This window comes from Neovison vison, chromosome 8 (genome assembly GCF_020171115.1).
Source record: "Neovison vison isolate M4711 chromosome 8, ASM_NN_V1, whole genome shotgun sequence".
In the NCBI taxonomy this organism is placed as follows: Eukaryota; Metazoa; Chordata; class Mammalia; order Carnivora; family Mustelidae; genus Neogale; species Neogale vison.
In genome coordinates this window covers 56,537,758-56,681,936 of record NC_058098.1, presented here as the reverse complement: position 1 = coordinate 56,681,936, position 144,179 = coordinate 56,537,758, and the positions used below count along the sequence as shown (strand labels likewise).

Sequence of the window (144,179 nt, the reverse complement as noted above, 5' to 3'; positions counted from 1 at the left end):
GCCAAAATGGAATGTTCCATAATTCATATGATTAGCACGGTTTTGCCATTTCTTTTCTGTGTGGCTCTTTTTACAGATGATAGTGTGAGGCCCAGGCAAGCTAATTGATCTCAGGGCACAGAGGTTATGGAGCATCCTGTCCTATTAGTGCTTCTACACAGCTACCAGGAAAAGACAGCATTACCAAAAAATGCTATGGGACATGAAGTCTTCAAATAACCCCAGTGTAATTTTTCAAATTGCTGCCAAATTTCTTCAAAACAGCAGCAATTGTCAGGACTCAGGTATCTGTTCAAGGTAGAATCACTGTTGTTCAAACAGCAAGAGAAAAACAGAGCAGGTGCTCTCTGGTGCTGAAGAGAGGAAGAAAGGCCACTGATTCTATCTATTATTTTGGAAACAACAGATCTCTTCTCTGAACTAGAAGATTAGTGTGGCATTGGCTTTGCCTAAACTAGGCTATTAGTGTGATGACCGAATTTAACAGTATGTGAGATTCTTTTTTTTTTTTTTTTAAAGATTTTTATTTGTTTATTTGACAGAGATCACAAGTAGGCAGAGAGGCAGGCAGAGAGAGAGGGGGAAGCAGGCTCCCTGCTGAGCAGAGAGCCTGATGCAGGGCTTGATCCCAGGACCCTGGGATCATGACCTGAGCTGAAGGCAGAGGCTTAACCCACTGAGCCATCCAGGTGCCCCAGTATGTGAGATTCTTAACTATTATCATAAAAGTGGCAGCGAATACTACCTTGTTATCATCTGAGCAAAACAGCCTATAACATCAGCCTTTACTGGCAGTGACAGCTCCTTTACCCTGGCAATGTTTAAATATTTCACAGAATTCAAAACAGGAGACTAGAGCTTGGATATCTGGTTGACTTATCTGTATGCTTGTCTAGACATCATCTCATAGAAATAGTCAAACCTATGTGTTTGTGGAAAACTTTGATTTTGTGGTGGGTGCTCCAATATCAGGATCAAAAAGAAGTTTAGATAATTTCTGTTGGATTGCCCTCTGGGCATTCTTACAGAATATAATCCTCCATTGAGTGGCCTGGTCTCCCATAATATATTCCCTCCTGCAAAGTCACTTTTCTGAGCCATTTTGACCCCTTCTAGAACTGTATCCCAGAAATACTCAGGCATTCCCACTTTGCCTGGTGTGGACAATCATTCTCTCCAGGCTTTCAAGGGCCACTCTAGCAGTGAATTTGTCCTATTTTCTGGGTCTTCACTGGTTGTTGAACTCTATATTGGGAAAGTGCCCTCAAGGCTATGAATTCTTGTTTACCAGGCCTCAAGTTCTGTCCCTTTCTGCCCTGACACCCTTAAGCAAGCACCACTGTATTCCTCCTGGTACATATTAGCTCATTCCTGCGCCTCCTTTGGAATGTTCATGACCAATTACTAAGGTTCTTGATTAGTTTCAAAACATACTTATTCTTATTTATGCAATCCTTGTTTCCGATTTATCTGTATACTCTTTCTACTTCTGATCTGTTGACTATAAAAGTATTGTAAAGTAGAACAAAGAGGTGGAAGAAAATCATGCTCTAATTTTTTTAAAGATTTAATTTATTTATTTGACAGAGAGAGAGATCACAAGTGGGGAGGCAGGGGGTTGGGGGAAGCAGGCTCCCTGCTGAGCAGAGAGCCCGATGAGGGGCTCCATCCCAAGACCCTGAGACCACGACTTGAGCAGAAGACAGAGGCTTAACCCACTGAGCCACCCAGGCACCCCTCATGCTCTATTTTTAATAACCAGTTGACAAGATAGATTCATTGAGACATTTTCAGACTTACAATAAGAAACACAATGCATGCATTAATATAGGGAGATAACTTGCTTAAAATGGATAGGGTTACTATTTGTTTTATTTTAAAAGGGAGGCTTCATCAGATGAAAAGATAGAAAGCTGGTGTAATTTTATTTTTAAAATATATTCACTTTAATTACATCCATTTATCTGGAAGGAAAATCCTTACCTTTTAGATAGAAGGTGAAATGAAATATCATCTTTAGGAAGAAATAAAATGTTTAGTAGTAACATAGCTATGAAGTAGAGGAGTCTAATAAAGGGAGATTTTCTATTGATAGTATTTCAACAAAAATACTACTGAGTGTTGACCTTTAAATTTTCTCTTCAGTATTGCTTCAAATTTGAGTTGCTAGCACTCTTATCTTGGAATATTATTGGAAATGTACATATATTTTGGAAAGTTAAAAGAGAACCTTGCCCCTGTTGAAACACTCATGCTTTGTTTTCTCACTTGGAAACAGTAAATTGCAAAATGCATTTAAGCAGCTAATTTCCTGCTTGAAAATACTAAATCACTTCTTCTGATTTTCCTTTTGTGTTTTGCTAAGAGGGAACTTGAATCTCATGCCCTCGTAATGATAAGGTGGATACTTTCTGTATTTCTGTTAGGTGTTCTCATTACCATCACTTATAACCTTATATAACAAAGGCCATCACCCACAAGACAAAATAGAGATTAGAAAAATGAAAAACAACATGAGATTTACAAAATACATACATGCATACATACAAAAACTTATTGTCAGCCAACCCTGAGTGATGGTACCAACTACCCAATGCAAATTATGTACATTCATGCTTTAGTTTTTAGAGCATTCTTGTCAAAATTTTGTTATTGTTTCATAAAAATCTTTTTTTTTTACTTCTATGTGTACTACTTGTTTTATGTAGCCTACTGGTTTTAGATAATCAGTTTAAGTACTTTACCTTAAATATTTTTGGTCTATATATAAATACTCAAATATATTAATGAGTCAAATTTTAAAAAGATACAATTTATTCTAATCTCCAGTTCTATGAATGAGATATTTACTATTTAATTCATGCCCCATAAGATAGGTTTTTCTAACTTTTTTCTTGGGGAGGGGTTTGTTCAGTCGATATAACAATAGATTTATGGCAGCTATAATCTACTTAAATAATGTCATAATCTCTCCCTACCAAAAGGCATCTGAAGTTTTCTATGTCACGTCTTCAGTAAAGGGTCCTATAGTTTGGAATTTTGGAGAATAATGATGGTGAATTTAAAAATATTTTAAATTAATACAATGTATTTTTTTCAAGCTGGAAGCTCAATCTGTTCTTTTAGCTTTAGTTATCTTTTATAGTTTATCAATATGAGGTAAGGTTGAAAACCACAGTGGATAAACTAAAATGCATCACTAAATAAAAAACAGGAAGTAAATCAACGATTACTTTCCCTGTTGAATAAATATGTGAGGAAACATATTTAGCACACATCAGTTCCATCAACAATGTCACTGAGTAATCTCTACCTGTATGTTTACCCCAAATATTTTACATTTATCATAATTTGATTTAATTTGAAGTACAATGACTGACTCTCCCCCAAAGAATAAAAGAGTCTGTGATAACCTTAGTTTCAACATGTCAAGTCCTGTTTATTGATAACTTTGAAATGTTAGATTATGTTCTAATAGCACAAATGCATTATTTATAAGATGAATTTATAATTAATTTTCCAAACAAGGAAAATTTGAGAATAAAAGAAGCACTATTGCAATAAAAGAGAAGGAATAACCCAGGACAATCCTGGACATGACTTCAATTATTAAACATTGTTGACAGTTTACCAATATATCTATTTCTAAATTCCACAGTCCCAAACTGCCTTCTTTTTGCATTCATGATCCCTACTGTAGAGTCTAATTTAGACAAAACAGAATGAAGTTGAACAGCAAAGAGTCTGTACCCAGACTGCATTGTTCAAATCTCAGTTCTTCCACTTACTATTTGTGATGACCTGGGAAATTTGCCTAAACTCTCAATGACTTATTTCCTTTAAGTAGGACTGAAGATTTCAATAAATATTTCATATATTTGTGAGGATTGATTAGGAAGTATGATACTGAAAATTGTGCCAAGCAATGATTAATAAATATAAAATACTATTATTGGCTGAAATATACTATAGTAAGTTCTCTACATAAAAATCAGAGGGGAGGAAGCCCAAATTGAATTTTCTTATTACATTATCTTACTTTTTCATAAACAGAAGAATTAATGGTAAATTAAGTCTATACAATGAAGAATGAAGCTTTGGTGACTAGATATGAGGAAGAATCTCAATTTTGCTTCAGCTTACATCCCTGCAGATTTGTGTGTGCACATTGTAAGAGAAGTTTATTTATTTCCAAAGACTTTTTTATTGCCTTTTTAAAAATCAACATATAATGTATTATCTGCCCCAGGGAAATCTGTATATGAATCATCAGTCTTACACATTTCACAGCACTCACCATTGCACATACCCTCCCCAATGTCCATAACCTAGCTGCCCTATCCTATCCCCGCACCCTCAGCAACCCTCAGTTTGTTTTGTGAGATTAAGAGTCCTATGTTTTGTCTCCATCCTGATCCTATCTTGTTTCATTTTTTCCTCCCTACCCCCCATGGCCCCCTGCCATGCCTCTAAAATCCCTCATATCAGAGAGATCATATGATAATTGTCTTTCTCTTGTTGACTTATTTCGCTCAGCATAATACCCTCAAGTTCCATCCATGTCACTGCAAATGGCAAGATTTCAGGGTTTTTTGATGGCTGCATAGTATTCCATTACTTACACACACACACACACACACATATCACATCTTCTTTATCCATTCATCTGTTGATGGACATCTAGATTTTTTCCATAGTTTGCTATTGTGGATATTGCTGCTATAAACATTCAGATGTAGTGCCCCCTTTGGATCCCTACATTTCTATCTTTAGGGTAAATACCCAGTAGTGCAATTGCTGGATTGGAGGGTAGCTCTATTTTCAACTTTTGGAGGAACCTCCATACTGTTTTACAGAGTGGCTGCACCACCTTTCACTCCCACCAACAGTGTAGGAGGGTTCCCCTTTCTCTGCATCCTCACCAACACCTGTCGTTTCTGACTTGTTCATTTTAGCCATTCTGACTACTGTGAGGTGGTATCTCACTGTGGTTTTGATTTGCATTTTCCCAATGCCAAGTGATGTTGAGCACTTTTTCATGTGACTGTTGGCCATTTGGTTGTCATCTTTGCTGAAATGTCTGTTCATGTCTTCTGCCCATTTCTTGGTTGAATTATTTGTTCTTTGGGTGTTGAGTTTGATAAGTTCTTTCTAGATTTTGGATATGAGCCCTTCATCTGATATGTCATTTGCAAATATCTTCTCCCATTCTATCAGTTGTCTTTTGATTTTGTTGACTGTTTCCTTTGCTGTGCAGCAGCTTTTGATCCTGATGAAGTCCCAATAGTTCATTTTTGCCCTAGCTTCCTTTGCCTTTGGCGATGTTTCTAGGAAGAAGTTGCTGCGACTGAGGTCAAAGAGGTTGCTGCCTGTGTTCTACTCAAGGATTTTGATGGATTCTTGTCTCACATTCAGGTCTTCCATTTTGAGTCTATTTTTGTGTGTGGTGTAAGGAAATGGTCCAGTTTCATTCTTCTGCATGTGGCTGTCCAATTTTTCCCAACACCATTTGTTGAAGAGACTGTCTTTTTTCCACTGGACAGTCTTTCCTGCTTTGTCAAAGAGTAACTGGCCATAGAGTTGAGGGTCCGTTTCTGGGCTCTCTATTCTGTTCCACCGATCTATGTGTCTGTTTTTGTTCTAATACCATATTGTCTTGATGATTACAGCTTTGTAATAGAGCTTGAAGTCTGGAATTATGGTGCCACCAATTTTCGTTTCCTTTTTCAACATTCCTCTGGCTATTTGGAGTCTTTCCTGGTTCAATACAAATTTTTGGATTATTTGTTACATTTCTTTGAAAAAATTATGGTATTTTGATAGGGATTGCATTAAATGTGTAGAATGCTTTAGGTAGCATAGACGTTTTCACAATATTTGTTCTTCTAACCCATGAGCATGGAACATTTTTCCATTTCTTTGTGTTTTCCTCCATTTTGTTCATGACTATTCTATAGCTTTCTGAGTACAGATCCTTTGCCTCTTTGGTTAGATGGATTCCTAAATATCTTATGGTTTTGGGTGCAATTACACATGGGATGGACCCCTTTCCTTCTCTTTCTTCTGTCACATTGCTGCTGTAGACAAATGCAACGATTTCTATGCCTTGATTTTATATCCTGCCACTTTACAGAATTCCTGGATGAGTTCTAGCAATTTTGGGGTGGAGACTTTTGGGTTTTCCACAAAAACTATCTTACTATCTACAGAGGGTAAGAGTTTGATGACTTCTTTGCTGATTCAGACAGCTTTTATTTATTTTTGTTGTCTGATGTCTGAGGCTAGGAATTCTGTACTATGTTTAACAATAGTGGTGAGAATGGGCATCCCTGTTGTGTTCCTGACCTGAAGGGGAAAGCTCTCAGTTCTTCCCCATTGGGAATGATATTCGCTGTGGGCTTTTATAGATGGCCTTTATGATGTGGAGGTATGTACCCTCTATCCCTCCACAGTGAAGAGTTTTGATCAAGAAAGGATGCTTTAATCTGTCAAATGCTTTTTTCTGCATCTATTGGGAGGATCCTATGGTTCTTGTTCTTTCTTCTATTAAGGTAGTGGATTCTATTGATTGAATTGTGTTTGTCGAACCACGCTTGCAGCCCAGGAATACATTCAATTTGGTTGTGATGAATTATCCTTTTAATGGGCTGTTATATCCTATTGGCTAGTGTGTTGGTGAGAATTTTTGCATCCATATTCATCAGGGATAGTGATCCGTAATTCTCCCTTTGGGTGGGGTCTTTGTCTGGTTTTAGGATCAAGGTTATGCTGGCCTAAACCAAAGGATTTGGAAGTTATCCTCCCAGGTCTATTTTTCAGAAAGGTTTCAGAAGAGGGCTTGGGTGGCAGGTCTCAGGCACAGAAGCTGGGAAACCCAAATTAGTGTTGGGCGTTGGACTTAGGGACATTGGTACCCGATGTGCTGCCACTGAGGTGAGTTCTCATGGGGGCTGAGTTGAGGGTGTGGGTTAGGCTGAGCATCAGTCTCAGTCTCTTGCCGAAGGTCAGGGGGGCATGCAGCTTTCTCCTACTCTGAAGGCTTTGTGCAGCTCCAAATGGCATGGTTTCCTTCTGGGCGATAGGCAGTATACTGTGGCTCAGGGATCCCCAATTTGGAGTGCTTGGGTGCCAGGCAACTGGGAAGACTGAAAACCCAACCTAGGGTTAGGGATAGGGCCTAAGGATAAGGCAGGCCCAGTCTGCCAGAGCTGAGGCGAGTTTACTGTGGGGCTGAGTTGAGGGAGGGGTCAGGATGAGTGTCAGGCTGCAGGTTTGTGTCCAGGGGTCCACAAATATGGGGGTGGCCTCAGTAGGGGGCATGCAGGTTTCTCCTGCTCTGAGGGTTTTTGCAGCTCCAAATGGCACAGACTCCTTGTGGGCGGGGGGGCAGAGTCCTGTGGTGTGGCTCAGGGATCCCCAAACTGGAGGTATTTGGGGCCAGGACTCTGGGGACGGAAGCCTGAAAACCCAGCCTAGGGTTAGGGCCTAGGGGCATAGCAGTCCCGACCTGCTAGTGCTGAGGCAAGCTCCATGGGGGTCTGTGTTGAGGGCAGGTTCAGGCTATGTCAGGCTGTGGGTTTTTGTCCAGGAGGGCAGCCGAACTTGGGTTTTGTGCAGTTCCAAGTGGCAAGGTTTCCTTCTGAGGGACATACAGCGTCCTCTGGTCAGGCTCAGGGGTCCCCAATCTGGAGTGCTTGGCGGCCAGGCCTCTGGGGACGCAAGCATGAAAACCCAATTTAGGATTATGGTTAGAGCCTAGGGGCATGACAGGCCAGATCTGCCAATGCTGAGGCAAGCTTCCTGGGGGGCTAAGTTGAGGGCGGTGGTCAGGCAGTGTGTCAGGCTCCAGTTTTGTGTTCAGGGGATGTCCAAATGTAGGGGGTGGCCACAGGGTGACATGCAGTTTTCTCCTGGTCTGAAGGTTTTGTGCCAGGTCCCAATGGCACGGTTTCCTTCTGGGTGGCAGGCAGAGTCCTGGGGTATGGCTCATGGGTCCATAGTGAGGAGCACTTGAGAACCATTCCTCTGGGGATGGAAGCCTGAAAACCCAACATATGGTAAGTGTTAGAGCCTAGGGATATGTCAGGCCCGATTTGCCAGCACTGGGACGAGCTCTCCAAGGGGCTGAGTTGAGGGCAGAGTCAGGCTGAGTGTCAGGCTATGGGTTTTTGTCCAGAGGGGCCACAGAATGTGGGCGGTGCCATAAAGGGAGCATGCATGTTTCTTCTGCTCTGAGGGTTCTTCGGAACTTGAAATGGCATGGTTTTCCTCCTCAGTGAAAGGCAGATTCCTGGGATATGGCTCAGGGGTCCCCAATCTGGAGTGCTTGTGGGCCAGGCCTCTGGGGAACCAAAACCTGAAAACCCAACCTAGGGTTAGTCTTAGGGCCTAGGCGCATGGCAGGCCTGACCTGCGGATGCTGAGGCAGGATTCTCAGGGGGCTGAGTTGAGGGCGGGGGTTCCAATGGCACATCAGTCTCTGGGTTTGTGGCCGGGGCCGGGGGGTGGGGGGTGTGTGCCAAAGGTGGGTGTGGTCTCAGGGGTCATGCAGGTTTCTCCAGCTCTGAGGGTTCTGTGCAGCTCCAAATGGCATGGTTTCCTCCTGGTTGGCAGGTGGAGCCCTGGGGCTCAGGGCTTCCCAATATGGAGGGCCTGTTGGCCAGGACTTTGGGGATGGAAGCCTGAAAACCCAACCTAGGGTTAGGGTTAGGGCCTAGGGCCATGACAGGCCTGGTCTGCCGGTGCTGAGGTGGGATCCCAGGTGGCTGAGTAGAGGGCATGGGTGGCCAGCGTTCTGAGGTGATTTGGGCAGCACATGTGCCTTGCGTTTGGAGTGCTTTCTCGAAGGGTTCAGCCCGGGACCACTGCGGATCATGGGCCAGGCCCAGGCAGCTCCCCTGAAGGCGTCCACTGCTAGAAGGGAGTTTGTCAGAGGTTTCTGGCCAATTCTCAGGAGTTTTCCACCAACATCGCTATCAATTTGGGCAGAAAGCTTGTGAGAACTGGCTGGCATTGTGTGGTGATTTGGGCCATGCACCCACCCGGTGTTTGCAGCTTGGAGCGCTTTCTCACTAGGTTCTCTACTGTTCCCTACAGAGCTCAGGCAGGAATCCCACATTCCTGGAGAGGAGGAGGTGTTCAGTGGCTTATTTATATTCATACTAAGGAGTAAATGACTAATAGAATCTTTTTGAAGAGTAAATGGTGATGGGAGGTGGTTTGTGGAGGAGGAAGGGAGAGGAAATTAGGGAGCTAGGCTAGGACCCAAAATAGGGAAAGGACACAGAAAAAAGAGTCTTAGGGCCTGATGCCAACCTTGACCCACAGTGTCATTTTTTTTGCTGCATGCAGCCTGGTCCTACTGGGTATTAACAGCCTTTTTGGAAATCGGGTTCTGCAAATATTTGATGTCTGGAAAACTTTCAACAAAGATGGCGTTCGGAAACTTGGCTCGGAGGCCCCAGGATGACAACCTAATTACGTTCCTTTTAATAGCTCCTTCCCAAGTGCTCAGTCAGGGACATCTGCTCTGCCGCGGTTGCACCTTCAGGGAGGAATATTTTTAACACCATGATGCCACAAAAGGAAACTTCTGAAGGCTGGATGAAAATGGCCACTGTATTTGCAGTACCTCAGGGCTCAGGTAGACAGGGCCTAATGCTTTCCCCCCACCCCACCTCCACCACCACCTCCACCCCTCACAAAACAGAACCAGACTTTTCACAAGTAGAGGAGGTGTTGGCTTACTAGGAAGTTGTTGGTGGTGGTGTGTGTGTGTGTGTGTTTTTAATATTCCTTTTTCAGTTTTCACATAGGTATATTTGATGAGGCAGGCCACCTCATCCAGCTTCCATATAAGTGGGGTGTCAAAAATAACAACCAAGAACACAGCAAATCCTCTGACACCAGCCCTCCCTGCATGGTGCTGGGCCCTGTCACTGTTTCTACTGGTTAACCGTTCTTATTCCATACCCCACCTGAGAACGCCCCCCCCCCACCCCCAACACAGATGCTGGTTATGTCAGAGGAAGGAAAGGAGGAGAAAAATAAGAAAAAGCAGGATTTCTGTGGTTTATTAGGAGACTAGCTTGCTAGTAAGGCCAAAGGCCGACAGGCTGAAGATGATATGTCCTGGGGTGGGGGTGGGGGTCCCTGGGATCGATGAGAAAAGTACAAGGAGCCCAAGAGATGATCTACTCTGAATTCTCTTCTCCTTTTCTACAAATTACCTGAGGCCCACAAAGGTAAACAGACTTCCTCAAGGAGTTAGCTTTGATGATTGTGTTGGTTTTCCTATTTTGAGCCAAGAGTTTATTTTGGTGAGAGTTCATCCAATCACACTGGTAGACTCTTGATAGACAAGTGCCCTCTTTATTTTTTAAAGATATTTTATATATTTATTTGACAGAAACAGAGAGATCACAAGGGGGCAGAGCACCAGGTAGAAAGAGAGGGGGAAGCAGGCTGGCTCCTCGCTGAGCAGAGAGCCCAGCATAGGCTCTATCATGGGACCCTGCAATCATGACCTGAGCCGAAGGCAGAGGCATAACCCACTGAACCACCCAGGCACCCCGACGTGTGGTCTCTTTATCTAGGAAGCCAGTTCTCTTTGACAGAGAAACATGATGGGTCAAGAAGGAGAAAGAGGTCTTCCTTCTGCCAGCCAGATCACCTGATCTGCCCTGGACCACTCATATGTCCATCAGGAGGGAGCTGCTAGGTAACTGAGAGGTGTGCTGTGCTGTGTTTGCACTAATATTTTCATTCCACAAATTGTTTATTTTAATGGTAACTGTTTTTCATTAGAGGTTCAAATGCGGCATAAAGGTGTTTATGGAGGCTTTGTGTTTATACTTCCAGTCCCTTTCATGCTTCTGGGGAAGACAGAAGAAGCATTTCCAGATAAGCAGCAAGCAAGGAAGGGCAAGTGGCGCTGATGGTAAAAGGCACTACTCTACTCCCTTAGCCAGAGATCTTCAGCTCCCAGCTGAGCCCTGGGATATCCTGCTCAGGGCAGCGCTTTCATTGCACACTGAAGTTTCATTGCCTCTTCCCTTCAGTTCTTACTTGATCATCATGGACATCTCTGGTTCCCTCACCTTTCAACTTCAGCTGGTGTTGCCAACTAGCTACTTATAGTTTGGGTCTTCCTTTATTCAAATTCTGGAGAGGGAATCTGATGGACTCAACTTGCCTTTGGCTGCAGATGCTCCCCATTTGGGGCGCCATTGTCTGGATGCACTGGTCTTGGGGCAGGTGGAGCTTTGGGGCCAATTCTTTTTTTTTTTTTTCTTTTTAAAGATTTTATTTATTTATTTGTCAGAGAAAGCGAGCACAGGCAGACAGAGAGGCAGGCAGAGGGAGAAGCAGGCTCCATGCTGAGCAAGGAGCCCGATGCGGGACTCGATTCCAGGATGCTGGGATCATGAACTAAGCAAAGGCCACTGCTTAACCAACTGAGCCACCCAGGCGTCCCTTTGGGGCCAATTCTTATGCACTCGGCATAAGAAAGAACCTTGCCGTTTACCTCAGGGAGTTCTAGGGCTTAGTGGGCAGCCCATTGCTTGGCCTGAGCTGTATTCACCACTGTTGGAAAGACTGAGGTATCTCTAGGGTGTGAAAAAGGCAAGACAAGATCTTGGTGATGGGGCCCAGCAGTGGCTCTTAAAACTGGAGAAACAATTAAGTGCTCAATAGTCACCATGATGGAAAAAATCCAGGGGGTGCATGGGGAGAGCTGGGGAAGAGTGGGTGCAGGATAGGCAGTAAAGCTAGTATGTATGGTAAACTTGCCTTATTCACAACCTTGATCAAGACCTTGACACAAATAATCAAATACTGCTGTTACTGCTACTACTACTACCAGATGACACTTACTCCATGCCAGACACTGTTCTAAGCGCCTTCCATCCATTAAGTCATCTAATCCTTATGCCCTCTGGTTAAGTACCATTCCCATTTTTACCTAGGAATAAACTAAGAGATTATGCGAAGCCAAGGTTATACAGTTAATAAGTAGAAAAGCTGGGATTCCAACCCAGGAAGCATGTGTTCTTAACGACTTTGCTATGAAGCCTCCCTGACAGGAGTAGGTGACCTCCTCCTCTATGCTGTTTGAAGGGTACCATTTGGTCCTAACCCCCCAGGATATCTCCCTTAGTTCTATCATGTTTGCCATCTCCCTTCAGGTTCAGAAATTCCTGCTTTCAGTCACTAATACAGTGGAAAATATGGTAACCTCGGGAGAGCCCTTTGCCCTCTCCCATTAGACCTTTGTTCCTAAGCAGATGCACAAGGAGCAAGCACGATGGTTTCACTCTTAGGAGTGAGTGAGTTATCAAAGTCTGGTGGTTAAAGGAAGTGGCAAAGTGGTGAAGCGATCAGGGTTAACCCTGCACTTAGGCAGAGAAAGAAGCCCATACATCATATACTGTCCTTTGAGAAGCCTCAGGGAAGAAATCCTCCACCCCAACACCTTTCATTCTATCATTCTAGTCCCAGTGCAGTGCTGACCCACACAACTTGCTAAGACGATGAAAATGTCCTATATTTGTGCTGTCCAATTTGGTAGTCTCCAGCCACATGTCGCTTTTGAGCATTTGAAATTCAGCTAATGTAACTGAAGAACGAAATTTTAAATTTTAAGTAATTTAGATCTGAATGTAAATGCCACATGTGGCTAGGGGCTATCATAATGGACAGGGTAATTCTTGAGGCCTCCTTGAGAATATATATATGTTATGTGTGTGTGTGTGTGTGTGTATATATATATATATATATATATAATCTCCTACTGGGAGGCTCAGACTTTAGCTATTTCTCTGCCAAAACCTTAGTTTAGGGAGAACAAGCTAGGGATAAGGATGCCACGCAGATGCATTTCATTTGGCCAGCATGAGGCTCTGGAATCTTTAATTCAAATGTCTTCAGCCAGACAGGCACCTCCAACCTCCACCCTCCAGGGACCAAGTCACACACTTTGCCACTTCCAGAGTTTGGTTGTGACCCCAACCTTGGTAAAAGCCTTCAATGATTCTCAACCTGATTTCATTTGCTCCTTATAGCAGCCCAGGGATAGAGGTAGAATTCAGATTGTTATGCCCATTTTTATGGATAAGAAAACAAAGGTTTCCAGAAGCCCCCAGAAAAGGCTATTCTCCAAAGTCAGCTTCACCTTTCCTGTCTCATTTGAATAGACACTGGAAGCCCCAGCTTACATCTGGGGTTGATGTGGCCCTTTCTGAGGAACCTTGCCCCACCCTGGCCGCTGGCACTCACAGTCCTCAGAAGGCTTCGTCCCCAGCACTCCATTCTTGTTTTCATTCAAACATCATCTTGATTCATTTTTAATGCAACCCAGCTGCTGTCCTAAGCCTTACTTAATATGCTCCTTCCCCTTGCCCGTGTGCCTGACCGCCTGCCTGGACTTCCAGTCTTCTGTAGTTCTTCCAGGGTCAAGCATACTTGGGATCTATCAACAGATTCATCTGGGTGAACTGGGAGGGAAAGAATTCAACCCTCCAACTGCCATCAGCCCAAGCCTGCGCCCCAGGCCTTCTCTCTGCATGGAACCTGATCCTAGCCCCATCCTAGTTTTCCATCGTCATCACACTGCTTATCTACGGGATTCTGGAATTTAACACCTGCTTGACCCATGCCCTGTTACCGAATGACTGCCTCTGCTCCTCTCAGCCACCTATCAGGGCCCCCACTCAAGTTTCCTGCCTCCCTGAGCAACCCGCACTGAACTCTATCTGCCCCTCTGGCTTCCCCACCACTTACTTTCCCTTTCTGGTGACTTCATGTTTACACGACTACTCTATGACAGTGGCTGGGGAAAGACACCTGCCTGCAATCAGGAGGCGCAGATTGTTTGGCTTTGGGCAAGTATTTTCACCTCTTGGTATCTCAATTTCTAAAACTGGGATTTTTCAGGGGTTGGACGAGATTAAAAACCAATTTTTTGAACTGTTTTTCCTTTGAGGATTCCTCAAAGACAGCTTTGCTGGATGGGAGCAGGGGAGGGAGGAGAGTCAAGTGGATAGGAACTTCAGGATTTCTTCTATCCTCTTCAACCAGAGAACCCACTTTGGTATGATTAATAGACCAGGGTTCTAAAATGCTGCATCGACAGAGAGGAAGAGAGAGAAAAATGGAAAACTCCAGATTATCTGTAATTAGATGATCCTAAAAGCCTTGTACAACTCTAAAAGGGTGGAGGCAAACTCTTTTCTCCCCCGTGAGTTCTAGGCCACTTGGGGGCAGTGTGTGTAGAACACACAACAGGCATCCAACCAATGCATGTGGAATGAAGGGAGGAACAGTGGACACTGTCTCTTCCTCTTCCGTGGTGTTCCATGTGTCTGTCGACAGCCAGACTGCAAGGCCTTATTCTTGCACTTCTTGAGCATTCTCCAGAGAGCTCCTAGTACAGGGCCTGCAGTCTGGCTTCAAACCCTTTTCCTAACTGAAAGATGGGGACGGGGGCGAGAGGAGGACCAAAACTCTGGATGTGAGCCCCACCTACCTTACTGTCTCTATGATCTCTGACAGGGGACTCCAGTCCCTCTGAGCCTCAAGTTTCCCAGCAAGGAAATCCTGCTTTGATTTGTTTATTATTTTGAAGTCGGACCTTACCTCTAGACCTCTCCCTCTTGCCCTGACACATTGTGCTCTCCCCAGTGTAGGAGAGTGGAGGGATATATTAATTGCTACTTCAGAGTCCACCCACCCAAGGTGGAAACCACAACTGAAAGGTTCAGAGTAGAGTTGTGAGAAGCAGTGGCTTGCTAATAAAACCCACACAGTAAGATGAGTCTTATAAAAACTACCACAGAGTGGCAAAGGCCAGAGAGCTATTGCAGGAGGGAGGGGAAAAGAAAGAGCTGATTCAGAGAGGGAAGCCATGGACCCTATGGGCCATGACCAGCCCTTGGCACATGGAACAAAGCCACAGGACCTTCCTGGCCTCAGAGCCGTCTTCCCATCTCCTTGAACCTATGCCTACAGATTGCAACTGGTGGAGACCAGGCACACAGCATGTCCTGTGGCACAAAATAATGAAGTCAGTGAGGTTTGTCCTCAATATTACTCCTCTGCTTTCTGTGCTCTCTCCCATTTTCCCATCTTCAGATGCCCAGTGCCTCTGGGCCAAGAAAGAAGGAGAACCCAGGGACAAGAGAAAAAGCGTGTGTTGGAGCAGCACTCTCCCCTGGAGATGTTAGGGACCAAATGTGAGACCTCTCTCAGAGGCGGCTGCATCTCCAGGGGCTCTTAGAGAGAGCAATACCCACTCCAGAGGCCACGTATGACCCATAGATGTTTATGAGTTTGATCAACATCCTGATAACCTCAAAAGTTTTGTTTAAAACATATACACACACCCAGAAGATTTTACATAAAAATTTAGATTTCTGGCTTCTTTTAGAAAATGGGAAGAACTGAAAGTACTGGCCATAAATTCCCACCGGGTACAAACTGGCTGAGCTGAGCAGCTGTTGCCTTCCTAAAAGGACACTTTTGCTCCCTGGTTTGTTGAAGTCCCTACCTGTCCCTATTGCTTCGTCTGGCCTCCTTCTTCCCTCTATGCCACTGCCTGGCTCTTGTAGCATCTGAGCTTGGGACCTTTGACTTCATCCCAAGAATTACACAGAAATTACAAGAAAGTACACAGTAATAGGAGCACAGAGAACCGTGAAGGCAATATTTCTGGGCAGAGGAACATCTCCCTGTTCCTAACACCATTCTACTTGGAGCTACTCCTCCAGGAAGAGGCAAATCCTGCTACGCAGCTTTGTGTGGAACATCAGACCACCAAAGGATTTGGGAAAAAGTTTGTATAGATCTACCAGCTCCCCGCCCCCAAAGCCTGCCCCTCCAGCATCAACAGCTGCCTGTTTCATCCTTACCACTGATGAGTGCAGGCCCTGATTGCTCATTCTTCTTGACTAAACATAGAGTCAACTTCGCTGAGCCCAGCCTGAACTTGCAGCCTGTCCCATTGTCAGGGCCCTTTGCTTTGTGCCTGCTGACCACCATGTACGGGGTCACCCTTTACCTGAATCCTTGCCTTGGCTTCCTACCAGCCCTGCAGTGCTTTGGGGAATGAGTTCTGCCCTGCCCTCCCAGACAAGGTCTTTGCAGCTGAGTCCTGTCCCCAGAACACCAGCTGCTGCTGCCAGGATCCTTGAGCTGCAGGACTTTCTTCCTTCTTCCACCTCAGCTAATCCCAGACGCTGACCTGCCCTGACCCCTCAGGAAGGCAGCTAGGCTAACCACTATACCACCAATGCTTTGGCTGCCATGACCCCTTAGGACAGGCCTTATCCTATGGCCTGCCCAACCCTGTGCACGATGCTGCCAACACAGGCAGAGCTTTCCAGGGAGTGGGGTTTAGGTGGGATTTCAGCTCCTACTGAAATCCCCTCACGGAAGCCCCCTCAGGCAGGTGTCTTTGTGGACACAATGATTCTAAATAGGTTCCCTAGCTCTTGAGCCCAGACATTGTTGTTTGGCTTCATCCTCCCAGTGATCCAGCCTCACTTCGGATACCTATGCTCCAGTTTCTCAGCATTTCCTCTCCCTCCTTGTCTGACACCTAATCCTTAGGAAACAAGTGATTAATCTAATAACAATTGACATATTGAGATTCTGTCTGAGGCAGTGCAGTAAGCATTTCACTGTGTTCTTATACTGGATTCTTAAAACCACCATGCTATCCTCATTTATTGGAAGCACAGAGAGATCAAGGAATTTCCTCAAGGCCCAGCAATAACAGGTGAAAAAACTAGGATTCAGACCTGGGTGTGTCTGTTGCTACAGCTTAAGCTTCTAACCACTCAATTCAGTTTTCAAATCAAAGAAAGCTAGAAGGGAGGCTCAGGGAAGTCAATAACTGGTCTAAGATCCCCTAGTTCAGCAGTGGAGCTTGAACTCACATCCAGGTGAGTTCTATCACCTGGATATCACCAAGTCCAGGGTCTTTCACCTGTTGCTCGTATTCTCAGGCTGCCTCTTCCACTGCTCTGTTTGCTTCTCACCTTCTGGTACGTTGATGATGGGGTACAGGAGGGGTTAAGCAAACAGTTGCAAACTGAAGGACTTACCTCGTCTCATTTGATATGCCTCATTGGAACTGTTTTCGCACAGACTCCAAACTGCTATCAGCCAGGATAGCCTTGTCCACAGACAAGTTTGATATTAGCTCAAACCACATCCTCACAACCTAGAGGGCCTGGAATTCGGCCGTGGAATACAATTTTCCTAGAAGGGGGAACAGAAGATTGTAATGATTAGATTTAGAGTCCTAACATCTCAGGATAAATGAGTTTTTCACGAACTGTTCTAAGAGAATCTGGGGGGTATGAGAAATTAAAGTTCTGACTGAGGATAGGTTGGGAGAAGACCATACAACAGAGTATGAAGACAAATTCTCCTTAAAGTGATTTGCCAGAGATCAGAGCCTTTTGATCGTGTTACCATGAACCCTGTATCTCTGGGTCTGACTTTGTCTTTGGGTCCTACAGGCCCCTGGTCCAGACACTTCTTCCCAGCTGGGGAGGTTAGCACAGATACTCCTGGAGAGAACCCAAGGACAGGCAGAGCTAGGGCTCTATCCTAGGGGATAGAGCCAGACAAAATGCCACCTTTACAATGCAATGCTTCACACCTGTCGCCTTCCAGCAGTCCTAGGCCTGGAAAGTCCTGCCAAACAGCTTGGCTTGTTAGCAGCTCTAATGGACAGTGAACTTTGTGCAAGCCTGTAAGAGCTTTGGATTCTCAGGCTGCCTGGTGAAAATAGGTTTCTCAGAGGCCTGTGCCAGACTTAGTTCTTGGCAGCCTGGATGGGATTAAGGACTTTCCAGAACCTTCATTCAATTCAATTTAAATGAGCAAGGATTTACTCAACCTCTCTGAATGCCAGCACTGTCTCTGGACAATAGTTTAGTAGGAGACACCACTACTCCTTCTCCTATTCCAACCCTTTTTAAAATTCTGATAGTTGTGAATTTTCTTACATCCAGTCTTTCATAGTATTTCAAGGCTTTGGGGTAAGACAGACTTGGGTTAAAATCCCTCTACCACTCATTTAACTGCATGACACTAGCCATCACTGAGCTTCGGTTTCTCCATCTGTAAAGCATCAACCTCAGGGCTGTGCTCGAGAATTAAATGAGATTGTGCATGAACTCAGACCAGGGCCCATCACCCAGAAGGCCATGATCAGTCAATGGCAGCAATCTAACCAATAAACAAATAAAACCATAAAGCTTTGCTGCTCTTACCAAACATTCCTTTGCTCAGACACCTCTGATAATTCGCTACCACCCATTGGACAAAGCCCTACCTTCTTTACCTGGCACTCAAGGCCTTTCACATAGGGCCACATTTCAAGGGTTTAATAACTGTATGTGGCTGCCATACTGGACAGCACAAAACAGAACATCTGATGTTCATACCGCACAGCCCTGCTGTAGATGATAGCATAGCTGGAGGAAGCAGGGTGTGTGGGGAGGGGCAGCGGTGACTGTTCATCCTCGATGTTTCCATCCTGGTATCTCTTTATTTTACAGGTAACCTGAGCCTATGGCCTCTCAGGTATCGGTTCTGATTCCCAATGAAAGGATCTGAGGTGAGGTGGGGGCCCTGGTGTCCTGGTGTCCTGGCTCCTGGTTAGGTTTTCCAGTTGCTTCTAGGTCTCAGCCTCAGCTGGGTCGGGCTGAGAGTGTCCATCTCACAGGCTGGGGAGCCATCCAGTTCCTCCTGGGCTAATTTCTACCTGCCTGCCTATACATTCCTTCCTTTTTCCTGGCTGGAGCTGTTCCTGCTCCCACCTTCCTGCAGTTTGCTGGTACTTTGATTTTCTCACCCCTCAGGGCTCTTTGGCTTCCCTAGGTCCTTCTCACCACCTGGGCCACAGGGTGGGCTCTGAAGAGCTGGGCAATCCCTGGGAAATCGCTTCTTTTCTTTTCTTTTTTTTTTTTAATTTTATTTGTTTATTTGACAGAGTGAGAGAGCACAAGCAGGCGGAGTAGCAGGCAGAGGGGGAGGGAGAAGCAGACTCCCTGTTGAGTAATGAGCCTGACACGGGGCTCAATGCCAAGACCCTGGGATCATGACCTGAGCCGAAGGCAGTTGCTTAACCAAGTGAGCCACCCAGGCACCCCGAATCACTTATTTAGGACCCTCTCTGCTATACCCTATTTTGCTCTAATTGTTTTAGGGGCGGTCTAGTTTCTCTGGCTACTGTGCCAGTTCCAGGGGGCTGAGCTGTTATCTCCTACTGATTTCCCATAGCACCAGAGTAAGAATGACTGAATTAATAAATGAATGAATGAATGAATGAATGGGTCTGATAAGCAGGGAGCCCTTCTTGTTTCTACCCCCACCAGGGACTCTGAGACAAGGTAAGAATGGTGAGGGATGGTTTTCCATTCCAATTTAGGCCAGCAATTCCAGGCAGGAGTCAGCCACAGTGACACAAACTATCATTCTGTCTGTCTGCCCATGCTGGGAAAGTGCTGGAGACTATGAATGATTTCTGCCTGGGAAGGGTAGAGGGTACTCGGGAATTTTGGGGGTTGGGTATGGATGTAGAGAGAGAAACGGGAGAGCAAGAGAGGGAAGTGGGGGCACAGTGGAAATGAGAGAGGTGGGGGGTAGGGAGGCACAGAGGAGAGGATGGGAGAAAGGGAGAGTGGGGCACAAAGAGAGAGGAAGAAGATCCTTGCCTTGCACATCTCCCGCCCCCTGAAATGGCTGTGCTGATATCCCCAGCACTAATTGCTTCAATTAATAATACTGCTCTATAAAATTTCAGCAGCTGAGAACAAGTGCAAGAAAAGATGACATAATGCATTAATAATGCAGGCAGCCAATGGAGCTAGGCTCCTGGGGAGTTCCATTAAGGAGCCACTGCTGTGGTCCTCCTCCTCGCACCAAGCTAACACTCCAGGCAGGGCAGCGAGCATCCTTGGGCCTCTGCAGACCCGTGGGCTTTTAGGCTTTGGAGCTGGGGCCACAGAGGTAGTGTCAACGGAAGGGAGGCTGGGGCAGCTTTGGCCTTCCCATAAACTCTGGAAAGCACTTCTCCCTCGTTCTTTGTTCTGGACAATTGATGTTTTCTCAATCTTATGTAAGTGCTATACATTTTTTTCAAGATTACTTTCCTAAATCCTCCCCCCAACCCCAACTGCCCTTTCTGAACCTGCTCTGATTAGCAGACCCTCCCCAAACTCCACCAACAGCTGAAGTTCCTGGGGGCAGCTTTCCTGATGGTTTTTTTTTTTTTTTAAATCTTGGTCACATCTTTCTCTCTTCGTCTCTTTGTCTCTTTGTCCCTGGATTCCTAAGACCTCTAAGGGAGGTAATCCTATGCTTCAAGACAAAGAACCTGTCATCCCAAACATGTTCAGCTGGTTTCTCTGAAATCAGCCTCACCCAAAGCCCTCTGTGTAAGCATGTGCACACAGTGTGTACCCAAAACTGTGCCCAGGCCAAGAGCTGAGTGTGGAGCCAGGAACAGAGGAGCCAGCAGCAGGCATCCAGATCCTAAAGCTGCAGGTCACTACGTGGTTTTATACTGTTGCAAAGTCAGCTCTTTTCCCACTTGCCTGCAGAAACCAGATCTGGGCCATCCCGAACAAACCCTCTATGTCAGAGCTTCTCATTCTGGGGCTTCTCTAAGAAGATGCTTCAGCGTGTTACAGAATCCCTGAAGATTATTTACAATAATCTTTGAACTGTGTGCATTTCTCTGATAAGAATGTTTACAACATTCTGTTTCCTCATGGGTCCTCAATCCCATGAACCCCAAGAATCCTAAAGCACAGCTCTAAAGTCCTTCGGAAATCGGGCCCTTAGATGGGCCCTTAAATAATGGAGTATTTAGATGGCTCTTTGATTCCATCTCTGCATCCATGGCTCTAGATGAGGTCCTCTTGGTGCAGTGGGTGGCTCAGTCAGTTAAGCATCTGCCTTCAGCTCAGGTCATGATCCTGGAGTCCTGGCATGGAGCCCCACATCGGGCTCCCTGCTCAGTGGGGAGCCTGTTTCTCCCCCTCCCTCTGCTGCTCCCTGCTTCCCTTGCTTGTGTTCATGTACAGTCTCTCTGTTAAATAAATAAATAAAATCTTCAAAAAAAAAAAAAAAAGATGAGGCCCTCTGTAATACACAACTGGATTGCTATAGTCAAAGTTGATGTCAAAGGGACCAAGGGCTAGAAATAAGGCAAGAAGAGGCCCAATATTCATCCAAGACTCAAGTGAGAAGGAAAACTCGTGCTTCAAGTCTTGGCACGCAAGCACAGTCTGGTGCCTCTCCTTCACAGTAGGACTGCAGTTTGTGTTGGCAACTCAAAGTGTTCTCCAGAACAGGCTTTCTTTCCAAGGAAGAAAGGTAGGGGATAAATGTGTGTTGGGCACTTCCTATGTGCAAGGTTCTGCCCAAACAGTCTGGTGGGATCCTAATCACATTGCAGGAAGGCAGGTCCTCCAATACCACTTTACTGAGGAGGAAACTGAGATTCCAGGAGGTTAAGAAACTTGAGTAGTGGAGTTGAGATGTAAACCCAGGCCTTTTTGCCATTCAAGTCTAGGACTTTCCATTATACAGAATTACCTGGCCTGTACAGTAGCTCTTGCAGGGGCATTTTCTGGGAGCAAGCCTGGCTAATTGCCACCTCCATGTCCCCATTTCTCACTGCCTGTTCTTCACATGTGTAAGTCCTACTCTCTTTTTCTTTTTTGCATAAGAGTGTGCTCAGAGGGAGGGGGAGTGGTAGAGGGAGAGAGAATCCTAAGCAGACTCCACACCACCAAGTGTGGAGCCTGAGGCAGGGCTTGCTCTCACAGCCCTGAGATCACAACGTAAGCCAACACCAAGAGTCAGATGCCTAACCAACTGTGCCACCTAGGCACCCCAAGTCATACCCTCTTAAAAGAGACCTTAAATCCTATTTCCACCATCAAGATTTTTCTAGATAGCTTTGACACAGAGTAACCTCTTTGTATGAGATGAATGGTATGAGTAGATGTATGCAAAGGGATAGGCAGTAGTGGACATTTTTAGCCAATATCCATTACCCCATTTATTCATGTCTAACAGATCCTGATATCTATGGGATGTTTACTACTTTTTCACTCAGGGGACAGTGACCCACCTCAGCCCAGAGGGAACTGCAGTTGGTCTAAGCCAGTCACAGAAATCGTACTGCCTCACCAGTGGTCATCCTGGGAAGGGACACATGACCCAGTTCTAGCTGGTGAGATGAGGGGAGAGACTGTTGGAGAACTCCTGGGAAAGAGACATGGGATGAGACAGTCTCTCACTCTTTGGTAGGATATTTCTGTGCCTAGAATTGCTGGGGGCATCCTGCTATCCACCTGAGGATGAGGCCTACTCAAGGGTGCACAGCAGGAGGAGAGGACTTCTTGAGCTGCTATCCCAAGCACCACGAGCCTCTGGTCTGAGAGATAATAAATTCCCCTGCAGTCACTGCCAACTTGAGTTGATTTTTTTGTTGTTGTTGTTACTGGCTGACAAAAGCCTCATAGTTGATATGTACTCCCTCCTTTAACATACAGTATGTGTACTATATGCCTAATACATATGACATCAATTGTCATCTCTATTGTGTTGTCATCTTATGTTGTTATTTAACGTTTTCTGTTATATCTTGTCTGTGGAGACAATACCAGCTTTTCCATCCCACATAAATGTTCTCTGAATTGTTATAGAGCTTTCAAATAGCAGCCAAATCTTGTCATCCATTCATTCCAGAAATATTTATTGAGCCCATCTTCTGTGCCAGACTCTGGGTAAGAGCTGAGGATACAGGAGGGAGCAAGACATGGTCCCCACCCCTACCGAGCTTACAGTCTGTTATGGACTGAATGTTTGTGTTTCCTTAAAATCCATAAATTGAAATCCTAACCCCCAGTGTGGCCCTATTTGGAAGTGGGGCCTCAGGTAATTAGGTCACAGGAGTGCAGCCTTCTCAAATGGAATCAGTGCCCTCATCAAAGGGACCCCAGCAGGCTCTCTTGCCACCATGTAAGGACACTGTGAGAAGACTGCCACCTATGAACCAGTCAGTAGGTCCTCAACAGACAATGAATCTGATGGTATTTTCATCTTGGACTTTCCAGACTCTAGAACTATGAGAAATAAATATTTGTTGTTTAAACCACCCAATCTGAAGTATTTTTATTATAGCAGTCTGAACAGGCTAAGACACAGTTTTATTGGGCATCCTGGATGTTAATCAAATCAGGAATAAATCTAGAATGACAGGAAGAGTAACAAATGGAGGTATGCAGAGCTATACTGTAGTACAGTAGGGGGGCTTGCACTAGCCTGGGAGTAGGGAAGACAACTCAGAGAAACTGAGATCTGAAGGATCCAGAGAGCAAACTGGGTAAAGAAAATAAATGGAGAAATTCATTCCAGGCTGTGAAAACAGTAAGACCCCTCTTTTCTTCTCCATCCTGACTCTCATAGACCTGATGCAGAGCCCCATCACTTTTCATGTAGAATATTGTTTTTCCTTCCTAACTGGGTTATCAGCCTACAGCCATGTTTCTCTCAAGTGTATCTTCCTCCCAGCCATGAGAGTAGCTACCAAGACAAGGCCAATTTCCTTAATAAGGCTCTGCATGATCCAATCTCTGTTTGCCTCTCTAACCTCATTTTTTGTCTCTCCTTACTTCTGAGAACTCCCTACCTGTAATTTTCAATCATACCAGACCTTTGGATCTTTCTCTACTGTTCTCTGTGCCTATGCATCCTTCCAATCTTCCTTTGGGTGCCTGCCCTCACTCATCTCAGGCATTGTATCACATGGATTGGGCTCAGGGGCCCTCTTTGTACTTCTGCAGCACCCTGTGCTTATCAAAATTGTCTACTGACATGTGTTCCCCCAACTAGAACTGAGCATTTCCAGTGTAGGGACTATGTCTTGTCTATCTCTATATCTCTTAGAGCTTAGCAAAACCTGGCAAAGCATCCCCTCAGGACACATTTACTAAACTCCACTTTAGCACTTACTGTTTTTTTCACACAATCTAGCACTGATCATACTATATTCCACTTGACTCTAGTGTAATCCACCAATTGTTTCATGAGTGCGAATTTTGACTCTACATCTAGATTCCAAGTTCCTAGAGGTCAGACCATGTCTTACATTTCTCAGCAGTACTCTCAGCCCCTAACCCAGGTGACCCCAAAATAGGCATTTAACAATTGCTTAATTAATGAAGGGGTGGATGTACAAATGGATGGATAGAGTTAAATAGTTAAATATTTTCCTTCTGCCTCTCCAGTTGAGAAATTACCAATGACTCCTCCTCTTGTTGCCAGAATCCTTACAGGCAGGTCTCAGGAGGAAATGCTTCCTAGACAGGTGAATGTCCACGGGGAATTCCCTGAGCCTCTACCTTCCCAGAAATGCCTTGACAGGTTTACTGCCAAAGCTGGCTTCACCCTCCTGGCTAATGGGACTGAAGGAGGGGAGATCTCAAAATTTCTGAGCACATGTGGCCCTGAGTTTTCCAGACTGGAGCCCTACCACTCCCTCCTTCTGACTGCACTGCTTGGTGGCTAATTAAATCTATGGATTGAGGCCCTTCTCTTCTCTTCTCCTGCCATGGTGACTTCCTCTGGTCAGAAGACTGGATGTGCGTCTGCTACTAATGGTCTGGAAGTGCTCTCTTCTGCTGGCCTGGACTCCCAGGACGTCTTCGGAGAGGCAAAAGTCTAGAGAACTTGGAAAACACTGAGCAGGCCTATGCCTGAGGTAGTCCAGATGACAGGCAGCAAGTTGCGCTGAGGATTCTCTAAGTGGGCTGTTACAGCCAAGACCCCGGGAGGCAGGCTGAGAGGAGGAACAGAGGAAGCAAGTGCTAAGTCCCCTGTGATGTGTCCCCTTAGAAACTGATCATCCAGGCCTATTTGCAGGTGGAAGGGAGGCCTTGCCTGCTGCTGGATACAGAGCCTGTTGAAGGGCCCAGCTTTGTACCTAGGCTTACCTGTGTTTGAATGACAGCCAACTCTGAGTGTGACTTGGACTCTTCCTGTCTTTGAGCCTCCAGCTGTCACAGAGAAACAGGATCAGCTATGTAACATGTGGGGCCCAGTGCAAAATGAAACTGTGTGGTCCCTTGTTCAAAAGTAAGAATTCCAAGATGGTGACTAGAGAGCATTAAGCCCAGCCTACTATACAGCTATGCAGTAGCATGTGTGTGATTGTACCACTGCCTCTGTGGATCCGGCCCTGCAGAGGGGTTACCTGAGGAAACTGTGAGTGGGGCTATGACCAGGAGATTCTGCACCAGCAACTGCTCTCAAGTTAACCTACTACTCATGTGTCTTGAAGGCAGGGATTTTATCTTCCTTGGGTCTCCTCCCTGGGACCCAGAGGCGCTCACTACCAATTGGGGGAAAGTTTTAGTTTAGTTGGCCTTGGGGTCCAGACTGTCCTACTGTGTGTGGTATAGATCCAGAATCAGTGAGGCTCCAGACCTGGAGTCTAGGTTGGAGGTCACAAGGCCAAGAAATCTTAAGTTGACTGTTGGTCCCTGTGCCTTTCAGTTTAAAATAAGGCAATTTAATTTTATTCCAAAAAAAGTCCCCTTTAGAATATAATTCACCTCACCACCAAGAAAGAGGGAACACATTGTCCCATTAGTAAGAGTCTACAAAATCTTTGGCAAATGTGCTATCAAAAGAGGTAATTCAGAGCCAATATAGAGATTTTTAAAAGTTCTTGAACAGCAGAGCTTTATTTAAATGGAAAAATATACTCTAAGTTGAAATATCAATAGGATAATCTTTGTTTTAAACTTGGCAAAAATGGTATTAGATTGATTAGGAAAAATGAAGATAGGAGAACCAGGAAAAAAATTTTTAAAAAGAGGATAGGACCTCAGACATTAAAATACATTTTCAAGAGCACATAAAGGCTGGGCCCTCTTCAGCTCAGATAGACCCAGTGGATATTCCTTTCTGCTCCTGAAGCCCTGGCTGCTGAACTCTGGGCCAAGGCCTGAAGGCTATGTTCCTCAGATCCCAGACCACTGAGGCTGCTCTGCCTAGGCACTGGTCAGACACAACAAGAAGCTGAGGAAGATGCCCACTGCCTCTAGGTTGCACACACATAGGCAGCTTGAACTCATTGAGGGGCCTTGTTGCAAAACCCTCCTCCTGCAGATCAGACTCATAAAGATATTTGCACCAGTTCCCGGTGCCTGGCCTCACTTGTCACTCCTGAGAGTTGGGGAGTCAAGAGGCCAAGAAATGTTTTAAACAAGGAAGCAGCCTACTACTCTAGGCACTGGCTGATGCATGGAACTAATTTCCTCTCAGTTATCAGGGGTGGTATACACACACAGAGCTCTCCAGAACCCTAGCACAGCATTGCTTCTTTCCACCAGTTATTACCTGGTGGGTCCTTGTGCTTTGTCTTCCTTGAGTGTTTCCACCCAAAATTCAAAGCATTAATTAAAGGACAGGAGAACCTTAGGATCAATATTTGGTTTAGAGGAAAGCTAAACTAATTGACATTGGGTGTGATGTTTCTCTGGGTGTTGGTGGCTACCCCTCCTTCATCACTCTGCCCAGCTCTCCTTCATTCCCAGGGATAACTGAGAATCAGTACTATCCCAGAAAGGATGGTGATCTAGACATGTGGACATTCTCTCTCTCTTTTTTTTTTTTTAAGATTTTATTTATTTGTCAGTGTGTGTGTGTGTGTGTGTGTGTGTGTGTCTACAAGAAGGGGAAGCAGTGAGTAGAGAGAGAAGCAGACTTTCCTGCTGAGCTGGAAGCCTAATATGGAACTTGATCCCAGGACCCTAGGATCATGACCCAAGCCAAAGGCACATGCTTAATCAACTGAGCCATCCAGGTGTCCCCAGACATGTGGACATTCTTAATCCCTCCCATACCATTACTGGTAGCGCTGGGCTCTGTTCCCACATGGGACACTTGCTTTACTTGCTTCTCTGTGAATTTGCTTTGGGGGCAGATGGTTTGGAGTGAATGAAACAAAATCCCATGGCAGCAGTTTTTTCCCCTTCTAGAAACCACTGTTTGTTTTTGCTCAACACTGGGTATTCAAAGCAAGTTGCCTTTTGTCTAAATTGGAGCATAGATCATATTGGGCCAGAGGTGAATTTCTAGTCCTTTCTCTGCATCTGACTCAGGACTAGTGGTCCTTGTCCTGAATGAAGTCACTGCAGAGGTCTGGGAGAGAAAAGCAAATTTGCCAAGACTCTGAGTGGGGTCTGGTGTGTTGAAATTCACTGGCTGAGGCTTAGATCAGCTATCACTGCAGACAGACCTGTTTCTTATTTTAATATTGCGGAATGAACTGAGAAGCTGCAAGTGCACCTTCTAGCAGAGGCTGGAGCTCAGGGCACATCAGGTTCTTAAAAGGTCCTTGGAACAGTCTTGCAGAGACCAACTTCCTGGGAGCAGGAAGGGGTGAGTGCCTGGGGTCCAGCACAGCACCCCTCCTCCCAATCCCCCATCTGCTGCATTGCACCACTGATTCAGTGAAGACATCATCCTCACCCCCTTCAGAGAGCTGCCTGCTGCTCTGCTCTGACAATTCGACTGGCTGCCGCAGAGAAGTGCTCATCCTCACCGACATATGGCTTTTTAAAGTGATAAATTGCATTAGCAAATTTCTTATTAGCTCTGCTGTCAGAAGGGAGCTCCTGCCATGTTAGCTTGCCGAGGCTGATGCATAACTTCCCGGCCATTAATTACCATGCCAAGGACTAAAGAGACTCGAAGGCTGGTGGGTGGAGGCCCTTATTCTCTTTTCTCCCTCCCATGACAGATCAGTGGAGCTGGTCTTGGTGTTGAGCTGTCTTAGATTTGACTCGGCAATGGGCTCTGCACTTTGGGCTCCTGATCCTGGTAGGCAGGGTATAGGATGCCCAGACACCATCTGGGTTGGTTTGGGCTGAGTTCTCCCTTAGGATTGGGCAGCTTAGAATCTGCACAGTATCTCCTTTAGGGTGGTATATTCAAGGCAGAGCCTGGACTGTGTCCCAGAAAGGTGCTCTGGTCTCTTTCTCAGGGTTCAAGGCCACTGATTCTCCTCCTACTTCCTCCCCTCACTCCAGATGACTGAAGAGTCTCCTCCCCAGAGGTGACATCATGTCTCCTGCTCAGATCTTCTTTTGGTGACTATCCAAGGAACTGCATATTCAAGATGTTCAACCCCTGCTTTCTAAGGGCTCAGGCTTCTATTTTACACGAAGAGCTGCATAAAACACACTTATCGGGCAGCAAAATGAGAGAAGGAATATTTCAAGAAAGAAATTTTGCCTATCGCCCCAAACTAGTAACCATTTGGGCAGGGTCTCTGACTCCTTTGAGAATCAGAACAAACATTCTCATTCATGGGAAAACACTCATATTCACACTTGTGCATTTGGTTTCAGGCCCCTCCCAGGCCCTAAGCAGCCCACTTGTGAATCCATGTTTGGTAAGTGTTCTTCCCAAGCCCCTGAGAGCTGCTAATCCCTGGGAAGGCACTGTATCAGCGGCCTCCTGTCACAGGAAGTGAGTTAGCCTTCTCCTAAAACAACAGCGGAGATGCCTCCCTGGGGCAACCCTGGGCACCATTTGGTGAAGGCCACTACATGCAACTACATCATTTCTTAGGTTATATTAGACATGCTGAGTCTGAGAAATGGGCTCAGGGCAGCAATGATTCTGGCCAGGTCTGCATTAACTCTCCCTGAGAAACCAGTTCTGTGGCTGGGAGGCTCCTGTGGTAACATTTTCCTGTTCCAGTGTGCTCCTGCTAAGAAGAGAGGTGGGGATGGGGAGGAGGCGGCAGAGATTGGCAGAAAAGGGGAACATTCCAAAATGCGTGTGGGGGAGGGTACATGTGTGTGCATGCATGTGTGTGTGTGCATGCATACACGTGTGTGTGTGTGTGTGTGTGTGTGTGTGTGTGTGTAGAGGCAGAGAAAAAGTGGGGGAAGAGCACTGGATTTCCCATTATTTGGCTTTAGGATGCTTAAGATAGAGTATTGGATGGATTTGCACTTTTTCACACACATGGCCTCAAATTCTGCATCATCTTGAGCTCTGGCTAGAATCAATGCTCTGCTCTGTGAAACTGAAACAAACACATTTCTTTCTTGTCACCTCTCAGGAGGTTGGGCTTTGGGAAATGCCCAAAGGAGGGTGGAAAGGTAGAAAAGGTCATCTAAGCAAGGCAGGTGGCTACCAAATTATTCCCCAGGGCCTCTAGTTGCTACCATGATTCCCTGAGGGAAGCAAAAGGGAAAAATTGTTGTAATAGAACCAGATCAAGCCGGAGTTCCTCTGATGCATGGAAGACATTGAAAGGCAGCCCGACATGGATTGCTTCCTTCTCTGAACTTGGGAGTATGTCTTGGCTTTAGTTCAGATCCCCGCACAGCCTCTGGCTTGTAGCTGATCCAGGCCCACCCTCACCTTCCCCCTCCCAAGTCCTTTTAGGTTGGTGCAGGCACGAGCGAGGCTCTCACTCCAACCCTTCCTAGTGTCTGCCTGGTTTCCCAAGAATCCTTCCAGGATGGCACAGCTTCAGGTCTAGCTCCACTGGTATGACCTGCTCACCATCCCCTTTGGGTGTGTCATGCCTGGGCCCTAGCAGGCTGGCTCATATCCAAGCAGGTCAATTCTAGCTCCACACCACAGCCCTCCCTGTGTATTCAGCATCAAGGTCCAGAAACTGGGGCATGACAAGACACCCTGCCAGCATCCCACTTGCTTCTCCCTTACTCTTAGGACAAACATCAATCTGGCCACTGAGATGGGAAAACAGAGATATCGGAAGGGTCTAATATTTTCTGAACTGGGGAGGAAACTATTCTCTGAGGACTGTTGGGCCTGGGACTAAATAGGTCTTCTACCTACCCATAGGCCAAGAAGGGGCACTGAAGCAGAGGGGTCATTCCAGAGAAAGGACCCTATTGGCTGCCAAGAAGATGATATTCTGCTATGGCTCATGGGTGAAGGGAAAGAAATCCATCCCTAGAAACGTTCTTCAAACATCTACTGTTGGTCCTACATGGCCTTGGCATTTTCTCCTTTCCAGCTCTTGGATTCAAAGTGGACTCTGCATTTTGGGCTCCTAATCCTGGTAGGGAGGGCACAGGATGCCTCATGCCATGCCTCTCACTTGCTTAAACCCCACTGGAATCAAGTTAGACTATGTCTGAAGTTAGGGGCCTTTCCCTTGGTCTTGGCCAGGAGCAGCATCAGTGGCCCAGAAATGTTGGGAAGCAAGGGATATGTTTTTCTAGGAAGTGAACTTACTTTCAGAAAAGGATTTGAAATGGGGGAAATTGAACAGCCTCCTAACTCTGTGTCCTGAGACCCCCATACCCCATAGGAACCACAGCTCCATGGAGAAGAGAGGAAACAACTAACTAAAGCAGCCTCCCTACCCCTTCCCATCTCTTTCTTTCCCATTTATGTGTTTGATTTTTGTCACAGCACCCATTACAATCTTGCCTTTATTTGTGTGTTTGTGTCCTAGATAGTGTCTGTCTCTTTCTATTCCCTCCTCTGTTACTCCATGAAAGTGGGACCTTGTCTTGTTCATTGCCACACCTCTGGGGCCCAGGAGAGTGTATGGCTCCCAGTAAATGTATACACTTATTATTTGTTGATATGATGGAATGGTTAGGATATGAAGAGGAGGCCAGGACCAGAGCGACCATCAAGGTAGGAGTAAAAGGAACATTTGGCACTATCTTTTTCATCACCCTTCAAAGATACGTGGCTAGGTGGGTGAAGTTCAAGTTTGTCATCCTGACATGCAAAGCCCCAATCCATCCTCCTAAGCTCATATCCTGCCAGCCTACTGCCACCCCGACCCGTCCCTGTAAGCCTCCAATGCTTCAGGTTCTTCAAACTGCCAAGTGTCCTCACATTCCAAAATTCCTTCCCACATGTTCTTTTACATATATGCCCACCTGGAATGCCTTTTGTTGATGCACTTAGGAACTGTGATACCTACTTTTACAGTGACTGACGATTAAGGGTTGTAGGAGAGAACAAGCTCCTGGCTCATGCTTTGCCCAAAACAGAGTCCTCACTAAATATTGGGTAGTGTCTGGTGAATGCATCAGCATAGACAGCCCCTCTTCAGGGATGCATCAGGCCACAGCTGGAAGCCTGTTAGGGGGTCTGTGTCCCCAAGCTGATCCCCAGGGCAGAAGCATCTGTATCTCATTTGCACTTAACATGACACTTGGTGTAACAGTATGTGCTAAATACATGTCCGATGAATAACTGGAACTGAGGGCCTGTGAGGCAATGGGTTGTTCACCTTTCCAGAGCCAGAGCGTGTACACTCAGTGCTTTTGCTGGCTAGGAAGGTCAGTATCTGTGCCCTGCTGGGCTGGGAAACCCAGGGTGGGGTGGTGGGCCTTCCTCCTGCAGCCTAATCAGCCATCTAGTCCACCCAGCCGTGAAATCAGAATCCACATCCCAAGCACCATAGCCATATCCAATTTTCCATCAATAAAATATTCAGCTGCTCTGCAGCCACGATCTGCTCTGTGTCTGGAAGAGAGGAGTTCCTGCCTCTCAGTGCCTGGTTCCTACTCTTCCCAGGCACACACTGTCCCTCAATCCCTGGATCAGGCCTTTGTTATTCTACTTCTGTGTGTTTACTGATGCTCTCTGCCCCCCATCACCCCAAAATCAGGAAATGCTCTTCCTCCTCCTCCTAATCCAACTCCAATCCTACTCCAACTTATCCAACTCCAAGGCCTACCACCTCTATGAGGTCTTATTTGGAAGTGATCTTTCCCTGCCATGGACCCCAGATACGCTTCTCAACAGCAAACCCACATTTCACAATTCCAGACAGGTGGAATTAGTTCTTGAGTTCATATGGGATAAAGACCTTGACTCACAATGAATGTTTACTGCTACTATGGATTCCCCTACATAGACTGGGGTTGGGTCTGGGGTACTTAGTGGAAAGCAGGGATGAGAATTTCCAGTGAAAATCCATGGGAGCTTTCAGGGACATCTACCTGGCCTGGGTCCATAAAGCTTCTACTTCAACCAAGCAGTTATCCCTACTCCAGACCCTACAGACCAAATACTCTGCAGGGCAGGGCTGGCGAATATTTAGAGTCAAAGACAGAATGATCTCTGGCCACAATATGTTGCTTCTGGGTGTACGGTGACTACTGTTTATATGGCGAGCTTGGGATGTTGTGAGATTGCCAATACAGAAGTGAACTGAAGGCAGTGTACTAGCAGATTCTTGGAAGAAAGAGCATTGTCGTGTGTGAATGTGTATGTGTATGTCTGTGCATAATTTGTTTAGCTCTAAATGCATAGCACTTTCATTTTTTGAGCATTCTTTATGTGCTAAGCATTATGTTAAGCATTTTATTTTCAATGCCCTATTTACGCCTCATGAAGACTCCCGGAAGAAGATATTATTATTCCCCTTTTACAGTTGAGCAAACAGAGGTTTAAGAGAAAGGTCAAGTAATTTACCATAAGGGCAGACCTCAGATTTGAAGGGCAGGGTTATTATTAAAGGGAAGACCTCAGATTTGATGTCAGGGTTCCTCAACACTATGAGATTTTGCATTCCTGTAAAATGGGAATAAAAATATATCCCTTTGCAGTGTCTGAGGAGGAAACAAGATAAGCTCTAAGAAAGAATCTGTTAAACTGTAAAGTATTATTTTCCAAATGAGAAGACTCAGTTCTTGCCCTCTAGCACTTTATAATCTGACTGAGTTGATGAAGAAGACCAGCACAGTGCTTGGGTAAATCTAACCAAGTGTCAAAATACATAGTGTACACCTTAACTAAGTGATTCAATTTAGCATCATCACGAATGGGACAAATGCACAGGGCACGCCTCCTGACAGCATGGATGCCATGAGAAGGACACAGCATCACCTTCATAATATATTCTTGCCACCAGACAGCCTGAATCCAATCAGACAAACCCAGATTGTGGGACATTCTATGAGACAATTTGCTGGACTCTTCAAAAAATGCCAGTCATAAACAACAAAGGCAGGGAGACTGAACTAGATTAAAGGAAAATAGAGACATGACAATTAAATATACTTTGTGAACCTTGATATTATATCCTGGTTTTTTTTTAAGGCATAAAGGATATTTTGGGAGAATCAGAGAAATTTAAATGTTTTATAAGTTAGCTAATGTTACTGCATCAATGTTAAGTTTCTTTTTTTTAAATTTCTTTTTTAAAAAGATTTATTTGAGGGAGAACATGCACCAGTGGGGGGAGGGGCAGAGAGAAAGGGAGAGAGAAAATCCTCATGCGGACTCCCCACTGAGCATGGAGCCCAACACAGGGCTTGATCCCATGACCCTGAGATGATGACCTGAGCTGAAATCAAGAGCTGGGATGCTTAACCAACAGAGCCACCCCGGCAGCCCTCAATGTTAATTTTTTTTTAAAAAGATTTTATTTATTTGACAGAGAGAGACACAGCGAGAGAGGAAACACAAGCAAGGGAATGGGAGAGGGAGAATCGGGCTTTCCGCCGAGCAGGAAGTCCGATATGGGGCTTGATCCCAGGACCCTGGGATCATGACCTGAGCCAAAGATAGCCAGTTAACCCACTGAGCCACCCAGGTGCCCCTCAATGTTAAATTTCTTAGGTGTGATAATGATATTGTGGTTATAGGGGAAATTATAAGAGGAATGTTCTGGTTCTTAAGTATTTCGGGAGAAATGTAATATCTGTGACTTTCAATGCTTTTGTAAAAATAAAGTATATATATTATAAATATGAATTTATAGTATATAAATACTCTCTTTAGATAAAGAGAAAAAAAAACAAGTGACAAAATATTAATACTTGGTAAGTCTAGATGAAAGATTTATAGATTTGGGACATTGAGTGAAGTCAAAGAAAGGGAGCAACGCTTGGGACATGGGCTGGGGTGATCAGGAAGACCCCAGAGAGTAGATGGGACTTAAATTCAGTCTTGAGGCTCAGTTGGCATCACACAGATTGAGGGCAGAAACATTCCAGGGATGGGTGGCTCAGTCAGTTAAGTGGCTACCTTTAGCCCAGGTCGTTATCTTGGGGTCCAGGGATTGAGCCCCACATTGGTCTTCCAGCTCAGTGGAGAGTCTGCTTCTCCCTCTCTCTCTGTACTCTCTCTCCTTCTCTCTCAAGTAAATAAATAAAATCTTTTAAAAAAAGAAGATTTATAGGTTTTCTTGTATGATCCTTTTAACTTCTCTCTACATTTGAAAATTATCCAGTAAAAGCTGAGTGAGACTTGAGCAAACAAGTTTAACAGAGAGGGCAAGTAACTTGCCGTTAAGCACATTTATTAAATGGCAGATCCAGGGTTCACTAGATGTCACACTGCTAAGGAGAGAGAGCTATTTAAAGGAACCTAGAGCTAAACACTTTTTATTTATTTCATTATTTAAAACATTTTTTTTTTCTTTTAGAGAGAAAGAGTATGCATGTGTGAGCAAGGGAGGGGGGCAGAGGGAGAGGGAGAAAATCCTAAGTGGACTCACCACTGCGCATGGAACCTGATGTGGGGCTTGACTCCATAACCCTGAGACCATGATCTGAGCCAGAATCAAGAGTCAGATGCCCAGCCGACTGAACCATCCGGGCACCCCTGAACACTTTTATAATATACAAACTTCTCCAGCAAACGTATTTCTTCACTATCTCCAATTTTAATCACTGGGGTAGCTCAAGAGGGGGCCCCACATAGTCCCAGGGTCTGGGGCAGCTTCTCTGCTCCTGTGTAGGATTTGCTCTTGCAGTGAGTTGCTCATTAGAGCTGCTTTTCCTCTGGCTATCATGTAGTCAAAATAGTTCCCTGTCCCAGCCTCCAGGTTCCTAGGAGACAAGGCTCAATGTCCTTGCAGCAGCTGGGAACCCTCTTTGGCGCCATGGTTTCCGTGATGCAAACAAAGCTCAGCTTTACTCACAGAAGGAACAAAGCTGGTGAGAAAAGAACCTTCAGCAAATGTGCCTGTGAGCCACCATCCGGGTCACCTGAGGTGCTTATTTAAAATGTTTCAAATGTTTTAGGCTGGGGCCTAGAAACCTTCATTTTAACCAATACCCCAGGTAATGGTGTGCTGCAGCACACCAAAGTTTGAGAATCAACAACCTAACTTAAAAGCCTCTTCTCCCAGCATTCAAGGCATTCAAGCCTCTATAGCCAGCATTCAAGGTCTTATAAAGCTTGGCTTCTCTTACTCCCCAGCACCTTCCACTCTAACCAGGCTAAAGTGTCCCTAAACTTCCCTCCAGCCTGGGCCTTTGCTGTGCCACCCATCCCTGGAATGTTTCTGCCCTCAATCTGAGTGATGCCAACTGAGCCTCAAGACTGAATTTAAGTCCCATCTACTCTCTGGGGTCTTTCTGATCACCCCAGCCCATGTCCCAAGCGTTGCTCCCTTTCTTTGACTTCACTCAATGTTAACCAGGTGGCACTCTATGATATAACTACCTTTTATGGTTTTTTGCTGACTTTGGTTGAGCTCGTATCATTCTCCTGGCCACCTGTGAAATACTTGAGAGCAGGGTTCACATCTTTTTCTCTTGTATCCTCCTTAGTACCAAGGATAAAGTTAAAGTCCTGGGTAGGTCCTTTGAACCAGGTTGCTAATAACCGAATTGAGGGAGAAATGGGAGAAGAGTAACGTGAAAGAGAGTGTGGAGGGGAGAGAGAAGAGGGAGAGGATTGACGATGGTCATGGAAGCCTTTGTGCAGGGCACAGGACCTTTCGGTTGAGTCTGAGATTCCAGGCTCTGCGGATGGGTGTTGTTAGGATGACCATCCTTCCCCTCCCCCATAAGTATTTGCATTTGGGGCTGGGCTGCTTTGGGGTCTCTGCCTCCTCATGACAATTTGCATCCACAAATTTACATAGAAGTGAAGGAGTTTCCTGAGAGGGGAGAGAGGGCCCTGACACCTTGCCATATTCCTCATTTGTTGTTCAAAGTCACGTATGGTGAGCCTGGGGCTGGAGGTTTGGATAGTGGAGTCAGGTTATATGGTATTATGGTTGTTCCTGAAGCAGTGTTTAGAATTCTCCTTGAGGCTCCCAGTGAACCCTCATATGGCTCTTTGGTGGCCTGCCCTGGATTCCTCCAATGACATCTGCCCTGCTATGCTGGAAGCAGTTGAGACCAGAAAGCAGTGCTGTGAGGGAGGAAGACATAATGGATATTTTGTCATAAATGTAAATGACACCTCCCTCGTAGGCGCAGGAAGGTGAAGCCTGCACATTCATGCTGTTCCCAGATCTCCTTACACTGCCCCCTCTGCCTGGAATGCCCTCTTTCCAGGCCATTGCTTGACAAACTCCTCAGGGGGAAATTAGACTCCCAAGGTGGAAATAGACTTTGCTTGGAGGCCTCTGTGAACAGCTCTATCTCCCAAGTAAAATGGGACCATGACTACTTCCCAAGGTGGCAAAGAGAAAAGAAGATCATATTCAGGACAAACAAAGGCCTTGAAATTGCCTCTTTACTTCCATCTTCCCACATTTCACCAATAGGCTGGCAACCCTGAGTACCCCCCACCTCGGAGCACCTTGATTAGTGGGACCCCCAGAGGGTGTTAAGAGGTTGTATACTGCACAGGAGGACAGCTCAGAGCTCTCTGGGATGCTTCTCAGCATGAGTTGCATGCCCCTACCCAGACAAAGGATGTACTCAATCATAATGGCCATGGGATAAAAAACAAGACAGCAGATGCAAGAAGAGCCACAAAGATAGCAGTCCTTGGAGGAGCAAGGAAAGGCAGTGACCCTGTGAAATGTAAGCACAGTTTGGATGGAAAGAGCCAGGAACCACAGAGTGGGCTCCTAATGGAGGAAATACAGAAAGAGAAAAATCAGTGGTCTGGGAAGCTTCTCCTCACTCACATCCTTCAAATGGCTGCAGGGGGACCGTGGTGGTGGGGGGGGGGGCGGGTACTAGCTGGAGCTGGGAATATATTAGCTGCCTGATCATGTTACGGAGAGAGCTGAGGAGTCCCAGCGCCCAGAGGCCTCTCAGGAGATGGTAGATAATTACAGTTGGGTCTCCGGTTTGATACAGCTCTGCCTCAGGGTGAGGAATGGACTATATGACCCCTTTAAGGTCCCCTTATCTGTACCAGAGCAGGTTACTGGAAAACAAAGACAGTTTAGGAGCCTGTCACATAATTATTTGTGTTACATGCTTCCTTCGGTTTTTGAGAAATCTCCTGATGAAAGTCCTGAGTGCTCAAAAGCAGGATTTCACTACCCTCACTCCAACTCCCTGCCATGTCTTTTATTTAAAGTAGTAATTAAAACTCCAATCTCCTGAAATGCTTAAGACAGAGGCTTTGCAGTCAACGAGGACATGATCTTATGCTTTCATGGGAACCGTCCGCATTTCTCTTTGGTTTTAAGGGAGGGTGGGGTACATTGGAATATTAATGCAGAGCATTTACATGAGGCTCTTAATCTGAAAAGGATGTGAGAATTAATGCTTGAGTTTATTCGGAGCCTGAATCATCAAAGATAGATTTTTACCCTCTTTTCCTTAATCACTCTCACCCTAATTAATTCTTCTGTGGGTAAGTCTTGTTACATTAGATAGTCTGCTGATTATTTCCACAATCAAGAGACTGCATATTCATGCATTTTTAATAAGGAACGACTGCATCCTTTTTCATAAGTGATCTTGCTGGTTGGCAGTTGCAGCCGCTAAAATAATTATAGAGCAGATTACTTACTTTTAAAGCATTGTTTGCTGTCATATTCATCCTAGGTGACAATTTGGAAGAGCTCAGAGGCTGTTGTAATTGGGGAGAGGAGCAGGATATTTAATGTGGCAATTTTCAATGTCAAGGGCTGTTTATGCATAGGTCAATGCCTTTAAAAAAAAATAATAAACACAGGGTAATTTGGTCTTGCTGGCTGATGAAGCCGTGTGCTATAGACTCAAAGGTCATTCTGTGCTTAGCTTAAAACCTTTAAAACCTTAACTTGTAGAAGGAACTACTTCTAAATGGTGCCTTCTGCCTTCACTATGACTGGTCCAAATATGGTAATTCATGTCTGATTATTATTTATATGATAGGGTGCTCTCGTACCAGACCCCTGCACCGCTGCAACCCAGAGGGCTTGAAGAAGGGGATGCAGTAATTCCAAAGCCTCAGCTGTTTTCTGTTTAGTAAAGGAAGAGGGAAAATCTACCTATAGGAAGACTGTTTTTGTTTTGGGAAAAACACTGGGGTTTTGGTTATGCAGAGGAAAACTCAAGAGCTGATTCTAGAATGGACAAATTGAGACAAGAGGAAATAAATGGCTGTGTATACTAATATAGAGGGCTGTCTTTCCAGTGGGCAGACAGAGCTACCACTCACTGCAGAATTATTCTAGTGTTCACTTGATGGAGGAGAAGCTTTCCTCTTCTCTCTTATGGAAAACACAGAGTTGGGGCCTGGATTCCAGGTAGGGGAGTCTGGCCAAGGGTCCTCCTGTCTATGGGAATTAGGTTAGCTCTGCAGTCAGAGCAGACCGAAGGCTGTGAAAGAAGGCAAGCAAGGCACCCAGGCCATGGGGCAGGTGCCTCTAGGAAAGTCTATAGGCTGCTTCCAACTTAACTGATTGTATTCTGCAATTATAACTCTATTGCCAACCTAAGCTTTTAGAAATTTTATTAACCTTATAGCCTTAGGAAAATGAGAAGCTTATAGCCACACTTGCGACATAGTGGAGCAAAGAAGTGTGATCTTCCCTTAGACCCCTGACCTACAGCCTGTTGAAGGAAGCACAGTGGTCCTGGAGCCCATGTGAGGCACCACAGATTGGTCCTGGGGAAGGAAGAGACTCATGAGGATCCAAGTGAAGAGAGAGACTCAAGTTGAGGTCTTGCTCAGGTAGACAGGTACAGAAGGGGGAGTGAAACAAATCTCCTTCACCATATAATAGAGAGAGAGAGAGAGACCTTCAGAAGGAGAAACTATAATGTGCAAATTACATGGGCCTGGCTTATTGGCTAGCAGCCATCTGGGTTGCCCTTAATATTGGCCAGAGTCTCAGAGGTTGTCCTGCCCTCTCTATACTCCACACCAGCTGTTCAGGGAAACAGCCAAACTGTAGCAGCCTCCAGCTCATTTCCCAGGAACGTCACCACCAGCTGCTCTGCAGAGCCCTGAGCCAGTAACTAGAGGCAGCACTGAACCTTAGGTCATTGTTCCCAACCCTGCTGCAGGTGAGGAAACTGAACAGCTCTGGGGCATCATATTTCATCAGAGCGAAATGAAGAAAAGAGATGTCCTTAGACTAGGCATGGAGGAGATTGGAAGGACAAGAACTGAACACGTATTAGGCGACACGGTAAATAAATGGCAAGCTGACTGGGTGTCCTGGGCCAGCCCTCCAACCTCCATTTCAATGAGTGGGAACTTAGGTTCAGAAAAGTAATGTGACCCATTCAAGGTCACTCTATTGATTAGAAGGGTTCAGGACTTGGGTCTCAAGCCTCCAACTCCTAACTTAATGCCCCTTTTGGACAGCCAATCCTCAGGTGAATTTCTTTTTTAGCTAGAGACAGGGGGACTAGCTCTCACCCCTCCATGGTATGCATGTCTAAAACATACTTAATTTTCTTCTAAAACATACTTAATCTAAGACCTGTTTTCAGCTTCATCTGTAGTATGTATCCCTGAGGCAAGAGAAATGGTATCCACTGGAAAGTCAGTTGCTGGGGATATTGGGTTCAAGGAGCTAAGGAAGTAAATAACTTGATGAGTGAACTTAGAAAGGCCAAGATGTTAAACTCCAAGCCAACCAGGATTTAATTTATTTGTTACTGAGGTCAATGCCATTTTTACTGCACACTAATAAAAGTCTGAGCGCTGTTGCCAAGATTCAAGAGAAATTTTAGTTGTCATTTTTCTCTCTACTAGTAAGAAAATGGAGACCGTCAAATCTAGGAAGCCTGGAAGAAAGGGAATAAAGGAGAAATACAGAACATTTCTCCCTCCCACCCGTGTGTACTGTCTGTTTCTGGGACAGATGGAGTCATGTCATCTTGCTCATCAATGTCATGGCTGCTCTAGGAACAAAGGTCCCTTCCTGGGGTGAACTTCCTTCCTTAGAGAGGAAATAAGAAGTTACAGCCACACTTGGAACTTAGTGGAGCAAAGGGGTATGATCTTCCCTTAGACCCCCTACCCTGGAGCCTGTGTGAGGCACCACAGATTGGCCCCTATGAAGGATAGGAACCACCTCCAGCTCCACACATGCTCAGTTCGCTTTAGTAAGTCATTAAAAAAACTTTTCTCTGAAATTTCTTCTCTAGTTCTCACTGTACTTGCCTGGGATTACACAGATTGTGCGCCCTGAGACCATCCTTCATAGGCCACTCCTGTGCTCTACTGATGTCCCTTAAAGAATGGCAAAGCTCACAGGCTGGTAAAGAAAAATCAAAATAATATGAATAACAGCAATTAAAACTGACCACCTATTGAACAGCTACTACTTTTGGGCTAGGAGCTTCACACAGCTTTGTTACCTCACAGATTCTTCATCTCCACCCTGGAGCCCTGCAAGGTAGCTTTTATTATCCTCATTTTGCAGATGAGGAAGCAGATATAGAGAGGTTGGAAAGTTTGAATTCCTGGCCCAGGAAGGATTAACAGTAGCCAGCGACATGACATTAACCAATTAGGGGGAAGAACATGTGGATGGCAGGGGCACTGGGGCAGATTCTCCGGCATGACCTCTGGGAAGCAGCCTCGATTCACAAACATGCTGGACTGGCAGCCTTCTGTGGGGTCACTCCTCAGATCACTTCCTCCCCTGCTCTGGCTCCTTAAGCAGCCTCCTGACTGTAGCTCACTTCCCTGTACTGTGTGCTTGCAGGGAAAAGGTGTGCAGGTCTGCACAGACAGGGATCCCAGCCTGCTGGGCAGTTGTTACTCAGGACTGTGCCTACTTGCTATTCTCTTGTCTTGGAATGCCTTTCCTGCCCTCTCCCCTTTGCTCTGTGGAGATGGCTTTACCTTGGCTCGGTGGTCCCCACTTCCTCCTATTACCTACACCTAACCCTAAGTTTCTTTCATCGTGATTATCATTCTCATCATTATTTACATAGCTTTTTTTTTTAATGCACAGATTTTATTTAGAGTAACTTCAGGTTCCTAGAAAAATGGAACAGATGGTACAGAGTTCCCTCATAAGCACTCCCCATCCCCCAACCTCTCCCATGCATTACCACCAACCAAGGACCACAGTTTATGTGAGTCATTACTTTTTGTTGTACATTTTATGGGTTTGGACAAATTTATAATGACATGTATCCATCATTATGGTATCATGCAGCATTTCACTGCCCTCTAAATCCTCTGTGCTTTGTCTATTCAAGCCTCTCTCCCCACTAAACCCTGGAAACCACTGATCTTTTAACTGTCTTCATAGTTTTGCCTTCCCCACAATGTCATGTAGACTTACACAGTATGGAGACTTTTCAGATTGGCTTCTTTTACTTAGTAATAAATATTTAACTTTTCTCCATGTTTTCCATGGCTTAACAGCTAATTTCTTTTTACCACTGAAGAATATTCTACTGTATGGATGTAGCACAGTTTATTTCTATCCATTTACCTGCTGAAGGACATCTTGGTTGCGTCCAGGTTTGGGTAGTTATGAATAAGGCTGCTATAAACACCTGTGTACAGGTTTTTATGTGAACATAAGTTTTCCAGCTCCCTTGAGTAAATATCAAAGAGCACAATTGCTGGGTTGTATGGTTAAGAATATGTTTAGTTTTGTGAGAAACTGCCAAATTATCTTCCAAAGTGGCTGTACCATTTTGCGTTCCCACCAGCAATGAAAGGGAATCCCTGTTGTTCCACATCCTTGCCAACATTTAGTGTTGTCGTGTTTTGGATTCTGGCCATTCTAAAAGGTATACAGTATAATCTCATCATTGTTTTAATTTGCAATTCCCTAATGACACATTGTGTTGGGCATTTTCTCATACGCTTCTTTGCCAACTGTATTTTCTGCGGTGAGGTACAGATCTTATGCCCAATTTTTGAGCTGTTTGTTTTCTTGTTGGGTTTCAAGAGTTCTTTGTATATTTTGCTCTAACATTCCTTTTCAGACAGATCTTTTATAAATATTTTCTTTAGTCTGTGGCTTGACTTTTGATTCTCTTGGAAGATATTTACTTTTTATCTCCCCAATGAAAATGCATATTCTATGAGATTGGAGACTGTGTTTTATTTATAGCTGCCTGGCACATGGTAGGCATTCATTAAATATTAAGAAGAAAGAGAGAGAGACAGAGAGAACTAGTATATCAGTGTTTTATTATTTTGGTTAATGTTAGTCTGTTCTTAAAAGACAAATCCACCCCTCAGCCTGTTGACAACATTAAGTTTGGAAGCCCAATAAGGGGCAGCCCCAGACTTTGGAAAATTTGTCAAGGTATGCTATGGCCTTGGGCATGCTCTTGGAAGCCAGCTGGCATCACGCCCTCTCTTGCTATGTATCTATTTTCTAACCGATTGAATTTCCTATTAAGTGATGGTGAGTATTCGAAACTGAGACTTCCTCCCAAGTATTCTGCCTACAAAGGGGCGTGAAGTCATGTCCAGCTTTGGCAGTCCTGTGTTAGAGTACCCAAGGCACTGCCCTGAGGAGACCACTAGTCCCTGGCACTGTTCTGTGGACCATTTGCATGCAATATACTTGGCACCAGCCACTGAGCTCTCCCAGTTTCTGCCTTTTCCCTCCACCAACCCCTGAATTCCTCTAGCTAGGAGAGTTGATCTGGGTCTGGAATTTGTTACTGTATAACCCTCCCAGAAGTAGGTGTCAATTATTACTGTTAATCCCCCATGGACCCTTGTTTTCTTTGCAGCTGGGAGAGAGGGTAGCTAGATGAAAAAAGATGAGTGTGGTGGTAATATTCTTGAAAATGGCTCATTTCTTGAGCAGCTACCGTGTGCCAGGGCCTATGCTAAGCATGTTACACATATGATTTTACCTAATCCTCAAAAAAACTCTATAACACAGGCACAGTATTACTGTTATCCCTGTATTTCAGATGACCAAACTGAGTTAGGGAGACTAAGTACATTTACCAGAGTCAAAACGCAAATGAATGGCAGAGCCAAAATTCAAACACAGGACTCCATGCCATGCTTTTGACGACCACAATAGCCCTCCTTTTTCTTGCCCCCCCCCCACAAAAAATTATGTATCTCTTTCTTACAACTTTTTCTTACAAAATTGGTCCTTAATATCTGTGATTCGGGCTGCCCTGCCTGCACCCACTTCCTGGCTATCTTTCTAGGGGCTGGTCCTCCCAACCTTCCTCCTCCTCCAAAGAAAACGTGCAGCTTCAAGGCGAAGGTGCCCCAGCCTCACACTCCAGTCCTCCAGTCCTCCAGTCCTCCTATACTCTTATTAGCAGTATCTTCCCATAAGCCATTCAAGGAGACTTTGTGGGTTCCAAAATAGAGTCATTTAAATGGTTTATTGCTTCATAAACAGTGTTCTGCAAGGACGCTGCAGGCCCATGTTGATTGAAACAGTCAGTTCCTGTATTTTCAGGTTTGGATTTACCTTTCCCGGCTGTGGGTACTTCCTTATTCCGGGCAGGCTGACCTTTGGAGGAGCTTGGGGAGAAGGGGAAGTGGAGAAGGTTGATGTGCTGGGCTGGCAGAATGCCCTTCTTGCTTTCCCAGGCCTGCGTGATGAGGAGCCAGAAAAATATTCTTCCTCTCTCTTTCAGTCTGAGCAAGCAGGGTGTAATCCAAGGGGAAGAAAGTCTCAGGGACGCGGGAGAAGGGACGGGGAGACCAATAGAATCTGCGAGTCTCCATCCTGACAGCCCTAGGGTGGAGCCTCACCTGGATAACAGCAGTGGGAAACTGTACGCATTCTCTTGTCTGATGCTCACAATTTCTGGTATGCTGCCCTGTGATGAGGAATGGAGTTTTGACTACCCTGGGCTTTTATACAGCTAACAAGTGGCTGTATCAGGCCTGTCCTGGTAGGGAGTAGGATCTGCTGACTATGCTTCCAAGGAAGGGTTGCATTTAGAGAGGTGAGGGCAGGATTCAGAGACAAGCAAAAGCTGGTGAGGCATCCAGAGATGAGCAACAGCGGGAAGCTCTGACTGCCCACAAGCCTGAAAGATCAAGGATTGAAAAGAGTGAGACCAAAGATGGGAGGGAACTGAACCAAGTGGGGGCGGACCGAGAGTCACAGAGGGACACAGCCACTGCCAGGACCAGGCTTCAAAGCAAGAGGCAATAAAGGAGAAATACCCTGACCTTTCTTCTTTCCAGCTTTCCTATCTTTCCCATGTCTCCCATTTGCTGAACCCATCTAAAACCCAGGTGATACAGTCTTGAGGTCAGTCACGTGGGCACACAGCAGGATAGAAAGAGAGGGAACATGCTGGTGGGCTGGCAGGGCACAAATGAAGCATTACCAGCATAGTATTGGAGCTGGATTTTGAGTCATGGGTTCTTAAGAGCTCTTATGCCTCGCAGCGTTCTAGCTGAGATGACCTTCCACCACGCAGCACCTTTGACTCTGCCACAGCCCCCTTAGAGACTAAGGCTCTGACTTGGCTCACCTATTTGTTAATTTGAATGATCATTTTCTTACTTCTTTCCTCCTCCCTGTTCCTGGAGGAACCTTTCCCAGGGAATGAATTTGCCTGGACCCAGGCTTCTGGCCAACTAGATCCCACCACAGCTCTGACAGCTGGTTCTGTCTTCTTTTCTTTTCCTCCCCGTCCTCCCTCCCTTCCTTTCTTTCTTTTACCTATTTTTTTTTTTTTTTTTTTTAAGGAGGAGAGGGTTGTGCTTACTTGGCCCAGCAATGGATCCTGGAGAAATCTCTTTCAATTTCTTTCTTTTTTTTAAGACTTTATTTATTTATTTGACAGAGAGATAGTGAGAGAGGGAACACAAGCAGGGGGAGTGGGAAAGGGAGAAGCAGGCTTCTTGCTGAGCATGGAGCCCCATGAGGGGTTGATCATAGGACCCTGGAATCATGACCTGAGCCGAAGACAGACGCTTAAGCGATTGACTCACCCAGGCACCCCTCTCCTTCAATTTCTGACCAGCCATCTCTCGTCCCCAACCTCTACCCCTACCAGTTAGTTCAGTGTTTCTACCTTTTCTACCTAAGTTTTCTGCATTATTCTCTACAGATTCTTCTGTCCTTAGCAGCCTTTGGTGGCATTATCGTTGCCCTGTCACCATTTTTCTAGGCAGGGACTGAGTGACTGCTCTGACCGCCCAGACCAGAAAGAAGCTCACACTGTACTGATTCTCTCGGTGGCGCCCAGATCTAGTGTGAGCTTGATTAAGCCATGAGAGGTGACTGCATGGAAAGTATTGGAAGGTTGAAAGGTGGCCCCTGTCATATATTAGGGAACCACCTTCTGAAAGAGAAGGATAAGGAAGAGTTTATCTTGCAATGTGTCTAAGACTCACCAGCAAGGTATTGACTAGACACTTGGGAACTTGTGGAAGGGTCCCTATGTAGTCTGTCAAACTGTATTTTCTCTTTCATCCAGGTTCATCCACTTACCTCTCCCTTGCAGCTTTGAGACTGGCTAAACCTGGAGTATGGACTCAGGCTGGTCAGAAGTTTGCCTCACCATACCATTCCTTTGGGTAGTGGGACTTCTGGGTATTCCATTCAGACCTGAATTCCTGACTTCTCACCTATGCCCCTCTAGCCATAGAGGATCTCTGCTGTCTGCCTTGTATTTCAATCATCACCTTTACAAATGATGATGATTGTTGATGATAGCCAACATTTCACATTATTTAGCTACTGTTCCTAGTACTTTACAAATTTCAGACAATTTTGTCTTCACAACATTATTATTATCCTCATTGCACAGATGAAGAAACCAAGGCTTGGAGAGATTATTACATGATTTGGCCAAAGTCACACAGCTAGTAAGTCACACATAGAGCCCAAGTCCAAACTCTGGTGAAGTCTTCAGAGCTCACATTGTAGCCATGAGCCTGTATTGCTTATTGATGGGGGGAGGGGGGGTCCCTTTTTACTTCTCCTTTTTTTAAAAAAAAAAGGCTTCGTTGAATTATAACTGATATACAATTAACTGTAAATATTTAAGAATACAATTTGAGGCATTCTGACGTATGTATATGTTCATAAAACTGTTGCTGAAATCAAGATAATGAGTAAGTCTGTCACTCCCCAAAGCTTTCTTGTTCATCCCTCTCTCCCCCCATTGCCACCTGTTCCTAGGCAACCAATTATCTGCTTTCTGTCCTTATAGATTGATTTGCATTTTCTAGAATTTTATACATGGAAGCAGATAGCAAGTAGTCTTTATTTATTTATTTTTTTTGCCTGACTTCATTCAGCATAATTATTTTGAGGTTCATCCATGTTGCTGTATGTAATAATAGTTTATTCCTTTTTAGTGCTGAGCAGTATTTCATTGTACAGATGCACTAAAATGTGTTTATCCATTTAGCTCTTGATGGACTTCTGACTTATGTCTAGGTTGGGGCTATTATAAATAAACCTACCACGAACACTCAAGTGCAAGTCTTTTTGTGGACATAGGCTTACATTTGCTTAGGGTAAATACCTAGGTGTGGAATGACTGGATTACGTAGTTAGGTGTATGTGTAATATTACAAAAAAATGATAAACCACTTCCAAAATAGTTGTGCCATTTTACATCCCTGCAAGCAGTATATGAGGAGTTCTAGTTGCTTCCTTTCCTTGCCAATATTTGGTATAATTAGTTTTCTTAATTTTAGTCATTCTAGTAGGTATATAATAGTTTTTCTTTTTTCTTTTTATTTGAGAGAGAGAGCGAGCGAGCATAGTAGTTGGAGGAGGGGCAGAGGGAGAGGAAGAAGCAGACTTGCTCTGAGTGCAGAGCCCAACTTGGGGCTCCATCCCACGACCCCAAGATCATGACCTGAGCTGAAATTGAGAGTCAGATGCCTAACTGACCGAGCCACCCTGGCACCCCAAGTTGTACGAGTTCTTTATACAATCTAGAACATGTCTTTTGTCACATAAGATTTTGCAACTTTTCATGTCTCACCTTTTCATTTTTATAACTATGTCATTTATTTATTTATTTATTTATTTATTTATTTATTTATTTGTCAGACAGAGAGAGAGCAAGAAAGCACAAGCAGGGAGAGCGGCAGGCAGAGGGAGAAGCTCAGCAGGAAGCCCTATGTGAGACTCCATTCCAGGACCTTGGGATCATGACCTAAGCAGAAGGCAGACACTTAACTGAGCCATCCAGCTGTCCCTATTTATTTATTTTTAAGATTTTGTCAGAGAGAAAGATCTCTCTTGTGTGAGCACACAAGCAGGGGGAGGAGCAGAGGGAAAAGCAGGCTCCCTGCTGAGCAAGGAGCCCCCAAAGGCAGACACTTAACCAACTGAGCCTCCCAGGCATACCTATAATAGTGTCTTTTAAAGTACAAGTTTTAAATTTTGAATTTTCTTTATAGTTTGCAGGGTTTTTTCCTTAGCAATTGCCTGAAGGGAAGGTATTCTCTCTTTCTTTCTCACTATTGTAAAATATAGATAACATAAAAGTTACCATTTTGACTACTTTTTTTATTTTGACTATTTCTAAGTGTACAGTACAGTCACATTAAGTATAACCACATGTTATAGTTCATACTTTTTGAATTCTTTTAAGGTGTTTTTGGCAAACTCAAGGTCACTTTTTCTCCTTATTTTCTCTTAAATTTTTATAGTTTTAGCCTTTGCAGACCAATTTCAAGTCAAATCTGATGTATGGAATGGTCAAGGTTCATTTTTGCATATGGTTAAAATTTTGTTTCTGCATCAGTTATTGAAAAAAAATATCATCCTTTCCCATTAAGTTACATGGACACTTCCGTAAAAAAATCAAGTGATTGTTTTTTGACAATTCTCCTGGTTTGTTTTCAACTCAACTCTTGACAGGTTGCCTTCAGATTTTCACATATTGTCTTTCTGGATAGGCTCCCCCACTGGCCACTCTGTTCCAACCTGGATCTTGACCATCCCTCCTTGCTGGTTGACAGATTTCTAGTGGCATTTTCCAGGTCTAACCTAATCCTTTCCCTATCCCCTAATCTGTTGCATTCAGCCTTGCTCTTGCTCTCCTTATCTGGGCTCTATGCCTGGGACCTAGGACCTGCTGCTGCCCATAGTCCTCATAGTGTCAGAGTCCCAGAGGGCAAGAGCTACAGATGGGTCCTGTTCTAACACATACGATTTCCCAGCCAGTTACTAAGGAAACCCTCACTTGGGAGACCAGAGATGCAGCCTTCACATCAATGACATAGCCATGACATAGCCTGAACTTCTCGAGACCTCACTGGTCATTGGTATCAGCCCAGTTGTGAATCCTACTTAGATCAGAAGAAATGAGATTTGAAGAAAAAATACTGATGGATAAAACTGAAAAAGGGAAATACAGAACCTTGCACATCAGTGTTCTTCCACAAGGAAAGAAAATCATTTAAAAGACAGCACTACGGAGTCCATGGACCCTAATGACTTAGAGGCAGAAGGGCCATAATGGGTGATCCCTGACTCATCAGTCATAATACCTGATTAACAAAACCTGGGAGAGGACTTGGAATGATTTCCTTACATTGGGTGGACTTTTCTACCAATTTGGATGAGAGGAGAATGGCTCAAATTTTCTGGGAGATATCACTCTGTACCCATCAGGGTGGACCCAGGGAATGTGGATCTCAGCAGGGACTACGCAGCTTGCCTCCCAGACTGGTTCATGTTAGGGCCTCAAAGCAGCCTGTGTGAGGGGAGTATCTTTTGGAAGGATTTTATTTTTAATTCAACTGAGAGGGGTTATTGCACAGGACATCCAAATCAAAGGTGAAGCTTTATTATGTAGCAAAAACATTTTCCACAAGGAATAAAGAATCCCTGTAGTCAGCACATGCTCAGGGGAGCACCTGAGAGAAGCCATTCCTAGCACAAATATCCCTCCACTCCCGAGAGGCTGAAAGGGCAGGCACCATGAATGCACATGTTGTCCTACACAGGCACCAGGCCCTGCGCTGTTTTTGCAGCCACTAGCCAACCCTTAGGCTATGCCTCTGTGAGCCAATAACTCTAGTCTGGGAGGTGGTCAGACATGGGAGCAGAGTTTTATTTTAAGGTTGTTCTACCCAGTTCACTCAGGTATGACTAAATTTAGGACCATTAACACTGGTCTTAACTAAAGACCCTACAACTCTTAGCAGGAAGTCACACAGAAATGCACACAGGCTGCCTCCCTAGTGGGCTGTGTCAAATGAACAGAATGCATGGGTGTAATGGTTGGGGAAATATAGGGACGGAATAAGGCATGGATTAGCATCATCACCCTCATTAGCCCCTTGGCCATGGGCTTTATCCTAGAGGAAAGTAGGCTGAGATTCATCCCTCTCCCAGGCCTGCTTGAACAGGAGCAAACAGAAAAGGCTTATGCTGATACTCGACTCTGACATTACAGGACTTTAGGGACTTACATGTTTTCTCAGGCTGTTGCCTCCCCAACATAAGGCGCTATGCATACCATGTGGGAGACATGACTTCTGCTGCTGTGGACAATGATGACAGTGAGGAAACAGAGAAGTTTCTTTTTTTTTTTTTTTAAGATTTTATTTATTTATTTGACAGATAGAGATCACAAGTAGGCTGAGAGGCAGGCAGAGAGAGAGAGGAGGAAGCAGGTTCCCCGCGGAGCAGAGAGCCCGATGTGGGGCTCGATCCCAGGACCCTGGGATCATGACCAGAGCCAAAGGCAGAGGTTTAACCCACTGAGCCACCCCGGTGCCCCAACAGAGAAGTTTCTTATGGCAAATGTCTAAATGCAGTCTAAAAGGAAGACTTTTAGAACATAGTTCCCCATATGCCCAAGTTTCTGGCCAGACTCCCAGGTAGGCAGGTTAGGCTGAGGATTTTATGGTTTGAAACCCAAATGGTGTTATGGAAAGAGCACATCTTTAGAGTTAGATACATCTGGATTTAAATCCTGACCTTTGCAGCTATCATTTGAGTGAGTCTCAGAAGTCACTTGGCTTTGTTTATTCATCTATAAAATAGAATAATATCTATCTCATTGTATTATTATGAGAGTTTTTTTTTTTAAAAAAAAAGATCTTATTTATTTATTTGACAGATCACAAGTAGACAGAGAGGCAGGCAGAGAGAGGAGGAAGCAGGCTCCCTGCTGAGTGGAGAGCCCGACTCGGGGCTCGATCCCAGGACCCTCGGATCATGACCTTAGCCAAAAGAGAGGCTTTAACCCACTGAGCCACCCACATGCCCCAAGGTTTATTATTATTTTTTAAATAAACCTGCTTTTAATCAATTATTTATTATATGTCAGCTACTGTGTTAAACACTTTATATGTATTAAACCATTTAGTCTGAACTCATTATTTAAACGGTATGTTTGTAAACTATTTTGTTTATAAAATTCTATGTTTGTAAACAACATAAACTACAAAGTAGATGCTCAGAAATGTGGCTGAAAACAGAATCATCTTGGAAAAGAGCAAACACTGGCATCGAAATGAATCCCAAAGTATAAATGACTGATGATAGAACCCATCCAGAGAGGAAAGGGGAAGGATATGCAGAAGGGTAAAGGGGGCAGGAGTGGGTAAATAAGATAAACTTTGTTGGCCCTGCCTAAATCGCCCACCGCAGTAGAGTTGGGAGATTCAAAATGATGTTTCAGGGGCCAATAGGGGACTTTCTGTACATTTGTTTTCACCTATGGTTGAGTGGGGATGAAAGGGGGTGTCACAGAGAGCCCAGGAGAGTTCTTTGTCATTGAATTTTAAGGAGCACCTGGGATAAGGGAAATGGAAGTTCCTGAATCCAAGTGAACCACTGTAGGGGCTGCTAGAGCAATGAGCAAAACTTATCTCTGAGAGGTCTCTGACCACTTCAACCCAGACTCAAAACATTCTACCCTGGGTGACTCCAGGGTTGGGGGTGGGGGGATACTGAAACTGACAAAATTATCCAGTAGTGGTGTCTTTTTATTTTTTTTTAATATTTTATTTATTTGATAGAGAGAGATCACAAGTAGAGAGAGAGAGGAAGGAGCAGGCTCTCTGCTTAGCAGAGTGCCCGATGCGGGACTCAATCCAGGACCCTGAGATCATGACCTGAGCTGAAGGCAGAGGCTTAAACCACTGAGCCACCCAGGCAGCCCCAGTAGTGGTGTCTTGAAGACCTTCTGGTGGGTGTGCACCTGGGAGGGCTGTCCCTCAGGTGCTTGCCACAGGCCACAAACGTTGAGCTTCTCATAAAGGTATTCTGGTTGTCTGTTCTCATAACTTATAAAGCTTCTTCCAGGAAGCAAACATCTTTGAGGGCAATTACAGAAAGCTTGCAGAATTCTCCAATGTAAGGCAAAGGGAATTGTGTATTGAAGCAAAGTGAAACCCTTCTGAGAAAGAGTTCTGGGAAATTTGTGTAATGCATCTCCAAAGATCTTACACTTAAAACAAACAAACAAACAACTTCTTCCTGCCAGCCTGCACCCCTAAGAATCCAAGCCCCACAAAGGTCATAACATTTGAGCTTTTATCGCTTTAGGAAGACTTATTCATATATTTATGCATTTTTTTTGGTTTGTTTCTTTTTTATTTCAAAATTACTACTTTTTATATATATTTCAATAGACTTTGAGTTTCACTTCAGAAGTGAATATAAAGAGTCATTCTATATCACCTATTAAACGGTCAAAATCCAGAACACTGGCAACAGCGAGTGCTGGCAAGGACATGGAGCAACAGGAACCCTCATTCATTGCTGGTGGGAATATAAAATGGTGTAGCCACTTTGGAAGACTGTTTGGCAGTTTCTTAAAAGACTAAACATCCTTTCACCATATAATTCAGCAATCATACTTCTTGATATTTATCCAAAGGAGTTGAAAATGTATGTCCACAAAAACTTGTAAATGCATGTTTACAGCAATTTTATTCCTAGTTGCCAAAACCTGGAAGCAACCAAGATTTCCTTTGGTAGATGAATGGATAAGTAAATTATGGTGCCTCCAGACAATGGTACATGATTCAGCACTTAAATTCAGCATTAAACCACAGAAAGATGTGGAGGAAACTTAGATATGTATCACTAAGTGAATGAAGCCAGTCTGTAAAAGCTATATTCTGCCTGAGTCCAACTATATGACATTTGGGAAAAGATAAAACTATGGTGACAAACAAGTAATGTAAAAAAAAAAAAAAAAAAAGTAAGTAAAAAAAATCAGTGGTTTCCAGGGATTAGAGAGAGGGAGGAATGAATAGGTAGAGCACAGAGGAGGTTTGTGGCAGTGAAATCACTTTGTAGCATACCCTAATGGGGCTACATTTCTTTATACATTTGTCCAAACCCATAAAATGTACACCACCAGGGATGGACCCTACTGTAAATAAGGACTTTGGGTGATTATAATATGCTAATGTAGGTTCATCAATTATAACTAATGTACCTCTCTGCTGGGGGAGGTTGATAATGGGAGAGGCTATGCAGGTGTGGGGGTACAGAATCTATAGAAAAATCTCCGTGTTTTCCTCTCAGTTTTGCTGTGAACCTGAAACTGCTCTAAAATATGAAGTCTCTCAAAAAAAGTGATTCTGGGGGCACCTGGGTGGCTCAGTGGGTTAAGCCTCTGCCTTCTGCTTAGGTCATGATCTCAGGGTCCTGGGACTGAGCCCCTGCATCGGGCTCTCTGTTCAGCAGGGAGCCTGCTTCCCCCTCTATCTCTGCCTGCTGCTCTGCCTACTTGTGATCTCTCTCTCTCTCTCTGTCAAATAAATAAATAATATCTTTTTTTTAAAAAAGTGATTCTGGTCTTCATGGCTATAACAACAAAAATAAGAACAACAAAATAGCACAAAACAGACCACTTCACTTTTAAAACCGTTTCCCGAAGTTCTACAAAGATCTACAGAAGATCGCAGGATGGGGATGGCTGTCATGAGAAAGGAGGAAAAAGCACCAGGTTGCCCAGTTCACACCTGATGCCTCCTTCCCTTCCTTCCTTTCTGCCTCCTCCCTCATTCATCAAATCCTTGGTAAGCACCTATTTTTACCATGCACTCAGCCTGATGCTGGGGATACAGCAGCGAATAAACAGAAATTCCTGCCTTCATGGAGCTTAATTTCTAGTAAGGGAGACAGCATGGGCAGAGGGCCTAGGCAGGAATGTGCTCTGGGTGTTGCAGCAACCCTGAGGATGCCTCTGTGGCTGGGGTACACAGGTCAGTGGGAGGGTTGAAAAGTGATGGGGCCAGACCATGTGGACCTGGAAGATTACTGTCAGGGCTTGGCTTTACTCTGAGTGAGCTGGGGGAGCCACTGGGAGTATGGAAGCAGAGGAGTGACTGGGCCCATCCCACATTATAACAGAGTGCCTCTGGCTCCTGTGTGGAGAAGAGACTTCAGGGGCATCAGTGGGAGCAGTGCATACAGTGAGGATGCTGCTGTAGGAGTCTGGGCCCAAAACAGTGCTGTCTGGACCAGGATGGTGGCAGTATTACAAGTATTATTCCAGGGGCGCCTGGGTGGCTCAGTGGGTTAAAGCCTCTGCCTTCAGCTCACGTCATGATCCCGGGGTCCTGGGATCTAGCCCCACATCAGGCTCTCTGCTTAGCAGGGAGCCTGCTTCTTCCTCTCTCTCTGCCTGCTTCTCTGCCTGCCTGTGATCTCTGTCTGTCAAATAAATAAATAAAATCTTAAAAAAAAAAAAAGTATTATTCCAGTTCGGGACTTCTTTTTTGTTTTGTTTCCCTTTAAGATTTATTTATTTATTTTAAAGAGAGAGAGAAACAGAGACAGAGACAGAGTGGGGGGAGGGGCAGAGCGAGAGAATCTTCTAAGAGACTCCCCACTGAATATGGAGCCCAACGTAGTGCTTGATCCCACGATCCATGAAACCATGACCTGAGCCAAAACCAAAGTTGGACACTCAACTGACTGAGCCACCCAGGTGCCCCAGTTTAGACATGTTTTGAAATGCTGGTAAGATCTGCTGACAGACAAAATGTGTGGTGCTACCAGGTCCTAACTTCGTTCAACTGTGTTTTCATTTAATGGCGAGTACTAGACCTCTAGGTTTTGGGGCAGAAGCACCAAACCCCATGTACACAAAGTTACAAATGGGTATTTTTCTGGTAGGATGTGCAGATCAGAAGGAACAGCTATAGAACTGGGTTTTGAAAGTATAGGGACTTGGATAGCAGTATAAGAAGCTATCCTTCACATAAGGCCCTCTTCATGGGTAAAGAGTTCCAGCAGCTTCAACCGAGGACTCAAATTTTAGTGACAAAGCAATGAGTAGGCCTACCTTGGGCCACACAGTCATCAGTGGACAGAGTCACTCAGATGGACAGCTGGGGTAGATACTTCACTAGAGTCAAGTTGGGTTCTGAGATCAAAGGAACAGGGGAAAATGGGTGTTTAACAGGGAAAAATCTGAGTGGAATCAAGTACCTGATTCCAGCACATAGAGTTTATGAGGTGAAAGGAATGGAAGCTCAGGTTTTGACTGACCAGTGGGCAGTGAAGGATCAGTTGGCTTCAGAGTGCTGGCCTGGTCTGGGCTCTGCTGCTCCCTCACTGTGCTATTGAGGCCTGTGATTACCTGCCCTGGGCACACTCACGTGGACTACAGCAAAGGCTGTAAACCTTGTCTTTACCAAAATCCACCTAGATAATTTCTTCAAAGCCCTTCCCCTCAAAACCCACATTAATTCATAGCCTTATTGTGTAGAAATGTACAATGTGCTTTAGGTTTCTTGAAATTTTGAGACCAGCTGGGGAAGGGAAATGCAGACGAGGTATCAGAGGGGGGCTGGAAGCAGGGAGTGACTGAGGCATGCAAAGTATGAAAAAGAACATAAATTACAGGGCACATAGGGAAGGCAATAGCATTTCACAGGTAGGATTAAGAGAATCTTAACATTCTCTCCTACTGTTCACTTTCTGCCTTTACAAAGTCCAAAGAATCTGCATCCTCTGAAAGGTTTGATCCACCCAGTATTTTTTAATCTTCCAGATTCAGTACCCTTGCTACACTGTCACCTTGAATTCCCCATTGGGGGTGCTGCACAGGCAGGAAATGGCCCTGGATTTCTCCCCCATCCACACTGAGCACTCCAGTCTCGGAGCGCTCCCCTCCTCCCCAGCACTTATGCCCACTTACATCTCATACCGTCCTATTTAGCACTTGATTACATATTGCCTTGAATTGTTCTCCAGCCCACTCTGATCAGAGCCTCCCACCTCCCAGCCCGCCCCCTCCTACCTCCCAGTATGCTGGATTTTCAACCTCTTCTAGTCTCTCCCTTGCCATTTTCTGTTATTGTATCAAATCACCTTTCTTCATCTCTCTCCCCATTCAGCCCAAGCTTCCTGAAGCATCTCATCACTCTCCCATTTGCCCAGTCCTGCTGCTGCTCCTGTCTAACTGTACCCTAGCCTTATCAGGGCAGCTCTTCCTTCTCTGACATCTGGGCTCCTGGGCTCCTGAGCTCTGCTGGAGAAAATCACAGCCCACGCAGATTGGCGCTACTACAAAGTCATCATCTGCAGCCTCAGCAGGCTGCTGAGCTGCCTGGAAATCCTTCTTAGCATCACCATCAGCAAACTCGGCCTTTACTCAGAGTAGCTTTTCTAAGGATCTCCCACCCCTCCAGCTTTGCTGAGAAAACAGAGGCCGTCAGGTAGGAATTCCCTTATTTTCACGTATCCACACCTCTGCCCCAGCAGGAGAAATATGTTTCCCTCCTTCATGGTCCTTGCCTCCCCCTGGGAGGGGGCTGTGGTCTCCTTATCTGGGCAAAGAAGCCCTTCTGAGTGTTCTGCAGCCTTGCCACCACTTTGGCCTCCCCAGACTCCCCCCTCTCCTCTGCCTTCTGTCCCTATCTCATCCTGTTTCTCCTGAGCACACAAACATGTTGCCTCTCCACCATGTTGAGATTCTTCTCCTCCCCAGCCAAAGGCCACAGAAAAGTAAGCTTGTTCAGGCCATAGCCCAACATGACTGCAAATGTGTGCAAAGGACATGGGTGACCTTCTCATTGTCAAGTCCACAGCCACTTTTGCAGCCCATCTTACTTGACCTTGCTGAAGCTATGACACTACTGACCTTTTATTCTTCTTGTTTCTCTCCCTTCTCTGTTCTCCATCTCTGCCCCCACCTCCCATTTCAATCTTGTTAGACTCTTCTTTCTCCCTGCTGGTACTCTCCTGTGGATGATCCTTCAGGCACTGGTCATGGGCTCTAGGATGAAATTCAGGTTCTTCTAGACAGCAGAGAAGGGCCTTCACCATTTGCTCCCGCCTCTTCTCCCTTTCCCTATCATATGATTTATCCCCTCCTCCATGCGCCACATTCTCTCCATCTCTGTACCTTTAGTATATTTCTTCCCTTCTTTCTTTTTGCCTCACCAGCAGAACTCCTGTTTATCTTTTAGGGATCTGGTGTTGCCTCATCCCTATGCCCCTCTTTCATGATCCCACCTCATCTAAATTTCTAGAACACCCTGAGCATTTCTTCACATTATGTGAAATGATCTACATGTGTCTGCTCCACTAATTTGTCAGTCCCTCACAGCTGGGGACTGGACCTCTTAAATCTTTTTTTTTTTTTTTAAGATTTTATTTATTTGACACACAGAGAGAGCACAAGTAGGCAGAGCAGCAGACGGAGGCAGAGGGAGAAGCAGGCTCTCTGCTGAGCAGGGAGTCCGATGCGGAACTCAATCCCTGGACCCTGGGATCATGACTGAGTCGAAGGCAGCCGCTTAACTGACTGAGCCAGCCAGGCACCCCGAAGGGCTGGACCTCTTAGCTCCCATATGCTTGATGCCTGGCACAGCTTGGCATATAATGAATGCTCAACTCATTTACATTTGCCAAATGAGTGAATGAATTAATGTATTAGTTATTATTCTCAACAAGGCTACTACAGGGTAGTGAATGTGATCAGTCTTCTCAGAACAATTGACAAACATAAGATATACACACACACACACACATACCATGTATAGATACAGTTGTGGTAAAACACATACAAGATAAAAAATTAAAGCGCACAACTTAGGGACATTTAGTATCTTCATGCAAGCACATGATGTGCAAACATCACCACCTCCTAATTCCAGACCATTTTTTATTACCCCCCAAAAAGGAGTTCCTGTAACTATTAAGCGGTTATTCTTCATTCCTGCATCCCTGTAGTTCCTGGCAATCACTAATCTGCTTTCTGTCTCTAAGGTTTTGCCTAGCTTGGATATTTCATATAGGTAGAATTGTAAAACGCAGTGTCTTTTGTGCTTGGCTTCTTTCACTTAGTGTAATTTTTTTTAAGGTTCATTCACACTGTAACATGTATCAGTACTTCATTCCTTTTTGTGACTAAATACTATTCCATTGCATGGTTTTACCACAGTTTGTTTATCCACTCATCAGCTGATGGACACGTAGGTTGTTTCCACCTCTTGGCTATGGTTAGTGTTGCTATGAAGATTTATGTATATGTTTTTTGTTTGAACACCTGTTTTCAATTCTTCTGGGTTTATACCCAGGAGAAGAATTGTTGGGTCATATGGTAATTCTACACTTAATTTATTGAGGAGCTACCAAACTGTTTTCCATAGCAACTGCACCATTTTACATTTATATTTATATTACCATTTACATTACATGAGGGTTCCAATTTCTCTACATTCTTGCCAACATGTGTTACTTTCCTCTTTTTTTTTTTTTTTTTTAGTATAGCCCTCCTAGTGGGTGTGAGTGGTAGATATATTTTGAGGTATATGCTCAGCTCAAATGATTTCTATCTATAAATGCCTTATTACCATCTGCAAAGGGTGGCTTTCAAAGCTGCTTAAGACTAACGGAACTCTGACCCCTACTCATAGTTGATTGGATCAGGGATGGATCCCTGAGTCAATTTGAGCCAAAAGAGCTCCTTCCAAGAGACTTTGTATTTGAGAGAGAGGAATGGGGAAGAGAGAGACAGAGTTGGTTCATACGGCTGGAATGTGAAGTTAGGAGCTGTGGTTATCTGTCTTTAATCCTACAGGTGGACAGAGCAGAAAAGGGAACTCTCCAGAAAAAAGATGGGCAAAACACATTTCCTCTGAGTTTCTGAAGGTCTGCAAGTTCCCAGTTCTATTCTTTCTGTAAGCCAGATATGATTCTTTAAGTCACCCTTCCTATTGTGGATAAGCCAATGCCAGTGAATTTCTATATCTTGCAAACAATAGCATCCACTCATTGGTTCTCTCGCAATCTACTTGACTAACAGGGGACCTCAAATGTAGACTAAAGTAGCTGTAAGGCTACTTCCATTTTTTGTGTGTCTCAAAAATGATTTCTTGTGACCTCAATGACCTTACCCCTATCCCCCAACCCAATGTAAATTTGGAGGCAAATCCAGTGTATTAATATCATCAAATATTCATGAGGCATCCTCAAGGGCAGGGTGTCCAGCACTTTGCTACCACCTTGATGTGTCTTTTGGCATCTGTTCTAGATTTTTTTCCTGTAATGGCAGAACTCTTTCAGCTGTCCAAGTGTCATGTTTTCTTGTTTAAGTTATCACTATAACTTTTCTTACTCTTAGAGTTTTTCAAGGGCAGAAAGCCAACATGGTGTGGAGGAAAGGACATTCAACTGGGAGTTTTGAAGAACGAAATCCTAGACCCACTCTTTCCATTAGCTTTGCTCTGTAATGCTGAGTCAATCATGAGACTCTCCTGATCTGTTTTCCCATCTGTGGAAGTGGGAGAGAAAAATAATACTTTCTCTGCCTACTTCACAGAGATGCAAGCTAAAATTAGGTCATGGATGTGAACATTTTATGAGGCAAAAATATATAAATTGCTGTATCCATAATGGTAATGAACTCTCTTTTTATCTATCCCACTCCCAGACACCAAGTTCAAGGTCCTCACTTAATTACTTGAACTTAACTCTAGCTGCTTATTTCCTTTTTTAAAAATAAGATTTTATTTATTTATTTGACACACAGAGATCACAAGTAGGCAGAGAGGCAGGCAGAGAAGTGGGGGGTGGGTGGGCAGCCTCCCCGCCAAGCAGAGAGTCTGACATGAGGCTCAATCCCAGGACCCTGGGATCATGACCCGAGCCAAAGGCAGAGGCTTTAACCCACTGAGCCACCCAGGGACCCCTGCTTATTTCCTTTTTAAAATGTAGCTTTGTGGGGTGCCTGGGTGGCTTAGTCTGTTTAGTTTCCGACTCTTGATTTCAGCTCAGGTCATGATCTCAATGTTGTAAGATCAAGCCCCAAGTTGGGCTCTGTGCTGGGTATGGAGCCTACTTAAGAGTCTCTCTCTCCCTCAGCCCCCCTGCCAAAAGGTGGCTTTGGATCTTCATTCATTTCTCTTGAACAGTGATAAACACTGTTTAAAATTACAAATAGGGTGCTGGTTGTGCAGTCAGTTAAGCATCCATCTCTTGGTTTCAGCTCAGGTCATCATCTCAGGGTCCTAAAATTGAGCCCCGTGTCCAACTCCACACTGAGCATTAAGTCTGAAGTCTGCTCATCCTTCTGCAACCCCTCTGCTAGTGCTCTCTCTCCATCTCTAAAATAATAAATTTTTTTAAAAATTACAAATAAAGGAAACATGAGACATGTATCCTGTTCTAAAGCAGGCTGATTTCTTGCCACTTCCTAATGACTGCATTTAGTTTCCTTTAACCTAACATGTCACCGCCTAACATGTCTCCACCGTGCATATTGGTCATTACACAGTGGTTCTCAAACTTGTCTGCACCTTGGAATCAATGAGGAACACTGAAACTTACTAATGCCTGTTTCCCATCTGTGTCCCACCTTAAGGTGTATGGTATATAAGGTACACACACACACCTACACACACATCAGCTTTTATAAAGATCTAGAGCAGATTCAAACCTGAACACAAATTTCCTTAGGCCTTTTGGGTCACTCCCTGACCCAAAGGAGTACATGAATTTCATCTCAACATAGCTCTGAATTCTAAAGTAAAAGCTAAGGTTGCTGTTTCACCAGGGCATTGTCCCCACTCAGGAAGAGTCACTGTCTTTCATTTGCCTTGGCCCTCAGGATTTTTAACACCATCACCATCTGCTTTTAGTATGTGGGGATGACAGAAGAATGAATGTTTTCAGTCAGACAAGCACTACTGAGTCCTGATCTGTTTTAGTCCACGTGGTACCACAGCCTATGTGTGTGTGTATATGTGTGTATGGTATACCTTAATTGATATAATTGGTCTACAGTATGGCCTGGGGCTTTGGAATTTTAAAAAGATCCCTAAATGATTCAAATATATGCCAAGTTTGGGATCCACTGCCTTTAGGGCTCTTCTTTCATGGAAAAAAAAAAATCCAACTCTAATCATTTGGGGATTAGTTCCTAGCTAGGCTCTTACCTGAAATGTTTCCTTTATAAATTGCTATATGAAATAACAGGGGATTAATCCTAAATCTGTCTCTTCTTCCTACTGTGAACGCCTTGAACTTCATCAGGTTAATTGAAATACCTTCTAATAAAAGCAGTGAAGCCATTAATGGAGCTTCACTTGTCCACATATACATTTCCTGTTCTGCTGTGGTTTACTCCAATAATTTAGCTATAATTTGCATGATACCTCTGCCTCCCCCCACCTCGGCCCCCAATTCAAATGGCCTTTCACTGTCCCTCAGTGGCTGGCTGGGTCTGTCTACCCGCTACCTTCACTTCTGGATGGAAAAAAATCTCCCTCTTTCCGGTTACATTATCTCCATCTTCTGGATCTAACCAGCCAGCTCGGTGAGCGTGTGCTATACCTTAGACTGAGATATTTCATCATTTGGAGGCAGACTTGATAAAGCAATTATGCACTTCTGTGTTTGTCTAATCCTGCCTGACTAGGGACCAGATTGAATCTGCTTATTCTGGAATCTAAGCAAACTCTATCAGAGACCCTCTAATGGTGCTGGCTGACACCACATCAGTTTTTATAAAGAACTAGAGCAGTTTCGAACCTGAACACAATTTTCCTTAGGCCTTGTGGGTCACCCCCTGACCCAAAGGAGTACGTGAGTTTCATCTCAACATGGACCTGAATTCTAAAGTAAAAGCTATGATTGCGGTTTCACCAGGGCATTGTCCCCACTCAGGAAGAATCACTGTCTTTTATCTGCCTTGGCCCTCAGGATTTTTTTTTTTCCCAATTTATTTATTTTCAGAAAAACAGTATTCATTATTTTTTCACCACACCCAGTGCTCCATGCAAGCTGTGCCCTCTATAATACCCACCACCTGGTACCCCAACCTCCCACCCCCCCGCCACTTCAAACCCCTCAGACTGTTTTTCAGAGTCCATAGTCTCTCATGGTTCACCTCCCCTTCCAATTGCCCTCAGGATTTTTAACACCATCACCACCTGCTTTCAGTATGTGGGGATGACATAAGAATGAACGCTTTTGATCAAACAAGCACTACCGAGACCTGATCTGTTTTAGTCCATGTGGTGCCACAGCCTGCGATGGTCCTCATTTCTGTCTCTTCTTCTTGTGGTTCACTACCTCCCCAAATGGCTACAGCCAGTGGTTAATCTGAACCAAGGGTTAGAGTTCAGACTCACCCATGTCATCAAAGGAGAAAAATCTCTCCCTCTCTCTCTCTTAAAGTTTAAGAACTTCTTAATTATTTTGTTGTTTAAATTATTTTATTCTCTTTCTGAAGAAAGTAGTTTTTACATTAAAATACAATTTGAGGCATTTCAAGGAAATTTGCCATTACTTTCAATGACTGAGACATAACGGCACTTCCCTTCCTTACTGCTTCAGGAACCCAAAAGAAGTACAGAAAGTTGTGTGATGCCTGAGGTCACAGTTGCTTCTCTAGATTAAGACAAACAAGGTTGAGTTTACTTATGTATTATTAATGGAGTGTCACTCTTAATACGAACTGACTATTGGGCATTTACTGTGTCCCAGATACTATGCTAAGTCCTTTCCATTATTTATTTCAATTATTCCTTGTCCCACCCTATGAAATAGGCATTAATTATTATATCCACTTCACGTCTGAGAATACAGAAACTTAGGGAACTTAAAGCTTATACAGCTAGTAGATGGTGGGATCAGAACTTGAACCTATTCTAATCAGTGCAGAGTCCCTGCTCTTAACCTCCAGAATCTTCTGAGGTGATCTCACTTTATGGAAATGTGCTTACATCTCAGGAACACAGCTTTCTCTGATTTAAAAAACTAAGGCCTGTATGACTGTTGGGGTTATAAATATGAGGGATCAATAGTTTCACACACATGATAGTCACCTGAAAAATAATTATCAATAGGTTGACTGATAAACAGCATTTTATTCTCCAGAGAGGATTCTGGTTGGTATTAGGAATGGATGAGAGGGGAGACAAATTTGGCCTCATAGGGGAGGTTTGTGCAGATGCTTCTTCAGCCATGCCTGTGTCCTGTCATTGTTCCTTCCAAGTCTACTCTAAAAGGTCCCTTATTTCAAGACCTAATATAAGAGTGATGGAGCTGGCTGACAAGGTTGAGGACTTTGAAGAGGTTTTGAAGGAAAAGACAGCAATTTCAGAAAATGAATCCTGTGATTTAGAAAGAAATCAGCTGAACTTGTGATCATTCTGCTCTGTTCTTCTTCTTCTTCTTTTTTTTAAAGAAAGGAAAAAAGAGAAAATAAAATTGTTGTCATCACACCCACACCAAAAAACCCCACAACTTCCTTAGGCCTGACAAATTGCAGTTTACCCACAATGACTTCAAATTTTAAGATACCTAGATTTTTAGAGCCAAAGGGGACCTTTAAAGATAACTTTTTCATCTGAGTCCTTAATTTCATGGAAAGGAAACTGAGGCCTGAGACATTGAGGCATACGACTGGTTAGTGAAAGCCGACTCTCAGTTTTCCTCCCTTCTCTATCCCATGCCTTCTCCTTTACTTTTGTTTTTTGAATGACAGGATATTCAAAGGTCACTGAGAGAAAACAAAAAAAACCAACAAGATAATTTCTGCCTTTTTAAGAAAGGTCAGAAGAGCTCCAAAACTTCTAGAAACAAGACAGCCAATTATTTAATCTAATTTCAGGAACAGTCTTGATCTTATTAGCTTAGGGACTGAATAAGGAGGCAGAGGCCCCACAAAGCAAGATTTATTACTGCTTTCCATGAAAGCAGAGGGAAAATGAAAATTGGCTTAATGGGGATTTGCGCCCATAATGTAATTCTTGTCTCAGCTTAGAGAAACAATCCACAGACAAAGGGCCAATCAATGGTCCTAATAGTGTTCTCCTGAGCTAGTGAAGAAAGGGGTCACCTGCCATTTCTCCAGAGGCCCCTAGGATTAGAGGTTGCCTCTGTGGTAGGGAAGCCTAAAAAAGAAGAAATCCATTGAACTCACATTGGCTTGGAAAATCTGTTCAAAGTACCACAGCTTCATCAGACCCATAAAGCAATGAATAAGATTTTCTTGGAAGAGCTCTACCAAAGATGGGGCCAGTGATACTAACATTAGCTCCTAGGGGAAGAATCTGGAGATGAAATGGAGAAAAGGAAGGGAGGTTGGGGCAGTATCAGTTCAATAAGCATTTACTGAGTGCTATGTAGTAGACACAAGAAATAAATTAAATCTTCCCTGTTCCTGGAAATGCTTGCAGATGAGTAGGAACTAGCATCCACAGAGGAACTTGTTCCCAGGATTCAGGCACCAATATGCAAAACTGTCCAGCAACCCACAAATTCATTTCCATTCTGAGACTCTTGCTCAGTTACAATTATTAGGCAATACAGCTCACTCCTGCGGACTACAAAACTCCCCAACTAATTAGCAGCTCACAGATGTTACTCTAGCAGCTGGGTACTGGGTGAAGCACACACACCTAGTCTGTCAAAGAATGCTTAAGAGAAGAAAGAGAAATTCAGAGTCAACTGAAGCACCCAGTTCCCTTCCCAGGATGTCATCAGTGCAAATACCCAGTAGAGCCTGCCCGAGTCCAGCTCGGAAATTCAGGTCTCAAAGGCCACTTTACTCTACAAAGTCTTTAGTTATTGTGGAAAGGGATTGTTTGCTTGTGTTACAAAGAAAAAAAAAAAAAAAAAAGCATTATCCATCATGGGATCTGATCCAGGCCAATGTCAGTTGGATCAATCAACCTTTTAAAAATCTTTTTAGGATAAATATCCAGCTACAGTCATGAATTAAAGATGTGAGGGAGAGAAAAATAGTACACAGCTTACAGTGGTTAACACTGGGTTTAAAACCAAAGTGTGATGCTGCATTAATCTTCTTGTTGAGGCCTCATATGAATTGAGTAAAACTTGCTTTAACCATCTCTGTTCTGATAAACATTAAGGATTCTTGAATTTCATGGAAACTAGAAGGGGAATGATTTCCATAGGAAAAGGGGAGGCAGGTCATGGCTAAATCAACCTCCAAACAACAGAATTTGTTTATCTGGTTGCTAAACATTAAATTAAGTCCTTTACTAGCCAATTTTACTCAACTTCCTATGGATATATTTCCAAGTCATGAATCCTTGTGCACATACAATATAGCAGATGAGGTAAGTGGTGGTATCCACAGCCATTAGGGTAATCCCTAAATGAATCCCTAAGTGAATATACCCATTGTTCCTCTGTATTTTTACAAGTTGAGTTATGCCAAAGATTTTAAGAAACAGAAAGACTGGCTTCATGTGTTCAGCCTCTCACTCAGAAGGGCTCCATACTTGGGGTTTGATGCTCAGCATTTGCCATCTTGAAACTGTTAGTAAGTTAATTTTGAATTTGTGTTCTGTAAGTGAAGTCTAATGGAACAATGGAGCATGTGCCCAGGGGCTTAGAGCCTTGACTCTCCTGCAGTCCTGTCTTCCTACACCTTCCTGACTTTTTGGGGTTGATTCTTGATCATCTGCTCCCTATTGCCTAATGCCCTGAGCCTCACCTGGCCTCCCTTCCCCCATCCCTGCCTCGTGATTGCTGCCACCCTCCCCCTGGAGTGGTGACCAATTCACATCAGTGGAGGGGAGGCCTGTGTGCCACTATTGCCCTCTGGTTCATGGCACCGGCCTGGGCATAGGTATGAGAAGGGTCAGGTTAGGTGTGCATTCTAGGGTATCTCATGGTAGGGAAGGTGGTAGCAACTCCTGCCCTGGACTGGCAGTGCCACAGTGCATTTGGTCAGCAACCTAGAAGCATCCTCTGACCCAGGTACTAAGTGCAGCCAGGATGAAGGTTATAATCTCGCAGGGAGTCACCTATTGATCACAGGCTGGTGTAGAGGGCCCTTGATAAAGGGGAGATTTCTTTCCACTCCCAGCTTAGGTCCTATATTTTCATTTTGCAATCGACCCTGTTAGCAAATGGTCAACTTCAAAGACTATGGGGGTAGGGAGAAGCCTACCTCTTAATCAATATAGTTTTTATTTGGCATCTAGCTTGGTACGAAACTTGCTGGTAAATACATTATAAGAAGAAAAAAATAAGGGGCGCCAGGGTGGCTCAGTTTGTTAAACGTCTGCCTGTACTCAGGTCATGATCCCAGGGTCCTAGATAGAGCCCCGCATTGGGCTCCCTGCTCAGCAGGGAGTCTACTTCTCCCTCTCTATCTGTCCCTCTCCCCTGTTCATGCACTCACTCTCTCTATCTCTCTCTCAAATATATAAATAAAATCTTTAATTAAAAAAAGAAATAAGGGACGCCTGGGTGGCTCAGTTGGTTAAGCAGCTGCCTTCGGCTCAGGTCATGATCCCGGCATCCTGGGATCAAGTCCCGCATCAGGCTCCTTGCTCGGCAGGGAGCCTGCTTCTCCCTCTGCCTCTGCCTGCCTCTCTGTCTGCCTGTGCTCTCTCTCTCTCCCTCTCTCTCTGACAAATAAATAAATAAAATCTTTAAAAAAAAAAAAAAGAAATAAGAAGTAAGTTCCTGCCTTCAAGGGGCTTATTATCTAGTTGGAAATAGAAGAAATTGACATAGATAAAACAAGGTTTCATAAAGGATGTGGAATTAGAGAGGAGTCCTGAAAGTAGCACTTAAGTCTGGAAGGGAGGGAAGAAGATAGCTGGTAAAAGTGCTCCAAAAATGGGGATGCCTGAGCGGCTCAGTTGGTTAAGCATCTGCTTTTGACTCAGGTCATGGTCCCAGGGTCCTGGGATTGAGTCCCGTGTCTGGTTCCTTGCTCAGCAGGGAGCCTGCTTCTCCTTCTGCCTGCCCATTTCTAGCGCAACCTTACAATGGATCCTGACTTGATGGTCCATATATATTTTCAGTTCTAGAACACTCACAGTGTTCTGGGGGGCGCACTCTCCTGGTACAAAAGAAGATGTGGGAATAGGCATGGTTGATGTGGACAATGGACGAGAGAATTGCAGAGGAAAGAAAAGAAAATGGGTTCAAGCTTCCCAGCTGTGTACACTGAGGTAACACACAGTGGCTGCTGCTATTTAACATGGCAAACCACTCAAAGTTCTTCCTAGACCAGCAAAGACAGAACCAGGGGAGCTGACCTTATGTTTAGGCAAATGATGGAATGAAATCAGGTTTCACAGTGAGCTCCATTATGACGAAAAAGCAAATATTTTCTGGTGAAGGTTGACTTAATTAGCCATTTTAGTAATTAATGAGTCTTTAAAATGTTTGCCAGAAGATTCAGAGCTCAGATTCTGCTTCTGGTATTTAGCTCTGGGCTTTCTCTATCACAAATTGTGCTACCTCATAGAGCAATGGCAGGAGTGAGTTTAGGAAAGTGCAGTTTGGTTTGGCCAGACTGTGCACAGTTCTTAACCTTAAACTTTTGGGACTTGGAACCTGTTTGAGAATATGGTAAAAGTTCTAAACCTTTGGTCTAGAAAAATGTATTCAGGGTCTTCCAGACTCCCTGAGGTCTTCCCTTGAACTACAGCTTAAGAATCCATGGTTTAGATGATCTCTAAGTACTCTAACATTCTTTTTAACTTACCCACAAGCTAGCCTGTCACCTGAAAGGTTATGTCACCTGAAAATGTTCTGACTCTTTGGGCTTGCAGGCAAGCAGCCTCATTGCGGATGTTCACAAAGTGAGAAATGCATAATACAACATTTGTTCATGAGGCTGCAGCAATGCTAATGCAGAAAAAAGGACTGAATGAATCAAAAGCCATGAGTCAGCTCCCTCCCCGCCACCTGCCAGCAAAGCAGCCTGCTGAAGCTGAGAGGCTGAGCTGGGAGTCAGACAGCCTGGGGTCCTCAAATCTTGCCTCAGGTACTTCTGGCTATGACTTGGGGGACAGACTTAACCTTTCTTAGCCTCAGTTTCTTCATTTATAAAATGGGGCCAATAAGATGCATCCTATATTCCATGTTCTGAGGAAAAACTGAGCCAACCTTTGTTATCAGCACCACGCTCTAACCAACTGAGCTAACCGGCCGACCAACCTTTGTTAATTAGGTATAGTTCCGGGGCCATAGTCATGCTCAGTAAAGGTAGTTCATTCTCCTGATCCCACCCACGAGGAGGAGGAGCACTGTGAATTTAATGCTGTGGGAGGGGACAGACTGAGGTGTGGCTGGGAGCTCTCTCTACCAACTCTGTGGATAGGTGGTCCCTCTCCCCATCCCTTGCTCCTCATAAGACTCCCCTATAGGAATGTGGGCTGGGTGCAGCCCAGGAAGCTGGGGAGGAACCCTGTGTAGCAGTGTCGGCCTGAAGCAGCTCCATGTCTTCTCCCTTCTGCTACTTCTCAGGAGTGTGGAGGCTGCAGGAAATTATGGGGAAGATCCTGGGTTTTTTCTGGCTGTAGGCCTGACTGCAGCAGAGAAGAGAAAGAGGCGGGTGGGGGAGGCAGTCTCCCTTCTAAGCAGGCAGTCTGTGTGTTATTCAAGAGCCCACAGTGAAGCTGGGGCTGGTCCTGGGGGACATGCCAAGCTGGGCAAGATGCAGCTCCTGCTCTCAAAGACTGCACTACTTGGACATGAAATAAGACAAGCCCCAGGAAGGAGAGTGGGAGGGCGCTGCATTTCTGGATGCAGAACATTCCGTCCAATATAGGGTCCAGAAGGGTGGGGTTATGAGGGCAGGACGGTGGCAAGAACATTTGGGCAGTGGCAGGTACCTGATGTACACTAGGTCTCACTCTCACATCCCTCTCCAGGGTATGTGCTTGGATCCTTTCCTGTATGATGAGGAAACTGAAGCTCAGAGAGGTAGTGATTCACTGAGGCAACAGCTGCAATGTGGCACCAAGACATTCAAATCAGGTCTGCTGCATCCTTTCTCCCCATTCCCCATCCAGGCCAGCAAGGTGAGTAGGTTGGCCTTCACTCTGAGGTCTGTGACGCCATTACCATCTGCATACAATGCTATGCGCAGAATCCAGGCTCGGTAAATATTTGCTCCTTGAACAGGAAGGAGAGAGTGCTCTAGGCAGCTCTAGGCAGTTCGTGTGTACTGTTTACATTTCTTCCCACATTCTCCCATGAGGAATCATCATCCCTCCCTTCCCTCAACTGAAAACAAAGGCAGAGTGGAATGAGTGACATACCTGGATTATACAGAGTCTGTCCTAGAGACTGACAGTGGATCAGTGAAAAGTAGGTCTGCAGCGGACAGCAGCAGGGAAGCATCAGCCCAGCTTGGGCCTCTTGCCCAGGAGGAACCCTGTCATCCTAGGGAATTTTCTGAGCAGAGTCTCCTGACCTGATTTATAATGAGTGATGTGACTGCATTACCTAAAGCCGGGTGCTAAGCAGAGAGCAAAAGGAGACCACCTGTCCATACATTTCCAGCCACTGATTTGATGATGTTGATAAAATGTGACTTTTAAATGGAAAGGGGTTCGTCATCACAATTTTTCAATAAAATTCTAGCACAGCTCTTTATTTCTTGACCGAGGTCTTAGGGATCTGTTTTAACATGCTGGATATGACATAATCCCTAGGGTCAGCCTTTTATTTCATTGCCATTTTAAGGATATCAGAGCACGTGGCTAGAATTTTACCTTAAATAATAGATTTTTAGAGGGTAAGAGCTTATATTATTACTTACACTTAGTAAAGTCCCTTTGGATAGTAAGAATCAACATAATGTTAATTTTTCTTGCTGTCACTCGACAATATGAATTGGTTTTGTGTAAGAACCAGGAGCTCATTGGACTGAACTTAGGAAATTGGAAAAACAAATTTGACTTCAGTAGGTTTGAATGATTACAATGTAATAAACACATAAAAGCTAGGGAGTTAATTTATCATTGCTTTCAGTTTGATTTATTTGAAACTCCTTCATGGTTGGTATAAACAGGCTTTATTAAAGATTATGAATTCAATTTCCAAATGAGTTATAAACGGCTTTCTATAGAGAGATTACTTGATTTGTTGTTTTCCTGAATAAAACATGTTTCTGCCCAGTGGGGTTATGTGGGCCACATATTAATATTGGAACATCATTCTGTTGAGCTTGGCATCTATGATGTGCAATGTCTGATTTGTTCTCTGATCTATTTGTCTTCACTTTCTTTAATAAACACTGAGACCAAATACATAACCTCTTATGATCTGCACTTCAATGAATCCTAAGAGAATGTCTGTCTGTGTGGCAGTTTATCATTTGAATGATAATTCTGGTTCCCTTTAAAAATGTGAAAGGGTCTGCTCTCAAAATAGACTGTTGTGAAAGACATGAGGGATGCTGTAGGTCACTGGTGGGGAATCATATTTGACCTTAGCTTTTGTTGCATGGTAACAGACTCTCTCTGGATATTAGATCATTGCATACTGCAGAACTATCAACACACTGCCCTCAAAGGGGAACATTTTGTATTTACAATTTAGAAAACCAGATATAGCAGATCCTTGTAGATCTTGCAGCCAGTCAGTAATGCTGGAGCCTCTGATGAAGATGGCCCTACAGAGCCTGCCATACTGTAAAAGCCCGTTCAGTTTCAATCCTTTCACAAAAAGATTGTGACTTTTGGGCGCCTGGGTGGCTCAGTGGGTTAAAGCCTCTGCCTTCGGCTCAGGTCATGGTCCCAGGGTCCTGGGATCGGGGCCCGCATCGGGCTCTCTGCTCGGCAGGAAGCCTGCTTCCCCCTCTCTCTCTGCCTGCCTCTCTGCCTACTTGTGATCTCTCTCTCTGTCAAATAAATAAATAAAATATTTTTTTAAAAAAAAAAAGATTGTGACTTTTATAGCCCGGTGCCTATAAGAATAATGCACTGCACAAATGAAAACACTGTAAAGGGAATTAGTATCCATGTGAAGTATCTCAGAATGCTGAGGCTGGGGAGAACCTTGAGAGCCCATTTATTTTCATTGTCTCAAGGCCAGTTGGCATATTTTCATATACTAAAGCTACTGTCTGAAGAACTAGGAAAGCTAATTGCTTAAGGACAATAGATTTACCTCTCCCCGGGAAACCCTGTCTGTTGCTGCTGTTATTTTACCATATCATAAAACTCCAGACTGAAAGATACAGAGTTCTGGTGGAGAGGAAGTCATTACCCAATGTCACTTTTGAAAGAAATGATTCCACCATTAATGACAGTAGTATGTTCACACCATAATGCAGCAACTTTCAAGCAGTCTCCAACAAAGAGACTTGAGTATCTTAGATCAAACTAAATTGGGTCACAGACTAAACTGATTTTAAATTTATTGTCATTAAGATTTGAAGTGGACTCCATAATTCTGAAGACTAGCAATTCACTCATAAATGTGTAGCAACCTCAAGATTGAGTCAGTCTAGAAAAAGCAGTACAATAAAAGCAAGTCAAATTCCCATCTTGAGGGAGCCTGCCCCTTGATGGGAGGGTCATGAGAAGGTTGAAAGACTGCTGGTCTACTTTCTAAGTTCCTACTTAAACCCCAGACTTCCTCTCCTCTTTTTGAACTACCCCAACAACAAAGTTTGTCATTTTCCACCTCCTATTGGAAGATAATTCTCTTTTCCCAAGATGCTTCAAATAATCCTAAAGCCCAGCCCTTTCTGGTCACATCAGCAAAAAGGCACTGTACGGACCTCAATCCAGGCTTACCTCTGATTAGTCTGAATGCCCCAGTTGTCCTCCTTGTCTTTGATTCTTTCAGGTACCCATCACTGCACCTACCACATAGTACTCAACTTTACCTGTGACTGGCAGTTAACACAGTCATAGTGGAACCTACAAATTTGATAAAAATTTATGACTTAAATTAGACTCACAGCATAAATCTGCTTTCTCAACTCCAACCACTATTTTTTTTTTTATCTGACAAGAGATTATTTCCATTAGCCGTCCGGAGTCCACTGTATTCCAGAAACCATGGATTGAACACTGCCTTCAGAAAGTTTTTAGTCTATTGGCATAAAAAATAATGACCTGGAATTCTTGTATCATACATGTTGTCTTGAATTGTATTCTAGTTGTTTCTCCATATTGATAGATTTTGGATCTCCAGTTAAAACAGGGACTTCCATTCCTTTTCATTTCACATAGTGCCTAGAACGGCGTTGGGTACTAGTAGGTGCTTAGTAAACAATGAATGGGTGAGTAACCTTATACTGTATTCACAGAAAGAAAAGCATTGTGGATTGGTGTGGAAGTCAGATAGAGATGAGTTAGAAATCTAATTCTGAGAGCTACTAGCTGTGTGACTGGGCAAATTATGTAAATCCTGTAAGCCTCAGCTATTCCATCTGCAAATTTGAATGACTGTAGAACTGACTCTACAAGTTTGCCATGAGGATTAAATGTAATACGAAATGTAAAATGGCTAGTATAGAAATTAGAATTTAGTATTTGAAAAATGTTAGCTACTACTATTATAATCAGAAGTGATAAAAATGCATACAAAGAGGTGAGAAGGGTGGGAGATAGGGGTTACTGGAATTACTATGGCTGGGTAAGAGAGTTAGCAGATTTTTAAAGAGGGTAGGGATGGAAGTCAGTTGTGTATAGTATAGAAAGGGACTAGTTTGGTAGTCAGGGAAACCAGGTTCTAGACCTGCTTTTCTAACTTCAACTACATGTAGGATTTTGGGCAATTCCCTCATGTTCAGGGACTAAATTTCCTCATTAGACAGTTATATTAAATGACCGGTGAAATCCCTTCCCACTCAAAACAATCTATAATTTGAAGAAAAAGATTCTAAGGATGTTTCTCCCCTTCAATCCTTACTAAAAGGGACCTCAAAATCAAGAGATCTCATAACTGATTTGCAATTTGAGGTCCAGGGAGGTTATGAAACTTACCCAAAGATCACAGAGCAGTTGGTAGTGACTTAAATACAAATCCCTACCTCTGAGTCCCTATGCAGTAATGAGTCCTCTATATGATGTCAAATGACTGGGAGACAGGAGAAAGTATAGACCAAGAGACACTGGCTGTGGTGGTGGTATATAGTATAATGCAGGGTTTGTGGGGGATAACACCACCAGATACAGAAGGATACAGCTGAAGTAGACCTCTGGTCTAAGAGTTTTAATATGATAAATGTAACTAGAAATCACTTTAAATAATAAAATTAGAATAATTTTACTTATTACTAAAAGATATAGTATACCCAGACAGAATATATTCAAATAAAGAAAATCTAACATAAGAGATGAGAAACAGGAGAGTTTCTTGGATGAGTAGTCAAAATGATAGTCCTATGGGTTCATATAATATTGGAAAGGTCTTTGGGGAGCTAGAATAATAGTTACCTCCTTTTTTCTCTTCTGACCTTGGGGTCATTCTACCCCAACATTGAACTCTGAGATTAAAGCAAAGGTCCTGTTCTGCCCCAACTCCTCTCTGCCTTCGGGGAAGTAAGCAAATGTGAGGATGAGAGGGGCTACTGCGGGAAGCTGTGGCCTCACTGCTGAGGGCAGTTGCAACTGTCTCCTGCTGGCTGAAGGTCTTGCTCTTCTCTTGTCCTGGCCATGCCTATTTAGGCCTTTCACTTGCAGCTTCCAAACCAGCTTTGAGATATTATCCATTTTCCAGTCTGACCCAGTACTCATGATTTACCATGTTGGGAAATATGATACAAATGTGACACCTCTGGAAAGGACTTAAGGAGAAGCTAAGAGCTACACAGAGAAAACACAAAGAACCCAGCACTAAGAGCAGGGTCCAGAATAAAAGCTGCATTAAGAAGAAAAATTTCTGAGGATCTAGAAAGCCAGTGAAGTGTTTATGTACAGGCTGAGTACAACAAATACATAATGATGACTTTTTACAAGTTTGGAATGAGATGCATTGAACTTCTCCAAGGATTCTTGAACAAAATGGCTGATTCTAGATCCAGGCAGAGAGAGTGGAAGGTGAGCCTGGAATATTTTGTGTCAGAAAGCAACAAACTACTCAAAAACTGGTGGAGATAGGTCAAAGAAACTTAAGACCTGGCCTAAACAGGAAATATTGGTTAAACTTGGGACAACTTGAACACCTAAACCTAAAATACATTTAATTTATTATAGTACACTGAAATTAAAAAAAAAAAAAAAACCAAGCCACAATAAATAGTAATGCTCAGAAAACACGAGAAGAGGGGAAGAAAGAACTTTTTTGTAAAAAGAATACCAGCTAATACATATGGAAGGATCATAGAATTAGAAAAACCATTTGTAACCCTCAGTGTAACTATATTATTAGACAATGATCATCGACGCATGATAAAATCACTAGGTGAAGAGCTGCTAGAGAAAGGATATTTACATGCTAGCAGAGTGTCCCCCACAGGTTCCTTATCAAATAAACATGGAAAACACACCCTTACAATGGTGAGGTCTGGTAAATGACATCTTAACTAAATGACCAAATTTATCATCTCTAGGAATGGAACAATGGCTCTTATGTGCTCTTGAAATGATGTAGTATAAAATGCACAATATCGCCTATGAAGTATTTTTGCCAAAAGTCTTCTACCAGAATCTTGTCAAGTTGTTAGTCCTAAATTCTAGTTTATAGGAAATATAGGGGATAGAGCAGCATGTTAAATAATACTATGAGACAGCAATCAGACAAATCTAGGATGCGAACATGGAAAAGAAAACTGTTCTGGATCCTTCAAAATATCAATGTCGCGAACAACAAGGGTAGGAGAACTATCTAGACTAAAATTAGGAGTAAAAAAGAGATGTAAACTTGCAGAAGTGCAATCCCTGTCAGATCCTAGTTAGAAAAACTAAAACAAGCTATAAAATCATTTTGGAGATAATTAGGGAAACTTAAGTATAGATTGGATCAAAGATAATATTACAGAATTTTTTAAAAGCATGTTGCAGTGTTGTGGTTTTGTTGGAGAATATCCTTATTCATAGGGGAAATACACTAAAAGTCAGGGCTAAAGTATGATCCCAGCAACTTTCTTTCAAATATTTCGTCCAAAAATAATTTGTAGATTGGTGTGCACACACACACAAGTGTGTGTGTGTGTGTGTGTGTGTGTGCACGCAGAGACAGAGAAAGAGAAAGCAAATGTGGCAAAAGCTAGCCACTGTGGTAGAAAGTGAAGGTGGAGAGTATATGAATGGTTTATTGTACTATTCTTTCAACTATTCTGTACATTTGAAATTTTTCAAAATGAATTGAGAACTAAATTTTTGAGGAAATATTTCAGTTTAAAAAAAAGCTTACATCTAAAAAAAAGAAGCTCTTTCATTCCTAATCAATTCTGTTACTGTAACAGCAGCACATCTATGTCTCTGCCAGCTCCCCCCACCATGAGTGGCAGGGGCTGTGACTCTTTTCACTTTGGAACCAATGAAAGTGATAATGTGGCAGTAAAATAAAAATGACTGTTTCCCTTAATGCAACTCCCATTTTCTCATGTAGAGGGGACACTGACCTCCCTCCTAGGAAAGACCCCAGAAAGTCACAAGAGATGATAATTCCCCAGCGAGTATACTTTCTCTTATTAATATGATTTCAGGGCATCAAAAATAAAAACAAATAATATGGGGAATTTAGCAAATCCAGATACTAATCCATAATCAAGTTCTAGTGGGGTGTATCTGATCCCATAGCCATATCAAACTGTGTACCTGCTTTACAGACTGGCCCCTGGTTCCTGGTTTCTCTACAGAAAAGAGGTCAGTGAATCTCACACAGAGAGCAAAATGGCAGACAGGCTTCCCAAATGAAATTATTACCAAGAGTTTCATGGAAGATATAAGAGATAGTATGATTCAGAGCATACAATAAAGAAAATTGAAATACAGAAAATGAAGGAAAGAAAAAAGGCAAATAGATAGCTAAGTTTAGAACATTTTGAAATCTTTTTTCAAAGCAGACAATGATTTACTACAAGTTCCATGAGAAGAACCTAGAAATACTGGCTAGATGGTTGGATGGGGAATTGGGAACAATGTGTAGAAGGGAAGAGAGGACCGTAATAGTGCCAACATTAGAGTCTTGAGAACGGGAATGCTGATTTTTTAAACCAAAGGATAATCACAAACCAAGCTAGTATGAAGAAAATGAAATTAAAATAGGAGGTACAGATTTGAGGTTAAAATTTGAGGTGGTAGAGAATTTGCACCCCCCCCGTAGGTCCCCATGTTGCAAGCACAATACCAACCATGACATAAATCACCTCTCTTCTATGAAACCATTCACAGTTTTAAAGTACAATTTTTTAAACTTAATTATGTGGTGGTTAATTGCTTTAAATCTTATTTCATCAAGCTAATGCAGTCTGAGCCATAAATTCTCTAAATAAGATGAGAAAAAGAATTTAAAAATTGCACAAACAATTATTATACAATGACATAAAAAATTCTAAGGAAGATGAAAACTACATTTATTAAATATATATTTAGTATTTTCAAGTTGACTTTATTATTTTTTTAAGATTTTATTTATTTATTTGACAGAGAGAGAAATCACAAGCAGGCAGAGAGGCAGACAGAGAGAGGGGGAAGCAGGCACCCTGCTGAGCAGAGAACCCGATGCTGGGCTTGATCCCAAGACCCTGAGATGGTGACCTAAGCCAAAGGCAGAAGCTTAGCCCACAGAGCCAACCAGGTGCCCCACAAATTGACTTTAAATAATAACTTACATTAGAAGATGAGAATTGTCCTGCTGGCTGTTTTCTCTGTTTTTATTATTTATAAGACAACGTACACTTTGTAATACTCTTCTGTTTTTTAAGAGCCATGTGAGGAAGGCATATGCAAAATAAAAATATCTTTGTTCTTTCATCCACCTATTCATTTGGCAAAATTTACTGGGCATAAACTGTGTCCCAGCACTAAGCAAGGTGGTGAGGGTGCGAATATAATTACAGTCCCTCAAGGGACTCAGTCTAGTTGGTACCACCAACTTAAAAGGATCTAGTACCATGAGGTATTATAAGGTTATTTTGAAAGAGAATGAGTATTTCTCTGTGGGCAAAAGGGAGAGGGCTAGTGGATTAGGAAGACATCACGGGGGAGATGATGCTTGGGCCAAGGATGAGGGGATGTGCAGGGGTAAGTGGGAAAGGGAAGAAGAATGTTCTAGGCAGAGGGAAGAGCACGAGGAAAGATGAGGACTGGGAAAACAGTACAGTACATTACAGATATCTCCAAGTTGTTCAGCATGACTTAGGAGATAGGATGGAGGTAGGTGCTTTTCAAGGAAGCCAGGAGAGAGGAGAGCAGGTTGGGGTGAAAATATGATGGGTTCAGTTGGGATGTGGCTTTAGGGCCTGAGGACCTCCATGAGGAGTTGGCAGTAGGCATTTTCAGGACTGCAAGCGAGGGCCCTGGCCTAGCCTCCCTCATAGTCTGGTTATGGCCCTCCTTCAGATGCACCTCTACACAAAGGGCTTAAGGGGACATCCTACCTAGAGCCCACATTCCCCCACCCCTTTAAGACTACTCTTTGTCCCCAGGATCACAGGATTCCTTGTTCAAATAGCACTGAGGCTGTTTTCAGAGCCTGTGTAGGCTTTTTCCTCAGGTCCAGAAAACAACTGTGTCTCCAAAGAGCAAACTGTGTCTCTAGGGTGCATGCCTCTAGGCCCTGAGGGATGGATGAGAAGCAGCTTTTTGTGGGACTATTGATGGGAGACTGCTTAGGGTTAGAGTGTCCATACAAGTGAATGCAAGACCTCTCACAGTGTGGGTAGAGCTTGGGGTAAGAGGAGAAAAGGGTGGGCTATGAGTTAAAGGATGGCTTCCTTACACTTTCATAGTTTGATATGTAAATCCAAGGTTCTAAAATTGGTTTTGGCCATCCAGGTTGTTATGAAAGTTTCTCTGTCAAGGTAGGAGAATAGAACATATTTCTTCGTTAGCTTGACACACAACTTTAACATATATAACATATGCTATATAAGCCTCATTTTGTATTCTTGACTGAGCCCATAAATGTTAGGGCTGGCCTGAGTGGCTGAAAATACTGATCAGGAGTTTAGGAAAGATTGTACCTCTAGCCATCCATATTTAGAGGTCATGGGCACAGGGCCAATGTTATGAAAGTGGGGAGTTTGCCCAGGGCAGGTATCAGAAGTCAGAAGGAAGAGCGCTATGCCTTAAACCTGGAGGCACACCATCTTTTAAGCAACAGCTGAAGGCGCCAAGGAGCTTGAAAGAAACTGCCAGAAACTTCCCTTTCCCACTTACCCCTGCTGGTAGGAGAAGTACCAGCAAGGGGTTGTTCCCAAAGCCAAGTGAGAAGAATGTTTCAAGGGGAATGGAATGGTCAACAATATGGACGATGCATGTAAAATGATCAGTGCAGTGCCTGGTCCACAGTGAGCACCCAATCACCAGTGGCTATGAATGTAATAATGATGTCGATGATGGAGGTGGCAATGCTGATGTCTCCATTCCTCTGTGCTTCTTCTCTCTGCCTCAAATATTTTTACCTTTTTCTCTATCTCTACTCAAATTGCTATGGATCATATTCTCTAGGAAGACTTCACTTTGTCCATTAGGTTGTCCTCCTACATGCTTCCATGGTCTCCTATGCTCATTCTTATCACTGCACATTCAGCAAATAATAGGCTACTGGTATTTATTGATTGAATGGTCACAGTTTCTAGGGTGCCCAATCAGCCTGGTTTGCCTGGGACTATCTGTTTTTAGCACTGACAGTCCTGGGTCCCAGCAAATCCTTCAGTTTTAGGCAAACCTGGATTTTGAATTTTTGAATGAATAAATGAATAAAAGGCATAGTGTCACTATCAAAGCAAATGACCCTCAATTTTTCCCGTGTGTATACAAGTATGAGCCCGTGCAGGATGTTGTTTCCATATTCTCTTCATCCCTTATTGAACTGAGAATGCTATAGGCAAGACATTCTCATGACCTGGTTGGATTCCTGTTCCAGCTCTGTTTTGTCCCATGATCCTGGAAAAGGACAGCTTTACTTTCTCAACCAGGGCTCCTTATCCAATCCACAGAAAAACAAAATAAAGTACTATTATAAAAGAAAATAAAGTACTATTTTCTCAATTCTCTCAAAATTGACACTCAACAAGTGCCATTCTAGATGCAAGGGAGGGAAGCTGATGCATAATACTGACACCTTAGGGCATTTAGGGCTTAATTCTTTCACCTGCCAAGAATTACAAAGGCCCTACAATCAAGAATGCTGGTCTGATCTTCCTCTGCCCTTATTGGTTAGCACAGCTGGCTGGAGAAGAGAGCTATGGGAAGGAAGTATCAAAGGATAGGGCTTGTGTTATCTGTGTTCTGCAAATTGAGGAACTGGGGCCTGGAGAGGAAGTGCATTCTCATTTTCCCAAGATGGCCAAAGGTAGGAAGCTGTGAGAGCTCCCAGTCAGGAGAGGGTTACAGAAAGTCAAAAAACCACCTTGTAGGCCGTGGTATGGTGGCTGTCACCAACGTTGCTTCTCAGTTGGCAATTACCAAAGTCAGGCTGCACTGTATGTCATCTTGTGGAAGACAAATGCTCTATAAATAAAGTGACTTGGAACAGTCTCAAATACACATAAACCACAATGGCTTTAAATGTAAGTCAACTTTTTTCTCATTTTCTTTCTCAGAGAGGTCAGCAAGGAAGTTTCTGCAAGAGAGGCCTTACTGAAATTCAGCCTAATAAACCAAGAACTTTCCTGTAGTCTTTTTAACAGGCATATTTCATTACCAAATACTTGTTTAAAATCTTCTGGATTCAATACATACAATGCTAAGCATGCACCTATATGTTAGATTTAAGCTTGTGCTTGTTATTCATCACACATCAATCCTCTTAAAAATTTATTTTCTAGAACAGGTGATTATTCATTTTGTCATTCAACTTCCTATCATTAAAAACTTCACATGTGGGCGCCTGGGTGGCTCAGTGGGTTAAGCCGCTGCCTTCGGCTCAGGTCATGATCTCAGGGTCCTGGGATCGAGTCCCGCATCGGGCTCTCTGCTCAGCGGGGAGCCTGCTTCCTCCTCTCTCTCTCTGCCTGCCTCTCTGCCTACTTGTAATCTCTCTCTGTCAAATAAATAAATAAAATCTTTAAAAAAAAAAAAAAAACTTCACATGTAAAATCATGCATACTTATGGGTTCTGTGTGAAGAGAGAATAGTTTTCGGGACTCAGAGAAAAGATTGTTGATGGCTTTTCCATCTGAGGAGGAATCAAAGACAAATTTCTGAGGAATACCTTGGAAAGAGTTGGGAGCTACCCAAACACAGGGTAGTGGAAATGAGGCCTTAGGGCTCTTGACTCCAGCTCAGATTCTGAAGCAGAAGTACCCACTTTTTTTTTTTTTTAAAGATTTTGTTTATTTATTTGACAGAGAGAGATCACAAGTAGGCATAGAGGCAGGCAGAGAGAGAGAGAGGAGGAAGCAGGCTCCCTGCTGAGCAGAGAGCCCGATGTGGGACTCGATCCCAGAACCCTGAGATAATGACCTGAGCCGAGCCTAAGGCATGTGGCTTAACCCACTGAGCCACCCAGGTGCCCCGGAGGTACCCACTTTTAAGTAACATTCTCTACGGTATTTCATTTGTGGGATAAAGCTAGTTAACTTCTCTGACCCCACCTCTTTACATCACTATATTAGCAAGGACAATAGAAGCCACAGGGGTCCTGAGTTTTCATTAAAGAGTCATTCATCTGAAAGGGAGGTCACAGTGCTGCCAACACTAACTAAAAGAGCACTTTATGTCTGATTTGCATGACTGAAAGAAAGAGGATCCCTCCCTGGCCTAGGAAATACTTTCCATGGTATGAAGAAATGTCTAAATAGGCTAAAAGAGGTTACATTCCACTGAAGCTTGCCAAGTATGTGCAGATAGCAGTTACAGGACGTCTTGGTCTTGCTGGGCAACTTTCTCAGTAGGCAAGATTTCACTTTGGCCTGCTAAAAATGCTGCTCACTTAGGTTTCAAGGGTCCACATGCCTATGTTTTTTACTGGGAAATGTTAAGGCCTCTGTTCTGTTCTTTCATCTGGAACTTGCTTCTCTCTTCCTCCTTGCCTGTTGCTTGTCTCCTAGGCTATTTATCATATCAGACTCAGTTTAGCAGTTACCTTCTTTAGAAATCCTTTTGGGAACCTCTGTGCCTTATAAACCCCCTCTATGGTAAAAATTACGCTGTAGTCAAATCAAATTCATACAGGACGCATTTACAATGTGCTTATTAAATATTCCAGGTTATGCCTACTCTTGCTTATTTGGGGTAGGACCAAGGAGCCAATTTTTAAAAATGTGTGTGTGTGACAAAATACACATAAAATTGACCATCGTAATCATTTTGAAGTGAACAGTTCAGTGATATTAAATACATTCACAATGTTGTGCAAACATCGCCACCATCTCATACTCTTTTCATTTGTAGAACTGAAACTCCATACTCACTAAACAGTAACTCCCCATTCCCCCTGCCCCAGGCCCTGGCAAACTACTGTCTGTCTCTGATTTTGACTACTCTAAGTACCTTATATAAATGGAATCATATAGTATCTGTTTGTGACTAGCTTATTTCACTTACCACATAATGTCAAGGTTCATCCATGTTGCAGCATTTCCTTTTTGAGTCTGAATAATATTCCAATGCACGTATAGGCCACATTTTGCTCAACCATTTATTTACTGATAGACATTTGGGTTGCTTCCAAGTTTTAGCTATAGCGAATCATGTTGCCTTGAAGGCGGGCATACCAATATTTCTCCAAGATCTTGCTTTCAGTTCTTCTGGGCACAGACCTAGAAGTGGAATTATTGGATCATACGGTAATTCTCTTTTAATTTTTAAAGGAACGGCCATACTGTTTTCCACATCATTTTACATTCCCACCAACAGTGCAGCGAAGGTTCTAGTTCCAAGGAGCTAACTCCTCAACATGTTTTTTTAAATATCCTCTTAAATCTGAGAGGTTAAGAGACCCACAAGGGCAAATTTGTTCTGAGGGGTAGGCATATTACAGTGACCACTTGCTGGGCCCTTACCATGTGCCAGATACTTCAACATTTTACATTAACTCTTTATGTTATTCGCATCGTTACAATAACCTTTTCAGAGAAGTATTATTACCTCCATTTTATAAATGAGGCTAACGATGAAATGACTCATCCAAGGTCACACACCTAAGAAAGTGCACCAACCAACACTTGTCCATAGCTCCAAACCAGGACCCTGTTTTCTCACACTATCAAAACGCTAACGGGAGTGACTAATCCCACTGAATCTCGGATACTGTGGTTTCTGAGTGACTTTTCTGGGAAAGTACCCCAGGTAAGAAAGGAGAATGGCAAGTATGAACAGAAGACGCTTTCGGATTTGTCTCTCAGCTAAGCACCTGCATTTATCCTTACCTAGATCTTTATTGGTTTTGTGAGGGAGTAAAATGAAAAATATGTGGCCTCCACAAGGCCGAGAGGCTGAGCGCGGGATACAGGTTTCCTGCGGTCTTTCAGCGTCAATCTTTACTTGCCCAAGGTGTTCTCGCCTACCCCTGCACAAGGGGCGGGAAAGTGTGTGTAGGAGTGCGGGAAGGAAGGAGGGATGGAGGAGGAAGATTCTGCGGCCAAACGCAAGGGAAGCGACTCTGCCGCCTGGCGCAGTTGCCAGGACAGCGCGGCCAGAGCAGCAACGGCAGAAGCCGCACCGCGTCCCGGCGGCAGCGGCTGCTGCGAGCCCGAGTGACGCATTGCAGGTACGAACCAGCCAATCAGAGGCCTGTTCAACGACCATCGGCGATCGAGTCGCCACTATGATGCTCCTCCGCGCCGCAAAGTAGCGCCCCTCAGGCGCGACTCCCTCGGCCTTTAAACTGGCTCGCTGGGGAGTGAAACCCACTTACGTCATTCGTTCGGCCGCTTTCCTTTATCTCTTGCTTCGTCGAGTAAATAACAGTGGATAAAGGAGTCCCGAGAAGAGTTAGAGAGGAAGGGGTTTGCCGGAACTCGTTTGCGATGTTCCGTTATCTGGCATGCGGCGGAAGGATCTGGCGGAGGGAGGTGTTTATGAGGCGCTGGGGGCGGAGGAGGAGAATTAGTCCGAGTGGGTCGAGCGAGCTGTGTGGTTGTGTGGTCGCTTCTTGGAGACCGGTAGCGCTTGCAGCATGGTGAGTGTGTCGCTAAGCCGCCGGCGCTTGGCCGGAGGGGGTACGAGGCTGAAGCAGATTTGTTAAAGAAAGGGGACGCTGCTCCCCTACATCCCTCAGGAGTGGTCTTCGTCAGAGGGATGGCGCGAAAGAGACCGGGGCACTGCGGCGGTTGCGTCGCAGGTGCTCTCCTATCCCCATTCTCGGAGAGGAGTCCCCTAGCGTTACGGGGGCCGGGATCATTGCCTTCGAGGAGCTGAAGCTCCTCAGGGGCTTGGCTGGGTGAGGGTGATGAATCGGGGTGAGGGGGGGCAGCCCAGCACATGGTGGAGACAAGAAAGTGAAGGGCGGGGGAGAGCGGGAGGGCAAAAGCTGCTGGTCGGGCATCTCGAAAGGTCGGTGCCGGGGCCTGATTCAAAAGCCCAACGGACGGTTTGTGCTGGCGCCAGGAAGCGCCTTTGTGCGCTTTCGGCCGCCATGCGCCGAGGGGGCGGGAAGGGAGCGCGAGGCCCCGGGCTAGCGCCAGCGCGCCGTTAGCCCGCATCCCCCGCGTGCCGGGGGCGGGGGGCGCGCGAGCGGGCGCGGCGCGCTGTGTGGGCCGAGCCCGCGAGGCGCGGGGAGCGGCCGGGGGGCGGGGCGGGGCCGCCGCCCGCTCGGCTTGCCTCGCGCCCCAGCTGCTGTGCTGGCACCTGCAGGGCTGCGGAGGTCTCGGCTGCCCGCGGCAGTGTGCGGGGCCTGCGAGTTGGGGATGGGTGGGGGAGGGCGGCTACGGCAGTTTCCCATCCCCCTCCGGTGGCGAGAAGGAAGCTCGATGGACCCTGATCTTTCCCACTCCATTTGGGGCCCTGGGGCCTTCCACTACCCAGCCTGGACATGAGAAAAAATGTGGCTTTGTCATTGAAGGAAACGAGCTTTATACCCGAGTCTGGCGCACGCTCAAAGTGCGCATCTGACTAGAGAAAGTCGTCCGCTCCAGCTTGGGTCTGAAATGCTTTTTCTAGTCCCCTGCCAAAAGCAAGCTTTGGGGTGACTGACATTCTATTGTGAAAGTCGCTTTTATCCTGCCGTAACAGTTGAAAAGGCCAGTGTCTATATCCTATTCTTAAGTACTCACGTGCACTCCTAATGTTTAAGAACTATAATCACAGCATTGCCCCTGCTCCAATTCCCTTGAAAATGAGTCGTATTTCCGTCCAGAAAACGCCAGACGATGGTAACGTGCAGTTCAATTCTCTTAAATAGTAATGGCTGTCAAGTACTGTGGTGATAGAAGAGTATACCGGGGGCAGAAGGAGCAGGGAATCTTAAAAAGCATTTTCCTGTCACTTGAGACCGGAATTCCTGTTTTTTTTACCCTAATGACGGCGGTAATTTGCAGTACCTACTTTTTGTTTCCGTCTGCCAAGTGGTTACAGCGATGGGTGTGTCCAGAAGGCAAGGTGACATCTTAAACAGAGGAGTTGAGAATCCTTGCCAACTGAAACCTCCAGCCTGTATGGGTGTGGGGAGAGGAGTTCACCTTGGATAAAACTAGTGTTCACTCAAGTTTGATGCACTCGTTCTATTTTGATTTTTTATCTGATTTTGAACATACTAGTTGAATTTACTTTTTAAGTGAAACAAGGTATACATTATGTATATGTAATCAAGGTTCTGAATTGTGCAGTAAATTTTTAAAAAATATTTTTAAATGAATGGTAAATTTTTTACCTAATCAGTCTGATACTTGAACCGGGAACTAAATAGATTTTCATATGTTGCATACAGTTTGTATCGACACTTTTCATGGTCCTTTGCCAGTGATAAGCTTCTGTAATTACTGTTTACATTATTGGTGCTTTGGGGGTTTTCATTTAGTTTTTTCAGTCGCTAGTCATTGTTAAGTAAAATTAAGTTGGAAGTTGTCATAAGGTAACTTCATAATTATAAGACTTGGAGATTTAAAATGAAGTCTCTGTAAGTTAAAGAATGAGTTTGTGTGGAAGCAGAACAAGATTGTTCAGATAGCTCTTGGGTTTACATGTAAGTGTTACAAGTACGTGTGCATTGAAAGAGCCAAGGATCGCTTTAAGATTTGGGGCCCAGGTGATAAGTAAGAGATACGAAGAAGTAGAAAGTTTTGTGCTTGTCAAAGTCATCATTATTGTATCAAATTGCAAGTAGATCAGTTTGTGTTACACTGAGGAACTTCACTGTGGCCCTATTAAAAATACATAGAAAGTTCTAGATTTAGGTACAATGATCAGAGTAGGCCTTTAGTAAAGGTCTTAATTTCTGTGAAGTAATTTGTCCTGATGGTTTTTCTTTTGATCAGAGATGCTATAGTACGTTCTGTTCTGTCAGAATTAAGGTATCTGTTAATTCTACTGAAATAAATAAAGGCTGCTTTTAATACAGGTAGGGCATACCCTGACTTCTGAAATTTTAAAAAATAAATAAATAAATAAAAATTAATGAAGACTTCTTTTTTTTTTTTAAAGATTTTATTTATTTATTTGACAGAGATTACAAGTAGGCAGAGAGGCAGGCAGAGAGGAGGAAGCAGGCTCCCTGCTGAGCAGAGAGCCCGATGCGGGACTCGATCCCAGGACCCTGAGATCATGACCTGAGCCGAACGCAGCGGCTTAACCCACTGAGCCACCCAGGCACCCGAAGACTTTTTTTTCTAAATAGAACTTGAAATAAAAGAATGAATGAAAGCTAGAAGTTTGTGTTCCGATTTAAACCTGTGGCTTCATACATTTATTCAGATAAGAATTTTGGATTTTTTTAAACTGCCATTCACTAGATGAACTCCAGGAATATCCATATCTGCTTTGATAGGTACATAATGCATTCACTCTTCAGATCACACGTGAAGATAGGTTAATGTTTCTCAGTGTTTACAAATCACGTATGGTTCTTCAAAATGCAGATTCTATAACTCAGTAGGTCTGGTGTGGAACCTGCGAGTGTACTAATGCCTGGAAGCTTTCTCTGGAGTGATGAACAGGAGAAGGAAGTCTATCAATTGTTGTAGAAATACAGGAATAAGAACTAGTCATCTCTCTAGTGGATTATTCTTCACGGAGATAAACACACGTGTTAATGAGCTCGAGTTTTCCCAGAAGTATAATTCTTCCAGTTCTTCTAACTAAGAAAATGGCACTCTCCATAGACAGAAATAAAAACCAAATCTATTTGCATGTAGTTGGAAAAGACTTAAAAATTAGAGTGCTAGGGAGTGGTGTAGTTTTGCCTCTTAAAGGCCTTAGTCTTAACTCCGCTGGTAAAGTTTATTTTAAAACCTTGAGCTCTGGATTAGTGTTAAAAAAATTAAAAACTTAACATTGCAAGCAATATTGAGGAACATTTTTAAGGCTATGTGAGTAACTTAGCATTCTGTTTGATAGCTTATTCCTTGAAGCTTTTTTTGTGAATTTTTCTTTTATTTTGGGTGGGACGGGGCAAAGGGAGAGAATCTTAAGCAGTCTCCATACCCAGCAGTGAGATGGGACACAGTCACAACCCTGAGATGATGACCTGTGCTGAAATCAGGAGCCGTCACTTAACCAAATGGGCTACTGCTCATTTGTGAATTTTTCTAAGATTGTGTCTGGCTAGAGGGGGAGAGCTGGGCAAGATGGTGTGGGACAATTAAATTTTGACTTTCCAAGAAAAATTGGGTAATTTTAAAGTTTTGTTTTATAGCTAGCATCCTTTTCCGTCCTTTTCTTCCTAACTTTAATATAAATGCATCTTCCCCAAATCACCCCTACCCCCCCCCCGTTGAGAGAACAACGCTTTCCCTTCCTGCACATAGCAGTCCGTCCTTCAGCTTTCATACATACTGTGCCTTCCATAAATTCTGCTTAACTAAGTCTCCTAACCTGTTTTCACCTGCCACATCTGTCCCTGGGCTGCTGCACCTTGTGCTTTCGGTTCAGGAAAATTTATTCTAATCTTAAATCATACATGGAACAGGGGCGCCTTGGTGATTCAGTGGGATAAGCCTCTGCCATCGGCTTGGGTCATGGTCCCAGGGTCCTGGGATGGACCCCCAATGGGGCTCTCTGATTAGCGGGGAGCCTTCTTCCCCCACTCTCTCTGCCTGCCTTTCTGTCTGCTTGTGATCGATCAATCTCTCTCTCCTATCAAATAAATAAAATCTTTTTTTTTTTTTTTAAGATTTTATTTGACAGACTGCGATCACAAGTAGATGGAGAGACAGCTGCTGGGGCGGGGGGGTGGGGGAAGCAGGCTCTTTGCTGAGCAGAGAGCCAGATGCGGGGCTCGATCTCAGGACCCTGAGACCATGACCTGAGCCAAAGGCAGAGGATTAACCCACTGAGCCACTTAGGTGCCCCTCAAATAAATAAAATCTTAAAAAAAAAAGATAGCATGGCACAGTGGTAGGTTTGCTGGGTTTTTGTTTCGTTTTTAAGGTGGTTAACATATTTATTGTTCATGATGTTTAATTTTATATTCTGATATCTAGAAAAGACAATAGACAATGTTATGCAATGCTTAGTTATAAATGAATGGTAAGAGTGAAATTAAGAAATAAATTTCCATGTAGCAGTGAAACATTTTAAACTTAATAACTTCCTAGAAAGGGTAAGTTTAAAATAGGCATCTTCATATCATATGAGAAGGAAAGCACACATGTTTATTTGCATATTTTGGTCCCCTTAAGTATTTCATAAGAAGAGATCTGGTATACAGACGACTGGGATAAAAGACGAAAGTATAGCAGGAAGAATAAACTTCAAAATTCCTGCATATAATACAGTCTCTGTAAGATCTTTAATGTGGACCCTGCTACTCTCTGAAGCAAGAGTTGATGATGCCATGCATGTCTGTTTACTGTGTGGAAGTTGAACTAGTCAACTTCATATTTAACATTGTAGGTTCTTTGATTAGTTAATATATATAAAATAATTATCACTGAACTCTTTGGGTTCAAAGAGTTTTACTTTACGTAAAAGTAGCTTCTCTTTCTGCACAATAACCTTGTAAGGTAGATACTAATACTGTATGGATGAAATTGACTTATGAGAGGTAGAGTAACATGTCCAAGGTCATGTGGCTTTTTAAGTAGAAGAGCTAGGATACTAGTATGTCCAGCAACGATACAAAACGCTATGCTTTTTCCCCCAACTCTGCCATGTTGCCCTTTTAACAGAAATGATAAAAGTCTTGGAAAATGGAATCAGAAGTAAATCCTTTACAGCCTCTAACAAAGCAGATATCAAGTATGGATTTACCGTGTTTTAAATCTTAACTCCTTAGGGAAAACAATTGGATGACTGATGTTATATCAGATGGAAGATTGGTATTTGGAAGATTAAAAGTAGATCTTCTTTTCTTTAACTCCTGCATTTGAACTTAATTATTGCCTCTTCAATTCTAAGTTACCAGGCCTTTGGGGCCTTCCCCCCCCCCTTTTTTAAAATAGAAACAAGTTGAGTTTGCATTGAGGTCAAATCAAAATTGTGTTGAGTGGGGAAAGAAACTTGCGCTTTCTGGGTTCCTTCCCAAATTTTCTCATGCTGTGCCCTAGAAAAATGTCATGCTACTTTTCATTAAGGTAGTCTTTAAAAAAGAATGAAACCAGGCAGTGTTTATTCTTTCATACTAATAAATGAATGGATTAATCACAGAATGCTTGATTCCATATAGGTAAGAATATTAGAAGACTGGGTCTAATTAGTGCTAGTACCATATAAGCAGTTGCTTCATGGGTTTTTGTACTGCTAAGTGGTGAAATGTCCAAAGATGAAGGCCACATGAGGAAAAAGGAGCCTTGGTATTTTGCAGATATGTTATATATTATGGTACTCTGCATTTGAAACTTACAGGCAGTGAATACATCGGACACCTTTGTGTTTAAATTCTAGTTTAATTCTAGTATTTAAAACTAGTTACTAATTTTGTTATCCTCCCTGAAATTTAACCTGAACTTATAGGGGATAATGATACCATTAGAGGGTTATTGTGAAGATTGAACAAAAACAGTATCTATAAAAGGCTTTAGCAAATGCCTGGTCTTTTTTTCCTTTTAGCAAAAATAACTCTTCTCTCTGTGCTAAAAAATCACAAACTTTAGGCACACATTGGGATTCCAAAAGTCCAAGAGAAAATGAACGGCTGGACTTAATATTTAGTAAATAATTTAGTTCAAATGTTGGGAATCCTGATTCTTTAAATTTGCCTGCCATGTGAGAAGTAAAAACTGATAGCTTTCATGTTTCCCCAACCAGGACAGTTTGGATTTTTTCTTAGTGTTATGGGTTTGTTTTTTGTTTCAGGTTTGGAAGACCATTCTCATGTCCACATGATGTGTTTAACCATTTATAGGGGTAATTTTGAGTGTAGTTCTTGGACATTATTTTTGGTTCAGTGAAGATTTCTGATAATTTCTGTTAATACTGTTTTTTATTTACCAAAAAAGGTGAAAAGTTTAGGTATCTTAACTTTGAGAAAGGAAACCATGTTTTTGTTGGATTCTCTCCTTGCTTTAGAAGAATAACAACTTCCTTTAAATTTTCTACTATGCCAAATTGCTTTTTCCCCCCAATTTGTGTGAAATTGAAACTTTGATGTGTATTCTGAAATAATACTTGGGGTTTAAGTATTAAACTTGGTCAGCATCGCTTAGCTTGGAAGATAAACCTATCAACTTAATATGTGTTTTCTACCTTAAAACACAATTCATTTTCTACCTATGTATGTTGCTAGTACTAAGGAGTGTTATGCTAAATGTAATTCATGGTAAAAGGTGAACCTTGAAGGTTTTTAAACTTGGTTCTTAATTTAACTGCTCATCTGCATACCTGTCTTTGTGATCTCTTTGTAGGCTGACCAACTGACTGAAGAGCAGATTGCAGGTAAGAAATACTTTGCTAAGTGGTATCCATTGGATTTTATTATAAATTGAATGGCCAGTGTCAAAGTAAGATACCTTTATGAAAAAATTACATAGACTTTAGTCTATGTAATAGATAATAACAAGTGGTGTAATATAATATAGTAATTCAACCTGCTTTGACAAATGAGAAGGTATGCTTGCCTTTGGGAGATATATGGGGCTGACTGTAATGAAAGGCAAGGTTTTAGGCTACGTGGGGGTATACTTCGGAACTTGGTGGTGGTGATCTTTGTTTTTCTTGAAGATTATCTTTAAAACATGAATTCTGGGCAGTTTTTAACACTGCAACTCCAAATTACTCTTCACAAGAAAAAAAGAGCCAGGTAGTAATTAATAGGTAATTTGAAGTGTTAAATCCCAGAGGGAACATTGAATTTACCCCAGTTCAAAGTAGCTAATATTTTAACCTTAGAACTGTATGTAGAATCCGTCAGGAATAATCATTATCTCTAGAGAAAAAAACTTAGATGCAAAAGTTACCGTTCTATTTTCTAAATGTATAGTATGTTGAATTTTGTCTTAAGGAAGGAACAGTAGCATCTGTTGAAATGAGCTTTTTAAATCTTGTTTCCTGGGGCGCCTGGGTGGCTCAGTTGTTAAGCTTCTGCCTTCAACTCAGGTCATGATCCCAGAGTCCTGGGATCACTGCCTACATAAGACAAGCCTGCTTGTCCCTCTCCCACTCCCCCTGCTTCTGTCCCTCTCTCCCTGTGTGTCTATTTGTCAACTAAATAAATAAAATCCTTAAAAATAAACTAAAGAAATAATTAAATCTTGTCTCCTTTGGTTTGTCATGGAAATGTATGAAGTTGTTATGTAAAACTTGATGTCATATTGTCTTTATGCTGTAACATTAATCATTGGTACATTTGATTTTTTTCTAACACTGGCTGGCTAACCTCAAAATATTAGGGAAACTCACTAAAGGATTTTCTTCCATTTTAGTTCCTTGTAGTGTTGAAATGCTTTTCAGACTCTTCTTTTACTCTCTAGACTTTTATTAACACAAGCATCAAGCAGTTTTAACTACCACAGCTTTCCTGGTAGGCAAGAAGTTAGAAGTGTTCAAAAGCACTAAAGTTTTCTTTTTTCTTTCTTTTTTTTTTTTTTTAATGCTAGAGAATACTGAAAATCCCAGTTGGAACTCAACTGTATATAGCTATTTAAAGTAAGCCCTCCTCTCCACGTAAACAAATTTGGAGGACCCAGAAATCACTAATCTTCTCAAATATTACAAATACAACCCGATAAGACTATGTAAAGTAGGAAGCTGTTAGCATGAAGGACCAAATGTAAGCAGATTTTATTTTTACTGATTGTGTGAATTTGACTTAAATCTGGGATTTGGTTTCTAGGGTTGATAAATTGCATGTACTGAGTGTTGAAGAAATGAAGCAGAGCTTTGGAACTAATTTCTTTGTTCTTTTATACTATTTTAATGTATCTGTGACATGTAAATTCTAAAACTTTTAAAATATTTTTTTGTTAATGTAGCCTATCGGAAGTAACAATCTGATTCATATATCCAGGCTTAAACTGTTAACTTCTCCAATACTTTTGGCCTCCCTCTTTACTTTTCATTTCTTGGTGTTCCCAGTCAGGTAGTTGTCCCTGCTGTAGATAGCACAGCATTTTCACTTTAAGGTAGAAAATGTATTTTTAAGGTATCTGTTACATAGTTGGTGCCCATTATTGCACTCCCAAACACACATACAACTATTTTTTTTAAAAACCATGTATATTTTAAATTCAAGAGAATCAGTCTTCAAAGACTGATCGCATTTTCATAAAGAGTACTAATAGTAGTTCACTGGAACATTTATTTAAAGATAAATTTGGTGTTTTTGTTGGCTTTCATCGTATACTTAAATTTCCAGTGGGGATGGGGGAAAATCTGTTCTGGATTCTCTCCTTACCCTGCATTTTCTTAGGCTTTTAAAATCATTCCTGGTACCCCAGGTTTTAGTGAACCTTTAAAGGAGTCAGAACTTTTATACTGCTAAAGTAAAACCCTGTGCTATCAGGGATCTTTTTGTTGCCTCATCTGTCCCCGGTGCCTCCCACATAGTAAGGACTGAAAAATGGATACACTTCTTTGTTGTGTGTGACAACAAAAAAATGTTCCAGAACACTGCCTACCCAGTCCTAAGAATTATTCTGCCTCCATTGTTTGTGTCTACCTTTGAGGTGGAGGCAAATTACTTTCTTTATTCTGATAAATTGTAATTGGTGGTAATCAATAGCATCTTAGAATCTTTACCAAAAAACAAAGTACTTACAAACTTCATAGATAAATAGGCATTGAATATACTAAGGTTCTTTTTAAGCTATTTTAACTTTATACGATAATCATTACTACTACAGATTTGTTTAGAAAGTCTACTAACAGCAAGTAACTTGGTCTAGAAAAAGCATATTTTGTTTAGATGAAGTTACTAGAATTGTTTATATTACTTATTCTTAAAGAGCAATCCAGAAGTGTCCACTGTGACATCACTAGTTAATTTTGTTCATAATTCTGCCATGATGTCATTAGTTGTTGGTGATTGACACCTAGGGGTCTAATAGGAAAAACCTACAAGAGTTTTTCTTTCTTAAAGGTACAGTGTAGGAGTAAAACCTAACTTGAAAGATAATAACCTTACTCAATTTACATAGTGCCAACAAAAGTCTGATACATGTCCTTTAAGAGATTATTAGGTTCAGAATTTTCTAAATAAATGGAAGTTGGTAAACAGACATTTGATTCAAGTCATTCCTGGGAATTACAGTTAAGAATGGCATGCTTCTATACATAAAGATTATACCAGTTATAAAGTAGGGTAGGGAGCTGTAAGGACAGGTGAATTTAAATTATACTCTTTTTTTTTTTTTTTAAGATTTTATTTATTTGAGAGAGAAGGAATACAAGCTGGGGGGAGTGGGAGAGGGAGCAGCAGGGAGCCCCATGCGGGGCTGATCACAGGTCCCCCCCTGGGATCATGACCTGAGCTGTGAAGGTAGATGCTTAATGACAGAGCCACCCAGGCACCCCTAAATTGTATTTCGGGTTTTATTTCAAGGAATTTTACAGGTATTTCTGGCTCTGGTGTAAAAATACAGATAAAAATTTGGAATAACGCTTGACATTTGTTCCTTTCTTGTACCTTTATAACTAATAGTTATAGATATGGTCTTACTTCCTGCTTTTCACTATTTCAGCAAGCATTTTATTTATTTACTTATTTTAGATTTTATTTATTTATTTGACATAGAGAGAGAGAGATCACAAGTAGTCAGGGGTGGGGGAAGCAGGCTCCCTGCTGAGCAGAGAGCCTAATGTGGGGCCCTATCCCAGGACCCTGAGACCATGACCTGAGCTGAAGGCAGAGGCTTAACCCTCTGAGCCACCTAGGTGCCCCTCCAGCAAGCATTTTGAAAGTTAATGTATTTTAGGGGCAACTAGGTAGCTCTGTTGGTTAAGCATCTGACCTCTTGATTTCAGCTCAGGACTTGATCTTAGGGTTGTGAATTCAGGCCTTGCATTGGGCCCTGTGCTGGGTGTGGAGCTTTTTTTTTTTTTTTTTTTTAAGTTAATACACTATGAAACTCCTTGAAATTACTTCCATATATACCTTTGCTTTAAGAGTTGATTAATATTTAGCATTTAGGAGGTTTTTATTTTTAACCTTTATGTTTGGATTATGGTCTCTTAAACAGAATTCAAATTTGTAAACTTACTCTATATCTTAACAGTTAAGTCATACAGTAAAATGATTATAGTTAGTTACACATTGGAAACTTTTGCTGGTAATGTTAGTGTTAATACCTGTAGCTAGGTATTAATAGCAGCGAATGTAATGTAAACAAAACCATGTTTCTCAGTGCTTTGATTTTCTTGTAGCCTAAGTTACTAGGTGGTAAATGGCATGTGTTCAAACCCTAATAGTTTTTTGGATTTCTAGACAGTATTTCTACATCCTGTTGAAAAAAAGAAAAATAAAACCCTGAGTAAAATGGGAATGTCTTCCATCAAATTCTATTTGTGGGATTTATTGATGTGTTTTTGTCATTGAGTCAATCTAGTTAATGTAGGCTGATTTCATAAAATCAATCAGTAGTTTGCTACTAAGCTTGTGATACCAGGGGAGTGCCTCTGAAAACAAACGGTTTTAAATGGAATGGAACTATGTTAATACTGAATGTAGTAAACTACCAACTAGTCAGTGATAACCCAGTCTAAAGCTAAGCAGTTAATAGATTTTAAACGTAAGAAAGGAATGTGGTAATCTAGAAAGGTAATATGACCCAGGTAGTTGTGTAGGTAATTTTAAATCAAGAATCCAGTTAGAAGGCTATTGTAATAGTCTAGGCAAAAGAGGAGGGACCATGAAATTAGATACTGCTTGTTGAGATAAAAATAATCAGGCAGTATTGAAATGGGAGGATGCAACAGGACTTGTTGACATATTTCCCAGGGAAAGTTAAAGCGTGTTTTGCTTGCATTCCTAGGGTTGTTGGGGAATACAGAATTCACTTTCATAAGTCTCGCTTGGGGTCAGCCAAGGGGCATATCCTGTAGGAAGTTAGAAATAAAGGTACGGTAGACCCCGCCTCCCCAGTCTGTGGTGGGAAGGTATGCTCTAAGATGCCAGTGGATGCCTGAAACCACTGACAGTACCAAACTGGTTTTTCCTATACACACACACATATGATACAGTATTTGTGAATTAGGTATAATAGATGAACAACAGTAATGATTGTGAAAGTATACTATAATGTAAGTTATATTAGTGTGTCTCTCACCATATACTGTACTTGCCCTTTTTGTGACTATGTGGGATGGTAAAATGCCTTGGAGATGAGATGAAGTGAGGTGAATGATGTAGGCATTGTGATATAGCGTTAGGCTGCTATTGACCTGTGGTATGCCGGAAGGATCCTCTGCTTCTGGCATACAGTTCACTATGGATAGCTGAACAGGCAGAAAACGAAACTGTGGTAAGGGTGAGGGAACTACTGTATTATGTTGAGGTAGAGGAGTAGACTAAAGAAGGCTTCATTGTGAGTAGGCATAGATAAGAGATGGTGGAAAAGAGGAAGAAAATTGGTCACATTTACGTGTGAGAGATAAATAGGAGCAAGAATCTTTGGCAGTGTAAGGCAGGTAAACTGAGGTACTGTTGTGAAAGCCAAGAGAAGTTTAGAGTTTCTCAGTATAGTTTTGGATCCTGCAGGAAAGTGAGGTCATCTTTTTCTTAACACTTAACTAAGTATTTACTTGCCAGACCTACTTCTTTTTTTTTTTTTTTTTTTTTTTTTAAGATTTTATTTGACAGAGATCACAAGTAGGCAGAGAGGCAGGTGTGGGGGGGGGAGCAGGCTCCCTGCTGAGCAGAGACGACCCCTTCCCCCATACGGGGCTTGATCCCAGGACCCCAAGATCATGACCTGAGTGGAAGGCAGAGGCTTTAACCCACTGAACCACCCAGGCGCCCCCAGACCTACTTCTAAGTGCTTTATGCTTAGTAATTAATTAAGTTTGTAAACTTAGGAAGGTAGGTATAGTTATTCCTATTTAACAAAAATGATGAAGCTAAGATAGGAAAGGTTTAGTAACTTAACTTGCCTAGGTTACACTACTGGTAAGTAGCAGAGCTGGGATTATTAAACACAAGTTGCATTCCAAAGTCTACTTTTAGCTATGCTGTATGGCCTCATGTACTTAAAGACGCTTGTTTAATTGGGCAACTAAGTTGTTATTGGTAAACTTGGGATTTTCAACTTGATGAGTTGGAGCTGGAAGTAATTTTAATAGTGGATTGGTAGAAGAAAGGGATATATATGAGTAATGATGCTTCCAAGATTTGGGGAGATAACACAAGGTTTGAATTTCGTTTTAAGCTAAGAGACATATGTTAATGGCAAATCAGTGGAAGAGTAGTTGAGTCCAGAGAAGAGATTATGATGGATTGAAACTGGGGTGTATATGAATTGGAGAAAGGATAAAAAGGTAGGGGGGAATAAATAGCCTTGGACTATATAAGAGGAAGCAAACTATTACTTAAACATGTCAGGTATGTACTTTAAAATGTATAGATATATTGAGGGAGCTGAGCCCTGTGAACTTTGGAATTGTTTTGGGTTTGCTTAAAAAGAGGGTCTAATAGCTTTTAAAAAGTACCCTACCAGAAAAACTGCCATTGTGTTTTAGTTCATTTATATGACCTTGCACTATCAAATTTAATCTCTGCTTTAGTTTATGAAATAAATGGGGAAGCCAGTATTCGAGACCGCTGCTTCAACAGCTTTCCATGTAATCTAGTGGTGAATTAGGATGTTTTAACTATATTAAAAGTTTGGGATTTTATATTCCTAAAAAAGGTCTAAATTACCTTTGCTGTCAGTTACACGATACTTAGCTAAAACTGGCCATTCATATCTTGATCATCCATTGTTAATATCATCGTAGATTTTTGGTGATAGTTCTTTATAGGTCAGAAAAGGCAATTGGTCTGTTGCATATTGTTCTGAAGTTTAGAGGTGTATTTTTTTGTTGTTCTTAAATTAGTAGTTTTGTTTTTAAGATTTTATTTATTTGAGAGAGAGTGAACGCAAGAGATCGAGCAGGGGCAGAGGGAGAGAGGGAGAAGCAGACTCCCTGTTGATGAGCAGGGAGCCCAACATGGAGCACAATCCCAGGACCCTGGTATTACGACCTGAGCTGAAGGCAGTTGTGTAACTGACTGAGCCTCCTAGGTGTGCCCCTTAAATTGTAGGTTGTTTTGTTTTTGTTTATTTATTTATTTGACAGCGACACCGCAAGAGAGGGAACACAAGCAGGGGGATGTGGGAGAGAGAGAAGCAGGCTTCCCGTGGAGCAGGGAACCAGATGCAGGGCTCCATCCCAAAACCCTGGGATCATAACCTGAGCCCAAGGCAGACGCTTAATGACTGAGCCACCCCTCAGGCACCCCTAAATTAGTAGATTTTAAAGAGATTTAATTTTAATTTTTGAGGCCTACTCTGAGTATAATGCATAAAGTTCTATAGAAACAGATGTTGGGTACCAGGTACTGGTGGTGCCAGTTAGGTACCAGTCTTATTTTTATATTCTGAGCTTTAATAGAAAATAGGGAAGCTGCTCATTTGGGGCTTTGATTCTTTGCCTCCTTCAACCTAAAATAATTTTTACTTTTATCTGGTCTAGGTATTGGAGTCCTTTTGTAATATTTTAGGTGAAAAAAACTTGCTGATCAGTATGAGCATATATTGGTATGATTAGCTAAAGATGTTTGCAATATAGCAAGTTTTTCCCACATAATTCTTCAGGAACCAAAGGCTGGTTTCAAGTGTTACTTCCATATATACCTTTGCTTTAAGAGTTGATTAATATTTAGCATTTAGGAGGTTTTTATTGTTAACCTTTATGTTTGGATTATGGTCTCTTAAACAGAATTCAAAGAAGCTTTTTCACTATTTGACAAGGATGGTGATGGAACTATAACAACAAAGGAATTGGGAACTGTAATGAGGTCTCTTGGGCAGAATCCCACAGAAGCAGAGTTACAGGACATGATTAATGAAGTAGATGCTGATGGTAAGTTTTTTTAAACTGGGTTTTGGGGGAGGGGGAATTGAAGAGGGCATTTAAATTCTTTAGTACTCTTTCAACTAAACAAACCATTTCAGGTAATGGCACAATTGACTTCCCGGAATTTCTGACAATGATGGCAAGAAAAATGAAAGACACAGACAGTGAAGAAGAAATTAGAGAAGCATTCCGTGTGTTTGATAAGGTAGGTATTCGGGGATTGGATTTGTTAAATTTTGAGGGTGAATCTTGGCAAAGGAGGCATCACTGACTTTGGAACTAAGAAACCGATTTTATTTTGTTTTTTTTAAGTTCTTATTTATTTATTAGAGAGTACGAACCCATAAGAGGGGAGGGGCAAAGGGAGAAGCAGATGCCCCCACTGAGCAGGTAGCCAGACCTGGGTCTTGATCCTAAGACCCTGGGATCATGACCTGAGCCAAAGGCAGACACTTAACTGCCTGAGCCACCCAGGTGCACCAGAAACAGTGATTTTAATGTATGATATCCTGCTGTTTTCAGTGACCATCTATTGGTCAACTATAGTTTGGTTTTGGTTGGTGTGTCTGAAGTATCTTTTTCTCCCTAATGTGAAGTTTATTGTAAACTTACTAAACCTCCAACCCAACTCTGAGTCTATAATTTTACTTAAGTATCTTACTAAATTATTTCTAGGATGGCAATGGCTATATTAGTGCAGCAGAGCTTCGCCATGTGATGACAAACCTGGGAGAGAAGTTAACAGATGAAGAGGTTGATGAAATGATCAGGGAAGCAGATATTGATGGTGATGGTCAAGTAAACTATGAAGGTAAATCTTTCACTACCTCATTCTGTGCTTTGATTTTAAGGTACAAGGTATGTGTTTATATATATCCTAGGTCAAAATTAGTGTCTCCACTCCTGCCAAATGAAGATGGTAAAACAGTTTTTATATTTACAAGCCTTTTGCTATTCAGAGTATTTTCTACAGATAAGGGAAAATCACGATCATCTGAGGACTTTTTAGAACTGTTTCCTATCAGGTCCTACCATATACCTAGAATCTCTGCATTTTAACAAGATTGCTAGACAGTTTCATACGCATTTTAAAGTTTGAGAAGCATGGTGCTCCATACTATGCTAAAACAATCTTTTTATAATGATTGTGGAAAAATTTGAAAAGCTTTAAACTTATTTCAGAAACCTCAAAATTAAAGTAAGGTGATTTCCTTCCTTCATTGGATTTATTTTCCCTCTAATTAGCTTTAGTCTAAGACCGTTTACTTCTGTGTCAGTTCAAAATTACCATGTTGTAATAAACTTAAGAGCAAAAATCCTTCTATTTTATAATTTGTCTAAAGCATTAATTTGGTTTATTGATTAACAGTCCTAAGTAATTTTGGTTTATGAAGTTCTGGCCTTGACAAAGCTTGACAATTCTATACTGTATATTTTTGAGGAAAGAAAGGGAAATTGGAAATTGCTCAGAGATTGAGTAATGTGATTGGTTTTGTCATTCTTTTACCATTGATGCAACTTTTTGTGTACTTCTTCTTTTTCAGAGTTTGTACAAATGATGACAGCAAAGTGAAGACTGTACAGAATGTGTTAAATTTCTTGTACAAAATTGTTTATTTGCCTTTTCTTTGTTTGTAACTTATCTGTAAAAGGTTCCCCCCTGCTGTCAAAAAATATGCATGTATAGTAATTAGGACTTCATTCCTCCATGTTTTCTTCCCTTATCTTACTGTCATTGTCCTGAAACCTTATTTTAGAAAATTGATCAAGTAACATGTTGCATGTGGCTTACTCTGGATATATCTAAGCCCTTCTGCACATCTAAACTTAGATGGAGTTGGTCAAATGAGGGAACATCTGGGTTATGCCTTTTTTTTAAGTAGTTTTCTTTAGGAACTGTCAGCATGTTGTTGTTGAAGTGTGGAGTTGTAACTCTGCGTGGACTATGGACAGTCAACAATATGTACTTAAAAGTTGCACTATTGCAAAACGGGTGTATTATCCAGGTACTCGTACACTATTTTTTTGTACTGCTGGTCCTGTACCAGAAACATTTTCTTTTATTGTTACTTGCTTTTTAAACTTTGTTTAGCCACTTAAAGAAAATCTGCTTATGGCACAATTTGCCTCAAATCCATTCCAAGTTGTATATTTGTTTTCCAATAAAAAAATTACAATTTACCCAACTGTTGCTCTGAATCAGCGTCCTTTAATTACCTTGAGGTGGAACAATTCTGAGAATCAAATACTGGGGTGGTTTTTACTTGGTGTAATTTAGATCTGTTTTTGTTGTTGTTTTACTACCTAGATTTTGTTTCGTTTTTAAATTGGGATACTTCCTTCGAAAGATTAAGACCTTTTGTAAGTGTCTAGCATGGGAGCTGACATAATGTAGATGTTTATTGTTTCCAATCTTTTTACACATTTTTCAACTTCGGCATATCCATTTGTCCATATTAACTTTAGCCAGGCAATGATTTTAGGAATATTTTCTGTTATAAGCAGTCCAAGGTGGGGGGTTGTTACTATGTTTTTACTTCTATTTGCTAATGGTGCCTTTTCTTTTTCATAAAGCAAAGAATTTTCAGTTGTCCAGCCTATCCGGGACATGTTTTACAAAGAAAGGTATCTTTAGAAATTGGACTGGCAGTAACTAAACCTTGCTTTAGGTTTTGCTTTCTTCTAAACCATTGCTTTCTCTGTAATTTTAAGCTACTCAAAAAGTGGTTATCAGGGTTTTGGTTTTTTAGCTGCCTTTTAAATACTTAACAATATTTAATGAAAGATTCCAGAGCAAACCAGAGCCAAGATTAAAACATTAAAGTGTATTAAAACATTAAGTATACTAAAAGTATATTTATATAAAGTATATTCATATAAAGTATATTAAAACAGTATAAAACATTGATTATTGTAGCCACAGGTATATCTTCCCGGGGGTAAGTCCCTTTGGCAGGTTACTGCCCATCTTGAACTTTTTTTTTTTTTCATCTTGGACTATTTTAATACCATTTTTATTCTACCAGAAAATACAAAACTGAATGGTTGTTGAAGGACAAGAGAGAGAAGTGGGTTTTAAAGGGAAATTATAGGCATTGATAATCTTAATGGGGAATTACATTGTTACATATTAGGCAGACAATCAGTTAAATAGGAAGACCTTCATTACATGGAACTGTTGAGTCAAAAGGAAGGCCAGCAAGATAACACGGGCTTTGGAGTTATATTTCAACAAGTTCTCAGATTTCTCAAGTTCTCAGATCCCTGCTTGAGTAAACTTAGGTCAGTATTATCTAAGCTTCAGTTATCATACTTGCAAAATGGGTATAATTTACCCAACTGGTTTTTAACTTGTCTTTTGTAGTAGTGAAGGTAAAACACTTAGCATAGTCCTTAACATTTACAATAGGAAGAGTTCAGTTGATCATACTATGCTGTTAAGCCACATATGACTCTAATAAGAGTCAGTTATCTTTCTCACTTCTGTAGTTCCAGTTCCTACATTTTCAAATATTTAGCAAGGTAGAAGGGAGCACACTATTTGGGGGGTACTTTTGTATATCACATTAATTGCTGATTTTTATATTCACAAAAGTCACAAAGTTGGCATTATTTAGATTTTATAGGAAATGAAAAGATACTGCAGTTTTGTTTAGATTTATTTTTGAGAGTGTGGCAGCTTGGGGAGGAGGGGCAGAGGGAAATGGGAGAGGGAAACTCAAGTAGAGTCCTTGCTGAGCGTGGAGCCAGACTTGGCTGACTTGGCTTGATCCTGAGATCACAACCTGAGCTGAAACCAAGAGTCGGACGCTTACCCAGCCGCACCACCCAGGCTCCCCTGAAGTATAGAGCAGTTACCTATGTAACTTATATTGGGTACGTACTGAGCTGGATTCATATCTCAATTCTATTTCCTACAACAGTGTTAAACTGGGTATCTTCACATCTTAACCATATTGCCTGTTGTGTTTTAGCCAGATTGTGGTAATTGGTAATCTTCCCTCTACTGTCTGTAGCATGTTTGCTCTCAGATTATTCTAACAAAAATCACTACTGCAGTTAAAAATAATCCATTCTTTAGGGTGTATTTTACAGAATTTTTATTAAAGATCTGATGAATAGAGAGGCACCATTGACTTCTACTTAGTGTAGACCCAGAGATAAATGCCTCCCCACCCTTTTAAAACTGCTGTTAAGATAACCTGAAAACAAATCTTAAATTTTTTTCAGTGATACTTTATAAGACTTTTTTTTTTTAAAGATTTAATTAATTTATTTATTTGACAGATCACAAGTAGGCAGAGAGAGAGGAGGAAGCAGGCTCCCTGCTAAGCAGAGAGCCCAATGCAGGGCTCGATCCCAGGACCCTGGGATCATGACCTGAGCCAAAGGCAGAGGATTTAGCCCACTGAGCCCCCCCGGGCACCCGTACAAGACTTTCTTAAGAGGACATTTTGTTTATCCTGCATGCTTAGTTAACTGTCTTATTGGTGAAGTCCTTGAAGTCATTGACCTATGCTGTTTCTATTTTTGAGATACTTAAAACTATTTTCTCATCTAGATGTTCTTTCTATTTCACACCTTGTATGGGTTTCTAGACTTCTCTGTACCTTTCATCATATTCTTTTAGTCTCTAGAGTACCAGTCCCTAGTTGGCTGGGCCAGTTTTACAGGCTCAGCCAAAATAAGAAAGTGAAATCCGGAACAGTGACTTGATTGAATCTCATACATTTGTGGAAACTCTGGTTATTAGCCTCTTGGCCTTATAATTTCAGTTGTGATTTCAAACTTGGTGTCTGGTTGTTTTTTTCCTCTAGTATTTTCGTATGTTGAATTTAGAATCCCACTAAGAGAAATGAAATGGGAGTAGCCTTTCCCTATTGGAGAGTACTCCCTTTTGAGTAGTCTCTCACTACTCAAAAAAAAAATCACCTACAGAATCTTGGGCCCTGCCTCAGAATCTGAATCTGTATTTTCGTAAGATCCCCAAATGTTTTGTATGCACATTAACTTTTGAAAACCAGTGTGCTAGTCCATCCTCTAAACTAGTCATTTATCCAAATATTTTAATCCCTCCTGTGTTCAGAAAACTCAGAATTAAGACAAAAACCTGGTTTGGGAAGTGCTTAAAAATTAGGGGAGAAAACAATTGGTCAAAATGAATCCTCCCATAAAGATTGGCATGGGTCCTTGGGGCTACAAGGGATTAATTAGGCCAGGGAGTGTTTCTCAGAGGAGTTGCCTTTTGAGTTTGCCAGGCTGTCGAAGAAGGAAATAGCATTTTAGCATAAGGGCACACAAAAACGTGAAGATGGCATGTTTGGGGTTTCCAAGTATACATCAGAGTGTGAGGTTTTAATGAGGGAAAGGAGATGAAATTGGATTGTGAATTTTGCTTTTTGTTCCAAAGGGAATGATTGTCTGTAGTTACTAAATACTTTGTGCCAGACATGGTTCCAAACATTTCACTCAGGTTGGTCTTCATAATCACCCTGTGTGGGTAGATACTGGTTTATTATCACATTTATAGACAATAAATCACAGCAGGGAGTGGTCAAACCCTGGTAGTGGAGGAGAGGGATTCAGGACTGAGGGAGTGGAGTAATCAATGCAGCAGTGACAAATGGGGTCAAGATAGTTGGAAGAATCAGCGTTGAATTTGGTGATCGGATCACTGGCTAGTTTACCAAGTGCAGTTTGAATAGAAAGTGTGTACACGTGTGAGATTAAGATGTCTTTCGGCAAGTATGGGAGTTGAAAGAATGGAGTCTACTTTTGAAACTTGTGAAAGGAAGGAGAAACCTTACCGTATAGTGGACAGTGGGGTGCTGGAGCAAAACCTGGATTTGGACTCTGCCTCTGCCACTTCTATGTGATGCCCAGTCAACTATCTATGCTAAATTGTCCAAGGAAGCCTCTTTCCTCACCCATAAAATGGAATTACTCCCCTTGCAGTGTTGTGAGGACTAAATTAGATTACTGTGTATTAAGTATTTAGAAAACCGCAGGTACTCCATAAAGTGGGATTACTAGCGTTGACGGGTGGGTCTGTTTGTAAAGATGAGAATGTTTATGTAAAGGTTGAGAAGCTACGGCTAAAAGCTTGAAAGTGAAAAAGGACTATCAGGAAAAAGGGGTGGCCTTTCGTTTCACAGCTACGGAAGCCCGCTGTGTCTAGTGCTCCTAACGCCAGAGGCAGGAAAAGAGACACCCCCCAAATTTCCATCCGGAGGAGCTTAGAAACCGCCTTAGAAAGTGGGTGCTAGGGCTGGGTTTTGGCGCTAAAGCGAAGTACGCCTACAAAACACTGTCTCCCAGCTTGGGGGGTGTGAGTAATTTGGAAAAGGCCCGTGGGGATTGTGGTACGCTCAGGCTCCCACAAACCGTCTTTTATAAGCCTCCCTTGTGGCAGCGACCCACCCAGGGCTCCGCTGCGCCTCCCTCACCGCACGTGTGCGTGACGGGGGGAGCGATTTCCTGTGCACGCGGCAGGCACGGGGCCTCGGTTCGCCCGCCTCCCCTCCCCACCACCCGACACCTGCGCACGCTCGGGAGCCCAGGGCCCCAGGCGCCTCCTGGCAACCAGACGCTGACGGAGCGAGGAGGCCTCAATGGATCAGCCAATCATCGCCATCACCTCCAATTCTCTAAGGGAAGACATGGCCCCTGGCAGTTTGGTAGTTACTTCCACGGTACAGACTGACTTCCCGCGGCCCCGACTACCGACTGCCATGCCCGCCCCCCCCACCCCGCCCTCGGCTCCGGTGGCCGAACTTCCTAACGCTGGGCCTTTGCGCCCCTTGGTTTGCTTCGCACCTCTCCCTGCCTTCCTCTACCTACCCAGCAGTCCAGTGGTCCTGATCTTTATCTGAGTGTACTTGGTTTTATTTCCTCTCCCCTTGCTCTCCTCATCCTTCCATTCACCCTTTATTTTCTGTATTTTCTTTACTTCTTCCATACTACCAACTGCGCTGGACAACTGCTTTCATTTCCCCCTCTGCCCAGAAGGATGGGTTTTAACGTAGCCGAACGCACACATTTGTGCCCTGTCTGGTATTTTAGTATTTATAAAATATCTTAAACTACCTTCGTTTAGTTTTTAAATATGTTTGGGCAAGAGATGTTTAGCCTATCTTTTGTAAAGTGCTTCAGCCCTAAAATGAATTTGCGGTGATGAGTGGGTGGAGTTTAGCTGGCTTGCCTTGGGCAAAACAAAACAGCAGCTGCCAATGACCTTCCTTTAGAAGTACTGTTTACTTCTCCCTTCTTCCCACTTCATTTTCCTGGTCCCAGGTAGAGGGGGGAGACTTGTCTTGACCTGCCTGAGAAAGCTTGATTTCTGTGACTAAATGTGCGACAGAGAAGATTCAACATAAATCTAATAAAGGGAACATATAGGGAAAAATTCAGACTTAGCACTGTGTAAGAAACAGTGGGTTTTGTTTTGTTTTGTTTTTTAGAGAAATGCACGTTTCATAGTAAAACTAAAGCCCAGAGGTACTCATAAGTAGAGTGGGTATAAGTTGCTAAAAAGGAAGAATGAATTATATCAGTTTTACTGTTATAATATATTACTATAAATATATAATATAATTACTATAAAATAACATTTTATAGTAATAACAAAAGCATTATAAATGGAAGTACAATTTATTGTTTTAATGACTTTACCCTAGTGAAAGTAGTACAAAAGGAAAAAACTATACAACTGTGTTCTGTTGGTGGTGAAGCTGAAACAAATGTGGAATAATAATAAATAGGTATAAGGTTCCTAAGGTGGAAATCAAGAGCGTCCTTGGAAACTGAGCAATACCAAAATCATCTGCTTTTTAACTGGGCAGGTGAGGTGCTAAAAATAAAGGGAACCATTTATTGAGCACCGGGTTTGGGTCCAAGTCTTTAAATGTATAATGATTTATTCTCGTGCCAACCTTCTTATGCCTTTTTTATACTTCTAAGAGGGAGTTGAGGCTCGTAAGGGTTAAGTAACTTACCTAGTGCTCCTAGTTAGTAAGTGACAGAGCTCAAGCTCAAGCCCAAAGTGATCTGGCTTCTCTGTCATTCTGCCTCTTTGGTGTCACATCTGGCTGGACAAGCTGAGAGAACTAGCTGTATCATATTTGTACTACACATGTTTGATAGTGTGTATAAAAACAGGAAAGGGCAGTTTTCAACATTTGCCATATCACTAGGAATTTGTATCCCAATATCACGTTAATTTGATGACTATGCACTTTCACCTTGAACTTCCAGCCCAATCACCTTAACCGTAAATCTATTATGATACAATTTTGGTCAATTACATGACTCTTTCCTTCGTAAGAACACCAAATTTTTTTGTCACATCTAATTTTCCTTATGACATGTCTTTTGAGATGAGGCTGTTTATTACTCTCATTTTTCCAAAGGGAATTTAGATGGGAACTTAGAAGCACTTCAAGTCAAAATATAGCAATTTAAGGAAATATGACAGGCAAAATTTATCATTATGTAGTTTTATTTTAATTCAGGCTGACCAATTTGACACAGGTATTGATTTCTTCAAGCAAATGTTTTATAAAATATATTTATAATTAACTTCCATGGATCACCTCTCAAATGAGTAAGCACATTTTATGTTTGTTAATAGAAACCAGTGCGAAAGACATCATCTGTTGAAAGAGAAGGATGGTGGAGAATAGCATTAACAGTATGTGTGTTTTTATTCTTTCTATTCATATTTCTATTGATAGTTTAATCAGCCTTAAATTTTAAGTCACTAAGAATTGTAAGAAAACAGTGGACCTTATTTCCTATTTACAATTTTATTTATTTATTTAATTTTTAAAAAAGATTTTATTTATTTGTTTGACAGGGAGAGAGACAGTGAGAGAGGGAACACAAGCTGGGGGAGAGGGAAAGGGAGAAGCAGTCTTCCCACTGAGCAGGGAACTCTATGTGGGCCTCGATCCCAGGACCTCATGACCTGAACCCAAGGCAGTTGCTTAACGACTGACCCACCCAGGCACCCCACTATTTATAATTTTTAGTACCAGCATCTGACTGAGAAACTAACTTTAAAATTTGGATGCAGGACAAAATAAAACAACTCCAGGAATCTAGGTATTTTACAGGATATCTAGATAAGATCAATCTAGTTTATGATCTTTGTGAGCTTACACAAGAAAACGCCTCCATTCTATAAAAGGGGTTTGAGTTTCAGTTTTTATCTTAGATGGTATAGAGTTTGTGATAAGTTCTGTTAAGATGGTCAACTTAGGAAAGCAAGGTGGTAATAGATGAAAAAAAGACCAGAGGATCCCCTATTCAAGTGATAGCATTTCCATATTGTAGAAGTATTTCCTGTCCAGACCCTTCATAAGAGAGGGGCCCATGGGCCAAAACTTTTTTGAAATGGAACTTATTTTAATGGTAGAACCAAGCCAGGTGCTAAGTGGAAATTCGGCCACAAAAGCAGCAGGGACTAAACTTGTAGGTCTGGCCATGCAGCCACACTGTGGCTGTGCTGTGAAAGTACCAAACCTCCTATTGGGCTGATGAAACCACGTGTTCTGCCAGCTCCTCCTCAGTCTCATGTTCTTATTTTTCAGCTTCTCATTTGAGGGTTAGAGAGAAACATGTAGTACCCACCCAGCAGAAGTAGGCTAACTTTTTTTTTTTAGTCAAGAAACTATCCTGAGTGGTCTCAAGAGAGACCTGACATTTATAGCCCAACTGCATATCAAGGTTTTGTATCTCTGAAGTTACTTTTTAAAAAGTTAATAACTTCCAACTATGGCCGCAACCCATTTGCTATCATTCAGCAACTGTCTCAGAAAGGAAAGGATCATGATTCTCTTGAAATAGGGTTCTGTCAGGAGTGTTTACTATATTTGATAAAATTTTATTAAACCTTAAAACAGCAAGTAATGCTTCGTAAGAGTGACCCTTCGAAGAATAGTGTTTTAGGAGCTGTTACCAGTTTGCACACTGATCTGAAAAATGATGTCAATTTTCCACAGAATACTCCTATCCCTGGCACTTACCACTTGAAAACTTTCATTGAAGAATCCCTATTAAATCCAGTGATAGCAACCTACAATTTTAAAAACGAAGGAAGGAAAAGACCACCTCTTGTGCAAAGAAACAATCTGGTACTAAATGACCTTCCCCTGTACGCACCTCCTGACTTCTTGGACTTGTTAAAGAAGCAGCTGGCCTCATACTCATTTAAAGACAAACCGAGGTCAAGTGCCAGCACGCCGGTTTACAAAGATCAGGTAAGGTGTTCCTAGCAGCTGGGTTTTTGTGGAAAAGCTACCAGTAGTCCCTGAGGAGAATATCCTATGAACTTTGAGTGCCTCTTCCCCAGGAGAAATTGAAAACCTATAGGATGCCTTATTTGCCTACAGAAATCAAACAAGGGCTTCCTGATTTGCAAGTACGTCACGTCCAGCAGGATTTTCCCCTGTGAGGCCTCCTTAACCTGAGAATACATGGGAAAAACTGTTCCCTCTCCAGGCACTCTTGGAGGGATTCCCCTGACTTGGGGGAGCTTCTGGAAACTTATCTGTGTTTGGGCCATACTTCTATTTCCTCAGGCAGTTCATACAGTGTACCCTCTTCTTCCAAAGAGAAAAATTTTCCAGTAAGTAGTGCCCTTTAATTAGAGTGTGAATATAACCAGATACCATAGGGGAAGCTTTTTAAAAATGTCTTGTAGAAGTGAGCCCTGCGGTACCAGGAAGGTCACATTCTATGCTCTGCTCTGCCAGTTCATTCATAACACTGGAAATAAGAGCACCGCTGTGCTTCCAGTCCCGGGCTAGGTTCTGTGCAGAGAAGATGTTCCTGACTGGGGAGTATTTGAGTAAGAATACAAGAACAAATATATCAAGTGCTAAGATAAATAGCATGGCAGGAAATGCCAGGGGTATTCAGTGTAGGCTGAGTTGAAAAGCTGGAAGGCTCCCAGGATTAAGTAGGACCCAAGCCGGACCTTGAATAATACATGACATTTATGTGGCTCTTAATAGCTTACTGTGAGTTTCCCCACGTATTCTCATAGTTGTTCTTCCCCAGCATTCTGAAATATGCAGAACAGATGTTACCCCCATTTTTTATGTGAAAACCATGGTGAGTGGATACTAAGTCACTTGTTCAGAGGCATGTAGATAGGGTAGGTAAGGCAGTACTTTTAACTGAGGGTTTCTGAGCCCAATTTGGTGCCTTGTCCAGAGCGCCTCCAGCTGTGAACGAGCGGCAGAGTTCGGGGGTATATAAAGGGAGGTGTTCAAGGGAGGGGCATAACACTGGGGAAGGCTGGCAGAAAGAGACTTGTGACTTGGCCTTTGGGACTGGGGACTTGAGGCCTCCCATTTATTAAAGATTTCACTTATTTATTTGAGAGAGGGAGAGAGTAAGAAAACATGAGTAGGGGAGGCTCAGAGGGAGAAGCAGAATGCCCACTGAGTAGGGATCCCCATGCGGGGCTTTAACCCCAGGCTTGAACCCTGCGATCATGACCTGAGCCAAAAGCAGATGCTTAACTGACCGAGCCACCCATGAGGCCCAGGCTTCCCATTTATAAAGAAGCTAGTATTAGTATCAACCCCTACAACTTTATCAGAATATTGTGATAACCTGAGAAGAAATGCATTGCCACTGGAGGTTGAATTATATGCAAGGGCTGTGGTTGTGGAGATGGACAAGACATTTTCAGCAGGATGAGCCTGTCATAGCCAACACGGAACCTTTCCTACTGTTTTGCAAATTATGGCTTTGAAACAGGGCAGAGCGATAAATGTTCATTGGGTAAATCTTATCCTGTTTGCTTCAGTGGATGAATACAAACACTAAATTATGCTGACTTTTATGGCTCAGTATCGGGTAACCATGCTACATGTGAAATCATTCTGGCCACCCCCAGGGCAGAATCCTCCTTCCTCATTCTGCACCACTGTTTACTGCCCTTCTGTTTCCTCTCTTCTTGCTCTTAGGGGATATTGAGGGTAGGTCAAGGCCCACTGATAAAAGGAGAAAACATAGAAGGTTGGTATTAGGCAAAATCTAAAGCTTTAAAAGAACATAAGAATTTGGCTTAACCAGAGGGGTAGATAAAACCTGAAAACAAACTCTTTCTGTTTCTTTCTCCTCTCTCTCCCGACCTCCCCCAAAGGATTGTGCTATAGAAAATGGAAGAATTAGATGTTTTCCTAATTTGCTGTTTTCAAAGGATCTACGACAATGTTCTCAGGAGGAGAGACATTCAGATGTAGCATTGTTTACTCACCAATAAAATTCACAATCTGTTTTGTTTTGTTTTTTTTTTAAACACAAAGCTCAGTAAAATAATAATTTGAATCTGAAGTAGATAGAGTAGACATTGTCATTTATTAATATGGAACTATATTCTCCAGTTTCACAATTTTTAATAGAACATTCACTTTATACCCGCCTTAGTGCTGCTTTTTTATTTGTAAGAAATTTTTTGCTATTTTCAACACCTTTATGCTGATACATGTAACTTACTGGAGCATCTGTATCAAAGACTTAGATCAGATGTGGATGTGTGTGCATGTGTGTATGTGTGTGTGCGCACATCCGTGTATACTCATCTATGTCTGGCTCTTTCCAAAGACTGTTTGAGATGGCCCTATGATTTTTACAATAATTCTTTCTGTATTTATGTTGGAGGAGAAATAGGTTTTTGTTGTAGGACATATGTGCAGATGTGGGGCTGTGTCTCTCCCTGTCTACAGTGTTATGAGCATCTCTTGGCCTTGTTGCCATTCTCCAGTGGCCCCTGGGTTTCTCCCAATCGTTTCTGGATGATTTCAGCTCCTCCGTGCCCCCACTCTCTCCAAAGCGCCTGTCATGATTTTAGTACACCCGTGTGTGATCTTCCAACAACCTGGCTTTTCAGTTTCTTGAATTCTCCTCTGCCTCAGCCACTCGCTCTTTAGAGTTGGTTTGTTTGTTTGGTTGGGTTTCTTGGCTTTGTTGTTTTTTTGTTTTTTACACTCCTTAGAGTTTCTCAAGACCAATCATTTTAACCCTCCACAGTCTCAACTGCAGGCAACCCGTTCTTCTCACCCTCTCCTAATCTTCTGTTTCGCTCACCCTAGCACCCTAACCCCCCCCAAATTTTTCTGTCCTCCCCATCCCTAATCCATGGATCTGACCTCCTTTTTCAGTGCCTCTGACTTTCTGATGTTTTCCTTCCTCCAGGAGCTTTAGGTCCTTGTCACTTTAGAGTTTCCCCCTGCACACGTCCGCAGTCCCTACCCAGGGGGTTCATCTTACCTGTCTAGCAAGGCTGTCACACTGGTTAAGTCCAAGTCTCTAGGAACTTAGTCCCTGCATCCATGTTGCTGAATGACTGGCCTCATTTTAAATTCTTCACCTTTCCTGCCACTGAACAGACTTCCCTGGTGTTTTCTCTGCCACTCTTGCAGGTGGCTTTATCTCACATCTCCCCTCTTTCCAAAACCCCAAGTCCTCATCCTCAGCCCTCCCTCTTCTCTCTTCTCACCTCCTTCAGCCCCTTCTCCCTGACTTCTTCATGTAGGAGCACCCCTGACCCTCTTCCCCATCTACACTCCCTTGCTTGGTGATTTCATTCAGCCCCAAGGCTTTGGACACCATCTTATTGTTGGAGATTTCCAAGTTTATATCTCCTTCCCAGACTTCTCTCTTGAACTCTGGACTTGTGTATCCAACTGCTTTCTTGACCTCTGCACTTGTATGTCTAAGTCAGGATTTCTCAACTTTGGCACTATTGACATTTTTGGATGGTATAGCCCTTTGTCGTGGGGTCTATTCTGAACTTTGTAGGATGTTCAGCAGCATTCCTGGATAATTAGATGCCATAAACTAAGTAGATGCCATTAGCAATCCCCCTCCCAGTTGTAACAACCCAAACCCTCTCCAGACATTGCCAAATATTCCCTCGGAGTGAGAAGGGGGTAATAAAGCCAGCCAGCCAACCAACTAACCAACAAACCCATCTCCTTCCTGATTGAGAATCTTTGTGACAGTGGGTGTGACCTCTTGAGTGGCTGTTCTCAGGGTCAGCAGGTTTATTGGGACCTGGCTTCATCTCCCTCTCTTCCTGCCCCTGGTCTCCTGGCTGCTGCTTGAGCTTGCCACTTGCACCTGTCCTTGCATTGGATCTTCCTTCTTCTGGAATGCTCTTATTCCATCTATCTGCATGGCTCACTCCATCTCCTTCTTCAGGTCTTTCTTCAAGTGTCACCTTCTTAATAAGCCCCATTTAAATTCACCACCTGACACTCCTGACCTTAGGAGGGAATCCTGACCTTCTTATTTTTTCTTTAGCATCTGTAGCCATCAATACACTTTATAATTTACTTGTACTTTGCATTTATTTTTTGTTGTCTGTTTTCCCCCATGAGCTTCATAAGGACATAAATATTTATCTTTTTTACTCACTGTTACATCTTTGCCTTTAGAACAGTGTCTGATGATTAATATGCATTGAATGTGGAATGAATGAACAATTATCCAGCTCTTCGATATCTGTCTGGGTCTTACTCTATTTGTTTCTTTGGATGTGTGATTTTCTTTGACCCTGTGTACATTGTTCACTGATCCTCAAAACTGATTTTCATGAACCCTAAGACCTAAATGAAAGTGTTTTCCATCAGGGAAGGCTTGCTTTTGGTTCTGCTTTAGGGGGTAGCTACCAATCTGAGGCCACTTGAAATACACTGCTCATGTATTCTTGGGGCACTCCAGTGATGGCACTTTGTGAAAGGGACCAGTCCATAGTTAAACTCTCTCAGTAGTGGATTTTCCCCCCTTTTTCAATTCTGCTTAGCACCAAGGCAACTCTGTGTACAGACTCTTAGCATTGGGTGATACGGGAGGGCTTACTTTCAGAAAGTGCTCTTCTAAGGTCTCTAATTCCTGTGGGTAGGACCCCCATTAGATCACCATCACTGATGGACCTAAGGTTTGGCCTCTGGATCCTCATAAGAAAATGCAGCTCTGTTCTTCTGCTGAGTTTAGTCTGAACCAACAAACATCCTCTGGGCAAAACTTGGCCACTTAACCTCTCTGGCTTCTTGCTATGTCTTGCTTTGGGGTTCTTAAATTTCCTTATTATCTGCTTAGCAATTTCTTGTCATTTTAAAAACTCTTGCTTATTTGCTTTTAATATTTTATTCCTCATTTCTAGTAGTTGTCTGCAGTGAGAAAGCTCATCATCCAAATAACCTAGCTCACCACTAATAGAAACCAGACCTTTTTTCCCCTTAGAAATATACTGTGAATCTTTTCCACACCCTTATGTGTTCTCTACATCATCTCAAATAGCTGCATAGTATTCTACTAGATGTACATATCCTGATGTATTCAGCATTTTCTGCTGTTAGTCACAGAGTGGAGTAGTTAGGGAAAGGAATGCAGCTAAGTCTTTAGAGATGCATTGCCAAATGCTTTTACAGAAAAATTGTGCCATCCTGCATCTCTCTCTTGCAGAATATAATAAATCTTGTACCATTTTACATCCACTGTTTATGTTTTCAACTAAAAACATGGATCAAATGACTGAAATGGGAAATGTTAAAGTATAAACTTGAAATCAGCGTGCTGGGGTGCTCCTGAACAACCCGAAGTCTGCTATGTCTGTGCCAGTCTCCTGACCATGCACAGGAAAGGAAGAAGATAGTGACTCCGCCCCTGTCTATAGCCAGTGAGTCAGTGACCATGCGGCTTCCACACTTTTGCACTGACGGGTAAAAATGAGTCATGTTCTTTTTTTTTTAATTTCAGATAGTTAACATACAGTGCAATATTATTTCCTGGAATAGAGTCACGTTCTCTTATAATCCAATTGAAATAGATAGTCTAGTTTAAAAATGAAGAAAGGATATGAACTGGCAATTCACAAAGAGACATACCAGTTCCAAAAAAAAAAAAAAAAAAAAGGCACAAAGTGATGCTTGGCTTCAGCTAATAATTAAATAATTACAAAGGAACAAAAGCAGCTAGACACTTTTTTTGGGTTTTTTTGCCTGTCAGATGATAAACAGTGTAAGTTTGATGATACCCGTTATTGGCAAAGAGGGTATGGAAAACATATTCTCACACACTGTTTGTATAATACAAATTGTTGCAAGTATTTTGGAAGGTAATTTGGTAATTCCTAGCAGCTTTAAAGGCATATAGTAAGGGATTCCTGGGTGGTTCCATTGGTTAAGTGTCTGCCTTCAGCTCGGGTCATGATCCCAGGGTCCTGGAATCAAGTCCTGCATCAAGCTCCTTTCTCAGTGGGGAGCCTGCTGCTCCCTCTGCCTGCTGCTTTCACTGCTTGTGTTCTGTCTCGCTCTCTCTCTGACAAATAAATAAATAAAATCTCTTTAAAAATGCATATAAATCGGTGCCTGGGTGGCTCAGTGGGTTAAGTCTCTGCCTTCGGCTCAGGTCATGATCTCAGGGTCCTAGGGTTGAGCCCCGAATTGGGCTCTCTGCTTGGTGGGGAACCTGCTTCCCCCTCTCTCTCCCTGCCTCTCTGCCTACCTGTGATCTTTCTCTCTGTGTCAAATAAATAAAATCTTAAGAAAAAATTAAAAAAATAAAAATAGTGAGGTGAATCTATGTGTTGATATGGAAACATCTCCAAGATACATATTAATAAAATACTCAAGAAACCAATATTTATAGCATAATTCCATTTGTATGAATGAAAACAGATATACCTATATATTAAAAGCTTCCTTTCTTGAGAGTTATTTAAGCAATCATTAACAGTGATTTCCATTTGAGAAGTAAGGGTTACATAGGGCACAAGGAGACTTACCATTATTTTGTTCTTTCTGTAGACTTCGAATGCAAGCAAGTAATATTCTTTCCAATCATGCTCATTTGTAAAGAAATCAAAATTTTTCCCAACATATTTTCTATTTTATCTCATTACATTTTCCATTTTAAAACTTCTCTTATTTACTTCCTAGGTTGGGAACATTTCCATTAAAATCAGAAACAAAATTTTTAAATTGCTTCAAACTTCTGTCCAGGCTTTTGCCTTGGAAGATGAAGCCACACAAAAGGAAACAAATTTGGCGATTCCGCCTCTCCCAACTCTCAGGTCAAAGGGGGATTGTCAGGCTGGAAAGGCACCCCTATTAACTTAGAAAATGAGCCAAAGGGAAGGAAATGAGCCAAAGGGTCCATTTTATTTTTGAATTTTTTATTATTAAAATTTTTTTTTAAATTTATTCATTTGAGAGAGACATAGAGAGTGAGCAAGGGCACAGCAGGGGAGAGGGTCAGAGGGTGAAAGAAAGGGAAAAACAGATTCCCACTGAGCAGGATGCCCAACACAGGGCTTAATCCCAGGACTCTGGGATCATAACCTGAGCTAAAGGCAGACCCTTAACCGACTGAGCCACCTAGGTGCCCCTATTTTATTTTAATTTTTTAAAAGATTTATTTATTTTTATTTTAGAGAGAGAGAGAGAGAGAGAATGGGGGTGGGGAGGTAAAGAGAGAATCCCAAGCAGACTCTCTGCTAAGCAGAGAGCTCGATGTAGGGCTTGATCTTGCAGCCCTGGGATCATGACTTGAGCCGACTGATGTTGAGAAAATCTGGTGATTCATTGATCGTTGTTAGCTGTGTTTATAGCTGTAAAGATGATGTCTTTGAAGACACGTTAATTTGAAAAGCATTGCATGGTAAAAATAATGGCTGGTGGAATTTTCAACAGAATGGTTTTGCATTGACAAAATACCCATGGAGAGAAAACTTGTGCCCAAAGAGGGGCTGACAAATAATATTATAGGGAACTAGAGACTTAAACGTTAGGATAATGAAATGCAAAATGTAGATGGAACAACTCATTGTGTATTTTTAAAAAGATTTATTTATCTGTTTTAGAGGAAGAACGTGAGTGTGCCAGCAGTGGGTGGGGCAGAGGGAGAATGAATCTCAAGCTGACTCCTCACTGAGCATGGAGCCTGTGGTTGGACTCCTTCTTAGGACCCTGAGATAGTGACCTGAACTGAAATGCTATGACCCCAAAGAAAGCGCTGGCTTAAAATACATTCCTGTGCTCCCATGGTATGATTAAACAAACAAACAAACTCACGTTTCCTTGGTGTTTATTATGTCCAGTGAACAATTAACAAGGCACAGGTGCATCAGGACAACGTATGTATTTCATCATAAAATCTGTATTTACTGATATTATCACTGTAGCCACAAAAAGCTGCCCCTGCAATCAAAATGGTATTAATATGTGAAAGACAGCTGTGGGGCAAAATATAACAGCTGAACTTCCTTGTAGCAGATTATGCCAGGGTTTGGATGCCTCATTTTCAGCAGAGGCAGCCTTGTATTTCTAAACCTGGTTTTAAAATAATAGGGGTAGGGGATATTGTTCATTTCCAGGCAGGCTTCTTTCCAGGATTTTGTAACACAAGTCCTTCTTGCTAGCTCCTTCAACCTAGGTATTTCTGGAGATTGGGTCAGTCTTCTTTCCCCTGGCTCCTAGTTCTCCTTCCCTCTCTTCCTCCTCTCTGTCACACACCCCAGTCTCCGTGCATACCACTTCCTGACACTGCCTTCAGTCACATACTCCTGGGTTAATACCTGTAGATCCAGAGACGATGGAGCTTACCAGGTACTTTGCAACAAGCTTGGCAATGGGCAGACAGCCTCTTTTGCAACATTCCTCCTTAAAGTGTCCTCCATGGCCGCTTCGAGGAAGTTCTGCCTTCCCTGAAACCCCAATCAAATTTCAGTCTTTGCCATCTTTAAACCACTAGGTTGGATTTATTTATTTAATTATCCCCGCCCCAACCCCTGGCTTTATTGAGGTATGATCATTAGATCCCACATATGAGTGATACAAAACAGTATCTGTCTTATTGCACTTGGCAAAATGTGCTCCAGTTTCAACCCTGTTATTGCAAATGGCAGAATTTCTTTTTTCGTAGTTGAATAATATTCCTTTGATACACACACACACACAAGTATGATCATACAAAGGATCACACACATATATAGCATTTTTATCAGATGTATATATTCATTACCCACTCCTCCATCAGTGGACACTTAGGTTGTTATTTCTTTTTCTTGCCTAATTATTCTGGTTAGGGCTTCCAATACTATGTTGAATAGGAATGGAAAGAGTGAACACCCTTGTCCTGCTCCTGACTTTAGAGGAAAATCTTCTAGTTTTTCACCACTGAGTATGTGAGATTAGGTGTGGGTCATTAGTTGGTTTTAATCTCTCCTGACTCCCAAGTCTCCAATTTGTCTTTTATCATTTTATTTATAGTATTTTATATTAGAATTGTTTACATAGGGGCACCTGGGTGGCTCAGTCAGTTAATCGATCCCCAGGGCCCAGGGATCAAGCCCCACGTTGGGCTCCCTGCTCAGTGGAGAGCCTGCTTCTCCCTCTCCCTCTGTCTGCCACTCTGCCTACTTGTGCTCTCTCTTCATTGCTCTATCAAATAAATAAAATCTTAAAAAAAAAAAAAGAATTGTTATGTATGTGCTTTCACACTCCTACTGGCCAGGAGCCATATCTCCCTTACCCTTATATTCCCCACCACACCTAGCAGTGCTCTACCCACAGAGCAGGCTCACCAAATGGTAGTTGAATGGATTTGTTAGGTCTAGTACATTTAAAATAGGATCAATTTTACAGAATTCTTTTATGCCTTTCAGGCACACTATCATAAAGTTTACCATGAAGAAGGACTCTTTGTTGAATGTTTTCAGGTTTCATCTTTGAAAATGAACTTTTCCCACTATTAAGACAGAGAATAAATGACATAAAACTGTATGGTCATAAAATAAAGGATTACAAATGACAGGTAATAAGATAAAGTGAGCTTAAGACCTGTATTAATCTATTTTTGGTGTCCTCGTCCATTCTCTGCAGTCAGTTAAGCTCTCACCAGGGCAATACGATCTACTTCCTGCACCGGTTCCCAAGCACGCTTCCAGGTAACTATACACCTATTAAATTGCTTTTAATAATTTCACTCTTGCCTTTTAATTTATATATTTAACCAATACTAATGGCTTTTAAACCTTATTTATGCCCATCATCTCTAGATTCGCATTTTCAAATATTTAGTGAGAGACAGGAAATAAATTAACAATGTTCTCATATTAAAAAATGGATTTAGAACATCTTTTTTTTTTTTTCCCCACATAGGAGCTTCGTATTTCGTTCTACAGTTCAAAGATTTCCAACAGGCTGCTTCACTCCTGTAAGTATATTGCAGACAATTAAAACATGATGAATTTGATGTTTAAAATATGCAGTGGTTCATTTTGACATATCAAGATTAACATTTTGATCATTTTAGTATAAAAGCAATGAATGATTAATGTAATTGATTTAAGATATACTTAAAGTATATCTGAAGATATACCAGGGACTTCAAAGTAAATAACCCATTTGTGTCAAGGTATAGAAGAAAAGTAAAAGCTCTTTCCCTTTCTGTAGGTCTTCCCTTTTGGGGCGCCTGGGTGGCTCAGTGGGTTATCCCATTCTCAGTGAAGTCACCCACAGTCACCTGTTCAGAATTTCCTGTTCCCCCTTCCTTGGTTTATTTTTCTCCGTCTTGTTCATCACTGTATGATACACTGCTCTCAGACATTAATCTATCCTGTTTTATCTGTCTTCCCCCACAATGCAAGCTTCAGGTAGGAGGAGACTTTTGTCTGTTTTTGTCCTGTATACATAACACCTAGAAAAATGGCTGGCACATGGTAGTTATTCATTTAATTAATTAGTAAAATCATCAGAGATGTTCAATAGATCATTGTATTTACAACAAAAAGGAAAGGTATCTCTGGTTTCTTTCAAAAATGTGAAAATGCCTTCCTGTTTCTACAGATTTCCAAATATATGGCCATGTGTTTTGGTAAATATGTACTCCCTTAGATAATTAACTAGTAGAATGCCAAAAAAATAAATAATTATATACATATTTTGAAGGACTAAAGCAATATGAAATTACTTTGGGGTGGTTTGATGGCTTGAGTTACCTATTTATAGCTAAAAACCCAGGGAGAGAAAGATATACGGTGAACATCTGAAAGAGGAATTTAGATAACAGAATTCAGAAACAGACCCTAGACTATATAGGATTTTTGTATTTGATAAAGATGATATGACAAATCAGTAAGGAAAGGAAGAGAATATTTTTTGCTGAGCAATTGGTTAAATAACTTAGAAATTAAGTTAGATTCTTCCTACCACATAATGAAGTAAATTTCATATTGATAAAAGAATTAAATGAAGCATAAAACCAGAAGAAAATATATTAGTCTATGTCTAATTTTAGGGTAAGGCAGATTTTCTGAGATCAGGACAGTGGGTGAACTGCAAAGAAGAAGTATTTGATTTAACCACACAATATTTAACATTTCCTGTATATCAGAAGACAAACTGTAAACAAGGCTAATTCGGAACATTTATTTTCAACATATCCAGCAGATAAAGGGCTAATGGCCTTATTTAAACTTCTCTTAACAATCTAGAGGAAAAACTTCAATAGAAAAGTAAAACAGATGAAGGCCAGAAGTGGACCATTCATGTAACAAGAAGTTCAGATAGCCAACAAAGGTGAAAAAATTTTGATCCCACAATCAAATGTGAGAAACTGAAAGGCTGACTGAAAACTTTTTGTATGTGGGTGGTGTGCTGGGTTGAATAATAGCCCCAAAAATGTGGCCATGTCCTAATTTTTAGAACTTGTGAATGTTACTTTATGTGGCAGAGACCACCCTGCTGACATGAAGGATCCTGAGATGGGGAGGTGGTTCTGGATTCTCTGGTGGGTCCTAGATGCACTCACAAGTGTCCTTATAAAAGGGAGGCAGGGTGAGGTTTGAGAAGGGGGAGAAGGCAGTGTGGTCACAGAGGCAGATGTTGGAGTGATGCGACCACAAGCCAAGGAAGGTGGCCCTCCCTAGAAGCTGGGGGCCCAGGACGCTGATGCAGGTGGGGGTTATGTCCAGTGGATTTCACAGTGGACTGATGGGAGGAGGACATGGTTTTTCCTTTGGGTATCCCCTGGGCCTTTTCTTTTGCACATGTCAGTAGCTTCAAAATGACTCTTCGGCCTCTGGCTTGGGGTATAGGCCAGGGCTTGGCGTATAGGTCAGTTGCCGGTGTTCTGGAAGCTGAGTCAGGGAAGAGGCTGGGGGTCTCACCATTTGGTGTGTGGAGAAGTTAACTTAATTCCTGTTTTTGGTAAAGGCTCCTACCCTCAGCGTGCCTGGGACTCCTGCATCCAGTTGTCTGGTGCAGTTGCCCCAGAAATGCACCACCTGCCCCGCTTAGGATGCAGGAAGCGGGGGAGGTGGAGGGACCTGGAGAGAGGAGGTCTACCAGTTCTCCACCTTCCATTCCCACCTCACAGGGGCCTCATGCCTAAAATTCCTGACCTTCTCTTGGGTTCTGTGGAGCATATCAGCCTGCTCCCTTGGCAGTTCAGCTGTCTCCACTGAGCCACATCAGGTCCCATTTCTCCAGGGTGCTTCACGTCTTCACCCAGTGTGTTCTCTCTGTCGGCCATTGTCTCTTCTCTTGGCTCTGTGTGTGTAAAGAATGGGAGGTGGCTAGTTCTACTTTTCTTATTAGATGGGAGGAATGGAAATAGTTGGCTTTGGCAGCAAACAGTCAAGACACCTGGATTTTGAGGCGCCTGGGTGGCTCAGTGGGTTAAAGCCTCTGCCTTCGGCTCAGGTCATGATCCCAGGGTCCTGGGATCGAGCCCCACATGGGGCCTCTCTGCTCAGCAGGGAGCCTGCTTCCTCCTCTCTCTCTGCCTGCCTCTCTGCCTACTTGTGATCTCTGTCTGTCAAATAAATAAATAAAATCTTTAAAAAAAAAAAAAGACACCTGGATTTTTTGTCACTGGGTAATAACTCTGTCTCCCTTGAAATATAGGTTTTAAAGGAATGTTGTGAGTTAATAATGATTTGTTTACTATGAGTAAGGATGGACTCAGTCAAAAATAATTTGATTTTAGTTCAGGTTAGGCATCCAGAACAAGCAGCCTGGAATGTGAAATAGCACAAGCCAGTTGGTTCTGACAGTTTTTGCCTTTGTTCTCATTGCTTTTGTGGAGAGCAGATTTTTCAAGATCCTTATTCTGCCATTTTCATTGATGTCACCTCATCCATTCTATTTTATAAATAAAAGTGATTCACTGATTTAGAACATCCTGTCTTCAACAAAGTGAAAAGAATACTTTCATGGAAAATATTCTAAGACAAAGAGAGAGCCCAGGGCTGTGATTCATGTCTGTCCTAAACATGCATTCCCAGAGCAGAATGTGGGTTTGGTTTAGATCCATAAACTTGTAAACTGTAGAAAGCAAACTCCTTTGATCCCAACAGTGGGAGATGGTGGTGAGCTGTGTGGGTATGGTTCTGAAATACTTCTTACCATTCTCAAACCTTTTTGAGATAAATGTAGTAATCTTTAGGCCATTATAATATACCACCTAATTTTTTTAATTTTCTTTTTTTTATTAACATAGAATATATTATTTGCCTGAGGAGATAATATGCCCCTTAACTTTTATCCAGGTAATCTAGTTGGATTGATTTTATCATTCAGTTTTGTTGTTCTAGAAATCAACATAATAATCCCAAAACTGTTAAGGACTCTTAGAATTGGAAGAAACTTTATCAATGAGCTATTTTTGACCGTTGAACAACACGGATTTGAACTGTATGGACGGCATATATGTGGGTTTTCTTAAGTAGATACAGTAGAGTACTGAAAATGTATTTTTTTTATTTTTTTTAAAGATTTTATTTATTTATTTGACAGAGAGAGATCACAAGTAGGCAGAGAGGCAAGGCAGGCAGAGAGAGAGAGAGAGAGAGAGAGAGAAGCAGGCTCCCTGCTGAGCAGAGAGCCCAATGCGGGACCCGATCCCAGGACCCCGAGATCATGACCTGAGCCGAAGGCAGCAGCTCAACCCACTGAGCCACCCAGGTGCCCCTGTATTTATTTTTTCTTTCTTGTGATCTTCTTAATATTTTTCCTATAGCTTACTTTATTGTAAGAATGTAGTATACAATCCATACAACATATAAAATACATGCTAATCCACTATATGTGTTATGGGTAAGGCTTTCAGTCAACAGGTGGCTATTAGTAGTTAAGTTTTGGGGGAGTAAGAAGTTATACATGGATTTTCCACTCCTCAGGAGTTGGCACCCCAACACCCACTCTGTGTAAGGGTCAACTGTATTCTATTAGCGTTGGCTTTGATGATGATGGCCACCATCCTTCATTGAGTGGTTTCTGGTACAGGTGCATTTAATCTTCACAGCAACTTGGCAGGTTAATATTCCATCTCTCCTTCACAGGTCAGGAAATGGAAGTTAGTTTACAGAGGTCACAGCTATCTAGGAAGTGGAGCTGTGACTTAGACCCCATCTCTGGTGGCCTCAAAACCTGGGCTCTAAGCTGTGCTGCCTAGTGTGTGAGCATGATCAAGTGACTTGCTTAGTGCCTTTGCACATTTAGAGCTGGTCTGGGGTCAAATCCAAGTGGCAGACATTGTGTTGTCTCTGGCGTCACCATTTCTCACTGATGACTAAGGCTTGTTCATGGGCCCAGGTTGGCCTGCTTGACCCTTTTTGCAGTATGATGAGCTCATAGGTTTCTCCATCTTGGGAGGGCCAGCTATCAGCCTGCCTGTTACTCTCTGATCATCTAAGATCCTTACAATGGATGGAGGCAGCTTAGGCTCCGGCTGGGAGCTTTGCTACACTGGCTTTTTTTTTAACTGGCCATATTTGTTCCCTGGAACACTTTTAGGATGTTAGAACTTCCAGTCCTTTCTCAGCAAAGTCTCTTTGTAAGAAGCTGGACTCAACTGAGTCTAGCTGACTTCATTAGAAGTCCTTTCATGTGCTCTAGACATCTCTTTTGGATGGCTATGTGTATGGCCCAGTGCCAGGTAGCGAATTATTGAGTGTTCAGTGACAAATGAGACATTTTACCAGTGCCCTCCCTTCCCTCTCGAAGGGCAAGGACACACTAAGGTCAATAACCCAAGCAAGGTGTCCCTACACAAGCACACAGAAACTTACCCAGATGAAATGAGAGTCCAGGATTCACAATGCATGTGTCTGACTAGTGTGAGACCAAATGGCTTGGCACGTACAACTTGAAACGTGGAACCCAAAATTAGACAGTGATGACTCAAGTTTAATATTATCTGTTGATAGAAGCACATGTACCTTCTTCCTTCGGAGAGCCATCTCCAGAACTTTCTGATACATTTACTGGTAAGCTTCTTAGCAAGGGCTGACTGAGGAAGAAGATAAGGGCAGGAGTGAAAAAAGGGCTTCAGTGAGGAAAGTGACACCAGTCCTTGTCCCTTCAGAGCCTGTATCCAAAGCCAAACTCAAAGAAACCAAAGGGCAAGTTGCCCTTTCAGGATTTGGATCCAAAGGCTTTTCCACAGTCATTTATTAGTTGATGGGGTAAGAAGGTAAATTTGTTTTTATACCTTCCCACCCACGGCAGCAATGCCTGAAACTCCTTGGTAGGGATTTGTTTTTAAGATTTTATTTTCAAAGAATCTCTAGACCCAATGTGGGCCTTGAACTCAAAACACCTGAAATCAAGAGCCACATGCTCTATCAACTGAGCCAGCCAGGCACCCCCATAGTAAGGATTTTGATATGGGAGCCTAAGATCTAAGACATGAGACATGTGCCACTCTTGATTTAACTGTAGGAAAATCTTGGAGAGAGTTCTCCTTTTCACAAGTCCTCTTTTAAAGCCAAAAGCTCTGAGAAGGAGAAATATATTGATCCAATTCATACTAAGGAAACAGCGACTTATTAAATTCTCCCTCTGCCACCCCCCCCATCCTCAGGAATATAGATGAGATGACAAGAATTACGGTACCTGGGATAAAGGAAAGGAACTGAAAAGAGGGAGAATTATAAGAAGGGGTTCCAGTTTTTAGATATTTATATCATTAACTGTTCTGTGCACAAAACATGTGTTACACTTTTTGACATTAACCTCAAGATAATTCCATAAAAGAATCTACAAAATAAGGAAAAATAAAATTCACAAAGAGTTGTTAAGTTGGGAATTTTTATAGACATTTTCCATATAATATTTGTAAGTCTGTTGATTCTTAAAAGAGGATCCAACTTTGACACAACGGAAGTAGCCCAGTCTCAGAACAAGTCTGCAAGAATGAGTATTAAATAGGCTCAATGGTTAAGCATCTGCCTCTGGCTCAGGTCATGATCCAGGGTCCTGGGATCAAGACCCGCATTGGCCTCTCTGCTCAGCAGGGAGCCTGCTTCCCTCTCTCTCTCTCTGCCTGTTTCTCTGCCTACTTGTGATATCTCTCTGTCAGATAAGTTAAAAAAAAAAAAAGAATATCCTTGCTTTATGTAATTATGGTCATTAATAGCTATTTGAATTTAAAGTTTATGTTTTCTATTCTCAAAGTAATACATGGTTTGCTGCTCAGTATACCAAATTGGCCATACATCAATCTTTTCTCACTTTCAAATCTCAATAAAATTGGTAATAAAAGAATAAATACATCTACAAGGATAAAGAGAGAAAAGGAAACATTGGCAGACAGAAGATTTCAACAATTTTTGGACAAAGTAGAGGAAGCCACAGGCTAAAAAGCACCCAGGGGTTGCTGCAGAAGAGATGGGAGCCCATTTGTTCCTTAGAACTGCAGGGAGTCTCAGGACTTGAGTGGGAGGAGGTAAGGTGAGGCAGAGGAAATTAGTTGAACACCAGGGAATTCATTGAAATTGTACATACAGAGTAATTTAATTTGGGGCTCCCTCCCTTCTCCTAATGTAAAATGCTGGCCTTTGGATATTTGCTCCTCAAGCAAAAAAATAGTAGAATTTATCCTCTAGGAAAACTAAATGAGCTTAGAGGAAAGAGAACCACATCCTGATATTCAGGGGACCCCAGGACAAAGAGTGGCTCACCATCCAGTTGTCTAATTTCCACATATCCCAGCCACATACCCAAGCTTCTACCAGGCAAGTATGAAAAGCCTGTAACATGAATGAGAGATGGAAGTAAGAAGACAGAAGGATGAAAACCTGGTTGAAAAACAGAATGCAGGGCATAGAGGGGAGATTTTTTAAAAAATCCAGTTAGCGGGGCACCTGGGTGGCTGAGTTGGTTACAGCCTCTGCCTTCGGCTCAGGTCATGATCCCGGGGTCCTGGGATCGAGCCCTATGTCCGGCTCTCTGCTCAGCGGGGAGCCTGCTTACCCCTCTCTGCCTACTTGTGATCTCTGTCTGTCAAATAAATAAATAAAATCTTTTAAAAAAAATCCAGTTAGCATGCACAGAGAGAGGAAAACGGCAAAGCTATTTTCAACGTAGAAGTCTGTGTTCAGCTAATCAATTGTAAAGACAAAATAAAGGCATTTTTCCAACATGCAAGAACTCCTAAAAATTGCCTTCAGAACACCCTTTTTAAAGATGCCACTGGTGATGAAAAACAAAAACAAACAAACAAAACAAACAGAAAACCCCAGCTAAACAAAGGAGTAAATCCAGAAGTAGGGAGGCATGGGATCTAGGACAAAGTGGGTCCAGACTGGGAGAGCAGTTAAAAGATGTTCTAGGCGAATCACTGTGCAGCTGAGAAGCCAATCCATATTGAGAAAGAAACTAGCAAACTCCAGAGGAAATGTTTCTAAGGGAAAAGGATTTAAGAACAACTGATATCATGGGGAAAAAAAAAAAAAAAATATATATATATATATATATATATGTATATGTATATGTATAGCAAAATGTGCAAGTGAAAAAGGCAAGGCACTTAATTAACCACAGATAAAACAAAAGACTGTCTAAGAAAAGGAATTCTATTATGTAACTTGGCTCTGCAAGGAATAATATTTTTTTAGTAAACATAGCTTAGGGATTTAAAATGCTACTTTGGGGACACCTGGGTAGTTCAGTTGGTTATGCATCCGGCTCTTGATTTCAGCTCAGGTCATGATCTCAGGGTCCTGGGATCAAGCCCTGAGTCAGGCTCTGCCCTCAGTGGGGAGTCTTGAGGATTCTCTCCCTCCCTCCACCTCTGTCTCTCCTGCTTGAGCTCTCTCTTTCCATCTCTCTAAAATAAATAAATAATCTTTAAAAACAACTGGAATGCTAATTTGAAAAAAAAAAGAAAATGAAAGGCTACCGTGAGTGGATAAGGAGAGAGGAATAATGGACAGGGCAAATGCCATATCTTCATTCATTCCAGGAGGCCATCAATAGATAATTTCTAAAATATAAATTAAGAAATAACAATATGAACATACTATTTACTGATAAGGTAAGTTCTTTTTTTTTTTTTTTTGGAAGATTTTTTATTTACTTGACAGAGAGAGAGACAGCCAGAAAGGGAACACAAGCAGGGGGAATGGAAGAGGAAGAAGCAGGCCTCCCACTGAGCAGATAGCTCGATGTGGGGCTCGATCCCAGGACCCCAGGACCAGGACCCGAGCTGAAGGCAGACGCTCAGTGACTGAGCCACCCAAAAATTTTTTTTGTTTTGTTTTTAAAGATTTTATTTATTTGTTCGACAGACAAAGATCACTATTAGGCAGAGAGGCAGCAGAGATAGAGATGGGGAGGCAGGCTCCCTGCCAAGCAGGGAACCCAATGCGGGGCTTCATCCCAGGACCCTGATCATGACCTGAGCTGAAGGCAGAGGCTTTAACCCACTGAGCCACCCGGGTGTCCCCTTTATCTAAGATTTTATTTATTTGAGAGAGAGAGAGTGCACACAAGTAGTGGGGATGCATAGGCAAATGGAGAAGCAGAACCTGCTGAGCAGGGAGCCCAATGCAGGGCTCTATCCCAGGACCCTGGGATCATGACCTGAGCCGAACGCAGATGCTTAACCAACTGAGTCACCCAGGCACCTCAAGATAACATCTGTAAGAGCAGTTAAGAGTTAAAAATAGTTGTCTTTGGCTCTTTTTTTTCTTTATAGAGGGGGTTCAGCAGAAGGAAGGGGAAGAGAGAATCTTAAGCAGGGTCCATGCCCAGCTTGTGGAACACTACATGGGACTCGATCTCATACACCTGAGATCATGATCTGAATTGAAATCAAGAGTTGGGAGCTTAACCAACTAAGCTACCCAGGTACCCTGTCCTAGGTTCTTTAGAACGTGCTTAGAGACATGTATGCCCAAGACATATGTGTAAAGGTGTTTCTAAGAGTGCCAGTTCCCTGAATGAATCAGTATAGTGTTATTTCAGTGAAATGCTGTATTCACATTCACCATCCTATGCTCTTACACACTCTTGAAAACAAAACACAGATAACAGTTGTCCTAGGAAATGAAATTGGAGAGACATGAGACCAGACTTCTTTTTCATTATGTCTTTTTATTCTGATTGATTTTTTTTAGATTTTATTTATTTATTTATTTGACAGAAAGAGAGAGAGAGAGAACACAAGCAGGGGGAGAGGGAGAGTGGCAAGCAGAGGGAGAAACAGGCTCTCTGTTGAGCAGGGAGTCTGTCTCAGGGCTCGATCCCAGGACCCTGGGATCATGACCTGTATCAGAGGCAGGCACTTAACCGACTGAGCCACCCAGGTACCCTAGTTCTGATTGATTCTTAAAACTGTATTTCTATATAAATTTAATAAGATGTCATGAAATTTAAGTAAAAATATATAAAAATTTAGAGTAAAAATAAATGAATAAATTATAGGTAATTTGGAAAATATAGAAAATTATGTTTAAAAATTTTGTCCTTGTTTATATGCAGTCATTAATGTTAATTTTCTCCTTTTTTCTCTGCAATTTTAAAAATAGTGATCATGGTGCACGACAATTTCATATCTTTTTGTTTACTTAATACATGTTTCACTTTCATATTATTATAAATTTCTTCAAACTTTATTTTCACTAGGTAAATAATCTGGTTATCAGATCATAATTTATTCAACCATCCCCCTCTTTTTTTTTTTTTTCTCAATAGGCTCCACACCCATCATGGAGCCCAAATTGGGGTTTAAACTCACAACCCTGAGATCAAGAGTCAGATGTTTAGCCAACTGAACTACCCACATGCCCCTCAACCACTCCCCTCTTGAGAGCTAATTTTGTTTTCCATTATTCCATACATATAGGGGTCTTTTTTTTTTAAAGATTTTATTTATTTATCTGACAGACAGAGATCACAAGTAGGCAGAGAGACAGGCAGAGAGAGAGAGGGGGAAGCAGGCTCCAGAGAGCCTGATGCAAGACTTGATCCCAGGACCCTGGGATCATGATCTGAGTTGAAGGCAGAGGCTTTAACCCACTGAGCCATCCATATACAGGGGTCTTTAGTATCCAAGTATAACCTGACCCAAAAAAAGGCCTATTAAAGTGAACCCACTTTAAGTAGAATCAAAATCTCAAAGTAGTCAATAAAGTTTGAATCGGTCTTTCCTTAAAAAAAAAAAAAGAAATTGATCTAAAAACTACGAAAATATCCTATAATTACAACTATGTATTAATTCCTAAATTAAAAAGGAGGCTGTGTTTAGTTTTTCTGACAATATCTTGTGATAGTATAGTGACATCCTTCACATCATGTTTGACATTCCAATGAAATTACAGACAACACAATTTAGAAAAAAATATTATTTGAAGCATCATTAGTTTTCCCAAGGGCAGCTCCTCTAACATTTAAAATCATTTTTTCTGAAATGCTGATACTGTCATAATCCTTGTCATCGTCTTTTTTTTTTTTTTGGTAGCTACTTTAACTTTGCTGGATCCTCATTGGGCAATGAAAGCCTTTTCCTGTTGATTTGGGCACTTCTCCATCATTTTCATCAAGTTCATGAAATCTTACATTTTTAGTAAAATTTACATTATCATTTTGAATTTGGATTTGCATTTTATTTGCAGTGTATTATTAAATATCATTTAATGCTGACAGAGAAAAACTGACTTACAAAGACACTGATCTGTCTGCAGTGGTAGATTCCAGTATTAAGCAGGAGAGATGCTTGAATAGGATATAATTTTGTAAGAGATCAGTTATTGGAGAACTCTTTTGTATTATGACAATTTTGTTTACATTCACCACTTCGCTATGCAAGGACAATACTGAATACTCAGAAAATTATTTTGCTGAAAAAAAAGAGACTAATGCTAACATAAAAATTCATAAAATCTTTTCTAAGTTTTGGCATCATTTTTTATGGATTATCACAAATGGTATTTACTAGAGATGATATATGACTTTTCATCTATCTATATTACCAAACTTTTTAAAAAAAGTATTAACATCCATTAACATCTTCATCAGCAGTCAAGGGAGTGACCATTACATAAAATTTGTATAAATTTTGTTTATCTTTAATTTTAAAAATATTTGTTAACTTGATAGTAAAAGAATGGTATCTCATTATTTTAATTTACTCTGTAGGATCTGAGACTATACATTCTAATTATTTGTTAATTATTTGTGGTCCTTCCTGCATACTTTCTGGTCGAAGTCTTTACCCAGTTATCTACTGGGTGGAGTTTTAACATTCTTTTCACTATAGAGTTTGTATAAATCAACAAAAAAGATATTAGCACTTGTATTTGGTGAAGCTTTCCGGGGATTTTGCCCTTTTTTTTTTCAATTTATTTATTTTCGGAAAAACATTATTCATTATTTTTTCACCACACCCAGTGCTCCATGCAAGCCATGCCCTCTATAATACCCACCACCTGGTACCCCAACCTCCCACCCCCCCCCACTTCAAACCCCTCAGATTGTTTTTCAGAGTCCATAGTCTCTCATGGTTCACCTCCCCTTCCAATTTACCCAAATTCCCTACTCCTCCCTAACGCCCCTTGTCCTCCATGCTATTTGTTATGCTCCACAAATAAGTGAAACCATATGATAATTGACTCTCTCTGCTTGACTTATTTCACTCAGCATAATCGCTTCCAGTCCCGTCCATGTTGCTACAAAAGTTGGGTATTCATCCTTTCTGATGGAGGCATAATACTCCATAGTGTATATGGACCACATCTTCCTTATCCATTCATCCGTTGAAGGGCATCTTGGTTCTTTCCATAGTTTGGCGACTATGGCCATTGCTGCTATAAACATTGGGGTAGAGATGGCCCTTCTTTTCACGACATCTGTATCTTTGGGGTAAATACCCAGGAGTGCAATGGCAGGGTCATAGGGAAGCTCTATTTTTAATTTCTTGAGGAATCTCCACACTGTTCTCCAAAGAGGCTGCACCAACTTGCATTCCCACCAACAGTGTAAGAGGGTTCCCCTTTCTCCACATTCTCTCCAACACATGTTGTTTCCTGTTTTGTTAATTTTGGCCATTCTAACTGGTGTAAGGTGATATCTCAATGTGGTTTTAATTTGAATCTCCCTGAGGGCTAATGATAATGAACATTTTTTCATGTGTCTGATAGCCATTTGTATGTCTTGATTGGAGAAGTGTCTGTTCATATCTTCTGCCCATTTTTTGATGTGTTTGCCTGTTTCATGTGTGTTGAGTTTGAGGAGTTCATTATAGATCCTGGATATCAACCTTTTGTCTGTACTGTCATTTGCAAATATCTTCTCCCATTCCGTGGGTTGCTTCTTTGTTTTTTTGACTGTTTCCTTTGCTGTGCAGAAGCTTTTGATTTTGATGAAGTCCCAGAAGTTTATTTTCGCTTTTGTTTCCTTTGCCTTTGGAGACATATCTTGAAAGAAGTTGCTGTGGCTGATATCAAAGAGATTACTGCCTATGTTCTCCTCTAGGATTCTGATGGATTCCTGTCTCACGCTGAGGTCTTTTATCCATTTTGAGTTGATCTTTGTGTACGGTGTAAGAGAATAGTCGAGTTTCATTCTTCTACATATAACTCTACATAGTCGAGTTATATTCTTCTACATATAGCTGTCCAGTTTTACCATTTATTGAAGAGACTGTCTTTTTTCCACTGTATATTTTTTCCTGTTAATTGACCATAGAGTTGAGGGTCCATATCTGGGCTCTCTACTCTGTTCCACTGGTCTATGTGTCTGTTTTTATGCCAGTACCATGCTGTCTTGGTGATCACAGCTTTGTAATAAAGCTTGAAATCAGGTAAGGTGATGCCGCCAGCTTTATTTTTGTTTTTCAACATTTCCTTAGCGATTCGGGGTCTCTTCTGATTCCATACAAATTTTAGGATTATTTGCTCCAGCTCTTTGAAGAATGCCGGTGGAATTTTGATCGGAATGGCATTAAAAGTATAGATTTCTCTAGGCAGTATAGACATTTTAACAATGTTTATTCTTCTGATCCAAGAGCATGGAATGGTCTTCCATCTATTTGTGTCTTCTTCAATTTCTTTCATGAGTGTTCTGTAGTTTTAGTTTTGTGTTTTTATATGGAGAGAAATTTAAAGTGTAAAATGTTATGTCATCAAATTAGAGAGGTTGTCATCACCTTCTGGAATGTAAGTTCCATGAACGGGGTTGAGGGGGCTCTCTTATTCATCAATGCCCAGACCCTAGTACAGTGCTCAGAAAATGCGTTGAAGGAATGAATGAAATCTGTCTTTTCCACCACTTAAAAAACTCCCCCCAGATACATGTTCACTTTAATTTTCTTTCATGTATTAGACATTTTGATTCTTTAAAAAATTTATAGTTCTTTGGTTCCTCTGAAGTGTGTTTTTTGTACAGTTGTATGGTAAGGCTGTGGTGTCATTTGAGTCCTACTGACTTAGGACAAATTGCCTCATTGTTGGTATACCTAATACTTACAGTCACCAGAAATCTGACCTGTAGATCTGGTACAATATAGTATGGCCTATAGACACCCATTGAGTCACTCAAAACCTTTTGATAATGAGGCAAGTTATAAAATATTGGATACATATAGGTATGCCCTATATGAAAAGTAAAAGATGGATACATATAGATATGCCCTATATGAAAAGTAACCCATTGTGGGCACCTGGTTGGCTCAGTCAGGTAAATGTCAGCCTTCAGCTCAGGTCATGATCCCAGGGTCCTGGGATTGAGCCCTGCATTGGGCTTCCTGCTCAGCAGGGAGCCTGCTTCTCCCTCTCCCACTCTTCCCGCTTGTGTTCCCTCTCTCCCAGTGTTTCTCTCTGTCAAATAAAGTCTTAAAAAAAGAAAAGTAGTCCATTCAAATTTCTTAATCATTCATGCATAAAATCTCCAGGAGCAACCCATTAAAAGACCATGAAAAAGTAAATGACCATGTGAATGCATATCAGATCACTACATGTTTTTTAGTTGTAAAAAATACATTAACTTTGGATTTGAAGATCCTCTAGGATCATAAGTGCCTGAAGGCCTCTCAGCTCTCCCTTGTTAAAAAACACAGCAGCTTGGATGCTCAGTGTGTGGCTCAGTGTGTTAAGCATCCGGCTCTTGATTTCAGCTCAGATCACGATCTCCTGGACATGATTTCCAGGTTGTGAGATCAAGCCCTGTGTCAGGCTCCACACTCAGTGGGGAGTCTGCTTGGGATTCTCTCTCTCTCCCTCTGCCCCTCCCTTTACCATGTGTACACACTCCCTCTCTCAAATAAGTAAGTCAATCTTAAAAAAATAAACAAAAAACCAAACCAACAACAATGATAAAAACCCGCAGTCTTCTTGTTTGTGTTACGGATTCAATTGGTGAATTATGTTTTGTCCCCAAAGTGTAGGTAGCTCTCAAGAGAAGCTGTTGGTAAGGGATCTGTTGGGTTGGAAAATAGTTTCTCATCTTCAGATTATCAATGTAAGGTTGTATATAGTCTTTGGCTATTTCAGTTATTGTTGAAGTAATAGTAATTGGTTATGGATCAGCACAACTGTTTTGTTCACAAGACTGTGAGGAAGATACCTACGTGAGTATTTTGGGATGGACGCCAGAAGTCACGGCCCATCATAAATAAAAAGGGCTTTTTTGCATCCATGACAAGAATTGTATTGGCAACTTCTGCCACCTTTCAGCACCTTGATAATAATGACCAAGCTCCACAAATCCCAAGACCTAAAACAGTTGCTTCATAGTGGGATTGTTTTAAAGAGGAGAAAACTGCAACAAATCCCGATCATTCTCAATCAAGGGAATTGGACAAAGTAACACTTGTCATTTATGGTTTCTCCTCCCTTTACCCTTCCCTTTATTTAATTGATTTAATTGCTCTCATAAATAACCCTAATAAATCTCTAGATCCACCAAAAGATTGCATAGATTTTGTTCCTTCTTGAATGTGTTTCCAAGTGTGGGCGTTAAGGACATCAGAGATTCTGCACAACTTCTTTGAATATACTGAGGACAATGATAACTTTATTTAATATTCCCATTAGTGTAAGGGGACTAAGGAAGATTCTGTTTTTCCAAGCCTTTCCCCCCCAGTATCTACTAGGCATGTGATCTGTACGGGGCCAGTGCTTCTCTCATCTATTGTTGGTGGCAGCATAGACAATACAACCCCTTGAAAGGTAATTGGGCAATATGTTATCTCGTGGCCTGCTGATTATATTTTGAGAAAACTCTCCTAAAGTAATAATCTTGTGCAGAAATAATTCATCTATACAAAGATATCATGAAAGGATTACTTATAATAACTAGATGATAATAGCAGCAATGAAGGAAGAATTATGAGTGTAAAAAGCAGGAAAGGCACCAAAATCCATTTAGTGGCTGTGCTGAGGTGTTGTGATTAAGGGTGGTTGTTTACTTCCTTTCTTTTCCATTGCTTTTATAGTTTTTCAAAATACAAGTTTTAGAGGTCAGAGAAGAGGCAGGATACTTGGGTGGCTCAGTTGGCTGAGCGACGGATTCTTGATTTTGGCCCAGGTCACGATCCCAGGGTGGAGAGATCGAGCCTGGCATAGGCTGGCACCCAGCGTGGAGCCTCCTTGGGATTCCCCTTCTCCCTCTCCCTCTGCTCTTTCCCCCCACTCATGAGCACACCCTCTCTCCCTCTTAAAAAAGAAAAAGAAGAAGAAGTCAGAAAAGAGGTAGCATTAAAAAAAGAAAGAAAGAAGAAAAATAGTAGTGTCTGAGAATAAGTGCCATCAAAATAGTCAACATAAAAATATTTTGTTACTTAAATAAAAACAGTGCCACTTACTACTACTACTTAATTAGGACTCAGTCATTCACATGATTTGGGACTTCCAGTGATTTGCTGAGCAGATTCTTTACAGTTATTAATTCTTACAGTTGTATATAAAGTGAAAAACAAGACATGCACACCTTTCCTGACAGTAGAAATAAAATCTTAAGAATATCAAGCGAAAATGAGTTTCTTTTATTTGATGTCAGAAATATTTCAAGATGTTTTTGTATTTCTTAAAACCTGACAAGCCTATAAAGAACAAGGAAAGGATTAGATAAACAGGAAAGAGCCTGTACAGATAGGAATGAGCGTTATATGATTTGTCTGTTTTAGTCACATTTAATAGCATTTTGAAAAGGGGATAGCAGATCTGTGCCATACTCTCTGCATTAAGACTAGCACTCTGAAAGACTGCTGAATCATTCCAGCTGCTTTTGCATTTACCAAATTAGTTCAATTAAAAACCTAAGCTGATAGTTTGAAATTCCACAAGGAACAGAAAAATAATTAGTAAACATGGTCAGATTTAATCAAGCCAAACATAAACTGATTTCTGCTTGAATGGAATCTGAAAGATGATTAAAGCAGGTCCCGGTCTCAATCTCCTCAAAGATGAGTTCACTGGTAGGTAACATTTTTGAAAAATATAATCTTTTAAATATAGCTACAGATGTACTAGGATTTTTTTTTTAAATGAAAGCATATCCTGGCAGTTTTTCTTTCTAAAAAATTTGTGCAACTTTTTCAGTGGTATTAACACCAGGAGAGTCATATACCCCTGTTCGGCTGCAAGTGTGAAGAATTTCCTGCTCTCCTTTCTTATAACAGTATCTTGACTGGGTAGAGGAAAAAGAATGTAATTGGTAGGATTTTTTTTCAGTTGCAATGACAGAAGCCCATCCCGGCCTGGCTAAGCAAACAATTAAAACATAAAAGTGGGATGGACTTTATTGGTGCACACAGACTCTAGGACTTTTGCCACTGATTTACCTTCCTCTGGCTGTTGGGCACACTCTGTTTATGAGCTGGGCAAGAAGATCCATGAGCAGTCCCAGGTGCGCACCTGCCTGCCTAGCCACCTGAGTGTGAAAATACAGGCTCTTTGGATTGGCCAGGCGACAGTCACGTGTCTGCGCTGGGCCTATTCCCGAAACCAGGAGTGGCCGGCTTTGCCGAAGTTCCTGTGGGAAAGTACTGCCTTAGATTTCTAAGGCCACTGGGGCCCTGGGATCAGGTAGGAAAGGGAGGATGGGTCCGGTGAACACCTGCAGCCATGCTGCATTGCTCGGGGGTCCCCAGCAGGTGCATTCCTGTAAAAGCTGCATGTGTATGGTGGGCAGGTTGGTGATCACTGAGTGTTGCCTGCCCACCGGCCCACGCCGGGAACCCCGGACTGCTGTGGTTTCTCACTCGGCAGGAGTAAACGGTACCGAGTTACACTTAAGAGGTATGGTCAATTCCTAATTTCGCAAATGTGAATAACTTTTGGCCTGAAAGTTTTGCGTCTACCCTACTCAACAGCACACATGTCTCCTTTCTCTCTCCTGTGAACCTGTAGACCAGTGGTTACAGAATTCTAGAATTTCATGAGTTGCAGACGCTCTGCCACAGGCCTCCTCCTGAATTCCCAGACAAGCAGCTCTGGCTTGTCTCTGTGCCCACCTCCACACAAGAGTCTGCTGTCCCTGCTGGGGCACCTATTTTCTTTTGGGGGGAACGTGTTCCAGCTATTACATGCATGTCAGCAAATTTAGGGGAGATCCTTTTACCACCCCATCTAATAATTTCAATTTATGCTGCTTATTACTTGTGTGTTACGTGTGTATAGGTAGACATTTGGGGCCATACATTTTATTTCTGACCTTTTCTCTCTTCAAGGGAAAGAGAAATTGTACCTTGGGATCAATGGGGACAGACTTTGTGCTTTTCCTAGGTTCCCTTTAACTTTGTGATTTTTAAAGAAAAATAGTTTTGAGCTGAGTGGTGATACCTCCCAGCAGTGAGAAGCAAGGTCAGTAACTGGCTCTCGATCCCACAACCCAGGTGCTCAAGTGTGTGTTTGTAGCCCTCACCCAGCCTCAAGTTCTTGACTGTTACATGAGCACTGGTGACCAGAGTGGGTACTGAGCTAGAGACAGGGCAGGGATGGGCAGCTGCCCTGGCAGTGGCGAGGGAGCCAAGGGAGCCAGCAGTGGGCAGCCCATGGAGCCAGCTGGAGAGGTGCCCCCAATCCCGCAAACCCAGTTTGCAGAGGCGGATGGTTTGCAGAGATTGGGAATACAAGGGTGACATTGAACATTTTACACATTGAACATTTTATGCAGTTAAACCATAACTGGTTCTTAGTGTTAATACACGTGTAAAAACCAGTGTAGTGGTAACTGTCTGGAGAAAATTGAATTTCAGGTCCCTAACTTATTTATTTATTTATTTATTTTGACAGGAGCCTATGCACATTTTATTTTATTTCTGCAATGTGGTGAATTTGACTGAATGGTTAAAATGAATGGCATCTTCCTCCCTGGGTAGCTTTTCCTAACCTTTCCTATTACAGCTTCTGTACAGACCCTTCCTCCAGCCCTTTTCCCTGAAAACTCCACCCCCTCCTTATTCATTCGGTCTTAGCTCATTTGTACTTCCTTAAGGGATTCTCGCGCCCGCGAGTGTACCCTCTTACATGCTCTCCCACAGCATCCTGTATGTCCCTTTGGGTCATATGCCACATATTTGTCATGTTTTTGGCATGGCATGTATATATATTCCCTGCTAGAATGTAAGCCACGGGAGTAGGGAACATGTCTATCATGTCAATTAAGACTGAGTTCTGCTGCTAGAAACAGAGACCCCAAATAATATTATAAATGGGAGAAGAACGGATTTTTGCCTTGTATAGATTTCCTGCAGTAGGCAGTTCCAGGCTGGTGGGGCAATCCAGCAGCATCGCATTTCTGCGTGCTGCTCTGCTAAGTGTGGCTTCCGTTCCCGAGGTCCCAGAGAGCAGAGAACATGGGACCAACCCACCAGGGGGCAAGAGGGTGGGGCAGATGGATAAGCTGCCCTCTCCATAGGGATGCTCTTAATTCATACACACCTCTTCACCTCTGCCCTATAGCCAAGAAATTAGTCATCCAGTTACACCCAGCTTCAGGGGAAGCGGGGAAATGTAACCTTTGTGCTCGGTAGACATGCGCCCCTTAAAAATTGTTCTAATACTAAGGGATAGAATGGATATTGGGAGACTTACAGTGGATAATGGACTTACAATGGACAATGGATATTGGGAGTCAGGAATTATTCCCGACTCCCAGCACACCGTGGGGTGTACTATATAATGACCGAATGAAGAAATGAGCTGAGCACTTATGTATTCATTTACTAGGGCTACCATTACAAACTGAGGGGCTTAAACAAGAGAAATTTATTGTCTCCCATTTCTAGAGGAAGTGCAAGATGGACATGCTGGCAGTGTTGGTTCCTTCTGAGTGCTGGGAGGGAAAGTATCTTCCATTCCTCTCTCCTAGCTTCTGGTGGTATGCTGACAATCTTTGGCCTCCCTTGTTTTGTAGCCCCCCACCTTCGTCTTTGCATGGTGTTTTCCCTGTGTGCATGTCTCTGTGTCCTAAATTCCCCTCTTGATGAAGGATAGCATTATATCGGATTAAGGCCCATCCTAATGATCTCATCCTAAATAATTACATCTGTAAGGACCCTATATATCCATAGAGGGTCACATTCTGAGGTACTAGTAATTCAAAATTGATAGGAGCTGTGAGTTTTGGTGGGACACCATTCAACACAATAAAAATGTGTAGGGTTTGTGGATTTTGAGGGAATCACAATTCGACACATAATAACTTGGGATAATTGCACCTACCCTTGCACAGTCTTTCAGAGGTACCTGGCATTTTGCTGCTCTGGGATGCCCCAGAGTGATACACCTCTTAGTTCCAGAGCAGTGTGGCGTAGGTGAGCCAGTCCCACTCCCCCAGCCCCAGAGGAGACGTGGGCTCGGTGTAGGCATGGCAGGGCTTACCAAAGGCCTACAGTGGTACTGAGAGTTAACGGCCATTGGGAAGCTCCTTCATGGTATGACAGCGTCCTAGGAGCACTCCAAAAAAGTCAGTAGGGCCCATGCATTCTGAGCCCTTTGTAGTAAGTAGAAAGTGGCCACCCTTGGCACTATCCCATGGCCCAGAGATCACAAACTTCGCACTTGGCACAGACTGGAAACAGCGGGGCCTAGTGTAGAGTCTTGAAGCCAGGCAGTTAGCTCAGCCCTCCCTCAGGTCTATCCTCACTCCTTGCACCTTTTGAGATTAAAAGAATCCCTCCCTGGACTATAAGCTCCTCTGAGGTTGAAGGTAGTATTCTATTTATTTGTGCCATCCCTGTAGCTCCCGTTGCTTAAAGTGGTTCTTGAGTAGAAACTCAATGACTTTTTCAAAGGGAAGAGAAAGATAATTATCATCTTGTCAGGAGGGTTGAGATGTAATCACACCCCAAAGCAGAAGAGTGGGTAACTATGAAAGGTTTCCTGTAGTTTATTTTGGAAGAAGGTCCTGGGACTCTAGGAAGGTGACAATTCTGTTCGCTCTTGGCTCCGAATGTCAGTGGTCTTTGAAAGGTGTAACTTCTGGAAACCCAGAGTTGCCAAATCATGACCCTGACCAAAACAAGGGTTAAGAAATGGCTCATCTGATTGGTGTGAGAGGTGCTTAGTACTGCCTGATGGACCTGGGAGCCGCCCTTCACTCATGCATCCCACATAATGTGAACCAAAGCTCCAGGTCATGCTCATTGATCCCCAGTAACTGAGGGAGTAACCCTCCTAACCAGTCAAATATTCTTGTTTTAAACACCCTCCCATCAATCTGAATCCATTTTCTCAACCCACATTCTGAGCCATGCTGGGTGTTCCCCTTCCCCCCATTCCTGCACTGCCCACTCACGTTTACCTCCAAAGTAGGGAGTCTGCCAGAGCTGCCGCCCGCTCACTGCAGGATGTTGGCCCAATCGTTAACGTCTCACTTAGAACATTCCTCTGGCTTCTGGAATATGAATTTGGGCCTGGATCCACTTCCCTAATGTTGCCTCTTTGAAAGATTGCATCAGACGCATGCGGGGCAAATAGCATGCAGTCATTTCTTTCTGCCCCAAGTCTTAGACCCTTGGATTTAGATGACCCAGCCCCCAAGCCTGTATAGGCTGCTGGGTGGCACAGGCCTACATCAGTGCTTTACCCAAACTGGCGCCTGGACTCCAAAGGAGCTCATGATTTGGAAACTCAGAAAGGGAAGCCACGTCAGGCTTGGGGGAAAGGGGCCATGCAGTGGCATTTCTTCGCCATCCTTTAAGGGGTTGCTGTAGGCATAGAGTCAACAGTAGCACAGCTAGCAGCATCTTTTGCAGCAGCGACCATTCTGATGTGAAAGCACTGCGGTTATTATGGCCAAACCGAGGGTGGAGGGTGTCGCAGCGACTGTTCCTATCGGGTTCCCCTGGATTTCTACACTTTGGCTTTTATGGCAGCTCAGATTTCTCCCGCGGGAGTGTACAGGTCAGTCCACACAGAAAGCCTCACCCCCCGTAGTGATCTCTGTCCCACGTAGGCATCAGTTTCAAAGTATTACTGTTTTCATCTCTGCCATGAGCTGTAGAATTATGAGGCGTATCCATCCCTTGATTTTCCGACTTGCACTTGACTGTTAATAACAGACTCCATCCACGGAGGAGTAATTGAGAAGGCAGCCCCAACGACATGGCTTTGCCATCCACGGGAGGGAATAAGGGAAAGCCTGGTTCTGAACTCCCTCGGTGGGTCTGAAGCTAGGCACCTGTTCACTGTGTCTGATGGGCTCATTTGCAGCCCAGCCTTACCTACGAGAAAGGTCTCACAGGACATGGTTCTCTATTCTAGCCTTATTGTATATTTTATCTTTCTTCCCTTTGCTCATTTTTCACATTCGTTTATCTATACAGTAGGTATAATTTTTTTTTTCATATCTCAAGAGCGCTCAAGTTCATTGTAGAAAACTTAGAAAATGCAGGTAAGAGGAATAGTTCTTACTATTCTTCTGATAAAAGAAGTTCTTTTTTTTTTTAAGATTTTATTTATTTATTTGACAGAGAGAAATCACAAGTAGTAGGAGAGGCAGGCAGAGAGAGAGAGGGAAGCAGGCTCCCTGCTGAGCAGAGAGCCCGATGCGGGACTCGATCCCAGGACCCTGAGATCATGACCTGAGCCAAAGGCAGCGGCTTAACCCACTGAGCCACCCAGGCACCCCAAAGAAGTTCTTTTTAAACAACATCCTGCCACCTGGGGAAAACAGTCAGCAAACATTCCATTCCCCAAGTTTTTGGGCACATTTTTTTCTTTAAGTTTGCATTTGCACTTAACAGTATTTGGGAGTAGCTTTATGTCTGTAACAATTCATCACTAGACAGCTGGATGGAAGAATCACGATGTATTTACCCAGACACACATTATTGGTGATTTAGTTGATTTCTAAATACTTGCATCCATTCTCGATTGTTTTCTTAAGACGAACTCCTAAATGTGGGACTTGCTGGGTCAGAATAATAAACATACATCCTCTCTTTGTACTGTAGAAACTTTAGATGTATAACCACACAAACACAATCCTCCAGCGAGCCCCCACGTACCCATCCAACAATTGTGGTTCCTGGTCAGTGTGTTCTCCCACCCACTTCCCCTAGTCCCTGCACTATTTGAGAACAGGTCCCAGACATCATGCTGAATGACTCATTTCCATCAAATAGTACAGGTATTTTAAAATGGGAGAGAAAGAGTAAGCTGCCAAAAAAAAAAAAAAAAAAAAAAAGAGGTTAACATCTTGTGCACATGATCCACTGTGATGTTTGGGCCCTTTCCATTTTCCCTGCTATATGTGGGCTCAGGACTATTCATTTGTCTCTTGATTCCTGAAGCAGTCTGGTAACCAGCCTCCTTTCTCTCCCTCTGGATAGGTCTAGACATTTACAAGCCATTTCATATCTTACCAAATTGCCCTCCACAAAAGCTAAGCAAATTTGTGCCTGCGCCAGAATCATAGAGGAGTGTCCATGCTGGTGGTTAAGATTTGGAGGTTTTCTTCTTTCTTTTCTTTTCCCTCTTTTTCCTTCCCCTTTCTTCCTTTTTCTTTCTTCATGAATTTTTTAGACCCAGAAACAAGAATCATATCCTTATTATAGTGAAAATTTATTTGGTTATTAGTGAGGTTAAAGCCCCCCCCATTTCCTATATGAATAATTATATTTCCTCTTTGTGAATTGCCTTTTACTAATTTTTCTATTAGAATGATTGTTTTTTAAAAATTGTGTTCATTTTATGTGAATATCATAGCATTGTGCTTTTATCAGCAAATCGCTATAAACACTTGTTTGGACTAAGATAACACATACTATACTCCTACGAAAGAACACGTGAGTTCTAAGAAGCTAACAACTCAAAGCAGCAGTCATTAATAGTCTGAAGGACAGGGATGGAGTGGGGTGTGCCAGTGTGGGATGGCGGGTCTGGGCAGGACCAAGGGGGGCTTTTACAGGTCACTTAAGCCTCAGTCTCAGACACCCACAAGGCAGGTAAAGCAGGTAAAGCAAGTATTATTCCCACTTGACAATGGCTTGTGCTAGGGCATACCTTCATAACTTCCAAGCCCCAGTCTAGGGACTTTTCTACCCTATCACAAGTGATCCGTATGTTTATTTGTGGAAGGTCAATAAAGCATTAAAATATAACAAATATTAGTAATCATAAAAAACTCTTTTTCTCCCCCCTATAGCGTGAAGGCCCAGGACCGGGTCATTACGACTTGAAAATACCTCCAGTAAATTCTATTACTTCCTGTTTTCAATCCAAAGTACCTCGATTCCTGCCCGCTTGTTCTGTAAGTACTCTAAAAGATGATGTTTATAGGTTTTGTGATTGGGGTTGGGGAGGGCAGTGGGCTTTGTCTTAAAGTTCTAGACAATTCTAATATGTATGTATATGTGTGTGTATACACACACACATATATATATATATACACAAATAATTGCTGGTCGAGGTGGGAAAGAACGTGGAGCTCAAAAATCTGGCAAGCCCCCCGGGCTGTTTCAGGCTCAGAGGGACTCCAGACACAAAGATGGGGGCTGAATTTGGGGTCCAGTTGACAACATCCAACATAGTAATTAGCTATCAGTGTTGTGACCTGGCTGCTCTGTGGGAACATGTATCTAACGAACTGAGGCAAGCAGTGGGCGGTGGCTGACTGCATCCACGTACAGTTCTTTGTGTATACGGTTTTGGGGGAGGCGTGTGTGTGGCTTCAGAGCAGAAACATTATTATTGAACCAAAGGAGACCAATATGGCCTGAATGGTCATCCTGCCCCTAAGAACTCAGGAAAGACAGCAAAGGGGGTCAAGTCCCCAGTGAGACACGGGTACATGGCAGCAGCATTTGAGCCTCAGAGACCTAGAGAAGACCCACGAAAAATTACGAAAGCACTACATGAAGCTTATGAACGGTGGCTAGTTTTCTTAAAAAAAATCCTGACAGTTTTAATTCCCATGGCCTTGTTGTTCCCCATCTGCACCCCAGCTGGAAAGTCCCCAGAACTCACTGGTATGTAACCTTACTGAAGGTGGTTGGGGAGGCAGAAATACAAGTTCTGCCTATAAGAAAATGGGCCCATCCCCGTGGTTCAAGGAAGGGTGGGTGTCCCAGGCCTGTGTCATGAAGATCTCTCTCCAGAGCTACCAGCTCTGGTGTGGGGTTAGTGTGGTCTTTATCTGGAGGAATACTGGGGAGTCCCTGTTGGTAAAATTAAAAACAGACCCGACAGCAAGAGGTAGTGGGTCCCTTCTGTAGATCTTAGCACGCTAGTGGCATTAGCATGATCCAGACACAGACTTCTGTACAAAGTCCCAAGGTTGAGCATCTTCAGGAAGCTGGAGTTATGCTAACCAAACTCCCAGGAAGCTGATAGAGAGGCCAGAAGGTGCGCTTTACGAGTAATTTACAAGTGTCCAGTCAGGCAGGCTTGCTTGGAGCCACTTGCTCTATAGGGTGTCTCCCCTTATAGGAAACTCTTCACTGAAGCCAAGGACAATCCAAAGTTTGCTCAGTGACAGTGAAATCAGGGCTGGGGAATAAAGCCGGGTGTTCTCAAGGTCTGAGAGCCAGCACGGGTAGCCTCCTGGGGGGTAGCCTTGTGAGACCGAGGCCCACAGACCTGCTGTTCTGTGGTCTGGTTTTCCAGGACTCCACCTGCATGTTGCTTCCTCATTAATAGCACTAATAAAGGCTTCAGCTTCCTTTGACATCTGGCCAGGACTTGATTAGGTTTCCAGGCTGCTCCTCCGCTTTCGGCAGAGGAGACATCCTGTCACTGACACGCAGCTTCTGCGGGCAACTGACTTCATCCACTCAAGCCTGACCACCCTGTCCCACTTCCAGGGTAATCCTATTTCCACCCTCTCTCTCTCCTGGAGAGATAACACACTGCAAAGAAGGATGGAAATGACAAGCCCATGATAATAGGGAATAATAATAGTGTCGATAGCTAATGTACCGAGAGCTATCGCTGCCAAACTGGGGCTCTCCGCCCTGAAGGGCCTCCAGCAAGCCTCGTTACCTCCTGTCTTGGGTGACGCTGAGGAAGCACAGGGCCCAGGGTCACACCAAGCCATTGGTGGTGAGACTGGAACTCGAACTCAAGCCTGTCTGACGTCAAAACCCTTCCCTGGGCCACACACACACAGACACTGATGCTTCATCAATAGACCCGAGATAAAATCCCTTCAGGATTCCAGAATCTGTACATGTCCCCCGGCATGGGAAATGCTGACCCAGGAAATCAAAGTCTTCGCCTGAGTCTATGGAAATGACATTGGTTGCATTTGATCACTGTAGAAGAGAATCTTCATTGACATCATTGGCAAAATGACTTTTTCAAGAATTTCATCCAAAGGAAAACATGGCTTTTAGAAATGAGAACTTGTAGATCCCTTGAGACTACTTTGGACCCTGGGGTCTGCAGACTTTGAGTCTGGACTTTTTGAGGTCAACCACCCGGGTTAAGAATCCATTTTCTCCAGTACCTTATCACGAGACTAGGTGCTTGGCGGGGGGACAACAATGGCGTTCCCAGGGACAGGAGCTGTCTGGGCAGAGTGCCCACTGAGAAAGTGTGCCTTGAGGGGCAGGTGGGATGTGAGCCCGCTGCCTAGCAGGCTCAGGCCAGTATTTGCTTCTCTGCCCTTCTCTTGACACTTCTGGAGTCCTGGAGAAAGCCATGGATGGGAGCAGGCCTCTGCTCCAAGGACCGGCTCCAAGTCAAGGGTGCCCCAGTGTAGTTGGGCGTGACCCTCATCTTCCCTACTAGGGATTTACCAGTGAGGGATGAGCCCACAGCTGGCCTCAGGGGGCCCCTGAGTGTTGGAGACATGGTCTCATCAGTCCCTGTTTTCTGTTTTGTTTTCAGAAAACCCCCGGCCCAGGAGCATACACGTCTTCAGTGCAATTCCCCAAGCAGCCCCCCACCATAGCCAAAATGGGCCGAGAGAATAGCCTTTTCTTCAACAACACAATTGGCTTTTAAAATAAAACCATCTTGGCCCTCAGCTATTTTGAGTTTAGCAAGTGCTTCTGTTTAGAACACTCTGTTTTATGTTCTTTAGAAGGGTTTGACACAGAACATCATGGATTGCCCAGGCGACCCTCCTGCCCGCTTCTGTGGAATAGTCCCAGCATAATTTCCAGTTCACTCTCGAAAGTGTCTTGGCTTGAATAATAAAGTGTGTTCACTCTGTTTGTTGTCCAAGGATACATTCCAAGACAGTGCTCCTGGGCTCCTCCTGCGGCAGCTTGGAGAGACTCTGATGTGTCCGGGCTGTGCTCTGCGTGGCCATGGGCATTAGGGCTATAGGACCTCACGGCCTCACGGATGTGTCCTTGGGGGTCAGCATTCAACCAAGGCTATGCTGGGTGTGCCAAGATCCCAGCAGGTGGTTCTTTTTCTCTCTCTCAAGTCCCTGAAAAGAATAATATTGATTCAACCC

At 42.7% G+C, this 144,179-nt stretch overlaps 2 protein-coding genes across 2 annotated transcripts; both read left to right on the top strand.

Moving 5' to 3' along the window:
• The first annotated feature begins 82,470 nt into the window (after positions 1–82,470).
• CALM2 (calmodulin 2) lies at positions 82,471–99,206 on the top strand. The gene is made up of 6 exons (XM_044263655.1): positions 82,471–82,558; positions 89,376–89,406; positions 96,883–97,026; positions 97,119–97,225; positions 97,696–97,831; positions 98,565–99,206. The coding sequence occupies exons 1-6, from the start codon at positions 82,556–82,558 to the stop codon at positions 98,591–98,593; spliced, it is 450 nt and encodes a 149-aa protein (XP_044119590.1). The 5' UTR covers positions 82,471–82,555; the 3' UTR covers positions 98,594–99,206.
• Positions 99,207–103,631: 4,425 nt separating this feature from the next.
• On the top strand, positions 103,632–143,719 carry STPG4 (sperm-tail PG-rich repeat containing 4). The gene is made up of 7 exons (XM_044262420.1): positions 103,632–103,712; positions 105,650–105,709; positions 107,022–107,279; positions 116,922–116,986; positions 117,201–117,255; positions 140,919–141,023; positions 143,603–143,719. The coding sequence occupies exons 1-7, from the start codon at positions 103,632–103,634 to the stop codon at positions 143,717–143,719; spliced, it is 741 nt and encodes a 246-aa protein (XP_044118355.1).
• The last annotated feature ends 460 nt before the right edge of the window (positions 143,720–144,179 follow it).

What these genes read in the sequence shown, in the direction of transcription:
- CALM2 (XM_044263655.1), top strand. An exon ending in TAATGAAGTAGATGCTGATG is followed by an intron (nt 97,027 to 97,118) that starts GTAAGTTTTTTT and finishes AAACCATTTCAG; the next exon opens with GTAATGGCACAATTGACTTC. An exon ending in CATTCCGTGTGTTTGATAAG is followed by an intron (nt 97,226 to 97,695) that starts GTAGGTATTCGG and finishes AATTATTTCTAG; the next exon opens with GATGGCAATGGCTATATTAG.
- STPG4 (XM_044262420.1), top strand. Translation starts at nt 103,632, where the DNA reads ATGGATCAGCCAATCATCGCCATCACCTCCAATTCTCTAAGGGAAGAC. An exon ending in CAACAGGCTGCTTCACTCCT is followed by an intron (nt 117,256 to 140,918) that starts GTAAGTATATTG and finishes TCCCCCCTATAG; the next exon opens with CGTGAAGGCCCAGGACCGGG. An exon ending in GATTCCTGCCCGCTTGTTCT is followed by an intron (nt 141,024 to 143,602) that starts GTAAGTACTCTA and finishes TTTTGTTTTCAG; the next exon opens with AAAACCCCCGGCCCAGGAGC.